The 132,837-nt window shown below is 60.5% G+C and overlaps 2 protein-coding genes across 4 annotated transcripts; one reads left to right on the forward strand and one right to left on the reverse strand.

The window, feature by feature from the left end:
* The first annotated feature begins 635 nt into the window (after window positions 1-635).
* Window positions 636-52,198, forward strand: ELFN2 (extracellular leucine rich repeat and fibronectin type III domain containing 2). 3 transcript variants are annotated; one of them, XM_086712333.1, is made up of 4 exons: window positions 636-919; window positions 9,117-9,283; window positions 46,812-49,776; window positions 51,942-52,198. In XM_086712333.1, exon 3 carries the CDS (start codon window positions 47,291-47,293, stop codon window positions 49,760-49,762), a length of 2,472 nt encoding a protein of 823 aa, XP_086568459.1. In that variant the 5' UTR covers window positions 636-919; window positions 9,117-9,283; window positions 46,812-47,290; the 3' UTR covers window positions 49,763-49,776; window positions 51,942-52,198. The 3 variants fall into 3 exon arrangements, 2 of the variants coding, with proteins under 2 accessions (XP_086568459.1, XP_086568460.1); XM_086712334.1 differs by lacking the exons at window positions 636-919; window positions 9,117-9,283 and adding an exon at window positions 37,111-39,217; XR_015253320.1 differs by lacking the exons at window positions 636-919; window positions 46,812-49,776; window positions 51,942-52,198 and adding an exon at window positions 34,147-34,697 and having other exon boundaries at window positions 8,707-9,283.
* A 44,064-nt stretch (window positions 52,199-96,262) lies between these two features.
* Window positions 96,263-124,953, reverse strand: CYTH4 (cytohesin 4). The gene is made up of 13 exons (XM_086712336.1): window positions 124,786-124,953; window positions 117,457-117,539; window positions 115,089-115,153; window positions 113,909-113,975; window positions 112,262-112,380; window positions 110,927-111,007; window positions 109,364-109,476; window positions 107,598-107,746; window positions 101,755-101,866; window positions 100,339-100,415; window positions 99,867-99,938; window positions 99,154-99,308; window positions 96,263-97,945 (listed from the first exon to the last, which is right to left on the reverse strand). Exons 1-13 carry the CDS (start codon window positions 124,802-124,804, stop codon window positions 97,873-97,875), a joined length of 1,185 nt encoding a protein of 394 aa, XP_086568462.1. The 5' UTR covers window positions 124,805-124,953; the 3' UTR covers window positions 96,263-97,872.
* Between the last annotated feature and the right edge of the window lie 7,884 nt (window positions 124,954-132,837).

Raw genomic sequence — 132,837 nt, forward strand, 5'->3', positions numbered from 1 at the left:
TGGAGTCTAACCTAACACCGTCTCTGGGGTCAAGCTCGCCGTGTGACCTTGGGCGAGTCGCTCCTCTCCCCGAGCCTCAGTTGGCCCGCCCGTAAAATGGGAACGCGGCAGCGTCTCGGGTTGCCAGCCGTGGAGCACGGGGACGCGGCGGCCAGGACGAGGTGAGGAGGGGGGTCCGCCGGCGGAGGGGGAGTCGGGGCCGCGGGCGCCCTCGGGCTGGCGCTGGGGGGCGCTGCGCACCTCGGGCGGCCCGCCCCGCGGCAAGTTTGCCTCCAGCTGTTGCATGCGCTGGCGAAGGCGGCGGCGGGACCCGGCGCCGGCGGGGTGAGCGGGGCCCGGGGGCCCGGGGCGGGGCCGGGGGCCGGGGGCGCGCCGGTCAGGGGCCGGGAGCGGGGGGGGTGGGGGGGCTCCGTGGTCCGCGCGGCCGCCGCCGCCTCCCGGGGCGCTGCAGCTGCGGCGTTGGAGCCGGGCGCGGCCCCCGCCCCGCGGCCGTGTGTCTGTGCGTGTGCGTGTGTCCGTGGAAGGATCCAGCCGGGAGAGGGGGCGGGCGGGGTCTCGCTGCGGAAAGGCCTGCGGAGGGCGCCGGGCGCCGGGGCGGGCCAGGGCGGACGGACAGACAGCCGGCCGCGGCCCCTGACGCACGCTGCGCCCCGGCCCCCTCCCGGGCGGCGGGCCCCGCCGAGGCAGAGGCGCGGCGACGGGGAGGCGGGGGTGGCGGTGTCTGCGCGCACACGCCGGCTCGCAGACACACACACAGACACACACACACGCACACGCACACGCGGGCCACGCCACAGACACACGACACGCACCGAGCCCCGGCCGGGCGCCGCGCACACTCGCACCCGCGCGCAGGCCCCGCAGCCGCCGCCGCCGCCGCCGGAAGCGGCGCTCGGCCCGGATCCCGGCTGGGCTGGAGGTGAGTGAATCCCTCCGGATCCGAGCGCCCGCGGCCGCCGGAGGCGGTGGGAGTGAGGGCTGGGACCGGAGGGCACCCTTCCTCCGCCGGTGGGGGTGGGGCTTGCTGGGGGGGGGGAACCACAGCAGGGGGAGGATGAGACCGGGAAAGCCACCCCCAGGGGCTCCCGGGTCTGGGGATCGCCGCGAGACATCCCCCCCCGCCCCCCGGGGGACCACCCTGTGCGGGCGAACTGGTGGCGGTGGACGGAGACGGGGTGGGAGGACGCGGAGGACGGTCGGTGAGGTGAGCATCTTTGGGGGGTGGTGCAGAGGCTTGATGGTGGACGGCTGTACCAGTCCGTGCCACACGGCACCTCTCTGCCTCCATCCTCGCGAATCGGGGACCCTAGCCCCCTCTCTCACGGAGTGCCGCCGGGGTCGAGGGATTCGTGTTCGCAGCTGGTAAGGGGGGGTTGGATTGGCGCTGCTCCAGGGGGAGGGGGACAGGGTGGGGCTTTACCCCCTTTACCCGCAGGAGGGCGGTGGATTTGGTAAGAGGACCAGGTTCGGGGAGTGGGGGTCCCCTGGGTGGGCGGGGACCCTTGCAAAAGCTTTGCCCCCTGTCTCCGCGGTGCTGGCGTGGGTCAAGCAGGGAGAGCAGGGAGCTGCCCCGGGGAAGCAGCAGAAATCGGCGTAGACTGCGCTCTGGCAGGGCTGGGGCCACTGCCGGGCTGCGTGTGTTTGTGAGTGTGTGTGTGTGTGTGTGTGTGTGTGTGTGCATGTGTGGACTCCAGCAACTGGCAGAAGATGGGGGCAGGGGGGTGGGCGTGTTGGCTGGTGGGGCGGTGTGTGCACGTGGGGAGGGTGCTGCGTGCCCACAGGGCTGTGTGCGGGGATGGACCCTGCTCTGTCTGCACACACACACACACACACACACACACTGTCCATAGCCCCAGCAGGATTTTCTTGGAATGTCTGGAGGGCGCAGGCTGGTGTGTGTGTGTGTGTGTGTGTGCGCGTGTGTGTGCGCGCACTCGGGAAGCGTGTGTCCAGGACAGGAGCGGCCACGGTGTGTCAGGCGTGCCCAAGGAGACAGACGAAAAACGGATGGGGGATCTGGCCCTCGGCTTAGCTCAGGAGGATCGTGGTACTTGAGGGCACTTTCTGTAGCTTTGTGCTCCGTCCGTCCTGTGCCCCTTCCATCCCCCCCCTCCCCCCCCCAACTCCTCCTGCCTCAGTGGCTACCTCTGGAGGGCACTGCCTCTTCCCCCTGCCCGGACACAGGTGTTGGACTGAGAGTGTGTGTGTGTGTGTGTGTGTGTGTGTGTGTGTGTGTGTGTGTCCGGGCTGCGGCTGTCGCTGTCAGCAGGCCAGGTTGTTGGAGGAGGAAAGCTGGGGGGGGGGGGGTGAGGAGGGGGCTGCTAGCAACACCTGGAGGAATGTGGTGGAAGCTGCCAGCCCCTGGGCTGCCTGGTTTAGTTACTGGGGGACATTTTCATGTGGGGAGCCGCATCTTGGGGGGGGGGGGGATGCTGGGAGGATTTGCTTGTGTACGTGTGTGTGCATGGCTCACGCACCTGTTCCCGTGGCCTGTGGGCACCTGTGGGACATGCTGCGTCTAGGCCATCCGTAGGGCATGTGGGCCTGCACATGTGTGCAAATACGTGGGATTCCTACGAGGAATGTACACGCACATGCACACACACACACACACACACACACACACACACACGCACTGTCTGTAGGCGTCTGTCCGGAGCGAGCCGTGACCCTGGAGCTGGGTACGTGGGCGAGGTCCCCTGGGCCATCTGCCCCTGGGCAGGAACAAAGAGGAGTGATCGAAGGGGGGGGGGTGTCAGATAGAAATGTGTGTGACGTCAGCACGGGCCTGTGGGTGTGACGTCAGTTCCAGACTGCCAGTGACGTCACTGGGACAGCAGCATGAGGGGTCACCCCCGGCAGCCGGACTGTGTGATGTCAGCGGGAGGGTGTGTGGCTGAATGTGGTTATGTCCCTTGTGTTGTAGGGGGGGTGACAAGGGGAGGGGGATAGAGTCTCTGAGTGAGCTGTCCCTTCCCAGGTGCCCCAAGTGGGTGTGGGGCCCCTTTCCTTAAGGTGCCCTCCCCTCACAGAGGCATCGCCTCTGCCCCCACCCCCCCCCCCACCATTTCATATGGGACGCCTCTTCCCCTGCCCCCGCAGGCCCTGTTCTCTGTCAGCCCCAGCCAGGTCACAGAGCCAGGGTGTGTGTGCAAATGCATGTGACAACACAGCCAGGGGGACAGCGCCTGCTATTTCCAGGCCCATGGGGCTGCTCTGTGTTTTCTGATTTAGGCATTCCTGTCGCCCCTCTGGGCCTCAGTTTCTCATCTGTCACCTGGGGCGGGGGTGGCTAGAAAGGTAAGGGGTGCCACAGGACACCGGTGGGCCTCTGGGGGGCGGGGGGCCTGGCACAGGGTGGGGGCTTGGCACACCAAGTCCCCTGGCCTCCCGCTCCGCCAGCTCGGGGCCGGTGCTCCTGTCTCCGTTCAAGTCTAACTTCGTAGAGAACTTCTTTTTCTCTCCTTGGATCCTCATGGCAGTCCTGTGGGGCTGGCAGGCCGGCTGCTCTCGTGTGGACACTTGACAGATGACCGATGAGCACCCGGAGGCCTGAAGGGGAGAGTAAGCTGGCTGGTGATTGAGTCCTTGGCGAGAGTTTGCCCCCATCTCGCTACTCCAGCTCCGCCGGTGCACGTGCAGGGAGACAGGCTGGGGTGGCAGGTCCCTTCCCGCGGGGCGCTCTCATCTTTTATGGAGGGACAGGGGGCTCTGCGCAGTGGGGGTGGAGAATGCCCGGGCCGAGGGGTCCCCTGTAGAGGCTGCTTCTGGATTCCTAGTCCGGTCTTGATTGTTCCGAGATAGGCGGGGTGACAGAAATGGGTGCTTCTGGCCGAGCCGTTCTGAGCCTGCTCCGGTACGCGCCATGCCCGCTCCCCAGCGTGACTTCCCTGTCCCCTGAAGTCTGCAGCGTGTCTGCTCTGGAAGCAGAACTGGTTCCAGTGACACCTCCGCTGAGCGCTGAGTGGCTGTGTGTGACACGGGGGGTCAGCCGCTCTCTCCCTGCGCCTGCCAGGCGGTGGCTGCCGTCTCGCAGGCTCAGTGAGCGAGCGTGAGAGTGTGGCGTCCGCGCGCAGGGCCAGGAGGTGCCCATCGCCGTTACCCTCGCCCGTGCCAGCTACGGTGCCCCCCCACCTCCCGGGCCCAGGCCCATCCTCTGCCTGCACCCCGCCGTCTGCCGGGCAGAGCAGAAAGCCAGGGAGCAGGATGGCCTGGAAGCTGGAGCCTCCCTCCTTAGCGAGTCAGGCCTCGTCAGGGACAGCATTAATAGTCCAGAAGGTTAACTCAATCCTCTGCCTCCCGCTGTCCTGGTCCAATCCCCTGTTAAATTAACCTTCTCGGGGCTCAATTAGCACCTGGGGCAGAGTCACTGCCATTATTTCCGGGCGGCCCTTATTAGTCCGAGGTGTCCGGGGGCTGGAATAATAGAGCCCCTCCCCCTCTGCTCTGCAGACAGCCCCCCAGGAAGGCCCCAGAGAGGCCCTGAGGGGGCAGAAAGGGTCTGGGGTCTCAGGCCCGGGGCACAAGCCTCCCATGCTCCTCCCCTCAGGGTGGGTGACCTGTGACACCCCGAAGCCAGCAGCGTGCACTCTTGTTCTCCCCGCCATGGCCTCGGCCGAGGTCCCCCAGGGGCCAAATTCTGCCTCTTTTTAACAGCGTGTGTCTTGGGCGAGCAGGTTCCCTTCCAGAAGGCCCTGCTTCCTCGCTATAAAGTGGGGATAATGATACCGGTTTCCTAACTTTTCCAGCGTGGTTACATAAGCGAATGTCAAGTGTGGAGCATTGTGTCTGGCACATAGTAGGTGTCGATTAGATGAGTTCCCTCCCCCTTCCCATCTGTCTTCCTTATTCATTCCTGGTTCTCTGGAGTGGGTCCTGGGCTGTGTATGTGTGTGTGTGTGTATGTGTATCTTTCTCTCTCCTTTCAACTTCCGCGTTCACCCCCTGAAATACGTAGAAACTGTTTCTGGAGCTGGGCCGGGGATGGGGGGGGGCGGTGCCCGCAGAAGTATGAGAAGGGCCTGAGAGCTGCCTGCGCCACCCCCCCCCCCCCCAGCTGGGATGTGCAGAGGGGCTGGGCGGGGGCAGGGCGTATCTTGGCGTGCGCATATCCCTGTGCACAGGTGTGCCTCTAAGTGTGACGCGGCATGTGCATGTGCACACGGGTCCCCACCTCTCCCAGGGGAAAGTGGGGAACAGTTCTGAGGGCCTCCCGACCAGGTTGCTCTGGGCGCAGCCCCAAGACTCAGGCCTGACTTATTTTCCTTCCTTGGCCTTGTCTTTGTCCTCTCCGCAGTTCTCTTCGGATGGGGGAGAGACACAGGCAGTGGGGTCAGCATGGCCCATCTTCCCTGCTTCCTGCGCTGCTCACTACCTGGTGTGTGTGTGTGTGTGTGTGTGTGTGCATGCGGGGCGTTCGTGGTTCTGCGTGTTTAGCTAGTTCTTGTCTGTCTCCTACTATGTTGTCAGCTCCACGCAGGGGGAGACTTGTAGGCCCTCAAAAATTACTTGTGGAACAGTTCCTCTTATCGATATGCTGTTGAGGCTGGACTGTGCATTTTGCATTCAGCGCACGCGCGTGCACGCGCACACACACACACACACACGCACACGCACAAGCATATCTGACTCAGGGATAGCTGCTGGGTCTGGGGCTCAGGCAGGAACCTACAGAGATGAGTTTCCGTCCTGGAAGAGAGAGGGGACGCGTGGGGCATCAGCCAAGGGCCCAGTGTGGGGCCTGCACACAGTAGGGCTTGTGTGCCAGGCGTTTCTTGGGTGTCTGTGACCCTCCCCCGAGGGGGCTGGGACTACAGGCTTGAAGGTCAGGTGCTCCCGCAGCCTGGGAGGCGGGAGGGGAAGAGGCTGGAGCCTCTTCTGCTCAGGGCAGTGCAGGATCCCCGGGATAGCGCACCTGCTATGTGCCAGGCACAGGGCAAAACACGGTCTATTATCTTGTTTAATTTTGGCTGGAGGATTGTGAAAGAGGTCCAGCCGGCCTCTGGGTGGGGGCAGGCCAGGTGGAGAGACCACGTGAGCCGAGGTCTGGAGGTCGGAAAGCCTGGAGTGGAGTTTGGGAAGATGAGTCTGGAATGTAGTTGGAGGATCAAATTACACAGGACCGTAAACTTTGGGCTAAGAAAGGGAGCCTTACCCGGTTGGTCCCGGAGTGCCTTTGTGAAAATGCAGAATCTTGGGCCGCGTCGGGGGAGATTTTGATTCAGTAGGGTCCACGGGGGGGCCCCGGGGAACCTGCCTCGTGAGTGTGCTTCCAGGATATTAATTCACCCACGTTTGCGGGTTGGAAGGCGGCTGAGGGGGCTGCGTCTTCCAGACTCTTCCCACTCACCCTGGGGAGGCAACAAAGCCATCTGCATTTTTCAAGGAGCCTGAGCTCAGAGAAGGGTGGCCCCTTCTCTGCAGCAAGGCCAGGCCAGTACTAACGATTGCCATGCGCCCTGACTGCTGCTCTGAGCTTGTCCAGTGGCCCTCGTTCAGTCCTCAGAACGACCCTCGGCAGCGCTCCTGTTGCACACAGGAGGAAACGGAGGCAGAGTCCGCGGTCCCGGGTTCGAGGCCGCCTCGCTGGTAAAGGCGTGACAGTGCGGCTGGGGATGTAGTGAGACTGGAGAGGGCCTGCCCGGCGTCCTGGACGGGCGATGCCCTCCCTCTCCCTTCCTTTGGTTTCGGAGGCGGGGTGGCCGTGGGGGCGCGGGTGGAGCTCAGCCTTTGGTCGTGCAGAGGTCAGAGGCAGGCGGGCGGGCGGGCGGGCGGGCGTGCGGGTGGGAGCAGAGAAGCCAGAGGAGGGCGAAAGCCTGACTGCGTAGCTGCGGGCCCCAGGCCGGTCATCCGGTGGGCGCCCTGGCCGAGGCAGGTCCGGATCTGGCTGGCGGCGGGGTGTGCCCATCCCCGGGGGGCGCGTCTGGGGCGCAGCCCCCCGCGGGGCACCTGCTCCGTGGCGGGGCGGGCGGGGTGGCCGGGAGCGCGCGCACGGAGCCCCCGCCCCCCCCTCCCCCCGGGGCCGCCCGCTCTCCCGCCGGCGCCGCCTCCCGCTGCCCGCAGCCCGCCCGGTTTCTGCCTTACTTCCCTGTGCTTAGAATTTGCAGCCGCATCCCTTGACGCTCGCAGCCAATTTCACGGCCTCTGGGCTCGGCACGGCGTGCGGATCGTAAACCCGCGGGCTCCGGGCAGGGGCTGGCGGCAGGTCTCGTGCGGGCGTTGGGGGGGGGGGGGTCGGGCGCGCAGGGAAGGGGGCGGAGGCCCGCGGGAGCCAGGACCCAGCGATGTGTGGGCCAGGGGGTGTCAGGTGGGCGTGGATGGAATGGGGGCGTCGCCGAGAAGTGCCCTGGGCGTGCAGCGCGGGTGTGCAGGCGGGGCCGGTGCGCGCTGGCATCGGGGGAGGTGTTTCTGGGCGCGCCTGGGTCCTGGTGCGTTGCGTTGGCCGGTGAGTCCGGGTAGGGGCCCCTGTGCCCGTGGGCATGTTTGTCCGGGTGTGTATGGTGAAGCCTGCGTGTGTGTGCGGGGCTGTCCCCGGTGAAGGGGGAGGGCCGCGCATTCCCAGAGGTGTGTCGGGGGTGGGTGTCGCGGCAGCGGCCCCAGGCGTGGGGGCACCCGTGTGGGTCTGCGTGTCGGGGTGGGCACCCCTGTATCCGGGTCTGTGCGCACCCGCGGGTCTGAGGGAATGTGCGACTCTGGTGCGTTAGTTGCTGTCTGGCTGTCCTGTGGGTGCTGGTGCGTGTGCGAGGGGACGGGGTGCCATCCCCTTTCTGCTGGCCACTGGGCTCAGGGTCGAGTGAGAGGGAAGTATCTCCCCCCCCCCACCCCTACCCCCACCCCCGGGGACCTGGGCCTGGGAGCCCTTTCCAGAAGCCAGCTGGTGCGTCCTTGTTCTCTGCCTTTGAGTGGGGGCGACCGAGTTGAGGCAGCGCGGGGCCCGCGTGTGTTTCTGGGCTGCAGCCGCCAGCTGCCCGCGCTGGGTGGGTCTGCATATGTTTATGAATGGCAGTCTGGGGGGGGGGGCAAGGTGTGAGCCCCTGCCTGTGCCGGAGGACTGGAAGTGCCATCTGGGCTGCTGGGGGTGGGGGGTGGGGGGCCAGACAGGGAGGGGGGCCCCGGAGGAAGAGAATGAGCGCAGGCGTGTGCACGTGCGCCCACAGAGGGAGGAAGGTTGGGTCGAGGCTCGTCTGTCGGGAAGCCTGTGCGTCTGCGCAGGTGGAGGTCAGGCAGGTACGTTACTCCTGGGGCCTGTGAGTGCCTGTTGGCAGGGCACAGGCTGGGGGCGCCCTGGGGGGGAAGGGCGTGTTCCAGTCTGGGCTGGGAGTTGTGAATGAAAACTGTGAGGCCGGGGCAGGGGGTGGGTGGGGGCGCTCGCTCCCTGCAGAGGAGGGGATGGGGCTCCGGCTGCAGAGGAGTAGGCTGTGTTGATGTTGGGGTGACCGGCGGGAGGGTGGTGTGGTTGCACACGTGAGGAGGGAGGGTGTGTGTGTGTGTGTGTGTGTGTGTGTGTGTGTGTGGGCACCGGGCAGCAGGCAGTGGGAGGGGGTGGGGGCCAGCCCCACCTGGCTGTGCTGTGTGTGTGTCCACGACGAGTGGGGCGTCTGGCTGGGACTGTGGCTTGGGAAGAGCCTCCAGGCTCTGGGGCCCTGCAGGGAGGCGGGGACACGGGCTGGGGTTGGGTGGGGTGGTGGGAGGGGGGGGTCCCTTCGGCTCCCAGAAGCATCTTCCCATCTGTTGCTTGCCCCTCCTGTGCAGGAGGCACGGAGGGATGGAAAGATGTCCTGTGGCCCCTGGCCCCTTCCCTCCCCTTCCCTCCCAACCCGAGGGGATAGGATGGGGACCCAGCCTTCCATTTCTCTCGCTCCGTCATCTTTCTGTCCCCATCTCCCAGCCTCCCTCTCCCTCCATCCCTCCCTTCTCTCTGCCTCCTCCCTCTCTCTCACACTGATATTCATTTGTGGTATATTCGGTTGCCATGGGAAACCTAAGAAAGAAGTGAGTGTACCCTTCAAGACTTCAGCATTTTCCCTCCTCCCTCCCTCCTGCTGCCCCCCTCCCCCTCCTTCTCTCCTCCTCTCCTCTCCCTCCCTCCCCTTTCTCCCCCTCGCTTCCTCTCGCAGAAGGAGAGGACCCGGGTGAGAAGCTGCTGTCGCCTGGACCGGGACCCGGGACCCGAGACTCCGTTGCTACTGCTGCTGTGGCCACTGCTGCCGCGGGGACTTCCCTGAGACCAGGCCAGGGATAGAGCCTCGCTGGCCGGAGGGGCCCCCTTTGCCCGCAGACATCGGTAAGGACAGGGTCCTTCTGACTGTGTGCCAGCGCGTGGCTGTGTGCGAGCAGGGCGCGGGTGACCCGGCATCGCGAACAGTGATGTGGTCCGGCCTGTCTCCTGTTTGTCCCCTCCTGCCCTGCCGGGCTCCCGCCCCCGGCCGTGGGCACCCCCACCCTCCCCTCCCCAGCTTCCCTTCCAAGGGGCCTGGGAGGCAGCTGGCGGAGCCGCAGGCCTTTGGGGGGGTTGGGACAGGTCCACCGTGGAGGGTGGGAGGAAGCCCCACCCCTGCCCCTTCGCCCAACTGAGAGGCCAGGCCGGGCCCGCCTGCACCCTGGCAGGGCAGGGGAATCTGTGCAAGGGCTGGGCTGGGGGCCAGCTTCCAGGGGTAAGAGAACGTGGTCTCTTCTTCTCCCTCCGGTGGGGGGGCCTTCCCACTGTCCAGAGGGGCAGACCGAGGGGCCTGGAGTGAGCCAGGAGCAGAGAAACGCGGGGCAGAATCAATCCCGGGCCTGATCCAGCGTCTGGGATTTTGGAGGCGGCAGGGAGAGCAGTCAGACAGTAGGAGGCCGCAGGCAGGAGCTGCTCCGTCTTGGCTGGGGCTGGTGGCCGCCCTGGAGAGGAGAGGCTTCACTGTCACCGCGGCTGTGTTGGTGGTGGCCACGTGGAGAGAGCTGTGGTCCGGGCGGTGCTGAGTGATGGTGGTTGCCTTGGCGAGGGAGCCGCCTCTGTGGCATTGTGGTCTCCATGGAGAGAGGAGGAGACAGAGGGAGGAGGCTGGCTGTCTGGGCACGGTGTTGGTGGTTGCTAAGGAGAGGGAGATGCCGTCTCTAGGACGGGGTGGTCCCCACGTGGAGGGGCCGTGGCCGCCGAGGTGTTGCGGGGCCCCGGGGACGGGCCCCGCGATGGGTGCTCTGGAGGGGCCCGGCGGGGAGGGAGCGGGGTGGTGGGGGCTCCCTGGGGGACGGTGGGGGTGCGGCGAGGGAGGGGCTGCTGCCGTGGACTTGGGCCGAAGCGGGGTTCTTCGCGGGGGAGCCAAACGCAGTGGGGGGGGGGTCTGAGGGGTGCCCTTCCCTTCTGTGGTTCACCCTGCCTGTCCATGTGGCCTGCCTGGAGACCCCCTCTCTCGCCTGTCCTTCCCCCCCACTTCTGTGGCCACGTTCTCCCGCCTCTGTCTTCCTCGAGCCTTCTTCCTCCCCTGGGCCTTTGAGCATACACGTCCCTCATCCGGATGCGTGTTCCCTCCTTGTCCCCCAGTGACTTTGTCCCCACCGGTCACGTTTGCCGTGCTCTGGGATACCTGGCATTGCTACCTGCCTTTCAGGTATCAGATAGGGCAAGTAACTTGCCCGAGGTCACACAGCAGGTGTGCGCTGGGGCTGGGATTTGACCCCCGCCCCCCTCCCGGGCACCTGTGTCCCCAGACGTGCAGCTCACTAGACCTGACTCCTCCCCTGGGAACCTGTCCCTCCGTGAATACCTCATCCACGGTTGTCTCTCTTCCCTCAGACCCCGGGGATTCCTCCGAAGCCAACCTTTCACTTAAATAGTTGGAGTCGGAAGCGGCATGGAACAGCAGAGTCCTGGGTCTGCCTCCCAACTCTGGCACCCGCAGCCGAATGGTCCCGTGCCTCAGTTTCCCTCTCTGTAAACCGGAGGCGGTGCGCACGCATCTTGGGATTGGTGCTGCTTGGGGTAACGTAGGTGACGCCCCGGTGTGGTTCGCGGCACACAGTAGACCCTCAGGAAGTTATGACCGTCGTCATAACGTCTTTTAAAAATGATCTAAAAACGATTTTCTGACGTGCCCGGCAAGGACAGAGGTGACTTCTCACCGGAGACCTGCCTCCCTGTGCCCTTCGCCATGACCCTCGAGCGGCGGAGGCGATGAACTGACGTGGTGGGGGCTGGAGAGGCGAAGGGCCCCCTGACACTCACGCAGCACCTTGGTTGCTGAGCCAGCCCGGGACCAGGTGCGGCTCCCAGTCCTGTGCTACCTGCCCGTTTGCCCCAGGGGCCTGTGTGCGCGCTCCTCTGAGTCCCCCGCCTCCTGGCTTCCTTCACAGGGCGCGGGTGTCCTGAGCCTGCTCAGCCAGCCTTGGCCTGGGGCACAGCGTCTCAGGCGAGCGGTGGCCGGTGTGGTCGCGTCCTGGGAAGAGCAGATTCAGGGACAGTCTTTCCCGCCACCAGGGGACAGGCCAGGCAGCGGATGGGATGGAGAAGGATGTCCAGAGAGGGACATTTGGGGGATCTGGAGGGCGACGGACGGGATGACTGTCTGAGTGGCAAAGACCCGAGTTCAGGTCCTCTGCCACTTTCGAGGTGGGTGGCCCTGGGCACGTTTCTTGCCCTGTGGGGCCTCAGCTCTCTCCTTCGGAACCCGTCAGCCCTTCTTTTGCAGTTCAGGTGACCCGCGGGGAGCCGGGAGAGGGCGTGGAGGCACCGACGACCCCAGTTCCTCCCAAGAGACTTTCTAACGGTCAGAGCGGTCTCGTCTCCAGGGGGAGAGGCACCAGTGGGGCCGCGGGAGGCTGGCAGGACAGACGGTCTGGGATCAGCGGACCTCGGTTCACATCCCCACGTTGCCATTCATGGGCTGTGGGGTCTCGGGAGCCTCGATTTCCCCACCTGCACGATGGGAGGAATAAAAAGGAATTCAGATGTGTGGGAGAGACGGGCTCCCCTTGAATCTGCACAGCAGGCCGTCTTCCAGAAGAGGGGAACGAGGCCCAAGGGGCTCGCGGGGTTTATTGCGCCCACACCAACGGCTGCTCTTTCCTGAGCATCTGCTCTGTGCTCCTCGCTTTCCCTGGGGCTCCCGGTCTTACTGGCTTCCTCGGCCTTTGCGCTTGGCTGTTCTTTTTGCAGGAGTTGCCGTTCCTTCTGGGCTCACTGCTGCCCTCCAGGCTGGGTACAGGGCTGTCTCTTCCGGTTCAGTGTCTCGGCGCCCCCCTCCCCCCCCCCCCCCTGACCACTCCGTTTGTGGCTCTGGGCTTCTTCCCTCTTTTGGTTTCCTTTAGCCCCTAATACAACCAGATGCTAATTTGCTTATTTGTCTATTTATTCTCTACCCTTCCTCTCCCCCGTGGTGTCCGCTCACGAGGGCAGGGGCTTTTTCTGTCTTGTTCCCTGCGTTATCCCAAGGGCCTCGAATGGGGCCTGGCACAAAGTACATGTTCAATAAATACGTGGCGAATGCCCGGACGGGTAACCCTGCAGCCGCCCTCGGATGCCTGTCTCGTCATTCCCATTCTCCCCGCAAGGAAAGGGAGGCTGGGGACGCCTGGTAAACCGGCTGTGGATACACAGTAGGTGTAGATCTGACCCCGGATCGGGCTGACTCCAGGTCAAGTGCTTTTTCTGCTACCTTGCTGGGGGCCTGACCTTTCCAGCTAGAGAGTGTGGGCTTCGCTCTGAATGCAGAGGCAAAAAAAAAAAAAAAAAAAGAAAGAAAAAAACCACAGAAAGGCTCTTATGTAGGGAAGGCTCCTGCCATAAGGAAGAGTTTTGGTAGCAGCCCGAATTGTCCAAAGCAATCAGGTCGGGTCAGCTGCTCACCAGCTGCGTGACCTTAGGCGAATTACTTAACTGCTCTGGGTCTCAGTTTACTTGCCTGTAAAGTGGGGGTGATACGTTGGCTGAGCTAGGCAGGCTTCTGGGAGGCCGGGGGCTTTGAGCTGCGATTTGCAGGCTTGACTCCAAGGGCCTCTCCCCAGGGTAGAAAAACAGCCTCTGTTCAATCACCCCAGTCCTGGGAGGCCTCACTGCTCATGCGTGGGGGATCGGAGCCTTTGACTTCTGAATAGGAGACATTTAAGGTGCTTGGAAAAGGCCACTTTTCTGCCCTGATGGCCTGGGATCCCCCCCCGCCCCTCCCCCCCCTCCAAAAAAAGAGAAAACCAAAGAAAGAAGGACACTGGTTTTCTTCAAGCACTTACTATTAGCCAGGGATGTTCTGTCTGTATCCCTACTCCCAGCCACAGCCCAGGCGGAGATGATTATGCCCATTTTACAGATGACCTAACTCAGGTTTGGGGAAATTCTCCATAGGGTGTGGAGCAGGGGTTTGGACCTCGGTGCAGAGGCTCCTGCCTGCGCTATATCAGCTCAGGAGAGGGATGATGGAGGTGCTTGGAGTTGATCTGCTCTAGGGTCACCCGGGGGTGTGGGCTGTTGACCCCAGCCCCACCAGGATGGAGCTTTGAGAGCCCTGGCCCCCGATTTGGAGGCAGGACCTCAAGGGGCTGTGGCATGAACAGCGTGCTCTCCCCAGCCAGGCTGCCCCCGCCCCCCCCAGCCCCCTGCTGGCAAAGACAGAAGCCCAGGGAATAGATCTGGCCTTGTGTGCTGTCCCAGTGACTCGCTCAAGACCCCATTTGTTTGGGGAGGAGAAAGGGGGGTCTGTGGTACCCAACAGAGGTGGGATTCATAGACAGGGCCCGGGGGAGGGGAGTGGGCTGCCTGGTACGGGCCAGGCCTGGAGGGGGGCCAGGAGGGAGAGAGAGGAGGAGGGGTCCCGCCTGTACCATTGGGGCAGAGTCTTCTACTCTGGGTGGGGGTCTGCGTGGGTGGAGGTGCGGGAAGAGGGAGGTGGGAGTCTTACCCTCATTACTTCCTCATCTGTAGGAAGGAGAGTGTCGTGGCCCTGTCCTCAGGGAGTCCCTAGTCTTAGAGGAGAAGAGAGACTATGCCATCAGTCCCCTGGCTGGAGGGGATAGAGCCTTAACTCCCGGGAGCCCTAGTCTGAGGGTAGAGGTTCAATCTGCTTTATGAGTGTTGGAGTAAAGAACAGTCCCTCTGAGTGGAGGCCCCCTGAGATCTGGGAAGACTTCTTGGAAGAAGCAGTCCCTAGGGATGGGTAAGGGGTGAGATTTGGGGCAGGGGCGACTGGAGGGCCCTGTTCTGTGGTTGGAAGCGAGGCAAAGTGCGTTGGATCCCGATTCGGAGTGGTCATGTGTACCTGAGTCTCTCTCTCTCTCCGTGTACTCGTCTGCGAAATGGGGACATTGCCTGTGGACGCTGCTGGGCTCCTACAGGGGATAGAACGAGACAGGGTTGCAGAGAGGAGTGTCTGCACCCACTAGGCCCGTAGGGCTGCGGGGGGCTGCATGGTTGGTAAAGCCTGACCGGAAGCTGCTGAAAATCCCGCCCCCACCCCACGACCCCCTGCCTCTACACTGGGTCACACACGGCTCGGCCAGCCTCGCTTCTGAGCTGTGGAGCAGAGCCAGGGGCCATAGCTCTCCTTCCTGCCTCTGACTTGCTGTGTGACCCTGGCCAATCCCACACCCTCTCTGGGCCTCAGGCTGAGACCCAGCCCCTCTTCTTGAGAATACCATCTGAAGTCTGTGAGGAGACGCAGACCTTCCCCTCCCCACTCAGGGCTGGGCTTTAAAGGGTGGAGGTGGGAGCTCTCCAAGGATCCTGAGCATCCTGGGAAGAGATGGGCCGCGGCGGGGGGGGGGGGGGGGGGAGGTGGGGGGGGGGTTGGCAGTGGAGAGCGGGTACCCCGGATGACGGCGACCTGGGGGCTCTCGAGCTAAGCAGAGACTTGAGCAAGGAGGCCTTTCTTGCTTCTGCCAGTCACTCTGGGGTGTTGGCTTGGGGTCAGTGGGTCAGAGCAGAGAAACTCCTGGGGCTGTAGGATGGGGTGACACAGGCGCCTGGGTGGCTCAGTTGGCTGAGCGGCCGACTTGGGCTCAGGTCGCAATCTCGCGGTCCATGGGTTCGAGCCCCGCGTCGGGCTCCGTGCTGACGGCTCGGAGCCTGGAACCTGTTTCAGATTCTGTGTCTCCCTCTCTCTCTGCCCCTCCCCTGCTCCCTCCCTCCCTCTCTCTCTCTCAAATATACATAAGCATTAAAGACAATTTAATAAAAAAGATGGGGTGACACAGCGATCAAGCGTGTGGGCCGAGGCCTGGGTTCAACTCCCGATTGTACCGTAACAAGTTGCTACATTTCTGTAAAATGGGAATAAAAATAGTCCCCGCCTCCGAGGATTGGTTCTCGAAAGTGCTTGGCGCTGCTCCTGAAATACAGAGGGCCCAAGAAATGCTAGCTAACTCTACTTTCTGGGGAGGCTCCTGGCGGCAGGTGCTGGTTGACAGGGCGTCAGAGGCCATCCCAGCCACCGCCTCTCAGGCTGTTGGGGACGCGCTGTGGCCTGAGGCCTCCTGGGGTGCTGGGTTGGGAAATGGAGGGGGTGCCTGCCGGTCCGGCCCCTCCCACGCTCCCCAGTACCTGACGGACACGATGTGGAAACTGCTGAGTTCTGGAGTAGGCGGTATGGGGGTTCAGGGGGAGCTCCGGGGAAGAGGAACGGGGCTGTCCTCAGGCCTGGGGAGAGGTGGGAGCGGGGCCTCCGCAGGGGATCAGGCCCCCGGAGCGCTGGAGGGTCAGAGCCGGCAGGGTCTCCTCGGCCCGCACTCCTGGGCGGGCTGATGCCCAGAGAGGCACAGGCCCAAGGTCGCTGGGCGGTGAGAGGCCGGGCTGGGGCTAGAACCCGCGTCCTGCGGCTGTCAACCTGGGTACTTTCACCTTCCGTGGCCCCTGGGGCAGCCTGAAGCGGCTGCTTCTGAGCCGATCACCCCAGGGCCTGAATGGAGCTTTCTTGGCTCTGCGTCTGGCTCACTCCTTCCGCGTCTCCCCGGCTCCTGCCCGTCTCCCGTCTCTCCTCTCTGCCCCATCTCCGTGGCGGCCTTCGTGTCCCTTCCTCCGGCCGCACAAGGGAGGTGGATGGCCGGGCCGCAAGCTGGGCGTGCGTGTGTGTGCACTGGGTTGATTTTTGTGCGTTTGTGGCCCGTTGGAGAGCGTACGCGTAAGGGAAGGTGTGCGTGTATACTCTCTCTTTCTCACTACGGAACTGACACGTGCCGTCTGTGTATAAAACAGAACGACGACGAGCTGGGGCCCCCCTCCCCGTCCCGGGTCGGGCCCTGGCCCGTGTGTCTGGGCACCCGCAAACACATGTGCCCCTTCTGTCTCACCCGTGTGGGGTTTGCCTCGCCGCCTCTGCCCCTTCACCCTGGGCATCTCCCCTCGGGGGCACGGTGGGGGGGCCTGGTCCCGATCTGCCTTGGCACGCGGTCCCCTTGCACGGCCCTTTCCCAGCTGTGGGTGGCTGGGTTGGTTGCACGTTTTCCACTCTCAACAACAGTCTGCGTGACTTCAGATATTGGCAGCCGTGACCCGGGCGGGCTGCCCCTGTGATGCGGGTGGGCTCGTTAGCGGGGCTCTGCTCCCTGAGGTTGAGTGTGGGTGTCTGGGTTCCCCCTTGCAGCTGTTGGCTGAGGGTTTGGGGGGAGGACCCCCATCCTGGATGGGGACTCCTGCCTGTGGGGCTCCCTGGGACCTGGGGAGGGGGCGGAGCTGGGGGCCCAGGAGGCGCCGGGCTGTCCCTGGGGCAGAATGCCGGGGATTGCAATGCTGTAGCGGGTACGCTGTCCTTTAGTGTTCCCTGCCTGCTGTGTCCCAGGACCAGCAGCCTCGGGCCCTCAGCACCTGGCTGCTCAGGGCCCCTTGGTGGCCATAGGCACGCCCCGGCCTTCTGGAGCTGGGGGGGGGTGGGGGGGGGGTGGGGCATTTAACAACATCCAAGTGAAGCTTACCAAGTGCGAGATGCTGTTCTAAGAACTTTACGGAAGTGAAATCCTCACCACAATCCAACCAAGTGTCATTATCCCCATCTTACAGATGGAGAAACTGAGGTGCAGAGAGGTTTAGGATCCCCACCCACGGTCGCGTAGCAAGTCAGTGGTGAGACTGGAATTTGAACCTGGGCCGTCTGGGCTCCCGGGGCCCCACCGCCTAGCCACCTTGCTGTGTTGAGCTCTCTCTCTCTCTTTTGTGTGTGTGTGTATTTTTAATTTTTTAAATTGACATCCACATTAGTTAGCATCTAGCACAACAGTGATTTCAGGAGTAGGTTCCTTAATGCCCCTTACCCAGTTAGCCCATCCCCTCGAGCCCTTGATAGCCTGCAGAGAGAGCATTGCTCCGGCCAGCCTGGTCCCCTGGTCGGAGCCTTGCGGGTGGTCCAGGGAGGTGGTCTGGCAGCTTGGGGTCAGGCCGGATCGGAGTGCCCTAGCTCATCGCTTACCGAGCAGGTCCCTTGGCGTAGCTGATCCCGTTTCCCTGCGTGTCAGACAGGCTAACGGTACTTACCCGGCAGGGCTGTTGTGAGAATTCCGGGCAGTGAGGTACAGGGGGCGCTGGGTACACCGTGGGCACCCGGGGACGTGGTGGCCAGCTGCGGGGGGCTCCGTGGCAAGGCGAGAGGGAGGCAGTTGAAGGGTGGCCTGTGCCGGGGAGAGGGGAATGTGCACCGTTGGGAGCCTTGACTGGGGAGAGAGGATGGGCGCCTCGGCGCGCACAGCGGCGGGCCCCCTCTCATCACTGGGTGCCCACCTGTCCATCCGGTGTGTCCCATCATCCTTCTGGATGCAGAGCTGGGACAGTCCGCTCTGTGTGTGTGCGTGTGTGTCGGGGTGCTGGGGGGCATACCGCCACCCCTGGTGTCACGTGCGTACGTGCATATGCACACCCATGACGGGGACACAACCGAGAACCCTCACTTGCGAGGGCCGGGATGAACCCTTGGAGACCCCCTCACCCTGCTGCCTCATAGTTGCAGATGGGGAAACTGAAGCCCAGAGAGGGCAAGGGATTTGCACTGGGGGCCCACAGGGAGTTGCACACCGATCTAAAGTTGCTCTTACCGGGCAGGGACCTTTCCCTAAGATACGCAGTGACAAGCCCTGCCTTCAGTAGCCCGGCCTGGCCCCACTGGCCCATCCCCCTCTGGGGTCAGCGCGTTCGGGATGCTTTTCTCCATCCCGCGCTGTGTTGATTGGACCAGTGGGAAGCCGTGCGGACAGAAAACCTTGTCTGTCTGCTCATAGATGGGCCTGTGTGCCCAGCACGGAGCCTGGTGCGTGCATAGTAGGTGCTGGTGTAGAAGGTGGTCAGTAAACCTTTGTTGACTAAGTGACCTTAGCAATCAGCCCCTCCTGGTCTCTCACGGCAAAGTCTGAATTTCAGAGGGATGGGGACTTGCCCAGGGTAGAGCAGGGAATTGAACCCAGACGTCCTGGCTCCCGGTCCCGGGGCCCTCTCGTTTTGTGCACTCATGTACGCATGTAACGCACACACACATACGCACACACACACACACACTCCACGCGCTCACTCTGTGCCATGATCCAAAAGCCTCACTCTGATCATTGCTCAATTTTCTAGCTTCAAAGTATATCCATCTGTCCATCCCTCTGCCAAAGCCGTGGGCTGGACACCTAATGGGATGCCTGTTCCGGGACCTCCCCCCAAGTCTGTGGCTGTCCCCAGGATGGGGCAGGAGTCCCGGAATGAGGCTGTGGGAGGGTAGGGGCCTGCCCAAGGGACACTGCCCCAGGCGCATTCCCTGCAGCGTCCCCTCCCTCCTTCTGGCCACGTCCACCGAGTCCCACACTGAAATCACTGCTCGAGTGTTCCGGTCCCCTCCATTTCTGGGCCATTTCAGGCTTTTGGGGGGAAGGGGGGTATCATTCCTAGCGACCAGCCTCCCCCGCCTCCCCCAGGAAGCCTGCCCTAATGCCCGGGAGGGATGGTGATTAGCGCGAGGCAGCGGCTGATTAGCTCAGAAATTAAGTCTTTGTTTCCCCTCGCTCCCCAGTTTCCCTAATTGAGCAGATGCGGAGTGGGGGGGGGGGGAGGGGAGGGGCTGCCAAGTTGGTCACGGGGCTGGGTGGGGGGCCCCTGTGGTGTGTGCTGGATGCAGGAGGTGGTGGGAGTGATGGGTGTGGGGGTGGGCACGGGGAGGGGCACGATCGGGGCACAGTTGGGGGGGGCGGGTTCGAGGAACACCGGGGTGGGGGTTGCACGGGGGGCCAATCCGCAGGCTGCAGCCCTCTGGGGATCTGCTTGCTTGGCTCGGGGAGGGCATCCCTTCCGGGACCCCAGTGGAGGGCTTGTGGACAATCATTCTTTTCCTTCCGGTCCTCACATCCAATCAGTAATCATCACTGCTGTCATTTATTGAGCACACTGCTGCGGGCGGGTTCCCCTGGGCTGAACACCTTTTGGGTATCTCCTTGTTCAGTCCTCAGACAATGGTGCCGGCGTAGGGACCCCTCATGTTTTAGGGCAGGGACCTAAAGCTCAGAGAGGTGACGTGACTCGTCCAAGGTCATACAGCTCCCGAGAGCCATTTGGGGCTGGGGAGGGGGGGTTCCTGTGATCAGATGGTGGCCAGCCCAGGTCCTGGATGCTGGGGTAGAGTGAGACCTTCGTCTTTTTCCTTTCTTGCCTGGAGGTCATTGAGCATGCACTTTCTCAGGTTGTTGGGAGGGATGTTGACAACAACCGTGACAGTGACCGCGGGTGATGATTTTATTTAGCGCTTGCTGTGCGCCAGGCAGGTGACAGACGCCCCCAACCATCCCATGAGCCAGGGGCAGATATCCTCTTTTTTTTTTTTTTTTAAGTGGTTAAAATGTTTTATTTATTTTTGAGAGAAAGAGGGCAGAGGAGGGGGCGGAGAGAGAGAGGGGAGACAGCAGAACGCGAAGCAGGCTCCAGGCTCCGAGCTGTCAGCTCAGAGCCCCGTGCGGGGGCTCGAACCCACGGACCGTGAGATCGTGACCTGAGTGGAAGTCGGACGCTCAACCGACTGAGCCACCCAGGCGACCCAGGGCCCTTCCTCCTTGATCGGCGCTCCGTGTGGTCTCTAACACACATAAGGGGGCGCGGCTCATGCTAGGTGCTCAACCAAGCTTAGTGTCCGGCCCTCCTTCCTGAAGGAGCAGGCTCCTTGAGATCCTGCACCTCTGGGGGCCCCCGGCGGGGGAGGCCTTCCTCATAACAACCTGTGGGAGAGGGTTACTTTTATTTCCATTCTACAGATGGGGAAGTTGAGGCTTGCTCAGGAAATGACTCGCCCAACATCTCACAGCTGGTGAGGTATGGCCACCTGCTGAGTGGACATGGCCTTTGGTGGGTCCCTCTCGCCCCTGAAACTTCTTCCATCTTGGATTCCTCTTGCGTCCTGACCCATGTGTTCCTTCTCCGAGGCTCTCTGTTCTGTGGGTGGGCACTACCAGCCTTCAGCTGCGCCCCCCCCCCCTCCCGCCCCCCGCCCCTGGGAGTCATCCGGGAACACCAGGTTCAGCTTCTTGTCCTTGTCCTAAAGGCGACGTGTCGGTCATTGGAGCACTGCCCTCACATCCTCCCATCTCCTGGTCACCCGGCCACCATTGAAGCAGCCCCCTCAAAGGCTGCTGCTGCCTCCACTCCTGCCCTTTCCGTTCATCCTGCACCCTTCCATTGGCCGGGACTCCCCTAGCATGTCACTGGCTCCCCACTCTCCTGGGCCAAGATTCAGAATCCTTACCTTTGTTTCTGAGACCTGCAGGGACTTGGCCCAGCCTCGGCACCCCTGCCTCGGGGCACCCTCTCCTCTCACGTGCCGCGATCGGGTCCTCCTAGCCTCTTTCCAATTCCTCACGCTGCCTCCCCGCCCCCCCCCCCCCCCCAGTACTGCATAGATGGTTCCATCACCAGGATCTCCCTCCGAAAAGCCTCCCAGGATGATCCCAGGATGGTGAGGTCTCCAGGTACACGGGGAGTGGTTTTGCCCCATTTTGCAGATGGGGAAGCTGAGGCTCATTGTGGAACCGGTGTTGTCGGTGTGTGCGCATGTGTGTGCGCTCGTGCGCACGCCGCAGGGGGCTGGGATGAGCCGCCGCCTTGGGAGAAGGGGTCTGGGATGGTCTCCAGGGGCCGAGCCTGCCTCTTTGCAGGATGGAGAATGCTACGTGGGAACGTGGGGCGGCGCTTCAGGCCCTCACCAGCCCCCGCCCCCCAGAGCCTCCCAGCTCCTCCCACTAATCTCCCCTTCTCTTCAAAACAAACACCCGCGAGCCCAAACCTCCCATCCAGCCAAGGCACAGATGGAGTCGGAATTAATTAGTCCGGTTGCCAGGGCAACTGGACCCAGGTCCCAGCCTTCTTCTCTCGGCCCGCCCCCCACCCCCGCCGGGGCCCCGCCCCCCGCCTTTCCTGGCCCCGCCCCTCACGCCCAAGGCCCCCACCTTCGCCCTGCTACTGCTGGGGGTGCCTTGGGGACTTTTCCAAAATCGGGAGGCGGTGGCTGGGGATGTCCAAGAGCTGGGTTCGAGTCTGCACTCGGCCGCGCTCGGCTTGGTGGCATCTTAGGCAAGACCTGCCAAGCCGGGAGCCACGCTTTGTTCGGTAGGAATGGACGATGGCTGCACCTGTCTGGGGAGGGGCATCGAGGGGGCCGTTTGAGACTGGTGAGAGAGGACCTGAACTTGAGATCCCGTCGAGACTAGGAGTGCGTCGGCAGGTATGCATGCCGCGATGGGGACTCTTAGGGGCAGCCAACCTGTGTGGTCCCCAACAGTTATGGGGCTGCCTCCCAGGTCACAGGCTCCGGACTCCTTTGTCCTCGTCCGTCCTGACCTTGTTCCTCTCATCCTCTGAGCCTCACCCGGGCACCTATACCCAGGTTTGGGTTCTCCATCCTTGCTCATTGGTCTGCCCGTCAGTGCACCTGCTGTTTCTTCCTGGGTAGCCTTGGGCAAATTATTTAGCTTCTCTGTGCTTCCGCTTCCTTGTCTGAAAAAAAAAAAAAAGGGCATAATAGCACCCATCTAGCAGATTCTGGACCCACCTGGCCCCCGGCATGGTGTCTAGTCTTTGGTAGCTACTCGATTGTTCCTTGTGCCACTCTTGGATGCAGGCCAGGGGGTGCCCGGTGAGAGGGGCTCAGGGGAAGACGGGAGGGCAACCCCCACCGCCCTCTTGGGGAAGTTGAGGCGCAGGCCGAGATGGCCGCATCGATGGGTGTTGAGGGCTCCCACCCCACCGTCTTCTCTCACAACGGCTCACTGTGTCAGAGTCAGCCATGCTGCCGGTGGGGAAATCGAGGCCCAGAGAGGGTAGCTGGTGCAAGAGAGGTCTGGCCTCTCTGGTCTGGGCACTGTGTTTTGGGTCTCCCTGGCTGGTGCCGGCTGGAGGGCGGCACAAGACAGGTCTTGGAAGGCCAGTCTCCCTTTGGGTTCGCCGTAGGAAATCCATTCCTCCTCGTGCTGGGGCCTCAGTTTCCATTTCTGTGAGATGGGGGATCATGGGGATGTAGCTGGTGGCAACTCTGGCTGAAGCGGGTTGGGGCCACGGCTTGTTATGCCTTGTGCCCGCAGAAGAGGGGCTAGTGTGGACAGACGAGCTGCAGTTTCTGGCCCAGACCGTTCCTGGAGGTGCATTCAAGGTGGAGGATATAGAGGGACCCTGAGGGGAACAGGCCAGCTCTAGCCCCATCCCCTGTCCTTGGAGCCTCTGATGCTGGGCTCTGCCGGGGTGTGGCACGTAGGAGTGCCACCCTGGCTTGGCATACCCACGGCCGGGTTGGGATGAGGCTCGGGGGCCGGCCTTGGCTCCTGCTCCGTCACCTACCTGCTCCGAGCTCACCGAGGCCAGGCCTGTCTCTCCTGCCCCCTGGCTTATGGGCCCATTTGCTCCTCCGTGTGCCAGGGAGGCGCCTCTCAAGCTGGCACAGTGGGGCAGGGGGGTCAGGAGAGAAAACAGGCTCGGACTGACGACTGGGCTTCTCCTTGGCGCCACAGCGCCTCCCTCGGGGACTGTGGGCACCTGGCGGGCCCTCCGTGAGCCGTTTCTTCTGTCATCTGGGCCTGATGATGAGCTCAGTCAGAGCACCAGTTGGAAAAAGCTTTTGCGAGGCATGGGCGGGGGGGGGTTTGGTGGCAAACTCAGGTGCCCACAGGGGCCAGATCACTTAAAGTTTTCGAATCCGGGCTGAGTGAGGCAATAGGGTGGGGTGGGGCCTGCGGGGAAACGCGCCAGCCCTCAGGCTCTGCCTGATGGTATCCGACTCCGATTTTTAATCAACCAACGGGGCGAGGGGGGGGGGGGCAACAAAACCGATCTGTCGGCTGCCTTTGGAGCTGCCAGCTTGCCCCAGAAGGCAGACTCTACAAATGGATTAACTGGGGGGTATTTAACTCTTCTTTACATAATAACAAGGGCTAACATTTAGCGAGGGCTTGTTCTGTGCCGGGAGCGAACTAAGCACTTTACCGGGATTATCTGGTTTGATCCTTACACCAACCCCAAGGCGGTCAGGGTGCTATTGCATTGCGTACTTGGTAGATGAGGCAATTACACCAGAGAGGTGAAACCAGAGCCCAAGGGTCACACAGCGGTGGGGGGTTGGGGGGGGGTGGCTGGGAGAGAGGGGTGCGGGATCCCCAGGGCCTTCGGATTCCTTCCGTGGAGGTTTTCTCCTTCTAGCCCGGAGGGTGGAGGGAAGAAAGGGCAAGACCCGCTTGGCTGGGAAACACCCGGATCTGCAGCTTTGGTTTCTCTCGCAGGGAGAGGCTGGGGGAGGGAGGAGACGCAAAATTAAACAAACGGAGGGTGTCGTGGAGCTGAGGAAGAATAACTTGTTTTTTTATGAGCTTGTTAACATTTGTGAAGTTAAGTAAGCAGAAACGTATGCCCTTCATTTGCATGCATCAGAGGGAGGGCTGCTGGGGGCCCAGCGTAGTTACCGGGAAACCTCACGCTTCCCAGGGCAGCTGCCCGCCCCCCCCCCCCCCCCCCCCCGCCCCTGGCTCATACTGAGCAGCACTCACATATGACGGAGGGTTTGTTTTGGCTGTTGGTGGGGATTTCTCCGGATCCAGCGGTGGCCATGGGCTGATGGCCCACTGTGTGCTTTGTACCAGGCCCCTGAGACCCGCTGACCTGGCTGCCGTCACAGCAGCTTGGCCCTTAGTTCAGAGGCTGGATGTTCTAGACGCTATTCCCAGCCTCCCCCGGGGCCTCGGGAGGTTCCGAAGGCCCAGAGACCACCAGTTTGCTGCCCGATGTCTGTGATGACGTCGGCTTGCGGGGTGGCTTGCCCTATCTGCTGGCTCTTTGGGGACCCTTGATTGCCCACAGACCTGAGGGCTCGATCCTTCCTCTGGGAGCCCTGACTGGACACCCCGACCTGGCCTTGGCCACCTTGTCCCTGCAGCCCCCTGGCTCCCCACGCCCCCCCCCCCCCACCTTGCAATGACTGGTCCCCTGTAACTACTACTCTCTTCCAGCTGTGAGATTCCTTAGGGCAGCGATTCGGGTGTTCTGATCACCGTGGGTGCCTCGTGCCTGCCCCAGGGCTTGAGATATGGTATAAAAGGACTTCAGCCTCGGTCTTCACTCTTTCTGAATTAGAAGTCCCTTCTAGGTGTGTGGTGATTTTACGGTCTTAAAAGCACTTTGGGGGATGCCTGGGTGACTCCGTCGGTCAAGCGACCGACTCTTGGTTTCAGTTCAGGTCAGGATCTCAGGGTCATGGGATCGAGCCCCGCGTTGGGCTTCGTGCTGGGTGCGGAGCCTGCTTAAGATTCTCTGCCTCTCTCTCCGTCCTCTCCCCTGCTTGTGCTCAAGCGCTCTCTCTCACTCTCTCTCTAAAATAAATAAACACTTTCAGCCCAGTGCCCTCATTTGATCTCTACCTTTTGATCTCCCTGCAAAGAAGACAAGTTACAGACCCGGGGAACCAAGGCCCAGGTGGAGGTGTGCGGACTGGAATCCAGCCCTCACTCATTCATTTGTTCATTCAAGGAAACTTCTGAACTCCCTCTCTGGGCTAGGCCCTGGGGGTCTTGGGAAGAACAAGGTGGGATTCTGCCCTGCAGGGACTCAGGGGCAGGTAGAGCAGGGGTGGGAGGGAGCTGAGGAATGGAGGGGGGCAGGAGGGGGCGTGTCACTGCACCTCTGTAGGCCCCAGACGGTCGTCTCGTCTAACGGGTGACAGCTAAGAGGCTTGCAGCCTCTTCCGGTTCTGATGGGCTGAGATTCGCGGCAGTTCACTGGGGTTGTCGCCAGGCACCTGCTAAGAGCCCTTAAGGACCTCAGGACTACCTGTCTCCCAGCCCCGTCCATGCAGCCCGTGCCTGTCCAGGAGGCTGAGGGGCCCTGTGGGCACGTGTGTCTGGGCCTCCGGGGCCGGAGGAAGTATATCCCCACTGTTGTCCCTGGGCCTGTGACAATGGGGTGGTTGCCTGCACACTGTGGGGTCTGCCTTTGGACAGAAGGTGATGTCCGACTGGACCTAAAGGCAGGGGTGCGGGAAGAGAGCTAAGGGGCCGGAGGGCTGGTGGGGTGAGCGTAGATTTGTGAGGGGGGGGGTGGTCAGCTGCGGTGAATGAGGTTATTCCATTTCGGGGGGGGTCTCCCCGGGATGGGGGGGCTGCCGCTGCAGAGGGTGGGGATCGACTGCCCTGCCTTCATTTCTCACCTTCTCCCTGCGGCCCCCGCCCCCCCTCCCTTTCCCAGAGACCTGCTGGGTGGGCTGGGAACACAGAGGACTTGGCCTTCGGAGGCAGCGGGGAGCCTGGCTTCGGACATGCGTCTCCTCCCCTCTGTGTGCCTCGGTTTCTCTGCGTCTTGGCAATGGCGCTGGGTCACGCCTGTCTCCCGGGGATTTAGTGAGGGTTCAATCAGATGAGTGCCACAGGCGAGGGATTCGTCAAGTGCCTCCAGGTGCCCTCACCCTCCCGTGCACCCGAGGAGGAGCCAGGCACCTTGGAAGGTGGGACCGGAGCCTGGGCAGCGAGGACAGAGGTGAAGAAATGAGGTCGGGAAGGCTGTGGATTTTATTCTGACCTGCCGGGAGTCAGCAGGACAGGTGAGGGTGGCAGTTGGGAGGGAGGCGACAGACGGCGGGGGGGGGGGGGGGGGGGGGCAGGTCGGCCCCGGTCGTTGTTGGCCCGTGAACTTGTTCCCTCTGCTTCCTGGAGCTCAGGGAAGGTACAGGAGGGGAGTGCGTTGATTCAGCAGACGGTTCGCAAGCATCTCAGGCATGGTGCAAGGCGCTGAGGGTCTGGGGGTGGGTGACCTCAAAGTCAAGGGGGCGAAGGCCGACTAGGGTGAGTGATGCCCCGGTGGGCTGGAGGGCTTCCTGTAGGAGGTGGCCTTGAGTGTAGCATTCATAAGGTAGGGGTGAGGCAGAAGGGGTCGTGGGAGTTTCAAGGGGAAAGGCCGAGAGGTGTGAGGAAGGCTCCGTGAGTTCAGAGGAGGGTGAGAAGCTCATGTACTAGGACCTGGGGTTTGGGAAGGGGGGAGCCGGGAGTCTGGGGAGGGGGCAGGGCTCGTGAGCTCCTTCCGGGCCAGGAGAGGAGCCTGGGCCGCGTCTTCTAGCAGCAAGGAGCATGCTGGGCACTTGGAAACAGGGCTGTGTGGGTGATGTGTTGCAGGGCAGAACACAGGGCGGGAAGAGCTAAGGAACGGGGGAGGGGGACTTCTCGGCAGTGCCGTTCTGGGTGGTGGGATCAAGGCTGGAGGAGGGACCCGGGGAGGAGCCAAGGGGGCCGGGTGCACGGGCACGTGTGTGCGTGCGCGGGGCCTGTGCGTGTACGCGCGCACATGCAGCGGGCCGTGGTTTGTTCCGACAGCGTCCCCGCGGCAGGATGGCGTCCCGGGGCAGATTTGCCGAGACAGGGCCAAAGCCAGATCGCGAGGGGTCTTTGAATGCTGGAATGACTCGGGAGGCCTCAGAGGCTCCTGGGCAGGGCGGTGTCCCTCCCGGCCTGCTTGTGCTTCAGGATGTTTTCCTCTGGCAGCCGGGCAGAGGATGGGCCGGGGCAGGGGAGTCTGGGCGGACCCATCCGGAGATTGCATCCGTCTGGGGAACTTTCCCGGGCGGTGTAGCAAGCCATGGGGTGGGGGGGGGGGGGGGCGCCTGGCATAGGGAGGGCTCAGTGGAACTGGCGGGGGCATTTGATCAGGGCTGTAGAGGGCGAAAGAGTCCCACTCTGTGGAGGGGGGACGTGAGGAGCACCAACCCTCCCCCCTTGAGGCTTTCTCTCCCCCCAGCGCCCGTGCCCCCCCCCCCCCCCCCACCAGCTCCACACTTAAATAGCTGCTTGGCTTGGGGCGGCTTTGGGGCGGCTGCTCTGAACCCAGCACCTCTACCTCCTTGTCTGTAAAATGGGGAAAACGGTTAGCACCTGCCTCTGTGGAGTCCTTGGGAGGATTAGGTGAGCTAATCCGCCGACAGATAGCCGGGGCCCTTGGCGACGTTCCGTGGTTAAGTAGTTAATTGGCTGTGGTCATTCCAGCCTCATTGAACACAGCACGCCTGCCGGGCAGCCTGGCGGCCCTGGGACGGCTGAGGAATCAGCTCTGAGGAACGGTGCAGCCTGTCCGAGGCCACACAGCTGGCAGGGGTGTGGAGCAAGGGCCTGCGTCCGAGGTGTGTGGGACCCCAGACGCGGTTGCCCTGTCCTCGGTGCCGGCGGCCTCCCAGACGTGGGCGGGCCAGTCCCCTGCCTGCTTCTGATCCCCTGCGTGGTTGGCCCCCACCAGGCGTGAGACCTCACTCAGGTCAGCCGCTTGTTCTCCGAGCCTCAGTTTTTCTCATCCGTTGATGGGGCCCCATGAGGTCAGTTCGCTCAGGCCCCTGTAGGGCTCTTTTCCCGGCTTCTGTGCACCTGCCTGACCACACTGCCTCGAGTGGGAGCCGTAGTGTTGGCGGAGGCCCTAATGGTCGTAGCAATAATGGTAAGGAGCTGGGAGGCCCTCTCGTCCCCAGTGGTAATAACGGGCACACCTCAGCCTGTGGGGAGGTGGGTGGGTGGAGACAGAGACCAGCGGGTAATGCCACCCGGCGGGGACTGGCGGTAGTGCTGTGCGGTCCTTTTGATTTCTCAAGCCCCACACCCCAGGCGCTCCTCTGTGCCAGGCCTCCTGCTGGCAGTGGGGACACAGAGGGGACACGGTGCTGTCTTGGTCCTCTGGAAGGGAGGTGGCGACTAGGGGGGACGCCCCTCGGAGCTGGTGAGCATGGGGTTGCCGTGGAATGGTGAAGCCAGACCGAGGGTTTCAGGGCGGGCTTCCTGGAGGAGGCGATGCCCGAGCAGGAAGACGATAGGGGTTCACAGTGTTGGTGGCCGGTGCGGGGAGAGCGGGTGTCTGGGCCAGTGTGGGTTGGGGAGGGCGGGCAGGTGTGGGCTCGTTCCCGAAGGTGAGCTGGCCCGGCAAGTCTGGGGCATCCGAGGGCACCTGGGAAGAGAAAGCAGCTAGGTGTAGGTAGGTCGAGGACAGAGCCTGGACGAGCAGGAGCGTTTCAGAGGGCTGGGGTAGGAAGGGGCGCCCCAGAAGGAGGTGGGGTGTCACTTGGGACCTCGGTCTCCTCACGTGGGGACACAACTGGGCCTGGCCGTGCTAAGTGGAAACTGTCAGCTCTGGACCGTGTGTGACGCACCCCGGAGGGTCAGAAAGTGGGAGGAGCGAAGTTCACGGGCGGGGGCGGGGGGGGGGGTGCCACTCACAGTAGCTTTGATCCTGGGACAGGAGCGCACTGATGGAGTTCGCTTGGCCGGAATTTACTGAGTGCCTTCTGTGTGTCGGGCTCCCGGGTTGGGGGCTGGGACAGAGCGGGGACTCGGCCAGGGCCCCACCCTCCGCCACTCGTGCTGGCTGTGTGACGGGGAGCCCCCCAGAAGGGCCAGGGTGGTACCCCACTTGAAGCAGCCCCCCCCCATCTGTGTGTGAAAATTCAGATTGTTTTATATGCGAAATTAGAGGTCGGTTTATTTATTTTACAAAACAACGTGTGAGAGGGCTTCTTTAAACAGCAAAAAATCTCCAGTGTGTGCATGTGTGTGTGTGTGTGCGTGTGTGTTGGGTTTTCTGTTTGCCTGAGTCCCCCGCTCTGGTCCTCGAGTTCATCACTTTTTTCTTACTCCATGTGCCGGGCAAACAGTAGGTGCTTATTAGGTGCTCTGCCCGGCTGGCAGAGTGCAGCCCCCTGCGGGGATCCCAGCCCCCTTGGGTGGCAACACAATCCTCAAAGGCGCCAAGCCCTCCCAGTTAATATCAGCCTTGGCGCCTGGGGATCAGCCAGCCACGCTGTCACCCCTCTCCGGCTGCCCGTCGGATTTGTGACGCGCTTGGTAAGAGCAGGCAGGGCCTTGCACCCTGCTTGTCCACGACTCAGTTTGCCTCAGGCTCTTCCGCTTCTTGGCTGTGCGCCCTTGGGCACGTGTGGCTTCACCACGCTGGGCCTCGGTTTTCCCATCTCTCAAATGGGTATAATTAACAGCGCCCCCTCCCCCCCCACGGGGCTGGGGAGCGGGTTGGATGAGTTGATTCGCGTGAAGGGCTTATCAGGATCTGACGCGTAGGTGGGTGCTCAGGCCCGGGCAGGAAGGCGGGAGCCCCGCTTGCGAGCGGTGACTTGGGAGGCCGCGTTGTCTTTCTGAGCCTCAGTTTCCTCATTTGGGAAACGGGGCTCCTCCTGTTGGGTGGGGGGCTGTGAGCGCAGCCCCAGCAAGGGTGGTGAGGTCTTTCTGGTCTACCAGCCTCCCTGTTGGCGTTGACCACAGCCCTGTGGGTTTGCTGTCTTGACTTGACAGAGGGGTTCGTTCAGGCCACAGGATCGCCGCGCTGACCGCCGGGGCTGGAGCTGCAGCGGAGAACATGCTGTGCTTGCCAGGTGGCCCCAGCGGTGCGGGAGGGACAGACACCTGTCACGGACAAGAATGGGGAGTCGCTGTGGGAGTGGGGAGAGCTGCCTCGGAGGAAAGCCAGAGCGAGGGTCTGGAGCGGACGGCCAGGCCAGGCCTCACGGCCGCCTTCATCTTCAGGAGGACTTATGGCTTCAGCCTGGGAGTCGTGGAAGCTTCTGGAAGTGTCGGAAGAGAGGGTCTCTCAGTGGGGCCACGACAGACGGCATTTCGAGAGGCTCTCTGGCCGCTGAGCAGAGGGGAGGGGAGGATGCTGGCGGGCGGTTGTCGCCACCTAAATGAGAGCCATCGGGGGGCTCGGGGGTACGGGTGTGTGGCCTGGACGGGTGTCCGGATGGATTGGAGGTGAGGGATGGACCAGACGGCGGGTGGAGTCAGGCGCGATTCAGATGATGGGACTGAGCACAGAGAAGTTTGGTTAACGGGCCCCCAGCCACCCCCAGCCAGCGGGCCGGGGCGCGAAGCCTCAGGACAGGGCTCGTAGGAGGCGACCCTATGCGGAGGGTGGGAGCGGGAGGCAGGTCAGAGCCCGCAGGGGAGGTGCGAGTGGCAGCGGCATCCTCAACGCTTTATTCTCGGGCTCCGCTCAGCTCCAGGCGTGATGGAGACAGATCAGGGCGTCCGCCAGGGAACGGCGGGGAGGGGGTCCGGTCTGCGTGGCCCGCAGCTCCATTAGCCAGGGCTCAGCACGTAGAGGAGCCAGTCAGGGAAGGTTGGAGGCAAGTGGTGGCCGAGCGTCCCCGCTCCAGGTGGTGAGTGTCATGGTGAGGCGCTCAGGACTCGGAGCGCGAGAGAGACATGTCTGCAGCTGGCTGGCATCAGCGTTTCCCGGAGAGATGGCCTTGGCCGCGCTGGCCTCAGTTTTCCCATCTGGAAAGTGGACGTGGTTCTCAGATGGCTGGCACCACGCGGGGCTTGGCCCGAGGCCTGGGGGGCGTGGCCCCTCCGACCGGGGACACATCATGGTCTGCCGAGCCAGCTTGGCTCAGGGACAGACCTTATCCCTGAGAAGATGAGTGGTGCCTGGACCCGAGGCCCCCTGGCTGCAGAGTGCGAGCCCGGGCCCGGGTGGGAGGGAAGGACCCGGAAAACCGCGGAGAGGACAGGCTTCTGTTTGGTGGAGAACAGAGGGTTATGTGAGCCCAAGAGAGCCACGAAAGTGCGGGGAGGCGACAGAGGAGTCCGCGGAGGGGTGGGGTGGGCCCAACTTTGATGAGCCTGGGCGCTGCCCAGAGACTGACCTCTGCCTGGTTTTACCAGGTGAGCGTGCGAGAGAGCCAGAGAGGGTGAGGGCCTGGCTCAAGGTCGCACAGCAGCTGGCGCTGGGAGCAGACCGGCTGGCTTGGGGGCCTGGACACCGCCCCCCGCGCTGTGAAGGAGGGACGTGATCATTTATCAGGGGAGTTTAATAATGAATAAAGCCGAAGTGTCTTTAATGTAGGCAGCAGGCCCGAAGTAATAAGGGGCCCTGTATTAATTCGGAAGTTAATGAATATGCAGGTGTGTCTGAATGATTAATGGGGCTCCCAAGGCTTTGGAGAGGGGTGCGTGAATATTGCACACGTCTGGGAAGCTGGATAAACTGGGGAGCGGGTGGGCATTCATGCACCAGGGAGGACTCTCGTAGCCACGAAGGCTGAATTTACAGCCACTCGGGGGCAGGCATACAGTGTCATGGCTAAGTGTGCGCATTGTTTTTTACCGCGTGATCTTGAACAAGTCACTTAACCTCTCTGAGCCTCGGTTTCCTCATCTGCAGAAGGGGCATGAAAAGTGTACCTGGTTCCTAGGTCCTTAGCCCAGGGGCAGACACTGTGCTACAGACATCTGATAAAAAGCGTCATAGCCTTTTTAGAAAGGAGGGCAGAGGCGGCCGAGAAAGGCCAAGGAAAGTGTAACAGTAACAGTTAAATTCCCTGGAACGCCGACAGCATCTTACAGTTTGTAAGGGGGGGGGGGGCGTCTCTCGTTGGTCTACCCCGCTTTGCTCCTGGCAGCAGCCACCTGGGGCACAGGAGGTGGGTCTTGGGGAAGCTGAGGGTTCAGAGGGGGCTGGTCACTGCCCAAGTCACCAGCCGGCAGGGGCAGTCGAGCCTCGGCCCGGGTCTACAGCCCTTGACCGTGAATCTCAGAGCAGGTGGAGGTGGAGCCATGAGTGAGCAGGAGGGGTCCCACGGTTTGCCCTGACCGGGAAGGCCTGCGGAGTACTCGTCGGGCCTGGGGTTGGGGTCCCGCATCACCCCTCGGAGGCCTCGTTTCTCTACCTGGCATGGGAGGGTGTGTCTGTCCCCTGGCGCTGTTTCGAGGCTTTGACGAGAAAATGGGACATTGGCCCCTCGCCTGTCTGTGCCTGGCCTTCGTATCGGGGGTGGGGCGGGGTTGCTGTGGCTTCTGGGCCCACTTTGTAGCTTTGGGTCATTGGGCACGCTCCTCAGTCTCAGCCTCCGTTTCCTCATCTTCCGAGTGGGCACGACGACATGGCTGTGGGGTATTAAGTGTGCAAGGCTGGCACACAGTTGGTGCCGGGCGCAGTGAGCTCCCCTCTGCCTTCCCACCTGCCCCAGGCCCATGTCACGGCCCTGTGCACGGGTACCCTTTTTATGCTCCCCTGGCACCTTATTCAGCCTTCGAGCCTGCGAACGTTTTTTTTTTTTTTTTTTCCTAATGTTTATTTTTGAGAGCAAGAAAGAACCCGTGAGAGTGGGGGCGGGCAGAGAGAGAGGGGGGCACCGAGGATCCAGAGCAGGCTCTGTGCCGACAGCGGCGAGCCCGATGCGGGGCTCGAACTCACACACTGGGAGGTCATGGCCTGAAAAGTCGGATGCTTCCCCGGCTGAACCACCCAGGCGCCCCCAGAGCCTGTGAACTTTTATGGAGGGTCTCCTGGGCGCCCTGCCGGACCCTGGGTTTACAGGGTGAGGGAGGACCCCCCCCCCACCCCGTCCTTGACAAGGTCACAGTCTAGGCAGGAGGCAGGTGTGAAGCCAGTCTCCCCCGTGATGCAAGCTGGGATGGGGCATAGGAAGGAGAGGATGGCGCTGACCTAGGCGGGGGCAGGGTCCGGGGAGAGGTGCCCTCTCTCGGGCTTCTCCCGAGGCCCCCCACCCGAGGCTGTCTCTTGGCTGTGGGTCCTGGGCTCCCAGCAGGAGGAACCAGCAGGAAGGCTGGCGGAGTGAATGGCTGAGTGAGTGAATGGCTGGTTGCTGTCTAGGCCCCTGCCCCGCCGCTCCCGGGCTCCAGGCCAGGGAACAGAGGCACAGCCAAACGGTCCCACGTGCGCTCAGGGGGGAGGCTGTCTTGTGTCCTCCTCTTTCCTTCCCGGGTCTCCGGTCTGGGCCCTGAAAGGCACACCCCCTGCCAGCCTGGCTGGGCCGGACGACTGTATGTAGGTTGTTGGGTAAAAAACCTGAGGCATCACGGTTATGGTATAGCCTGGGTTGACAGACGAGGAAACTGAGGCTCAACGGGGAAGGGGGGGGGGGGCTGTGGGGCAGGGCTGGGGTTAGAGCCCCCGCTGGGCCGCTCCCCGTGTGGCCCTGCGGTGCCTGGCCTGGCTGTGTATTTATAGTTCCTGGCGATCTATATTAACACCAAAAGAGGCCTTTGCCAGCCTCCGGATCTGAGGATGGCTTTGAACCCCCCCGGGGGCTGTGGAATCAGAGCTCACCCCCATGGGAAGGGGGAGAACGTGGCTTCTCATCTTGCCCTTCCCAGCCCTGGGGCTCGTGCTGGGCCTTTTGCCTGGGGAATCTTTGCCAGCCCGGGCCTGCGCTCCGGCCACCCCTTTGGCGGGTTCGAGATCTTTGTCTGGGGGTTGTTATGCCTCGCCTCCCTCCAGCTCTGCAGGGACACCGGGTACGCGGGCCTGGGCTCGAGTGCATGGGCCCTGTGGCCTCGGGCAGGCCGCCCCCCTCCTCTTGAGCCTCAGTCTCCTCATCTGTGGAATTGGGCGTAATTCTCACCCGGCTTTGCGGGTCAGGCACTGAGCATTCCGTGCTTGTGAGCTGGGGGTCCGTGTTTACGCTCCTCGCGTCTCTTCCGGCCCTCGCCACAAGCGGTCCTCAGAGCCCGTAGGGACTGGAGCGTCATCTCCCCCCGGACACACGAGGTCGTCGAGGCCCTAGGGGTGGGATGACTTTGCCAGGGCCGCGCTGCCTGTTGGGGCAGAATTCAGACTCCTCTAAGTCCGGATGCTCAGCTTCCCAGACCCCATCTCCTTGTCAGGGCCCGCGGGGTCCTTGGGGCAGGCCGGACCCCTTACCCTACCGGCTTGGTTCCCACCCCCGTTGCCACGGGGACCGTTCCACTAACTCTATGCTTCTCTTACAGAGCAGAGACGACTGGCCGCCCTGAGCGCAATTCAATTCAACAGACATTTACTGAGTGCCTACTATGTGCCAGGCCTTAGGCTAGGCACTGGGGTGGGGGAGCAGAGAGGAAGATGGGGTCCCGTCCTCAGGTAGCTCTGGGCTGGGGGGGGGCTTGGAGAAGACTGGCCAGGGCTGAAGAATGGCATGCGGGGCTGGAAGCAGCAAAGATACCTGGGTTCCAGTGCCTCCCTGGAGAGCTGCTGTCCCTCGCCTGTGCCTCAGTTTCCCTATCTATAAACTGGGGGGGGGGGGGAGGCGAGGTGGGGTGAGATGATCTCTAGGATCCTTCCAGGATTCCATGGGGACGGAATCAGGGGGTGGGGGCCAGAGCAGGGAGACCACTACTCTCCCCGCACAGAGGCAGCCCGAAGGCTTTCCGGAGGAAGAGGCGTGAGGTCTGGGCCACAGGAGGTGGGGAAGGGTGGGAATGGCACCCCAGGCTCAGGAACAGCACGAGCCAAGGTCCAGAGGACACGTAGTTGGGCAGCCATGCAACCGCATAGGTTACAAAGGGAGGACGTGGGGGGGGGGGGGGGGTCTCAGCTGGGGGGGGGGAGGGGAGGGGCCCAAGGGCTACACATCGGGGTGTGAGCTCTATTCTGTGGGCTGTGGAGGGTGGAGTCAGGGACAGACGGTCCTGCTTTGTCCTGCCCCCTTCTCCTCTCCTTCCCCCTGGGGTACGCTTCAGGGTCACGTTTCCGTAGAACCTTATGGCCACGGCTGCGTCTGCACCGTGCGGGGCACTTTGCAGCGTCAGGCCCCGTTGCACCCCTATAACGTGGGCGCTAGTGGACCCCGTTCACGGACGAGGACACGGAGGCTGAGAGAGGGAAGCTCCGCCCCCCAGGGTCATACCCTGAACCCCTGTGCTTCTCTCACCGGCTCTCACTGAAGAGGGTCTCTTTTCCGTATGATACCCGTCATCCTAGGGGCCCCCCAAGCTCTGAGGAGTGCCTGCCACGGGCAGCACGGTCGGGGCTTGGAGGTGAGGGTGGGAAGACGCCCAGATGTCGTTAGGAGGGGCTTCTGTCTGCCCCCCTCTTGAGAAGGGGGTGAGCCGGGCTTCCCTTCCCACTTTACAGATGAGCAGGCTGAGGCCCCGGGCGTCACGTGGCTAGTCCAAGGTCAAACTCGCGGAGGTGACAGTCTGAGCCGGGAGCTCTTGTCTTGTTGCCCCCGGCTGAGGCTGGAGGGAGAGTCCGTTTCCCTGAGATGCATGCGGAAGGCGGCCCCCTACAGCCCTCTCCAGGACGCGCACTGGAGTCGCAGGCCCGGGTGCAGATCCTGGTTTTGTCCTGCACGAATGGTCAGGATCTTGAGCAAGTCGTTAATTACTCTGAGCCTGGGTTTCCTTGTCCGTAAAGGGAGAGAGCAGGCCTCCTTCATTCGGTCATTAATAGGTTTTTTTTTTTTTTAATTTTTTTTTCAACGTTTTTTATTTATTTTTGGGACAGAGAGAGACAGAGCATGAACGGGGGAGGGGCAGAGAGAGAGGGAGACACAGAATTGGAAACAGGCTCCAGGCTCCGAGCCATCAGCCCAGAGCCTGACGCGGGGCTCGAACTCACGGACCGCGAGATCGTGACCTGGCTGAAGTCGGACGCCCCACCGACTGCGCCACCCAGGCGCCCCCATTAATAGGTATTTAGTGAGCACCCAGTGGGTGCCTGGCGCTGGGCTTTAATGGAGAATCTGGCCCTTCTGCAGAGAACTCAGTCCGGGGAGTGAAAGCAGCAGTTGTGCTTCTGGTGGTGATGGAAGAAACCTAGGGGCTGTGGGAACCCCGCAGGAGGGACCCCAACCAGACTGGTTTGCTGGGCTGAAGAGGCAGGAGGGCAGGAGAGGGGAGCTGGACCCAGCTCTGCAGGTCCCCGGGGCGGGGGGGGGGGGGGGGCTGGCTTCAGATGCCTGCTATGGCAGTCTTCCCAGATCAGTAGGGAGCCAGCGAAGGCTTTTGAGGAGGGGAGTGCCACGCTCCGATTTATGCTTCAGGAGGCCCACCCTCTGCTGGGTGGAGGAAGGGTTGAAGGAGGCCGTAAGATTGGAGACAGAGAGACCAGTGAGGATGCTGATCGAGATTTTGGGCGAGGAAGGAGGCCGAGACAGCGCAGAGCAGTGGGAGGATGTACACAACAGCTTTCCAGGTGTGGAGGGGCCGGGCAGCTGCGGGCTTCTGGCTGGCTCGGGGCAGAAGCAGAGGCCCGGGAGCTGGTGGGCAGTGGAGGGGTCTAGGAGGCAGTGGGGGTGGGGGTGGGGGGTTGGGCAAGGTCAGCACCCAGCAGATAGCAGGAGCCTTGGGAGGGACCGGGATGCCAGGTGGGGGCGGGGAGCAGGTTTGGGGGGTGCAGGGGGCCAGGACCCAGACCTCAGGGGAGGCCCCTGCAGAAGAGCCTGTGGGGAGGGGGGCGGGAGGGGAAGTGAGGTGTAGGGACTTGGGGCTGCCCTGCCCGGCAGGGGGGGGATCGCAGAAGTCACATGCCGCAGGCTCTTTGCCCAGTGCCAGGCCCACGGGAGGGACCCCGGGAGGGTGGGTTCCCTCCACTCTTTCACCAGAAAGCAGAATCTAGGTTGTCCCCTTGCCCTCCGGAGGAGGAAGGTGTTTGGGAAGGAGGAAGAGGGAAAAGCATTTGCATGCATAACAAGGCTGAAGTGAGGGAGAGGGAAAGAGAGAGCAGGGGGATGAAAAGAAATTACCATACGCCAGGATCTTGTTATTCAACCCAATTTTCAAAGGACCACAGCTGTCGCACTGAGATAATCCGTTAATTATAACAGCCATTGTGCTTTGGCAATGGGAGAGAAACCGAGGCTGGGGAAGAGGCTGAGGGCGGGGGGGTGGGTGGGTGCAGGCCTTTGGGGGGCCCGGACCTGTGAGGGGGACAGGGGCAGGCACAGAGGGGGTGTGTTGCCCTCTGGGCTGAAAGGAAGACACTGTTGGGGGGGGGCGGGGGCTGGCCTCACCCGTTCCTGGTGACGAGGACCCGCTGTGTGCCGGGCACCGTGCCTCGCCCCGTGAACCCGGCCGCCGGAACCAGACTAGCGGCAGCTGACTTTATTGAGCACTTACTACGTGCCGGCCTCTGCTCTGTAGCTGTCCGCTCACCACCCTTCGGAGGCCTTGCCCTTCTAGTCCCGTTTTTGCAGAAAAGGACACTGAGACTCAGAGGAAAGAAGTCGCTTGCCAGGGGCATGCTGTGGGTTCAGTGGCAGAGTCAGGATTGGAGCTGAATGTGGCTCATTCTTCCAGAACGTTAGAGGGCACGGGTCTCTGTGGCTCTCGCCCTTGAGTTTTAGGACCAAGGAGTTATAGAGAGGTATTGGAGTCTTGAGCCCCAGCCACACAATCGGGGACCCCCCAAGATGACAGGCCCATGTTCCTGGGCCACGGTTTCTGTGCAGCCGGCGGTCGTGGGGTGCCCTCCCCCCCCGCATTTCCGGGGCTTTTCCAGCATGGACAGAGCCTCCTTGTTCTCCGATGCCACAGCTGCAGGCCCCTGGGGGCTCCCCCACCTGCTCCAGAGAAGCTAGTCTCAGGGCCAGGAGAGGGACCCCTTGCCACCGCCTGTGTCGGGGTTACGATGGGCTGCGCCCCTGGGTGTGCTGGGGGGGGCCTGTGACAGGCAGTGGGAGGCCAGGCAGGAGTTGCAGGTGGGCAGAGTGAGGGGAACCCGAAGTCCGGGGAGAGGCGTGGGTGCAAGGGGCCATTCCAGAAACTCCAGAGCCCTCGGCTGCAGGCCCTACGACGGGGTGACGTGACAGCTGTCCCTGGGGTGTGGCTTCGGGCAGCTGAGGCCTCAAGTCCTCCTGGTGTCCGCGGCAGCCTTGGCCGGCGGTGTTTTATGGGGTAGGAATTGTGTTTGGGGCTAGTAAACTTCAGGCCTTCAGTAGGAGCCCCAGACCTGACCCAGCAACCCAGGCACCACCGTTGGAGAGCCGGGGCTCCCATGGGGTGACAAGCGGATCTGGGAGACGGTCTGGGTACCCCTCCGGTTTGGGTCCCCACCCCAGTGGGCCTGCTGGTGGGTCAGGGCCGCTTAGTAGAATTGGTGACCCACAGAGACCAGGACTCAGACCTTTAGGACCAAGGAGTTGTAGGTATGTAGGGAATTCTGGAGCCCCAGACTCATTATCAGAGACACCCCAAGATGACAAGACTCATGCTGTGAGAGTGTCCCCGAGCTTGAGAACGCAGAGCCACAGAACAGGGAGGACAGGGGTCAGAGGGAGGCAGGGACTGTGGCACTCTGGGATCCCCTCACCCCAAGGCTGGGATTCTAACTGCTCCCATGCTGCTGGTCTCACAACCTCCAGGGCTCAGGGGTCAGCGGACAGTAGCCCTGTCCTTGCAGGGGAGGTGGCCAGGCTCTCCAGGTTTTTCTGGATCCACCGATTCCAGAGATGGGGGTTTTAAAAATAAAGCCGCCCGAGTTTTCCCTAGGGGAAACTAATTAAAAAAAAAAATGTCTTTAAAGCGCTGTCCAGATGAAGCAAGATCCCATAGCCTCTCCTGACCCGGAGCCTGGTGCCGTGGAGGGTCCAAGCCACTGTGTAACAGTTGTGAGACCTCGGTTTCCTCCTCTGTAAAGTGGGAATGCTAATGACACTGGCTGCTAAGGTTGTGCCAAGGATTCAGTGAGTTACCGTGAGAAGTGCACAGGCCCAGCCCACATAGGAGCCAGGACTCTGTTTTCACCTTGCCCCAGGCCACCCGTCCCTCCCCCGCCAGGCTGCCTCCCAGGGGGCCCGCACTCTACGCCACCAGAGCCTCCAGGTGTCCCCCCACGGGCTCCCGATGTGCCGCCCCGCCTTGGGACAGCCCTGAGGATGTTGGAAGGCAGGGAAATGTTCACCCCTTGGGGCCCTGGAGGAGGAGCAGGCGGAGGAGGCAGAGCTGGGAGGGCAGGCCTAGCCAGTGCCTGGTACATAGTAGGTGCTCCATAAATGTTTTTGAATGAATGAATGGAGGCCATGCAGGCAGAGGCAGCCGCGCGTGCGCAGGCACTGGTGAAAAGCGGGTCCAGTGGAGACTGGTGAGTAGTGCCCGGGGTTGCAGCTGAGCGGGGCCTGGGGTGTGCTGGAGCCAAGGCCAAGAGGCCAGCAGGGACCAGGTGGGGGGTCAGGGGCCAGGTGGGGGGTCAGGGGGTCAGGTGCGGGAGGCGGGGACCAGGTGGAGAGGTCAGGCGGGGACGCAGGGACCGAGTGAGGGAGTCAGGTTGGGGGATGGGTCAGGTGGGGGGGCGGGGGTCAGGTGGGGGATGGCAGGGGTCAGCTGGGGAAGGCGGTCCTCTGAATAGCCTGGAGGATTCTGGAAAAGCCAGAGGTAACCCCTGGGGTGGGACGAGGAGGTGAACTTTTAATACAGGTCGCCCTTGGCTTTGGGCAGGAGGGTCACACGCTCCCCCAAGTGCCCGGCGGTGGGTGGGGTGGGTGCTGGGCAGCTTGGGGCTGGGGAGCGGGTGGCGGGGAGTGTGGGCCGCGTGAGCTGAGCCATCTGTGAAGAGCCGTCCACAGAACCGGTGTGGGGCCTGTCAGGTCAGCTGCTGGGTAGTTTTTCAAGACCAAAGCGTTTTGATAAAAACTTCCGTCTCCCCGCTCACCTCCTTCCACCGAAGCCCGGACACTAGCAGGTGCTAATGACGGATGCAACACCCCCGGGGGGAGCAGTTGGGTTCGTGGGGGAGGGCGCGGTGGGCAGTTGACAGAGGGCCTTGGGGGTGGCCCCAGGCACACAGCTGTCCTCCCCCTGCACAGACGAGGAAACTGAGGCCCAGAGGGGTAAGGCGCTGACCCGCCCAAGGTCACACAGCGAGTTGTGACAGCCTAGAACCCCGCAGATGAGCCCGAGACCCTTCCGTGGCCAAGGTCACCGGGCTGGGGGATGAGTGCTTATACACTGGGGCCGTGCGGTCCCAATTAACAACCCCCCGCCCGCGCCCGCCGCCCCGATAACCGTCAGCCTTTGCTGCTGCCGGTGTCGTGGTGTTGTTAGTCGGCCCTTCCGGGCAAGCTGGCGGTTCCGTGAAGGCGTGTGTCTGCGACCGTGCCGGGCACCTAGTAGGTGCCCAGTAAATTCGTGCCAGCGTGTCAGGAGCGTGGGCGAGCGTGCAGCTGGTTAGACAGCGTGCCCTGCCTGCCCCGGGGAGGGGGGAGCGCCTCCCCCGCCGTTTCGCCGTGACACAGATATGAACGCAGCCATGGTCTGCTGGCCCGGCACGGGATGGCACAGAGCCGGGAGCGGGTGCCGAGGTACCGAGGGGCAGGAGCCAGTTCCCCCGGGAGGTGGGGCAGCTGCGCGGAGGGCTGAGCCTAACAAGACATGATTGAATGGGGGTGGACCGAGCGCAGCACTCAGGGCGAAGCCCAAACTGATCCTGCCCAGAGCTCCCTGGGGACGTTCGGGGCACTGGGGTTCCCTGGCAGGATGTGTGAAGGGGCCCGGCGCGGGGGGGGGGGGGGTTGGTTGACATCTAGGACAAGGTGAGGACACGCGGCTGGTGCACACTTGTACTGCCCTAACGGAAGGGTGGTTCCAGATCAAGGGAGGCAGAGGGTCCTGGTGCCCGTCACCGTGCAGACCACGTCTGGCATGATGCTGGGCTCCAGGGGACACATTCTAGGAGGGACCTTGACAGCAGGCATGACCTGGGGCAGCTGCACCCAAGAGTGGGGGGCTTGAAACCACGGCGCAGGAAGGGCAGTGGAGGATGTGGGGCTGTTTAGCCTGGATGAGCAGGTTGCAGGGGCAGGGAGACAGCAGATTAGCAGATATCGGAAGGGCCTTTAAGGGGGGGGGGGGCTGTCGGCCTTGTCCTCAGTGGCTCCAGGCGGCACTCGGCCCCATGAACAGAGGCACAAGGAGTCAGGTTTGGTTTCGTAATATAGGAAGAAGGTTATAACAACCGGAGCTGTGCAAGAAGGGTAGAAGCAGCTTCATACGGGTGCTGAGATCCCCGTCACCAAGGGTGTGCAAGTTGGGGGCAAGTTACCTCTGCGGGAATTCTGGAACGTCTTGTAGTGCCGAGAGCCCAGGCAGGCCCGGGTTCCCAGCTATGGGGTCTTGGGCAGATCGCTGCACCTCTCTGAGCCTCAGTTTCCTCGTCGTTAAGTGAGAAGGATGAGGGGAGTCCACGAGGCTAAAAGGAAGGCTCAGAACGTGTCTTGCGCCCCATGGGCACCCCAGCAGGGGTGATATTTAATATCCGAATTCAGTGGAGTCAGGGAGTCTAGGGTCTCCCCCTGTCCTCTGCTGCCATTCCTAGCCCTGGGCTTTTATTCTGCACATCATGTTCTGAGCACCTGCTACAGGTCTGACCTTGTTCCAGGCATGGAGGTTAATTACAGTCGTGAATAAATAAGGCCTGTTTTGATTTCACGATGGGGGGGGGGTGGGGGGAGCGCAGGTGGTCATAAAGAACTAAATGACGTTTGGTATTGTTAGGTGCTCTGAAGGGACCAGAGGCAGGATCGAGTGAACAGTGAGTTAACCTCCGATTTGGTGTCAGGGAAGGTGGGGTTGCGGGGAGCGGTTGAGTAGAGAGTGGGGTAATGGCCTGGGCAGACGTTGGGGTGGAGCATTCTAAGCAGGGAGGATGGCATGTGCAAAGGACCTGAGGTAGGAGCCTGACCGGGAGGGTTTGAGGAGCATGGCTGGCGTGGACCAAGTGCTTCCTGACGACGGAGAAATGGAAGTCTCTCTGGGCTTGCGGGCACTTTCCTGACAGGGAGGGAGGTGCCTCCGCAAGGGGTAGGAAGCCCACCAGGCAGCCGTGCATGTCCAGTCCCGGCCGTGAGCCCAGCTCCGGAGCGGAAGCTGGGGAAGGAGTTTTCTCATCTGTAAAATGAGGTTAATAGCACCAGCTGTGCAGGATTGATAGAAGATTCGAGGACTGTGAAACGTCAGCCAAAGGGATAGTTACGACTCTCTTACGGGCGAGGAGACTGAAGCCCAGAGAGGTTAAGTAATGTGCCCTAGGTCACACAGCTCAGCACTCAATCCAGGGACCCCTTTGCCTTCAGCATCGTGCTTCTTACTGTCTGCACTGCAGCTGGGGCTCATGGCACCTGAAACCCACCGACCGAATGGCAGTTCAGTCGTGAAGGTATAATCATCCCATTTTACAGATGAGATACTGAGGCCCAGGGTGGCCTGCCTGAGGAACCCCGGTGAGGCGGAGGCAGTGACAGGATTCAGTGTCCCGCCCCCGGAGGTGGCAGGCTTGGTCTCAGAGGGCAGAGTGGTAGCAGCCCGTCTCTGGGATGCCCGGCCTGGTGCTGTCTTCCAGCAGAGACAGGTGAGGCGACCGCTTGCCCCGTGAGTTCCGGCTGGGTCCCAGGAGTCCTCGGTCCTCCTCATCCTGGGTAACGGCATTGACACGGACAGTGACAATGGCACTTCGGGGAGCCTTGGGAAGAGCCCATGCCAGGCCTTAGCAGCAGCAACAGATGACATTTCCCCGGCTAAGCCTTACGTCCCTGCTCCCGGGAGCTGGAACGTGGACGGCACCTCCCCTACCTGTTCCCCAGATTGCACCACCGTCCCCGCCACCGGCCTCCCCATGGGAGCCTCCTGCCCTGTACGGTGGATTTGTCCCCACGTCCTGGCGTTCCGTGGGAGCCCTGGGAGATAGATATAGGGGGCACTCACCTTGCATGCAGGTGGAGGAAGGAGGTTCAGGGTTGGCCAGCCCTGCCGACCCGGCTCCCCCATCCCTCAGCCGGGGGAACACTCCCGGCGGACCTCGTCCCGGCCACCCGCTCACCCGGGCCAGGCGAGTGCCGGACAATGTGCTGTGCGTCCCCAGCAGGCTCTGCCCGGTGTCCCGGGTGAGCTGAGCGGGGAGCCCATGCGGGGCGGTGAGCTCCCGGATCAAGATCTGCCCTGGGTCCTCCGCCGCTGGCACGTGAGACCCATCCCCGGGCCTGGCGTCCCTTTCCCCTCTGGGAAGGGCTGGGGTTGGGCGGAGCAAGGGCTCTTCATTCTTCCAGCTCCGAGGCTCTAGGATCCTGAGTCCGTGGAGGCGCCCCGAGCCTCGTGGCACCCGGAGGGACGGGGCCCGGCAGCCAGTTGGGTCAACCGGTGGCTTCTGGGTGGGGGCGGGGGGGGGGGCGCGGAATTTGCTGAGAGCGACTCCCCTTCTGTGGCCGTGCGGCTCTGAACTGGCCCCTCAGACGCATCGGGTCTTGCCGCCTCTTCTCTCCCCTTCTAAGCGTGTCACCGTGACAGGGGACGTCTGCGGCCACGGCTAGACTGGGGGCCCGCCCCCAGAACCCGCTACAGTGCCCTGCTCCCCAACTTTGCCGCGTTTCTTCTCCGCGCTGGTGGGACAGAGGGGCCCTTGAGGCGGTGCCTTGGGACACTCTGGGCCTGCCCCTGCTCGGGCCAGAAGTGGCTAGTTCCTGCCACCCCTGCGTGCCCTGGGGCAGACCTAGTGCTGGGTGGGGGTGGGGGGCTGGGTGTATGGGGAGGGCCCCTTCAGGCTGGGTCAGCCCGGAGCGCCGCTCTTGGCCGGATGTTGCGCGCCTTCAGCCCACACAGCCTGCTTCCCCGCGGGCCAGGCCCTCCCAGGTTTAACACCCCTGGTGCAGGCCGTGCAGGCCTCTGCTTCCAACAGCTACTTCCGGCCGCTTGCCCCTCCCTCTGCACTGGTCACTGGCTGCATTTCAGCGCCTGGGGGGTGGGCAGCAGGTTCGGTGCCCCTCATCGTCTCCCTGAGCTTCTCTGCCGATTGGTTCCTGTCTCAGATGCTCTCTTTCCATCCATCTCCATCCTTGGCCTCTCAGTGTTGTGCTTCCCCGTTCTTCTTAGCCCTGGCCTTCTGTCCGCAGCTCCCTCACTCCTTCCTCTCCCTCCACCGTCCCCCAGGAGTGCGGGGCAGGGCCCTGGTCCTCCTGCTAATGCGCGTACGGGGGGACCGCCGTGACCACTGGGACCCCCCCCACTCCAGCTGCGAGCGGGCAGCCTCCCCCACACCTTGAGTGGGTGTGCAGCCAGGCCGGGGGCCAAGTGCCGTCAGCACCTCCTTCCCCTTGCTGTCCCCCTTCCCTGGCTGCGACAGGCCTCGAGCGGTGGTGGGCAGGTGGCCCAGGGACGGGGACCGAGTGGCTGACGCACACGGGGCAGTGTGACGGGGCGTCTCCTCCCCTTTGGTCTGAGTCATGGGAAGGGTGGGAGGGTGAGGGGAGCTGGGCCCTGGCCCAGGCCATTCTGGGGATGGGAAAGAGCAGGAGAGAGGGCCATGGGCAAGGTCACCTTGAGGGCTCGGCTGCACAGAGCTCAGAGGGGCTGGGGTGGAGGCTTCTGTCTACCCTGGACTGTTTGGGATGGGAAGAGGGGAGATGATAAGACTAGCCCCTGTCCCCAAGCCTGGGTGCCTTCTCCTGGTCCCCTTCCCCTCCCTCTCGACCTCTTCACATCCCCTCAGCATGGCCTTGGATCTCCAGAGGCTCTGGCCAGCTCAGCTCTGCCCTGATGCCCTGGGCTTGGCTGGAGGGTGCTGGCGTGTGCAACTCAGATATGGGGACAGGTTATGGGGAAGGGGTGGGGGGTGCTCTGTGTGGCTAAAGTTGCACCTGTGCTCACATACATATACATGTGGAACGCACACGTGTGCTTGAACAGGTTGACACGTAAGCAGGTGCATCCCCAAGGCGCGCCTCCACGCACCCCTTCTCGCCCCCTGCGCACACGAGCGTGCTCACCTTCACCTACGGGGACTCCCGTGGCTGGCACGGGCACGCGTGCAGCACACACGGCTGCCTGCACACCCGTCTCCTCGTACACGCCTACCCGCACACCCCTGCACTGGCGTTCTGAGCCCGCGCGCACCTGCCTGCATGCAAATGCGGTCCCCAGACATCCCCAGGCGGAGGTGGTGCAGACAGAGGGTTCTCTGACAGGGCGGATGGACGCCTCAGCCTCCTCCAGCACAACCTTGTTGCCCGTGCGACGGAACCGGGAGGGAGGGGGGAAACTGAGGCCCTAAGGAGCCAGGAGCCATGTTAGACGGGAGCTTAGGCCTCCTGACTCCAGCCCCGAGACTGCGCGGCACAGCCGAGGACAGACGTGCTGTGTGCCTCCTGGGCACCCCTTTCTGCCTGACCTCCTTGTCCCCCTTCCCCGCTCTCCCGGCTGTCCAGCCCAAACTGGCCCTGCAGGGGACCAGGAGGTCCTGACCGTCACAGGCTCGGTCGCCATGTCCGCCTTTAATCCAAGAGGTCATCGAACACCCCGTTCACCTGCCAGCTCCTCTACAAATACTGTCTGTCTGGACTTGTTTGGGGACTGTTTCCCTCCTTGCTTCTCCTGCCTCTGTTCCAGCCCTCTGGGGCTCAGAGCTGTAAATTGCTTTTGCTTCAACAGCCAAGGTTTGTGTGTATACACACACACACACACACACACACACCCGGAGCCACATCTGGCTGAGCGACCGGCCGTGCCTGGCTTTGCTGGGCGACTGAGGCCAGTCTCCCCTGGTCTGGGGCTCAGTTTCCCCACCTGTGAAGTGAGGATCTGCGGCCCGGGAACTCTGTGCCACTTGCGGCATGGGCAGCTTGGCTCACCTTACTTGTTCTGCATCGGATGGCCGGGCCTGGTCCTCGCTGGTGGCACCAGCTTCAGATATGGTCGTCTCCATCTGGCTAATAGGGCTGGGTAGAGGGGGCTCCAGGCCTCCTGTGTCTTCCTGCCTAGGGAAACTCCATCCTGTGCTGCCCCTGTCTGGGCCCCTGACTCCAGCCGCAGAGGGGACCCAGGGCTTCAGCCACACCCTTCCAGATGCCTTCGGGTTCATCATCCGCCCGAGGCCTTCTCACCCCAGGATCAGGGAACCTCTAATGGAAGGCACTTTGGGGGAAGTGATATTGGGGGTGTGTCTGGCTTCCCGGGCTCTTGCCCTCTCTCCCTCTGCTCTGCTCCTGCCTGTAGGATGAATTTTCCCCACGCCCTCCCCCTGCAGGAAACCCCGGCCTCTGCGTGCCCCTGCTTGAGGGGGGTGGCGCCCAAAGCCATGCCACTCTGCTCCCCCTCCCCCATGGAAGCTGAGACAAGGGAATTATTTTTGGAACAGGAGCGGTTACACAACAAATGAATTATTTATCTTTGGGCCTGGAGGGGAGGAGGCATTTTGCCGGGCTTCTTAATTCCTTATCTGGATTGGAAGGTGCCCGCTTGGGTATATGGTCATGTGTATACGCACCCATTTGTCAAACATGAGACTGTGGGCATGCTGTGGTGTTCTGGCTCAGGTGTGGGCATATGGGTCTTTGTGCGGGCAGGTGGACGAGTGTGGACAGGAGTGCTGGTGTGTGTGTGTGTGTGTGTGTGTGTGCACCCAACCTATTACCGTCCAGTCTCCCTTCTCCGTCCACCGTCTGCAGATTCTGTCCCCCTCTCCCTACTCCTGGTTTCTTCTGTCTCCTTCCTTCCAGACCTCTCGGTCCCCCCCTCCATCTCGTTGCCCACCCTCACCCCCGTTCTTCTATGTAACAGGGACCCTAGAGTGCTGCAGGCGCCCGGGACGCCCAGCGGGATGGGGTGGAGAAGGGACAGGGGCCTGTGCTGGAGCTTAGTGGGGCTGTTCTGAGCTTTCACTGATCTGTCCCCCCCCTCTCGGTGCTGCCTTTCAGGAGCCAGGTGACAGATGGGTCCTTTCCTTCCTGCCCCGTCTCTCGAGCTCCCTCGTCAGAGGCTCACTCTCCAGCCTCCCATGGGAATCGTGGGAATCGTCTGAAGTTCTGAGCCCGGAACCCGAGGAGGAGGAGGAGGAGGAGGAGGAGGAGGAAGAGGAAGAAGAGGAAGAGGAGGAGGAGGGAGAGGAAGTCGAGTCCTGAGAACCTGTGCACCTTCCCGGAAACAGGCGGAGGGGCGCGTCCCGGCCCGGTCACGGCGCCCGGCGCCTGCTGGTAGTGCCCCCGGCGGACCCTCCCGCGGTTGGCACGGGCCGCGTCTGCTTCGCCCGGGGCCCCCCGCGCTGGGGGTCGCCCCCAAGATGGTGGCGGCCCCGGGGAGGACTGTGCCGCCAGCCCCAGCCTCCCGCTGCTAGGTCCCCCGCGCCCCGGCCCCTCCCCCCCGAGCCCGGCCTTCCAGGGGGGCCGCGGCCGGCGCCATGCTGCGCCTGGGGCTGTGCGCCGCCGCGCTGCTGTGCGTGTGCCGGCCGGGCGCCGTGCGCGCCGACTGCTGGCTCATCGAGGGCGACAAGGGGTACGTGTGGCTGGCCATCTGCAGCCAGAACCAGCCGCCCTACGAGACCATCCCGCAGCACATCAACAGCACCGTGCACGACCTGCGGCTCAACGAGAACAAGCTCAAGGCCGTGCTCTACTCGTCGCTGAACCGCTTCGGGAACCTCACCGACCTCAACCTCACCAAGAACGAGATCTCCTACATCGAGGACGGCGCCTTCCTGGGCCAGTCGAGCCTGCAGGTGCTGCAGCTCGGCTACAACAAGCTCAGCAACCTGACCGAGGGCATGCTGCGCGGCATGGGCCGCCTGCAGTTCCTGTTCGTGCAGCACAACCTCATCGAGGTGGTGACGCCCGCCGCCTTCTCCGAGTGCCCGAGCCTCATCAGCATCGACCTGTCCTCCAACCGCCTCAGTCGCCTGGACGGCGCCACCTTCGCCAGCCTGGCCAGCCTCATGGTGTGCGAGCTGGCCGGCAACCCCTTCAACTGCGAGTGCGACCTCTTCGGCTTCCTCGCCTGGCTGGTGGTCTTCAACAACGTCACCAAGAACTACGACCGCCTGCAGTGCGAGTCGCCGCGCGAGTTCGCCGGCTACCCGCTGCTGGTGCCCCGGCCCTACCACAGCCTCAACGCCATCACCGTGCTCCAGGCCAAGTGCCGCAACGGCTCGCTGCCCGCCCGGCCCGCGAGCCACCCCACGCCCTACTCCACCGACGCCCAGCGGGAGCCGGACGAGAACTCGGGCTTCAACCCCGACGAGATCCTGTCGGTGGAGCCGCCGGCCTCGTCCACCACGGATGCGTCTGCGGGGCCGGCCATCAAGCTGCACCACGTGGCCTTCACCTCGGCCACGCTGGTGGTCACCATCCCGCACCCCTACAGCAAGATGTACGTCCTGGTCCAGTACAACAACAGCTACTTCTCCGACGTCATGACGCTCAAGAACAAGAAGGAGATCGTGACGCTCGACAAGCTGCGCGCGCACACCGAGTACACGTTCTGCGTGACCTCGCTGCGCAACAGCCGCCGCTTCAACCACACCTGCCTGACCTTCGCCACGCGGGACCCCGTCCCCGGCGACCTGGCGCCCAGCACCTCCACCACCACCCACTACATCATGACCATCCTGGGCTGCCTCTTCGGCATGGTCATCGTGCTGGGCGCCGTCTACTACTGCCTGCGCAAACGGCGCATGCAGGAGGAGAAGCAGAAGTCCGTCAAGGTCAAGAAGACCATCCTGGAGATGCGCTACGGGGCCGACGTGGATGCCGGCCCCGTGGTCCACGCCGCCCAGAAGCTGGGCGAGCCCCCCGTGCTGCCCGTGCCCTGCATGCCTTCCATCCCCTCCGTGATCGGGGAGAAGCTTCCCGCCCCCAAGGGGCTGGAGGCCGGGCTGGACACGCCCAAGGTGGCCACCAAGGGCAACTACATCGAGGTGCGCACCGGCGCGGGCGGGGACGGCCTGGCCCGGCCCGAGGATGACCTCCCGGACCTGGAGAACGGCCAGGGCTCGGCCGCCGAGATCTCCACCATCGCCAAGGAGGTGGACAAGGTCAACCAGATCATTAACAACTGCATCGACGCCCTCAAGCTGGACGCGGCCTCGTTCCTCGGGGGAGGCGGCGGCGGCGGCGGCGGCGGCGGCGGCGACCCCGAGCTGGCCTTCGAGTGCCAGTCCCTCCCTGCGGCCGCCGCCGCCGCCGCCTCCGCCGCCGCCGCCCCCGGGGCGCTGGAGCGGCCCAGCTTCCTCTCGCCCCCCTACAAGGAGAGCGTGCACCACCCGCTACAGCGCCAGCTGAGCGCCGACGCCGCCGTGGCGCGCAAGACCTGCAGCGTCTCGTCCAGCGGCTCCATCAAGAGCGCCAAGGTCTTCAGCCTGGACGTGCCCGACCACCCGGCCGCCGCGGGGCTGGCCAAGGGCGACTCCAAGTATATCGAGAAGGGCAGCCCCCTCAACAGCCCGCTGGACCGGCTCCCGCTGGTGCCCGCGGGCGGCGGCGGGGGCGGCGGGGTCCATCACCTGGAGGTGAAGCCCGCCTACCACTGCAGCGAGCACCGGCACAGCTTCCCGGCCCTGTACTACGAGGAGGGCGCCGACAGCCTGAGCCAGCGCGTGTCCTTCCTCAAGCCGCTGACCCGCTCCAAGCGGGACTCCGCCTACTCCCAGCTCTCCCCCAGACACTACTACTCAGGTTACTCCTCCAGCCCTGAGTACTCCTCCGAGAGCACGCACAAGATCTGGGAGCGCTTCCGGCCCTACAAGAAGCACCACCGGGAGGAGGTGTACGTGGCCGCCGGCCACGCCCTGCGCAAGAAGGTCCAGTTCGCCAAGGACGAGGACCTGCACGACATCCTCGATTACTGGAAAGGGGTCTCGGCCCAGCAGAAGCTGTGACCCTCTCCTTCCCGGTGAGGCCGGAGGGGGAGGGCCCCGGGGGGGCACGAGGGGAAGGGCCCCGGGCGGCCGGGCAGGGGGGAGGCCGGGGCCGGGGGCGGGGGGGGGGGGGGCGGGGGAGGGGGGGGCCGGGGCCGAGGAGCGGACGCACACGCACACCCGCACGCACGCACCCACGCACACACCTGACCACCACCTGACTGTGAACAACCCCCACCCGACAATAACGGACAGGAAAACAAAGACACGTTCTCCTTAAAAGTTTACACACTGATACCGAAACCAGTCATCTTTACTGTGCTGCCCAGGGACTCTGCTGGGGTGTGCGGGGCTGGGAGGGGGCGCAGGCCAGGAAGCCAGAAGGGGGTGTGTGGGGGTCTGGGGGCTCTGGGACTCGGGCCGGGTTTGGGGGCAGGGGAGTCTGGGGGGCAGGAAGAGGGTCTCCCCATCTGGGGACAGGTCGCTTGGAGATCTGGCGCCAGGCAGATTCGGGGCATCGTTGCCTTTCCTTGTGGTGGGGGAAACCGAGGCCCGGAGAAAAGGAAGGGATAGCCCCAGGGCCACGTGTCAGGTTAGGCAGTTTCCCAACTTTCAAGCCCAGTGCTGTTCCCCCCCCCCCCCCCCCCACCCTTCGCCAGCCTGCCACCCCCTTCCAGAGCTGCGGTTTCCTGGGGCGGAGGGACTCGAGAATCAGGCTGGTGCTCTTCCTTTCTAGAAAGCCCCATGGCCGTGCCCCCTGGGCGTGGAGCCGTGATTCATCGTGCTGGGGGTCCTTTGCCCCCCCCCCCCCCCCCACGCCAGCACCCAGGAGAGGCGGGAGGTCTCGCTTACGAGAAAGGAGCAGAGGCACGGGGCCATTTCACCAGCCCCCTTCAAGTGTCTTCCAAGTGGCCTGGGAGCTGCTTATGGGGGTCTGAGGAGAAAGCAGGGGGGCCAGCCGCCGCCTCTCAGGTGCAGGGCCCCTTGCCCCAGCCCCCCAGCCTCTCTGGGCCTCCACTCATCCCAGAAGGGTGGCCCTGAACTGTGATGCCTGGGAGCAGGGGGGAGGCAGGGTGTAATGGGGGCCTTCCTGCCTGTGCCCCCACATCCTGGCCTCCCACCTGCCCAACTCCTCTTATGGGATCTCAGGGCAGCAGCTGGGCCTGCCCAGAGGAAGGAGGGCTTTCCTGGGCTTACCCACCCGCTCTTGGCTGTGCCCGTGCATCCCTGCCCCACCCCTCCCAACCCCCTGGCTGGAGGGGGCTCCCATGTTTCCATGGAAATGGCGGCTCCCCACCCCCCCCCTTGCTGACCCCCACCCAACATCGAACAAAGCACAAACAGTAAGCACTCCCCCCCTCACCCCCTGGGGGCGGGGGGAGCAGGCAGGTTGGTGGGGCCCCTCCCTCTCCCGGCCAGCTTCTGTCACCATGGCAACTGAGGACCTGGCAGTTGGGACTGTTGGGCTCCTGGGGGGTTCTCTCTCAGTGGGGGCGGCAGAGGGTGGTAAGGGAAGGCGGGGCCAGGGGGGCTGCGGCCTTTTCTCAACAGCTAGGGGCTTCCAGGGTTGAGTCTGGGCGGGGGCAGATCTGGGGTCCTGACACTAGGGGGGCTTAAACACACTGTCCGGGTGCTTGAGGGGCCCTTCACCTTTGATTAGGATGTGGGCCACTGGGGGTGGGGACAACTATAGCTCTGCCCACCTGCCAATGTGCTCCTTGGCTCCTCGCCCGCCTCAAGATGAAGAGGGGCCCACTCAGTTCTCCCCACACCCCTGCTGGGCCCCCCCACCCCGGCCTCTGGCCTATCACCCAGTTGGGTTTCTTGAGATTTGCAGAGTGTGGCTGTGGGGTGAGGGTGGGCCCTGGGATGGGACCAAGATCTGTACTGTTGGGGGTGGGGGTTCGGATCAGGAAAGCTAGTGCTATCTCCTGTGGTGGGGGGGGGGGGAGCTCTAGCGATCTTCCTGCCGGGGGTAGAGTCTGGGGGAGGACTGTGGGGAGGACTAGGGCTCACCTGAGCACCTCTCTTACACCCACGTGGGGGACAGACCAAGCCCAGGGCTCACTTCGGGGGTGACGTTTGCAAAGAGAGGACCGTTCTTCTGGGGAGTGGAGGGGAGGGGCTGGCATGGATGTGCGGAGCAGACCTCCCTCAACCCCCCAAACCTGCCCCCTGCCCCCACCCCTCCTCGCACCAGATTGGCAAAACTGAGAAGAGCAAGCCGGCGGAGCCAGTGGTGTGAGAAAGCAGATTCCCGTTACATTTGCATGACGATTTTACTGTATTTTTCTGAGCAAACATCTGTCGTGTATGTGCCAGTTCGTCCGGACTCCCGGGCCCCCTCCCTGCCGCCCCCCTCTTGCCCCCATTCCCTCTGTTGTGATCTGACAAGCAGCTCTTGAAGCCTGGGGTGGGGCCACTTCTGCAAAAGACCCAAAGCAGGTGCCACCAAAACGCAGCCCCTGTCCCACACCCGTCTCCTGTCTTTCTGCGCATGGGGCCCCACAAGTGCCGCCTCGCCCCTTGGGTCCCCAGTTTCGTGCCCTCGCCCCTGCCCCGCCTCCCTGCCGGGGAAGGGTAGCCCCAGGGAAGGGAGCGTGGGAGGACCTCAGTGTCCCACTTGCTGACATTTTTGGGGGGGTGAAAGAGTTGGGGGCCCCCGGAGAGGGAGGGGCTGGGTGATTTGGCCACCAGGTTGGGGGAGGGGGTCAGTCACGCGGCTGAATGCAGGGGCCTAAGAGCTCGGGGGGGCTTCATGGGTGGCTTCAGAGGAGGCTTGGGGCCCTGAGGGAGGGACCCAGGGGAGCAGCTGGGGCCCAGGGTTGGCCTGGCCTCCCTGGAGAGGGAGCATCCCACGGTGTGGGGCGGGGCGGGGCGGGGCGGTGGTTCCCAGCAGGACCCCCACCCTCGCCATTCCCCCCATCGTTCCTGGTTGAAGAGACCTGTAAAAACCTCAGACCATCTCACTTCAGGGACCTTAAGGATAGGTCCGCATCTTAACAGCAAGGGTCTTGCCCCTCCCTCCAGGAGGTACACCAGCCTTCACGGTCTAGATGATACCAATCTGGGAGGCAGAATAGGACTGGAGTCGGGCCTCTGGCCTCCCAGCCAGGCTTGGGGCTTCAGCTGCTTTCCCTTGATCTGGGAAAGGGGCCAGTGCACTGTAGCCCCCCCTGGAGGCTCTCCTGCATCTGTGTCCTGTGTCCGGTTCAGGATAATTCTTCCCCAGCGGAGAGCAAAATAGCCACGGAAGACAAATGATCATTTATGTCAAAGAGTCCGGCCTGCTGACACCCTGTGTTTGTAATGGCCATGAGCACAGTGCACCTGGGCCACAGCCCGGGGCCACCGGCTAGCAGGGCGGTCAGCCAGGAGAGAAGGGAACGGGGCGGGCTACTGGGGAGACTGACGGAGATGTGGGTGCTTAGCCCTGGACCGCCTGGGGGAGGCCCCCTTGCCTCGGGTCGTGCCTGGGCTTGCTGTCCCTGTCAGAGAATCTCCAGAGGAAATTCTTGGGTGCCTGTCCCCGGGGAGTGGTGTCAGTGGGTCTGTTTTCACCTGGAGGGCTGGCACCTTCTAGAGGCGAAAAGTGGAGATCTGGAGGGGCAAAGAAACCCTTAGTCTGGCGTGACCCCTCCTCAGGGGGCCCGGGGCCTGCCCCTGCCTGCTGGAGGCCCCTCACCTCCGCACCCCTCCTAGGGGCCAGTGCCGGAGGACTGTGGAGGCTGCCCGTGTGCAGGCCTGGGGGAGGTGATGGGGCTATCTGCAGGGTGGTGGGAGTGGAAAGACCCACTTCCGAAGAAGAGGAGGCCTGTGTTAGCCCCAGAGAGGCAGGGGAGAGCCTGGGCCTGGCCGCAGGTCTCTAAGGTTTCCAACTGGGAGTAAGTCACCCGTCCCCACTCCTGGAAATTTTCACAGAGTGGAAACAGAAGCTCAGGAAAGGGAAAGGAGGAAATCTTCTAGGGTCTCGAAACCAGTTAGGGACAGGCTGAGTCCAAGAAGGGGCCCAGGCATGGGGGACGAGTCACAGGTCCCGGCTTGTAAGGGGCTTACACGCAGAGAAGGGACAGCCACAAAACGTTCCCCGGGCAAGGGATACTGTGAAGAGAATGAAAACAGGGTGATGGAATGGAGAGGGGGGGGTCGGGGCACCCCCGAGAAGCAAGCTCAGAGGACTAGTCCACCGGCCGTGAAGACGAGGCCAGAGGGAGAGGGGGAGGAGGGGCTGGATGTCCCCAAGCACCTCCTCGGGCGCCTCCACTATGGGTCCCACCCCCTCCGAGGGAGCCTACCCTTCAGCATCCCACCCCATTCCTGGCCAAGCGGGAGGGGGGGGCTGGGGGGGGTCTTTCTGGGTGGAAGCAGTGGGGGGGTGTGACCCCTGAGGGGCAGGGCTGACTGATGCTGGCCCAGTGTGAAGGGTGGGGCTTGTCTGACCCCCCAGTGCTCCTCCCCTCCCGCCCCCAGATTTCCTCTCCCCAGCGCTCCCCCCCCACCCCAGGAGCTGCCGTGCTCCTTGTCTATTCTGACCCTGTGTCCTTCCCCCTTGAAGACAGAACTAGTATTTACACTTTTTGCCTCTCATGCCTGCCCCAAAGGCCTCACTAAAGGTCCCTCACTGCTGCTGAGCAGTAGGGAGGGGAAGGGGGGTCAAAGAGGGTGGGTGGGAAGCCTTGGGCCTCCCTTTCCTTTCCTTGCCCCCCACCAAACAAGCACAGGGCTGGATGGGGGCAGGGGGATCCCTCCTCGCCGCCTGCCTCCCTCCTTCCCTCCCTCCCTCCGCAAGGAGCCGCCAGCCCCGTGGGCCCTGCGGCTTGGCACCTGGTTTGGGTACGGCAGGGGCTACCCTGGGCTACGAACCTGTGAACCCTAGCTGTGTGTGGACCTTTCCTTCCTTGGGGGGGGGGGCCCGAAACCTCTCCTTATCTTCTTTTAGGGGGGTACCTTCATTTACTTTCTCTTCCCTCTACCTGCCTCTCCCCCCTCCCCGATCTCCTGTTTTAAACTGAATGGCACGAAATTGTTTTCCTCAACTCGGAGATTCCTGTATGGAGAGAATCAATTTCTATATTTGCAATAAATTTCTTATTTAAAACGATGGGGCCAAGGTCTGTGTTGAATGTTGCCCGCCCCCGCGCCCCCGCTGCCCGCTCCCCACCCCCACCCCCACCCCCCCGCCAGGTTGGGAGTCCCAGAACGTCCACTTTCTGGTGCCCCCGTGCCCCACTCTGGCTCTCACCAGAGCCTCACACACGGGGTGAGGAAATGGGGCCCACTGGATGGGCAGTCACCACCCATGGCCAAGGACAAAAGTGTGTCTGCCGGAGGGCAGGGGCCAGCAGGAGACTAGAGGGTCACTGTCCCCCCCCCCCCCACATCCTGCAAGCCTGGTGGGCTAGGGGCCTTGATGGCTTCTCTTCCTGAAAACCGGAGGGGGGGGCCCTCTGCCGGCTGCTGCCGTTCCCCTGGCTGGTGGCCCGGCCTCCATCGTCGGCTGCATTCAGTCAGACCTGAGAGATGGACAGGGCGTGGGCACTACTAAGTCTTGGCTGATGCCGGGGGATTATGGCCCCTAGACAGTGGCCCAGGACCTCGATTTCCCGTAGGCCTGCTTCTAATTGCTCTGTGCCCTCAGGGTGGGGAGCTCTGCCAGCTCAGGCCTGCAGCTGGGGTGGCCCCGGGGTCCCCTGCCCAGCTCAGGCTCAGGGCCACCCTTCTAGTGTCTCCATCATCACGGGCCTTTCCTCTTGGAGGGTTCCTATTATTCCCAAGGATATGAAGCCATGACCGAAGGTGGGCTTGAGCCTGGGGGTTCCAGGACAGTCCAGGTCCTTCCATTTCTGCTATCCCGGGCTCCCCAGACCCCCGAGGGCCTTCCCTGGAGAATAAAGAGGGTAATCTGCCGTTGCTGGGAATTCGGAAGGTGTTCTCAAGGACAGCCCCTTACCTTTTCACTTCAGCCCAGAAGTTGTGCTATTTATAAATCTAGTAGATTTTGACATTCACATTTAAGGGGATTTGGGTTAATTTAGGTCCTGTTGACAAAGGCAATTAACCAAATGTCCTGAACGACCCCCAGATTTTATCCCGAAGTTCAGTATATCTGATTTCCTTTTTAAATACTTCATTTATTTGAAGAACAAACAAAACCTTACATCCTGACAAATTTCTGGTTGCTCCTGGGGTGACTTTGGCTTCTTGTCATGTACCGATCTTCTTATCACATGAGTGGTGTTTCAAGGAAAATCACAATTCTGAGTTACTTCCTTGTACACAATCCGTTTGAATTTCAAGGACACCGGTGCCTTGAAGAGCAAATATCACAAATAGCCGCAACACTAAATATGCCCAGATATCTTTTTTTAAAAAAATATTTTATTTATTCTTGAGAGACAGAGACAGAGCATGAGTGGGGAGGGGCACAGAGAGAGGGAGACACAGCATCGGAAGCAGGCTCCAGACTCCGAGCTGTCAGCCCAGGGCCCGACGTGGGGCTCGAACTCATGAGCCATGAGATCATGACCCGAGCCGAAGTCGGACGCCCAGCCGACTGAGCCACCCAGGCGCCCCTAATATGCCCAGATATCTTAACACAAACGTTAGTTGTACAGATGTGACACGTTTTGTTTTATAGTGACATTGAATTCTCCCCGGGGTGAGGAAGTTGTCCTCCAGGAAGGACACAAACGTCACCCAGTGGGTCCGCCTCGTGGGCACCTCACTGGCTGAGCTGCGATGTAGTGGGGATTTCGGCTGGGGCCGGGGTCTGGGCGCTACAGACAGAGGAGACCCCACTTTGACGCTTTCTGGGTTGTCCCCTCTATAGGCGGGGGCTCTCTCAAGCCAGTGCCTGCAGGTGACCTGGCTCTTCTGTCTTCTCCAGGAAATCTGCAGCCCCATCCGGTGCTCCCAGCCCTGAGCTGTCAGCTCAGGACTGCTGCCGCCTCAAGACTCACGAGCGCTCCTCCCACATACGCGGGCTCCCACTTTGCCAGATGCTCCTCGGACGTCCCCCTGGGCTCCGTCCGGGCCTCGTTTGAAGGTGTTCACAGTCCCAAGGTTATTCTGTGACCCTGTCATCGCTGCTGGCCAGCGTTCAGTTGGCTTGGCTCAATTCCTCTCCCCCAGGCTCCCGCCTTCCCTTCGCAACAGCAGAACCTCTCCCTCTGGGGGTGCCTGCACAATGAGCCCTTGTGCCCCAAGGGCACCGGGGACATCGCTGGGTCTCACCTGGTTCTCAGAGGCAAGTCTCTGAAGTCATGGCCCTGGCCACCCCAGCCCCTGGTGTGTGACCCCCCCCCCCCACGGGCTCACTTCTCCCAGGCCTGCCTGCCTGTCTCGACCTCTTGGGTGGTCAAGGCATCGGTGGGACCCAGAGGTCTCCTCCTGTAGGCCACAGCCAGGGCAGGAGCCGGCCTGGCAGACCCCTGACCTGGGCTTTGGACCTGGGTCGGCAGTCCCTGGGGTCCTCGTGGCTCTTGGCCCATGGGTCTTTTGTGATCCCTTTCACCTCCCTGAGAGTGACCTGGTGTGGTCCCTGGTGTGGACCGCAGGATCCTTCTGGAAAAGCCCCTATCTGCGCCCCAACCGGCCTCCTGTCTCCTCCCAGTTGCCCTCAAGCACCCTCAGTGCTGCTGTTTCAAGATCTCTGGAGACCTCTGTTTACTGGCTCTTCAAGCGGCCAATGTCTTGCTCCCTGGGGGAAGGTTCACTATGAACTTGCACCGTGGGATGGACGGAGAGAGGGGCATGTCTGTGGGAGGGGCTCTGGGAGGGGGGGCAGAACTGGAGTCTGAGGAGCTCTGCCAGCTCAGGCCTGCAGCTGGGGTGGCCCCAGGGTCCCCTGCCCAGCTCAGGCTCAGGGCCAACTACCCCCCTCACCCCCACAGCTGCCTTCCCGCTCGCCCTGCCTGAGCCCTCCTTCTGCGTCATTTATAAGAATGGAACATAGCTATCTTTTCCTCCAGAAAAGCCCGGGAAGTCTGCTTCTTGGCAGTAGGGTACTGAAGGCAATTTCACAGCAGCTGAGGCGTTCTCAAAGTTTTAGATAATAGGGTTGGAGAATCCAGTTCTGGGTCTGGACTTTCTCTTGGCCCCAACTCACTTATGGCCTGGATTGCAGGTCCCAATCTGTAGCTTGGCAACTCCTGCATTTTCTGGCTTCCACATGGGTGAATGCTCAGCCCCCAGGAGCCACCTCCACAGGGCCTGTTACCTGCAAGAAAGGAGACCCGGTGCCAGACGGGAGGCGGAGGGGAAGGTTCTGGGCTTCCGCATTGTGTCCTCCTCCTCCTCCTCCTCCTCCTCCTCCTGTGGGTCTACCCCTGGACCCTGTTCCTGGCCCTTCTCCAGCCTTGCCTGCTGGAACTCAGCCGTGGGGTCTTTCCTCAGGCCCTGAGCTCTAGAAGCGTCTCTCCTTCATGTTTGTCTTGGGTCCCAGGACATCCTGACGCGGGTCCCAGACAGTAGGGTCTCTGGCACTCGAGCCCCGGGCGGTGGTCCACTCAGGACCACCTGCCCCCCCTTCACTCCTGCCTGGAGAGTTTTGTGGCTTGATCGGCAGGGTACAATCTCTAGGTGACGCCCAGGGCTGGAGGCTGCCCCCTCCTCCTTCCCTCGGCTCGGGGCCCCAGCCTGCTCTCTCTTCTCCCCTCTCCGCGGTGCCAAGTTCGCCGCGCCCAGTCCTGCCCAGCTCCCCTCTCAATGGGAAGCCCTGTCGCCAATCCATCCTGGGCTAAAACAGCCCTTCCCCGCATCTCTTGACAGCCCGTCTCCGGTCCTCGTGGTTCTTGCCAAGCTGATAACTAAGAAGATCACGTGTGAAGGGGCTTACGCAATGACAGCGGTGGGGACGTGGGAAGTTGTAGCCTCGAAAAGTCCTTGACCTCAACACTCTTGCCTCCCGGGCCTTCCGGCAACCTCCAGACACCCACCAGAATCTGTAACGGCCCAGGGCATAAAACTCACCCTCTGCCCCTTCCCCCCTCTTGTTCTGGCAAACAATACCCCCATCTCCTAGGCACGAGCGCCGTGGATGCGTCAACTTTGGTGTGGGCTCTGTCGCACGGAACAGAATTGTCTAGAGCTAATTTCAACAGAAGGATTTACGAGCAGAGACCCAGCAGGTGTACAGAGGGCCCAGGCTCGAGCCTGTGCTTTCCAGATGGACTTCCCCCAAGGGCACCTGTGAGGCTACCTGGCAGATGCCCACAGGAGCTGCTAAGGGGCTGAGGGTTCCTCTGCTGAAGCGGCAAGGCGGGGCGGGGGGGGGGGGGGGGGGGGGGCGGGGGAGGGGGGCGGGGCGGGGGCGGGGCGCAGAAGCAGAACCACGCCCTTTGCCTCATTACCCGTTCCCGCAGAGCGAAACCACCTGTGACCGTCCGCTTCAAGATGGTCTTGACGCAGGTGCTTTGTCGCTTCTGGCTCCACAGTGCCAGCAGGTGTCCTGCAGGGGGGCGGGCCAGTCCCTCCCGTCTGGCGTCTAGCGCGCACCCGGACCCAGTTGCCTTTAATTCCCATGGCAACTGTGCGAAGTATGTGCTTTAGCTCCGTTTTACGTTTGGGGGAACAGGATCTGAAATAGGAATTTCCCTGAGCTGGCACAGCTCACCCAGAGCGGGCTGGGATGGAACCCCCTGCCCCCCGCCGCCCCCCCCCCCCCCCCGGCCCAGTTTGCTCCCAAGCTTTGCTTGTTCCTCTAGACAGCATCTTCCAGACGGCCCCTCAGGTCAAGGTTCACCAGCCCAAGGCCAAGGTAGGGCACTGCGGAACCTCTCAACCTGTAGGCCAACGGAGGGTGGAGGGAGGACAGTTTTGAAAGAGGTCTAGGGCCTTGCCGGTCCTGAGTCTTGACCTTAATGTGAAGACGTCCCAAGCCCCATCAGACCCTGTATTCTGATTCTTGCTGGTAAAATCCTGGTTACTGCCGAGCTCTCTGTTACGGATCCTTCATTTAAAGATGGGAAGGGTGAAGTCCAGAAAGCAGGGGATGGGGAGAGCCTTCTCAGGCCACAGGGAGCATGGTGTGTGTGACCTGGGAGGATGGAGGTCGGGTCTTAACGATATTTTGACTGGGCCCCAGGGATGGGAAGGGAGGAGGCAGATGGGTCCAAGGTCAGGAGGGGCCCCGCCTTGGGCTGCGAACATCAGAGGGCCTGCTCTGGCCCTTTAGCCCCCAGCTCCTCCCCGTGGGTGACAAGTCTGCAGGGCCGATATGTACACGCCCAGGCCCTCCCCACTTCCAGACCCTGCTCGAAATACCTGCGATTCCAGATTATCTTCCCAGTTGGCCCTAGACCCGCTTCCAGGCTGTGTCCTCCCAAGGGTGGACTGTGCCACCCGTGTGGGCACCCCAAGCAGGGAAGCTGTCGCATTGGGGCATGTGGATTGAGCTTGGGCATGTGGGTTGGGGGGGCATCATACGAGATCCCTTAAGTTGTGGGGTAGTTCTGAGGGTGAGAAGGGAAGGGGGTGGGTGTGCTATGGACCAGGGAAAGGGGGTTCCCTCTCCCGGAGCTACCACGCACAAAAGCCCCAGGAATTTGAAATTCAACTCTATCGTAGGCCATCAGGAGGGTATATTTGCGTCAAGGCGAGAGGATGTCCTCACAGTTTGTTAGCTTGATTTATAACGGTTACATATTTAGATTACGGTCTCTGAGTTTCCCTCTGAGCTCTTGCCCAGGCCTCGCGAGCACCAGAGGCAGGCCTGGACTCAGGGCTCCGGGAGCCCACCCAGGGCAGCATATGGTGTGGGATGGGCCCGCCGTTTGGAGGAAAAGCCTCTATAAATGGTGTCGGATGCAGAAATGGTTTTGCTTTTTTGTGTCTGGGCAGGAGCCGGGTGGGCTTGTGGAAGTTCAGTCACAGAGGAGGGAAGAGCAGGTGCCAAGAAGGGCAGGCGCGGAAGCAAAGGTGACCCAGCCTGGGTCCGGGGTTGGGGGGGCTGGATTTTGTCCCCTGGGGGGAAGGGGGGGTGATGGAGCTGGCTTCTGAGCAAGGGAGGGGTGGGTGTATGGGGAGATCAGAAAGGCAGTTTGAATTTGGGGTGTGGTCCCTCTCCTGCTGCTCGGCAGAATCCCACAGCCCTCGGTTTACCTAGTTTCTTACTCCAGGGGTCAACCCATGAGACTTGCTCTGTGCACCTCGTGGAGCACGGGTCCTGGCTGGCATCTGCAAACGGAGAAGCATAAAGGAGACACAGCTTTGTCCCTTGGGAGCCAAGAGCTGCCTGGCCAAGGACAGTGGCCCTGAGGGCGGCACCCTGGTGAGGGCCAGGTGTGGGGAACCGAAGCGCCTGGATGGGGCCATCCCTTAACTGTCTCGAAAGCTCCCTTCACGTTTTTTTTTTGGTGAGGAGCAAAGGCGAAACATAACCCTAGTATCTAGTAGGGCCTCATGGGGCTCAGTCTCTGCTGCTGAGTGAATGCCGTTCCAGAAAGCACAGGCCAACCATCAAATAGCGACGAAAGGGGAACGCTACTCTTCTCCCGCTCTCTCGGAGAACATCTAGATTGCATTTAGGATTCATGGCGATCTTTTCCCTAAGCCCCTTCTGCTCATCGGGCTTATGCCCAGAAACTGCTCCAGGTGCCCCCTCCCTCCACTTCTCTGGTGTTGCTGGGGCCGCTCTGTTCCCGGCAGCCCCCAGTTTTGGTCCATGCGTACCCCCCCCCTTGTCCAACCCCTTCTGGCCTAAGAACCGTTCCAGCTTTGGACCGGAAGTCTCCCCATCAGTGCCCCGTTCAGTTGCCAACCAACTCCCACAGTTAGTCCCTGAGCTGTCACTGCGCCAGGCTGCTCTGGTGGGGGAGCAGGTGAGCGGTCCACGGCTCCGGTCCTGGAGGACCTCACTTAGGGACAAAGCACCTACTATGTGTTGGCACTGTGTTTGCACACAACGCTAACTATTTAAGCCTCACAACAGCATCATGAGGGGGGCATCAGGTCATTAGATCTTTGCGGCATACCTGCGAGATAACACATAGTTCTTTTGTTTTTTTTAATTACAAAATGAAAAAAAAAATTTTTTTTTAGTGTTACTATTTATTTTTGAGACAGAGAGAGACAGAGCAGCAGCGGGGGAGGGGCAGAGAGAGGGAGACACAGAATCTGAAGTCCTACAGACTGTATCTTCGACGTTCCTGGAGACGGTCCTCTCCAGGGGGGGCCTTCATCCGGGCCTCGGGCTCCTCCCTTGGATCCCTGCAAATAGCTGGAGAAACGCAGGCAGGCACCAAAAGGGTCCGCTCATCGATTCTCCACTGAACGCACCCTCCGGGGCCCCCAGGGCTTCAAATACCATCCATATGTTGATGACTCTCAGCTACCGGTCCGGCCCAGGCACCCCCGGCGGCCCCCACCCCCAAACCCCCCGTTTCCGTGTAAGTGGCACCACTCAGCTGCCCTTGTCGACGCCCTGGGCCGTCTTTCCTGAGCTATCCCCTCGCTCCTCCATTCGGTGCTTCAGCGCGTCCCACAGACGCCACCTGGAAAGACGATCCCCTCCAGTACCCCGTTCCCCACGCTGGGCCAAGCCCCGTCGCAGGACTGCAGCGGCCCCCAAACCAGCCTCCCTGCCTCTGCGAGTCCCAGTCACTGCCCCTCGCAGCCGCCGGAGGGACCTTGGTGGGCATGCACCTGATTGTGCCCCTCAGGTGTCGAAAGGATCCCAGAGCCAGGCTGAGACGGCTCGTCACCCCGGCACTGCCGTTCCCTCCGCCCGGGTTGTCCTGCGAGACCTCGCTCTGTCCCGCGAAGAACCCTCCCCACCGCCTCCACCCCCAGGGCTGCATGCGGCCCCGCCCCCGGCCCGGATTGGGCTGCGGCAGTCACGTGGTCCACCTCCCTTGCCAGTGATTGGTTTAGGGATGGCCATGTGCGCCGCCCCCCACCGGGGAGGGGAAACCTGTTGGTGGGCCTTCCGGAAGGGTCTCGGTCCTCCTCTGGGCCCCCTGTTGGAGCCACCTGGACCCCGATACCTGGAACCACTGCAGCCTCGTGGCCGCGAGGACCCTGTCTGTGAGCTAAGCTGACACCCTGGGAAGGGCCAACGGGAAGAGAAGAAAGCTTGCGTTTGGAGAGACGGCAGAGCCGAGGATCACCCTGGGCCGGCCTTGCCCCCGCCTTCCCGTGAGATGGTTGTTTCTTTTGCCGGAACCCGCTCGAGGAGGGGCTTCGTGTTGTTTGGAGCCGCCTGCGGCTGGACCGCGTCAAGGGGTAACTCCTAGCCCTGGAGCGGTCCATGCGGGCTCCGTGTCAGGTCACAGAGTGGCAGGGCTGCTTCTGGGGCCGACCCGGGGCCACATGAGTAGAAGGAAGCACAGGGCCCAGGCTGGGAGAGGTGAAGGCTCTAGGCTCTTCTGTCCTGCCCGGACCCCGCCTGGGGAGACTGCTGCTAACCTACGGTCACCCCTCCAGGAGAGAGGTGGACCCACTGTGGTCAGCGAGGCCGGGCCTCCGAGCTCGGAGCACTCCAGGAGATTGTCATGTGCTCCAGCAGCGGGTGACCCCTGACTTAAGAGCAAGGGAAGCCCACATTTGTGGGGCGTCTGAGACGCGTCTGGTGCTGAGCTGCACCCGCCTGACTCTGACACACATCCTCAGGGCCAACCACTGCTGTTAACAGGTTGCGTCCGTGAGTAGTGAGCCCCCCGTAAGAAGCATAGCCACAACTAAGACAGGGAGAGCAAATGCACTGGCCGAATTGCAAAAAGGGGAGGACTGAGAAGAATTCTTAGGTATGAACTGAAAGTGGCCGAGAAACCTGCGAAAGATGCTCCCCCAGTGTGGCAGAGATCACTAGCTGTTCTGCAACACCCACCTTGCCTTCTTCCATAGGAGCAGGACACGTGAATTTGGGCTGGCCACGCAGTCATCTAGAATGAAGACGCGCCCTAGCCTCCCATCTGGGTGAGGCCATGTGCCCAACCTCTGGCCAGTGAGAAGGAACCTTCCTAAAAAGACAGCTGCTAGGTGGCCTTCGTCCCCTTTTACTTTATCTCTTGTTTCTTCTGGTGGCTGGAAGACGGGATGTGATGGCTGGGGCTCCAGCAGCGATGCTGGACTTGTGAGGCCTTGGGAACAGAGGTCACACACAGCAGAGTAACAAAAGGAGGAGGCTGCGTGACTGACACCGTGGAGTAGAGACGTCATGCCGGCTCTGGACCGCCAGCCTCGAGGTCTGACTTGAGCAATATGTTTCCAGCTTACGTCTCTGTTATTTGTACCCACGCCTAATTCTAAGTGATAAAATGACCATAGAGAAATGCACACTATGACGATGAACTGTCATTTTTCATTCGTGAGATTGGCGAGAATTAAAAGGTGGCTGCACCATTAGAGACAGTGCAGCACTGTGGTTAATATCCCGCCTGGGCTGGACTCCTGCCCTGAATCGACCAGCTATGGAAACTTGAATCAAATATGTAACTTCTGTGCCTTGTGCCTTTTCCCCGCGTTTCCTCCTCTGAAGAAAAAAAAAAAAAGGAGATGGTTTGGAAAAAAGCAAACTAATCTGTAGAGTCTTTGTGAGAAATAAATTTTGAGAACTTACTTCAATAATTCAAGTTATTCAAGTTCAATAATTCAAGCTCAAGCGCCCGGTACAGGGCATGCATGAGAACGTCTGCCATGACCATTAACAGTGAGCTACCGTACTGTGTTGTGTGCAGGTGTAGATGCACCGTGTTCACACTTGGTCAGAGGGAGTGCAAAGTGTAAAGCCGTTTCAGAGGGCTCTGCGCCACGTCAAAACTTCAGAGGTGCTGGGGCACCTGGGCGGCTCAGCCGGTTAAGCATCGGACTTTGGCTCAGGTCATGATCTGACACTTTGTGAGTTCGAGCCCCGAGTCGGGCTCTGGGCTGACAGCTCAGAGCCCGTAGCCTGCTTCGGATTCTGAGTCTCCCTCTCTCTCTGCCCCTCCCCAACTTGTGCTCTGTCTCTCTCTCCCTCTCTCCCTCTTAAGAATAAATAAACTAAAAATAAATTAAAATTTATTTTAAAATTAAATTTTTTAAATTAAAAAAAAAAAAAAACTTCAGAAGTACATACGAGACTCTTTTTCACGTGTCCTTTTGAACCCAGCAACCTGAAGCCTTTGGGGCCAGGTGTTTTGCGGATTTCTAGAAGGTCATTTGGTGCCTGTGCCACATTCGGTGTCATTCTCTCACGGGGTCTGGGGGTGCTTCATGCTGAAGGCTCCTTGCGGTCTTCGGCCTCCTCTGATTTCAGAGGAGACAACGGTCCCCTTCCAGTGCGGCCGGGAGGTTCCGGGGAGTGAATGCCCCTCGGGCACCCGCGGCTGATAGGGCCCAGGAGCAGGTAGGTAAGTGCTCAGCTGCCTTCAGTTCTTAGGAGGTCCCAGAGGGGTCGATCTCCCCCCTCATCGCCCCATTGCCCGCTGCAGTCACCCCAACAATGACCCTTAGTTTGGCTTTTCCCCATCCCCCTCACTCTCCCCACTCCCGGCCTCTTGCTTCCTGGCCTCGCCTTCCAAGTAAACCACCTGCGCCCAAGTCCTATCTCTGCTTTTGGGGAAGGCCCAAGACAGCCCCCCAGAAACACAGCATTTCGTCAGCGAGCTGCATTCATATTCACAGTAAGATAAACCCAAGACTTGAAATAGTCTCCTATCAATTCGGGTCACGTTTGCAGCCAAACAGGTAAAGAAAAGGGGCTTGGTTTTCTGAGTGTTTGCATTTCATAGCTGCGGGTAAGGGACTAGCCTGTCCTCACCTGGTACACAGAGGTGCGTCCCCTCCTGCTTCAGTCAGGTGAGTGGAGAACTCCCTGTTGCCACGGACTGCTCCCAGAAGGCCCCAAGGACACAACAGTTACCAAGACCTTGAGGCTCCTGCCCTCAAGGAGCTGACATCCAAGCAGAAAGAGACAGTGGATAAACTTAGGTACAGAAGTTATTTGCTTGGCCTCTGGCTACACTGGGGAAGGAGATCCCAGGGTGGGGAGATGGGGTGTTCAGGGGAGGCCTGTCACCAGGGTGATGTCCGAGCAGAGACCTGACTCGGGAGAGGGAGCCCAGGACACTGATCCAGGGACAGGGAACGGCAGGTGCAAAGGCCCTGAGGCAGAGTACGGGTCTGACTTATGTTGGGGGGGCAAGGAAGCCACAGAGGCAGGAGAGCTGGTAGGTATAGGGGAGCAGCCCCGGGTTAAAGCGTCTCTAGTTTCTAAGGGCCGCGGGGTGTGCTGAAGGATTTAGGGGGAGGGGGACCCCACGATCTGACTTGGAAGAGCCGTCTGCTTGATGCTCGAAGAGCGGATGGGAGCGTGAGCTGCAACAGGGCGAATTCGGAACAAGCCCGGTGGTGTTCGTCGTCCACCCGGTCCTTTTCCAACCGTAGCCACGACTCCTCCACGCCCGCCACCACCATGGGTCTTCCTGATTGGTCTAAGGGGGGGGGGGGGGGAACCACAGCCCCTGCCAGTGCTAGGTCAGGGGTCAGCACGTGACCAGTCCCCCCAATGAATCGTCAGGAAAGATCAGCGGAGGTTCTGGGGAGGCCTCGGACACGACTGGCCTGGGGGTGACGCGCGCAGGGAGATGGGGAGGTGGCGGACCGAGAGAAGAAGCTGCTCCTGCACCCGGGAACCCCAGTCGCTCCCTGCTCTTTGCCACGCAGAACTGGGGGTGTGTTGGTGGCCCGCGAGGGACCGAACAGGTTTCAGCGGCAGAAACCCCCAGATGGACAGCAAGCAACGTGTGTCCGTCGGCGGGGAGTGCTGCGCGACACGTGTGTGCGGCAGGATACAGCAGAGCCATGGTAAAGAATGAGGGGTGACCTCGTGTCCTGAGAGACACCCAGCCACGGGAGATGCTGTCGGTTCTCAATGATTCTGCCCCCGAGGTAAGTTGCCAGGTTAAGCAAAGAAAAATGCAGGGCGCCCAGTTAACTTTGAATTTCAGGTAAACAGTGAATCCATTTTTTTTTTTTTTTAAGTAAAAAAGTCTCTTGGGGCGCCTGGGTGGCTCAGTCGGTTAAGCTTCTGACTTCGTCTGACTTTGGCCCAGGTCATGGTCTCGCGGTCCGTGGGTTCGAGCCCCGCGCCGACAGCTCGGAGCCTGGAGCCTGCTTCACATTCCGTGTCTCCCTCTCTCTCTGCCTCTCCCCGCTCGTGCTCTGTCTCTCAAAAATAAATAAACATTGAAACCATTTTTTTAAAAGTCTCAGCCGATGCATATTAACTGGATGCCTTGTATTTTATCTGGCAGCTGTCCCCCTCCCCGGGGACTCTTAGCAACGCCTGGAGACACTTCTGGAGGAACGCCACCAGCAGATAGAGGCCAAGGGCACTACCCAACATCCTGCAGTGCAGAAGGCAGCCCCACAACAAAGAATTCTCCTGCCCAAAATGTCAGTGGTGCCGAGGTTGAGAACCTCTGTGTTCTATGAGAAACAACCACCCGACAAGATATGGTAGAATTCCATTTGTGTGTGTGTGTGTGTAAATCCAACTAAGCTCTATAATTGCATAGGAAAAGATATGGAAGGTCACACAACCAGTCATGTGGGGTAGGGAGTGGATACTACGTCTCCCTCTAAATACTTCTGCAGTGTTTTATCATCTTTTAGGTTAACATTTCTGAAGTTAATATATGTGTATACACACACTTGCAGAAAGTACACAGAACAAAATGTGAGATTTTTCATTCCTTTTTTTTTTTTTTTGAAGTTTATTTTTGACAGAGAGCCCCGAGTGTGAGTGGAGGAGGGGCAGAAAGAGAGGGGGACACAGAATCGGAAGCCGGCTCCAGGCTCCGAGCTGTCAGCTAGAGCCCGACGCGGGGCTCGAACTCACGGAGGCGTGAGATCATGACCTGGGCTGAAGTCGGACGCTTAACCGACTGAGCCACCCAGGCGCCCCTCATTTCTGTTTTTTAAAATGTTATTTATTTTTGAGAAAGAGAGAGAGAGAGAGAGACAGAGCGTGGGCAGGGGAGGGGCAGAGAGAGGGAGACACAGAATCGGAAGCAGGCTCCAGGCTCCGAGCTGTCAGCGCAGAGCCCGACGCGGGGCTCGAACCCACGCACTGCGAGATCATGACCTGAGCCGATCAAGACGCTCAGCCGACGCCCCATACGCGTCCCCCGACTTTGTATGAAAGTTCTGGTTGTGCCGCCTCCTTGCCAACCCATGATACGTCCCGCTATTTCATTTTAGTCCCTGCGGTGGGTGTGTAAATCACCAACCATTATGATTTTAATTTGCGTTTCCCTGACAGTGAAGTTAAGCACCTGCTCTTATCTGTTGACCCCATGGCTCTCCTCTCTCTCGAAACGCTTGTTCAAGCTGCTTGTTCAAGTGGCTTGTCCGGTTTTCTATTAGGTCATCTCCTTTTCTCTCACCGATTTGTAACTGGGTCCCATCTGCAAACATCTCTTCCCATTGTGTGGCTTGCCTTTTTCCTTGCTTCCAGCCTTTTCTGGACCCTGACATCACTCCAGGGGGCTCAGGTAGTAGAAGGAAGCTCCTGTGAAGTGACTGAAAGCAGGGGAGGTGACAGACGCTCTCTGCATAAGAAGGTACCAGAGAAGGAACAGCCGGAGGGGAGGTTAACCTTCCGGCGTGAAAGTTCTGGTTGTCTTGTAGGTGTGCGGCTATTGGACTAGATGCCTGGTTGGGGGGCGAGGGGGGGAAGGCTTGGGGCTCTGCTCCTCCTCCCCCCAGCTCCTGCGTTCCCCCCTGCCTCCCCCCGATTCCCCATCAGGGCAGTTGCAGAACTGGGCGAAGCTAAGGCTGAAGGCTGGCTATAAGAGGCAGGCCTTTGGTGGGAAGAAGGCGTGGGGGCAGAGGAAGGGTGAACGGGGCAGAGGGTCCTGGGAAAGTGCTTGCCGCGCCCTCGTGGATGGGACAAGTTCAGGAGACCAGGTGGCCCGCATACAGTGGGCACTAGATTCTTCCCCGAAGGCTGCTGGAGTCTGGATTGATCCACGGAGGTCCTCTGGGATCCCGTGTAGGCCCTACGGGCCGAAGGCTTGTGCATTCTGGGGAGGATGCTCAGAGGCTACTTGGTTGGGGTTACTTATTACCTGGGTAATTCAACAGTCCTTACGAAAAGTAATATTAATTCCCAAAGAAAACCCCTGAGCTGTGTGAACCATCAATGTCCTGCGCTCTTGCCAAAGTCCGACATGCCTGAGGTCTGAGGAACACACGTGGGGCTGGGCCCGTGACACGGGGGTTGGCTTTAGTGGGAGCAGGTGGATGGAAGAAAGTCTCTTTCAGTGCCCGTCAGAGGAACCCTTCTGGGCTGCCTGAGGGGGAGGCTGGGGGTGGGGCTGGGGTTACCTGAGTGCCCCCCCCCCCCCGCCCTGGATGACTGCCAGCTCACGGTCAGGGAGCCCAGGGGCCCCAGGAGGGCCAGAAACACTGTCTGCTCAGGGGCCAGGCAGGACCAAAGATGAACGATGGGGTCCCGTGGATGGAGGGGCGGAGGGGAGGTCCGTGAGGAGCCCAAACCCTGTGCCTGGCCCCAAACCATTCGTAGTAGAAACAAAAACAAAACAAAACAAAAAAATAAAAAAGGAGGCCAGCCACCAGGCATGGAGCGAACCGATGGCAGCCTGTGGCTTCGGATGAAAAACTGAAAACTACCCAGCCGGGCTCCACGGGGGAATCTCATTTTACAGATGGGCAAACTGAGGCCCAGAGGGGGACAGGCAGGAAGGCCACTCTCTGGACTGCCAGCCCAGTGCTCTTTCCTCCAAGCTCTGAATTCTGCTGATAGCCAGAACAATAGCGGACGGGGGGACCAGGGTGGGGGGTGGGGCATGTGACAGAGCATGGCGGGAAGTTGGGGGTGGGGTGGGGGTCCCTTGTGGGGAAGTGAAAGGTACCTGCGGGCCTCAGAAGTGGCGGGGATGTGGGGAGCAGCCAGGGAGTGGGATCATCCCCAGCAACCAGCCCTGAGAGGTGAGGGAGGAGGAGGAGGAGGAGGAGGGCAGGGCCGGGGGCATTAGGATTCCAGGCAGCTGCCGCCACCCAATTTTCCAGCTGGGTGCCCTAGCCTGTTCTCTGAGCATCCTGCCAGAGCCGGTCTAATTGACAGGGAGACGGGAGGCTGCAGGGGTGGGAAAGGAAAGGGGGTGGGAGGCAGGGTGGGCTAGTAGAGGAGAGAGGGGAGGAGGGAAGGGGAGGAGGGGAGGAAGCCGTGGGACAATGGCACCCGTGGGGCCGCGGGTGGACGCAGACCCTGTGGGAAGAGGGTTTGCAGGCCGGTGCAGCTGGAAGGCAGTCAACGCCACCCCCTGGTTTAAGGGGGGGGAAGAGACACCCAGAGAGAGGAAGCAGCTTACCTGGGGTCACACAGCCAACAGGAGGCAGAGGCAGGTTTCTTCAGGCAGGGGGGTGGCGGGGGGAGTCCTGGGAGGAGAGGGAGGGGCTTTCGGGGCCGTTGGAAGGGGTGAAAGGGAGACTCGGGGGTTGCCCTGGCCTCCGCCCCGGGGTCCCCGGGAAGTGATTGGGCACCGGCTGCCTGCCTCCCGCCTCCCACCTCCCACAGGCCTCCTGCCACGTGGATAGATGGCAGGGGTGGGTGCCAGAACTGGCCCCTCCGCCCCCTCCCCCCCCCCCCCCCCCCCCCCCCGTGCTGACTAGAGTAATTAGTGCTAATGACAGGATTAGGGACTTGGTATCACACACACTCAGCCCCCGGGGCCTGCAATCACGGGAAGGCTGGCAGGTGGATGGAGGGGCCTGAGGTTGGGGGGGGGGGGGGGGAGAGGAAAGCAGGGAGGGGAGGGGAGGCCCAGGGGCCCTGGGTCCGCCTCAGGATTCTCTCCAGCAGCCTGGGGTCAGTGGGCATTCCCTCGGCTGCTGGGCCCCGAGTGTCTACTCCCTGGAGTGTCCCCAGCTGAGGTCACCGTGTCCCCTCCCCCCCCCCACCCGCACCGTCTGCTCACTGAGCTGCACACAGTGTGGTGGGGGCAGACTTCTCCAGGGGGCAACTCCACCGTGGAGTTTGTAGGAACTAAATGTAACGTTTTTGCCTCGCCCCGCCCCTGCTTTTTCTTCGCTTCTGCCGCCTGGCCCTTTCTAGACAAGCGGGGCCCACGCAGGGACTTTCCTGGTGCATCGAGGTCTCCTTTGATCTGCCCTCCTGGCGGTGTGTCTGGGCCCGTGAGCTCCCGGAAGGAGAGGGGGACAGTGGCCCTGCGGCAGGGGTGTTGCCGGTGGGCGCTGTGTCCTTCCCGAGGCTGCCCTCCCTGTCCCGTGGCCCAGGTGGCGCCCCACCAAGAGTGCCCTTGGCCGCTGGCCGCTGTCCCCAGGGGCAGAGCTGGGGGCTCTTCCCCTCCCCCTCGGATCCCAGAGCCCCCACTTAACTCTCAGCGGCCCCGTCCTCACCAGCCCCATCTGGTGTCTCAGGACGCGCTGGCCTCCTCTGCGCCCACCGACTGGGCGGGAATCTCCTTCCTCTCTGTGCGGCGCACAGACACAAGCTTCAGACTTTTATTTAGAAACTCAAAAGCTGAGCCTTAACTCCTGTGGGCATAATCACACCCTGAAGGTGGTGAGTCTGGAATGTTCCGGGCTGGAGAGAGCCAGTAGCATAAGTCGGCGGTGTGGAGAGGGGGATGTAGGCACGGCACGGGTTGACATGTTTTTCCACGCAGAGCCTCCCATACCTCGGTGCCCCCCCTCCACCCCCCCCCCCCCCCCCCCCGCCAATGAGGGAGAGGGGGAGGGGGAGGGGAGTGAGGGATCCCAAGTTCCTGGGAGGGAGGAGGGCCCGTGGAGGGGGTCTCCCCTGCCCGGGCTTACCCTGAGCCAAGCTGGGAGTCCGGTGTGTGGGTCCAGGATGGGGTTGAGGCTGGAGGTGGAGGTGGGCAGGGCCCCTGGGGAGCTTCTCTGGAACCTCCAGGCATCCTTGAGCAGAAGTAGGCCGGTCTGTGAAACTGGGGCAGGAGAGGGAATCTGGGCCGAGGGCCGGGTTTGTCCCCAGGGCTCTGCCTCGTGCGCTGGCACCTTTCTGCTGCCCGCCGCTGCCGGGGCAGCCCAGGGCAGGGCCGTCTGTCCGCTCACTGGTCCGTCCCTGGCCCTCACAAGTGCGGAGGCTTCTGCTGACCCCGGTTCCATCATAAGTAACCAAGGCCCCAAGAAGCGAAGTAGCCCGTCTCCAACCCCAGGACAGCTACGTGGCAGGGCTGGGGTCTGTACCCCGGCTTCCCGGCTGGTAGGGCTTAGCCTTTTCTAGGCCATCACACTGCTGTGATGTTCACAGGGGAGGGGAGAGAGCAGGTGGGAGTGAGCTCTCTCGTCCGGGAGGTGTGCAAGTTAGGCAAGGATGTCATAAAGGAGGTTTGAAAATGCGAGAGCTTGGATTGAGAGATTGTTCTGGCCCCGGACTAAAGGAGTTTAGGGGTTCTCTGCCTTACAGTATCGAACCTGCATCGTCAGAGGGAAATCTTAAAGATAATGGTAGGTCGGAGGCCCAGCGACTAGCCTCTGTGTGTGTGTGTGTGTGTGTGTGTGTGCTGATGTCTACCAGCTGGGCAACACTGGGTGAGTTCCTCAACCTCTCTGAGAGCTCAGTGTGCTCGCTGATGTCATGGAGGCCGCCGCCGTCCCAGGCCCCGTTCCCGGGGACGGCCCGCCCAGTCGTCCATGAGGGGCTGCGGGGGCAGATGTGATCGTGAGTACGGACGTGCCTCAGTGGCAGGAAGTAAGGGTTACTGTTATGTCCGTGGTTTTGCTTGCGATCTCTGTCCGGCCAGGCCACAGGACGCCCGTGAAAGCTAATGAATGAAGCAGAGATGTCTGATTGTGAACATCTGCACCTTTGCGTCAAAGGGATAGACCTTTGGAAAAAGCGTGGAAGTCAACCCCTTCCAGAAATCATGAAGGTGAGCCTGGTCCCAGAGTAGGATGCATGGGGGTTTGGGAGTAGAGACAGAGAGAGCTGGGGGCAAGGCTGTTCGCAGCACCCCCTCCTGCACAGCTGAGGGGGCTGCAGAGAGGTGGCTGAGGACCCCGGAGGGGTGGGTAGGGGCTGTTCTCCAAGTGGGGGCCGGGTGTCTGTATGCAGCGTGCACGCACGTATGCGGGTCAGTTGCGTGTGTCTATTGTGTGTGCATGCGGGGCGCACACGCGTGTTGGGGATGCGTGCCTCCCCCGCACACACCCGTTTTCTGGCTCGGGGAGAGCTGCACGCAGACCCCGCGGTCTCTGGCCAAGGGCAGAGGAATTCTTGATTTCCGTGGCCTTCCACGGTGATTAAGTCTCCAAACTTTTCCTTAACCATCATTTCTTCGAAATGAAAAATCAAATTACATCTCCAAGCAGCTTGGAAATCGATTGCTTTCAAAATGAACTTTTGGAGAAGCGATTCCAAAGAGAAATAGGAGGAAGAAGGTGGGAGGGGAGAGGGGCGGGGACGCAGCCCCTGCCAGGGCCTCCCAGGACCCGAGGGGGGTGCCCTGGCTGGGCCGGTGGCGGCCCTCTCCCCCCCACCCCGCACCCCCCCGCCCCCGCCTGGACAATCTCACCGCCCCTGCCTCCGGCCCCCGCCGGCCCTCAGTCCGCCGGCCCTCAGCTCTGACCCTTCACCGGGGACCTGGTGGCCTGGAAGGGGACACTCCGAGAAGTGCCCACCTCCCGCACAGGCCTGAGCCCTTCCGGGACAGAGACGGGTCTCAACAATAAACCCGGGAAGGCTGGGCTACCGTGTCTGTGCAGGACTCCGGTGAGGGTAGATGTGAAACGCTCAGCACTGCACCTGGGGGTCAGTGTGGTGTCGATGGGAGGGACACCCACGTGCCACAGAAGAGTCACAGGCAGGTCCAGGATTGAAGAAAGGACCGGGTGGCCCTTCGTGGGGGAAGAAGTCAGTGTGCCTCAGGGTTTGTTGAGTGCCAGGGACTCTGGTATTTATTAATATGTTCTATACATAAGGAACTAAGGCTCAGAGAGGTGGGGCACCTTGCCTGAGGTCACACAGACGGGGAGAGCACCCAGATCATCCTGGGTCTAAAGCCTGTACACCAGCTAGGGTCACCACAAAGAGCCTCTGGGGAGGGCTTCCTGGAGGACGAGGCTAGTGAAGAAGATGGAGTGGGAACAGAGCAGAGAGGGTATTTCTGGCAGAGGAGACCTCAGAGAGACAGGCAAAGAGGGTGGAAACAGTGGGGATGGCTGGGAAGCGGCTCACTGAGAGAGGGGCAGAGAGGCGGGTGGGGACGGATAACGGGGTCAACTCAACCCCTGTGAGGGGGCAGGGGGAGGGGCTGCCAGTGCTCCACAGGCTGAGAAGGTGAATGGGGAGGGCTGCCTGGCCGAGGGTACAGAGGTGGGGGTGGGGACGGTGATGATGGCTCACACTGAGCGCTTACCAGGCGCTAGGCACTGTTCTAAGGGCCTCATATGAACGGATCCAACAGTCCAGTGAGGCAGGTACCATGACCGTCCCACCTGACAGATGTGACAACTGAGCTTCACAGAGGTTAAGCCGGAGCTTAGAAGCGGTCACACTGGAGGGCGCCTGGGTGGCTCGGTGGGTTAAGCGTCCAGCCTCGGCTCAGGTCCTGATCTCACGGTTCATGAGTTCGAGCCCCGCGTCGGGCTCTGTGCTGATGGCTCGGAGCCCTGGAGCCTGCTTTGGATTCTGTGTCTCCCTCTCTCTCTGCTCCTCCCCTGCTTACGCTCTGTTTCAAAAAGAAACAAACACTAAAAAATTTTTTAAAATTAAAAAAGGAGAAGTGGTGAAGCTGGGACTCCCAGGCTGACCCTGGTCCCAGAGCAGGTGCCCCTGACCCCTGTTGCTCTGCTGGAGAGAGCAGGGGGAGGAGCGGGGAGGCGGGTGGGCACCGCTGAGCCGCTGGGTGGTGGCCCCAAGGAGAAGGAGGGCAGCGGAGGCCTGCTCTTGAGCAGCCTTGAAGGCCGTGCTAAGGAGCTGGGGCTTCCCCTGAAAGCTGAGGGGCCTGTGGAATCTTCCAGGAGCCGGGTAGAGGGCGATGAGGAGAGGGTGATGGGACCTGGTGGCCGAGCTGCCAGGCCACCGCAGTGTGGGAGCTCTCAGAGACCCTGGCCCGTCCCCACGTCCCCCTTCCCCACGTTGCTCCGCCCACCCTGTCGCTGACAGGCCTGAGAGGGAGGCCGAGGCTGGAAAGAGCTGGGGGACACTGGGGGTGTCTGGAGGAGGAGGGTTGGGGAGAGCTGGAGGGGCCTGGAGGTCAGTTGCCCCGCCCCTCCCCCAAGAGAAGCACCAGTGAGCCCCCCCCCCCCCCCGCGTCTCCCGCGCCCCCTCCCTCCTGGGCTGGCGGCCTGGGTTTGGTCACCGTTTTCCAGGCCTGAGTGGCGGGAGCACTGAGGAGCGAGCAAGATGGCATAGCAGCCGCGAGGGAAGCTGGCCAGCGCGGAGGTGGAGGAGGCAGGAAACACAGGCAGCAAGCTGCGGGGGCTGAGAGACAGACCGAAACCTCAGACTGGAGGCAGCCTGGTGGGGCGGGGGGGGGGGAGGGGCTCGTCTTCAAGGCAGACCCAAACATGGGCTGGTGTGATGCCCAGTCTCCCTGGGGAAACTGAGGCTCAGCTTGTCATGTATGCCATGGATTACAGAGCCCACGGCTCTGTGGGGGGCGGGAGTCGGAGCGGGAGGGGGGAGGGGGGATGTGTGGTCCAGACCTTGGGGCGCTGGGGCTTCCTCCCGCCTGGGGATTTCTGGATGGAGGAGGAGGCTGGCCCCCCGGCAGGAGCGCTTAGATCTAGTCTCCACCTTGTGAGACCTCATTGTGCGGGTTCTTGGCCAGTCACTGCCTCACTGGGGGCCTCAGTCTCTGTGTCTGTGAAATGCAGGAGGCCTTGGACCAGATCATCTGCAGTGTTTCAGCTTTTGAGACTCGAACCCCGCGAGACCCACCTTGCTGGCACTGACGGGGAGCCGGTGGGCACAGCTAAGCTCCCGACCCAGGACTGTTCCTTAGCTGCTGGGGACCTTGGGCCACTGTCTCAAGCTCTCTGTGCCTCAGTCTCCCCCTGCTCTGATAGGGTATTGGGGCTCGAAACGGATCTGTCTGCCCGGGCCTGGCACAGACTAGCTGGAGGGATGCCTCCTGGTCCCCCTCCCCCTCCCCACACCTAGCTCCGGCTCAGCTCGCTCTGGAAGCCTCCGCAGGCTGGCTCTGATGAAAGGTTCATTTTCCTTTCATTGTGCAGGTGACAAATTCTGCCGCCAATAATCACTTGTGAAAAATCAACAGTGAAGCCCAGCGGCTCCCAGGCCCCCCGGAGAAATTTGAGTGGATTTCCGGAGGAGCAGGGTGGAAAAAACCCAGGGGCAGCTGTGGGATCTGGGAGGGGAGAGGGTGCAGAACGGGGAGGGACAGCCACACTCAACAGTGTGCGGCCAGGGCCACACTGACACCGTGAAGGGAGGGGCTGCCCTTCTCATCACATCGGGGAGACTCTGCCCAGGCAGACCTTCCCTGTCCCCAGCTCCCGGAAGGACACAGGACAGACTTTGGGGGCAGCAGAGGAAGATGGGAAGGGAATACAGAGGAAGGTAGAGAGTCCTGCTCTGATAGGGCCTGACAGCCCAGGAGAAGTTGGGCTCATTTGGAGAACACTAGGAGCCATGGAAGGTTTGGGAGCAGGAGAACCCCAGTTGGCACCAGAGGTCCTTCTCTGAGCTGGTGCCACCGTCAGAGAGCATGAAAGCCCCAGAAACAGAACCATCTGGGAACCGTTCAACCATCTCGGAAACACAGCCCAGAGAGGGAAAGTGATTTGTCCGAGGCCACACGGTGGCAGAGCAAGGATCGGAACCCAGGCGCTCAGACTCGGCCCCCAACGCTGAGGCCAGGCTGGTGGGCACTGTGGACGTAGCCCCGAGCTGGGCCGGAAGTGTGGGCACTTCCAAAGCTGAGCCCAGGATGGATGGGAAGAGAGGGCAAGGGTCATGGCCACCAGGCACGGTGATGGGGTAGCAGGCTGCAGAGCGGACGGCAGGGCAGCGAGAGGGATCGAGCCTCCTTCGGCTCCCGGGTGGCCCCCTTGAGCGGCAGCCAGAGCTCTCAGTGGCAATCCGGTCTCCTCGAGCCCTCAGCCCTCTGTCTCGGCCTCTTTGCAGCCCCTTTGACCTACTCAGCCCCTAATTTGCATTTATATCATTGCCACGCTGGTGAGAACAATGGATCTCTTTCGTCTTGACCCTTCCTCTCTCTCTCTCTCTCTCTCTCTCTCTCTCCATCTGTCCTGATGTCTCTCAGACTTCAGCTTCAGACAGACGTAGTTTCAGAGGCAGGTATTTCTTGGCTGTTGTGACCTTTGTGGAGCCATATCCATTTATCCATTGCCTCCCCGGGGCCTCACTTTTCTCATCTGTACAATGGGCTTAGTATCACGGCGCCAGCTTCTCGAGGTTTAGGCGTCGGCCGAGGCCCCCGAGCCTCCAGCAGGTGCTCCCTCTGCGGTAGCCGCCAGACAGTGATGGGGATTTGTGGTAGAAATCATTGGACTCCGAGCGCCTCACCACCCACTCGCCACCTGACAGCCGCCTTCCGGCTCTCCGTCGTCGCTGCGGGGGAGGCCGGGAAAGCTCCCCATTCCCTGCTTTCTCCTCTGAAGCCTCCCGGGAGGTTAATAGCAGCTTCTCACCGGGATAGTTGGCTTCTTCCCCAGTCTCCTCTGCCTCTTTCTTCTCTATGAGGACATTCTCAGGGTGAGAAGGGAAGGAGAGGAGGCATGTGGCAGTTAAGGGGGCACCTAGGGATGGGAGGGGGGCCTGGTCCGGGCAGGACGTTGGGGCTGTTGGGGCTCGAAATGGACCTGGTGATCCACGGAAGAGAAAGAGGTCTGCGGAGCTACAGACGGACGGGAAGACCAGACGACATGCTGCGGGATGGGGGTGGCGGGCAGAACGCCCGGGGTCTCCCTGGCTCATCACTGGAGCCTTGGGTTCCTCCTGCTCCCACACCCTTCCCAGTATGAGCCCCAGCCAGCCCTGTGGGGTAGGGGCTGACCGCTGTGTGTGCGTGTGTGTGTGTGTGTGTGTGCACTTTAAAAACTGAGGCACAGAGAGACCACGGGGCTTGCCCGAGCTGTGTGCCCCACCCCACATCCTTTCTGTCTTGTCTCTTCTGTTTTCCATGCACCCGTGAGCGTCCCAGTTCACCTGTCACACCTGCAGGCCCCCATTTCAGGGAGGAAGAGAGAGGGGGCTAAGGGCCCCTGGGTTGAAAGAATAGAGGAGCCCCTGTATTGCCCTTCAGGGGAGTCTCCCGGCTCTGCCCGGAAGAGGTCCTGGCAGTTCCAAGGCTTGATGGGGAACACGCCGGAGACTGCTGTGCCCTTGGGGTCCCGGTGGCTCTCTTCTGATGCTGACCTGGTGACCGGACAGATCTTGCAGATTGCCTCTGGCTGTGCTGACATCACCCCTCCCCAGGGCTCTCTGGGTAAGGGAGGGGACAGGCTTGCAGCTAGCAACATGGCCTGAGGGGCCGCCAGAGGCAAAGAGCCTGATCCAGGGCTCTGGCCTCTGGGTGACTCACGCGGCCTAACAGCCTCCATGGCTTCCTCCTAGGCCTTCTAGGCTCAGTGTGTGTGTGTCTGAAGAGGGCCAGAGTGGCTGGGAAGCTCAGAGTTATCGGGGAACACTTTATTATGCTCTCAGTGTGGGTGTATGTGGGGGCGGGGGGCGGGACATAAAGCAAGTCAGGTGTCTGATGAGGGAAAAGAAGCTAGAAAGATTTCCCACATGCCCCACTCACCTTCTTAGTCTAACACGTAAGGCCTTTTGTGATCTGGCCCAGCCCATGTGGCCGTCTGCAAATTCCATAGATTCATTCAGTCATTCAGCGAGTATCGAGTACCGACTGAGGACGGCTAGGCCCCCGGGCACACGGCGGCAGACGCTGTGGCCGTGGCCGTGGCTAGGCAGAAGACAAACACACCCTGCTGGCCTCGAGTTCCTGAGCCTGTGGTCCAATAGCGACGCCCAACATTAAGCAAACCATCAGACGAGGTATAAGCACAGACAGCGCCCAGGGCTTTGAGCGGGACCAGGGATTTGTGAGCAAACTGGATTCAGACTGGGAGCTCGAGGAAGGGAGGGGCCAGCCAGGCAAAGAGCTTCGGGAGGAGCATCCCGGGCAGAGGGAATGGCCCAGGGGTGCAAAAGAGCTTGGCGAGATTGATGCAAAAGAGCTTGGCGAGATTGAGTAACTTCAAGGGAGCACTAGAACAGCGGCCTCGGAGAGTGAGAGTAGAGTGGGGGTAATGGGGCTTGAATCGGGACATCAAGGACTCACCGCAGGGTGATTAGCGAGGGACAACGAGGAGAGGTCCCCTAGGCCAGGGGGACAGAGTGGGGGGTGGTGCTTGCCAGAGCCCAAGGACCGTGGAACCAGGCTGGGAGCTGGAGCCTTGGAGGAGCGGGAGCTGTGGGTACCACCCTCAGAGAGGGAGAATCGCCTGGCTTCTCCCTCCTGTCGCCCTGCAGGCTCCCAGTAGGGCCTCCCCTCGGCTGACTCGAGCCAAAAGACAGGTGATACGGGAGCTCAGGAAAGGTGGTCGGTGTGGCCTTGAGCCTCAGTTTCTTCATCTGTTAAAGGGACCAATCCCACGGACCTCGCGGGTCTTCGGTCAAGGCTGGAGGTGAAGGCGAGGGGACTGTTTCTCCGCCGGGCTCGAGTGGCACGAGGATGGCCACGACCCTGCTTGGCCCCGCTGTCTGTCGTTCCTCTGATCCTTCAGGGGTCACTCTGTCCCAGGGGTCCCGGAGACTCAGAGATGGGTCGCACCGCAGCCTCTACGCCCTCAGCTCAGGGCTGGGTGATGGTGGCAGAGAGCAGACTGGTCTCATGGGCACAAGTGAGCACTTGCCCCTTCGGAAAGACCTCCTCGGGGTAGAGGCTGTGCCTTGAAGGCCAGGGAGCATATCTCAAGCAGATGAAGCATAGGGCACATTCCAGGAACCGGGAAGAAGCTTGTTTGTGTGGTAACAGGGACCTTCCAGATAGGACTAGAGATGGTGAAAGAGAGCCCAGTGGGGCCGGGTCTGAAGGGCCTTGAACCCCCAGTGGAGTTGTTTGACTTGCTCCTCGAGGCTGTGGGAGTCACCGACAGAGAGACAGAGAGACAGAGAGACACAGAGACAGACAGACTAGGCAGATATGCACCGGGAAAGACCTGTTAAGCTCCAGCCCAGAATCAGGTCCTTTAAGACCTGCATTGGTGGGTGGTGGCCTGGAGGGAGTGAGGCCGGAGACAGGGAGACTAGCGAGGAGGGTCTTTCTAGAGGGCCCCAAGACAGTCCCCTGGGTTCCCAGCCAGCCCCACCCCTTGGACTGGCTTTCTGGGGCTGCCAGGGTGATGCCTCACCCCTGCCCTGGACATCAGATGTCACTGCCTGGATTCTGAAAAGGTCCCCAGTTCCTGGGCCCGCCCCACCATGTGCCCTGCATTGAGGGCCACGCTGCCACACGGGGACTGGATCACCTGTTGCCTAGATCTGGAAGAGGAGAGCTGGAGGAGGCTGGGGAGGGAAGGGGAGGGGAGGGAGGAGGAGCCTGCGGAAGAGAAGAGGGAGGGCAGTGTGCCTTGCGGTGGGGTCTTCCTGACGCTGGGACAGGCTGTGTGTGCGCACTGGGGACTTCTGTCTTGGAAAGGAGTCCACAGGGAATTCTATCCGTCCAGCTGTGCCTGCTGTTTCCCCCCCCCCCACCCTTTCTTGACCCATCAAAGGTTAAATAGGGACCTCTCCACCCCCCTCCACCCCCCCCACCCCCTCCCCCTCCCCCCGCACCAGCCTCCAAGCTCCAAGAGACGGTTAGCCCTGAAGTCAGGCTGGGAATCCCAAGCCAAGGGAAACCCTGTGGGCTGGTGGGAGGCACAGCCACCCCTCTTCCTTCCCCTTGGCGACACTGTAGCCCTGCTCCTTTGTCACACACCCTCACCAGCCTGCCTGGAGATAGGCTAGGGATGGGTGGCAAGGTGCTTCAGCACGGGGAGGGGCTGCAGGGAGAGGAAGAGGAGGAGGAGGGCGACTGAAGAGGCAGGGAGCTCAGAAGAGGTTGGGAGAAGGGGGGGGGCGGGGAAGGGGACCGAAATTGACAGCCGGCAAGAGACAGCTAGCAAGCCAGGGGTGACAAAACAGGGGCGGTTTACTGAACCTTGCGTGTGGGTCTGACTGCTTCACACACATTATCTCATTTAATCTTCTCAACACCCCCAGGTACTGGTTGTTATTTCTAAAGTTTCCTTCTGTAAATGTGTGCGTTTTATTTAATCTATTCATCGGAAGTGCTAATGCACTTACATATTTCAATATTTACAAAGACAAGGGTGCAACACCAGGTCTCAGCGTCTCCCCGGTCCCTTCCTCCAGGGACCAGGCACCCCTCCCGGGAGACGCGCAGCTTCGCCAGCGACTTCCTTTCTCGGCCAGGGTTATCTGCGCAGAAACATGGAAACACATGCGTAGGAAAACAAATATGTACACAGACGTTCCCGCTCCCCACCTTTTTTTAACCCATTGAGGGGTGGCATTCCATCCCTAGGCTCTTCTGCTTTTTCCCCCCACTTCAATCTATTTTATGCCGAAGGCCGGTACTGAAGCTGGGCAGGTGGAGGAGGGGGAAGGGGAGTGCTTCAGACGTTGGTCTAGGGTCGCGCAGCAGGAGGTTGAGACAGTCGTCTAGGGTCGCGCAGCAGGGTTGGAGAGGCGGACAGCGACCAGTGGGAGAGGGGAGAGGATCAGTTTGGGGTGGGGAGAGGAGGGGAGGAGCTCTCCAGGAGGGGGCAGCCGGAGGAGGCGCCACGGGAGAAGCGGGGGGGTGGGGGGGACAGCGGAGCGCGGAGGCGCCAGCCGGGGCGGGCGCGGGGGAGAGGGCGGAGGCGCTGGGGCGGGCGAGGCTCCGTCTCCTGCCGCCTCCGCTCGGGCGGGAGCGGGTGGTGGCGGCGGCTGGTGCGGGTGGGGGCGCCGTCCTGGATGTCCTCCTCTGCCCCCTTCCCAATTCCGCGGTCGGGTCCCCGCCCTCTCCGGCGAGAGCAACTTGGTTCTAGTCCCGCTCCGGCCGGCCGCCGTCCGACCTAGGACAAGCCACCTGCGAAGTGTGTGTGTGTGTGTGTGTGTGTGTGTGTGTGTGTGTGTGCAGGGTCGCGCTGAAAGGAAGACGGGAAGGGGACGAGGTTTTCCGCCCTGGGAGGTTCTGGGGCTCTACTCTCCTCGTTGGCACCGTCCCTCCCCTATTTAGTGTCCCCCCCCCACCCCCCACTCCCCAGACTCGGAGGAGAGGCGGTCCCCGGGCGTAGGGGGCCCTGCAGCCCGCCCCTCTGCCCAGCGTTTCTCCGCCGGACGCAGGGGGTCGGTGCCGGGAGCGCCCAGGCGGGGTCGCCACCGCCGGCAGCCTCCGCGTCGCTGAGCTTTGGGGAAGGCCCCCCGCGGCGCCGGCTGATGAGCGCTGAGCACCCCCCCTTCCCCGGCGCGTGCCACCCCATCGGGTCCCCGGTGCACCGCCCGGTCCTGGAGCGTGGCCTCCGCTGACCCACCACGGGGTTCGAATCCCGCGTCTCTCTGCTTGATCTCGGAGAGCGACCTCCCTGAGCCTCGCTTGGCTCCTCTGGAAGGGCTGGGGGTGCGGTGGGAGGGAGAGTAAGATCTCAGGGTGTTTGAGAGGGTGGAAAAGAGCCATCCGTGGCGATTAGTTCAGTGCCTGACTCAGTGAATGCCCGGTAAGCGTCTGCCAGGTTGGCGATGGTGATGGTGATGGTGATGAGAGTGATTCCAGAGGGCCTGGCTGGAGGATTCTGGAGCCCGAATGGACCTTAGAGAGGCCCCCATGCAAATCCCCAGCCACCTCTACATTCGAGAATAAAGGAGTAACTTTTTCCTCTCTACAACCGACACTCGGGGAGGGAGTGTGGTTCCCAAGTGGCAATTTGAGGACTCTTGGCCCTCCCCTGCCCTGCGACACTTACTCTCCCCCACAGCGTCCTGCCGCACCCGGGCCCCCCTTCACTCTCTGTCGTTACTCCCTTCTTTGAAATAGCTAAACTGCAAAGGGCTGTTAGATCATCCGGCCTAACCCTCTGGCTCCCTGTGTGTCCCTGAACTAGACACTCACCTTCTCTGGGCCCATATTCACACCTGTCAACTGACGGGTTTAGGCTAGCCTGGCAGTTCCCAAACCCCAGCCACGTGTGAGAGTCATTTACAGAGCTTTAAAAAAAAAAAAAAAACAACCGGCTAGACACCTTTGCAGACCTGGTGAGCCAGCTCCTCTGGGATCTGAACTGGGGAATCCGCACCCAGCTGAGTCCTGGTCCCAGACCTGTCCCTGGGAGGCCCAGGCCAAACGGCCTTTTAGCTCTTGACCCCGAACCCCTCTGCAGCCCCCTTTGGGACAGGTAAGGACCCTGAGACCCAGAGAGGGGAGGTCATCTGCCCCTTTCCCTGTCTTCTCTCACTGGGCTCCTGCCCAACCTCCACTGATTCTCTTGGGCTGAGACGAAGCGTCAGGGACCAGACTGACTTGGGAGAGTCCGGGAGGGGGGCGGGGGAGGGTAGCTGCCACCCTGCCTATGGCTGACCATCTTTGTGCCCTTGTCATCTGATTCTGACCCCGGCGCCAGGGGCCCTGCCTCCCTTTTCTGAGTCCACAGTTGTAAGAATCTCTTGGGTGCTCCCTGAACACCTCAGGTGCCAACAGGCCCCCTCCTGCAGGGGCATCTGGGAAGGACAGAAGAGGAGGTGGGGGGAGGGAGGAGGGGGGAGGGGGAGCAGCCACGCAGGAAGTAGGCTCATCCGTCTTCCATCTTGAAGAGCCTGTGTTCTGGTCCCTCTTAGGAGGGATGGTTTGGGAAAGGAACTGATTGAAATGTACTTTACGTTTCGGGAAATTAAAGTCCTCAGTTTGAGAGCATGGCGGCAATTAGTGTTTAATCATGGGAGGGGAGAGCGTGGGGAGACGTTCCCAGTGCATGGATGGGTGGGCTGATTGTCAGCCTTGCTTCCTCCTGGTGGGGGAGGGGGCTGAGGTTCATCCCTCCCCTTCCCCAGGACAGATTAAAGGTATAATTTGATGAATCAATTTGTTTTCTGGAGGAGGGAAGAGGGAAAAAGGAAGCAGAAATATGATAATAGCTGGAATCAAGTTGTTCTGTCCTGTGCTACGGAGTCACGGAGGGGAGCCGGGGGGGGGGGGGGCAAGGAAAAGAGGCAGGTCCAGTAAAGGAGGCTCCAATGTCTTCCTTCAGGTATAGTGGCCTTGCAAGACTCGAAAACCTGAGTTCAAATCCTGGTTCTGGCGTCGATCAGGTGTGTGACCTCGAGAAACCTGCTTAGCCTCTCTGTCCTCGCCTCTAAGAGAGGCACAGCCCAGCAGGGTGGCTGGGCCATTGGTAAATGTGTCTCATGTGGCGTCTGGCATATAGTAGGTGCTCAGTAAAGGTGACAGGAGAGAGAAGACTGGGTCTGGAGTCCGGTCGGCAGGGAGGAGAATGTAGTGGAGACCGTTGCCCTGCTGAGCTGGGCTTGGGGTGCTGGGCCAGATGGTTCTCTGCGGAGCATCCTGTGGGTCCCAGTAGACAGGGCGCGGTAATGGAGTGACTGCGTGGCACCCGGGGCCAAGCCTGAGGAGTGAAAATAACCTCTTCCTTCCTTCCAGAAGTCTCCCCATCACCCTGCCAGGTGGGGTGCCCTAGCGCCCTGCCAGCACCCCTGAGGCTTCATGTGGGGGTGGGTGCCTCGTACGCCAGGTAGGTCAGTCAGTGTTGAGCACTGCGGGGAGCTGGCCCGCGGTGGCACAGGGTGACAGGCTCTGGCTGCAGCTGCACTGGCCAGGAGAGGCTGTGCTGCAGCAGAGAGGGCTCGGGTCTGAACCAGACAGACCTGGGTTCAAATCCTGCCTCTCCTCGCTGTGTCTGGGGACAAGCTGCTGCCTCCTCGAAATCTCACCTATAAGTTAACATTTTCCTGGGCTGGTTATTAATGATAGGAACAATTGCCTCCTCTCTCCCTCCCTCCCTCCCAGCAAGGGTGCCCTAGAGAAGCCTTAGCTCAGCTCGAAGGGACGGTTTGGGGGCACTGAGAGGGGACAACAGGGATGGAGAGAGGGGCCTCTGTCTGTTTACTGGCCAGGCTCTGTGCTAAGGTTTTTATGTCCTTTGACTCTGTCACTCCCCTCCAAGAGAGGGATAATTGTCCCCACTTCCCAAACAGAAACTGAGGCTCAGAGAGGTTCCCTGGCTTGCCCAGGCACACCCGTGAGGAGCCAGTTGTTGAACTTGGGGCTCTCTGACTCAGAGTCTGGGCTCTGTCCAATCTGGCCGGCCCTGCAGGAAGACGGGGACTGGGGCTCGAGGCTGCAGCCGGCGTGGGTGGGGAGGCCCGTAGATCTTGCCTAAGGGTTCCAAGTGGGCCCGAAGCTAATGGGCACTGTGAGTGTCGAACGCAGACCTAGTGGGAAAGTGGGTGCTGGGGGGGAATGGGGCCAAGAGCTCCGCCCACCCCTTTCCTGCTCCCACTCCTCTAGCCAGGGAGGAAGGGGTGGGGGCTCGGGGAAGGGGGGGTCTGTGCCCAGCCTCTCTTCTCAGCTTCCCTCAGTTTTCCCTTCTGCCCAGTGGGCTAACGATCCCCACCTCTCAGGTCTGTTCTGAGCACTGAGGGCAGTAACGTACGGGGATGAAACTTGTAAAAATCAGGAGGCCAGCTGGTCGCTCTCCCCAGCCCCAAGAAAACGTTCTTTCCTTGGGACCCCAGAAATCTTGGGCATGCAGGCAGGTGCCCCTAGATTCTGCCAGGTCTCCGGCTTTCCCACCCCCCTCACCGCCCCCCGCCCCCCTGGCAGCAGTCCTAGGTGAGAGACCCACACAGCCTGGCCTGCATGGGTGGGTGGGTGGGTGGGTGACGCTGGCATTGCCGAGAAGTGCCGGCCTCTGATTGGAGAGCTGGTTTCCATGGCGACCGATTGATTGCCCGAGTTGCGGAGACTCAAGGGGAATGAGCAATGGGCCTTTCTCCCAAGCTGGACAGCTCAGGTTCAGGCTGCGAGGCCCAGGCATGGGAGACACCTCTGACTCCTCTCAGGGCTTGAGGGGGTCGGCGGGGAACCGGAGGGCACCTCGGCTCAGCCCGGGAGCCATGGTTTGGAATCTCTGTGTCCTGAGCTACGATGCGATGGGGGAGGGGGCGCCGGGGGGGGGGGGGCGGCTGGCAGTTACGAAGCACCTGCTGTATGAACATGAAGCTACTGGCCCAACAGAGTGCCAAGCTCATGGGCTTCCCGACTAGGCTGGATGTTTGCGAGGCCCAAGCTCACTGGTGGGGGGGGGGGGGGATGCGTGCACCCCAGCACGCACCCTTGGACCACCGGGATGGAACCGGAAGCCTCAAGCCCTGAGGGTGAGGGAGAGAGCGGCCACTGCTGAGGAGGAGGTCGGGGCTGGAGGCCGCTGCAAGAGTCAGTGAATGGATGGGCGATGAGTTGGGACGAAGGACGGTGTTCGGAGCAGGGGGGGAATAAAGGCGTCCCTGGTGAGGGGGGGGGGTTGCTGAATAACCTCAGAGGGATGGCAGGGGGCTCTCTGCTTCGTTAGCCCCACCCCTCTCTTCCTCCTTCCCGCTCCCCTCCCTCCTGCCTCCTCTCTAGGTCTGGAGATAGTCTGCTTGAACTCTGAACCCCCTTTGCTGGGGTCTGGGTGAGCCCTTGTTCCTCTGGGGCCGCACTGGTGCCACCTGCCGGAGGAGGGGGCTGGCGCAGGTGGGGTTGCCCCCAGGACTCAGGGGTAGGTGGCTCCTGCCTCTGTGCTCCCTGCTCCCGCTTCCTCTCCCCCTCCTCCTCAAGCTGCTTCCTTCTGTTCCCTGGCCCGGGAGGCCCCCTTACTCTGTCACAGTCTTCTCCTGCCCCTTGGGATGATTTTGTCCTGATCCCCGCCACAGTCCTACCTGCATCCTAAACCCAGTCCTCCAATTCCTGCCCCACCCTGGCTCCCCCCTCCCCCACCCCCGCCAAGTGCTGGCCCCCATCCTGTGCTTCTGCCTGCCCCTGCCCCTGCCCCTGTCCAGCCCCGTCTTCATTCCCAGCCCTGTCCCAGCCTCAGCTTCCCAGATGGGCTTGCTGAGGTACTCGCCTCATTGTCATTCTATCCACAGCAGCATCAGTCGCTGGCTGCAGGCGCTGTCGGGGTGAGGGAGAGAACGAGAAAGAGAGAGGTCGGGGCTGCTGGTTGCGGGGAGGTCTAGGTCCACTCCCTGGGCGTCCTCTCTGGGCGGGAGGGTGGGGTGGGGGCTCCAAGCAGGATTGGAAATAGCCGCTCTTTATTGAACACCTACTATGTGCCAGAAACTTCAGACAACAGCGTCCCTGACTCCCGGCAGCCCTATGTGGCAGGTACTATTCTCCATTCCATTTCAAGAGGTGACCCGTTGGCCCCCGGGGTGGACATTGACAGGATTCACCCTGGACCCAAGTCCTCCCGGTCAGAGCCCCTGCTGTGTGTGGGCTTTGGGGAATGCGAGAGTAGTTGGTCCCCTACTTTAGGCGCCCCTGGATCCCTGAAGCCCTGTGAGATCTCCAGGGATGGGCAGGGTTCCCATAGGCACAAAAAGGGTGAGTGGGGAAGACACATGGCTGGGGCAGGGGAGGCGAGCTGCATGAGCAGATACTTGGGAGAAGATGGTCCTGGGGCATGCGTCTTGGGACAAGGCTGGGCGGTGGATCGGAGCCACCTTATATAGGGCTTGAGGACTTGGAGACCAGGCTGGGGGGGGCTGGCCCTCACAGAGGAGAACTGGAGAGCCACCGGAAGTTGTTGAGCAAGGGACACCTTGCTCAACACCCGTCTGTATCGATTCCTTCCTTCCTTCCTTGGTTCATTTATAAAACATGCACTAAGTGCCTCCTCCGGCCAAGCCTTTGCTGGGACTGGTGAGACAGAAATACCAGTCACACTCTTGGCCCTCAAGGGGCTCACGGGCTCACCAGCAGAATGCATATTCTTGCATTTATCTTCATGCATATTCATAACGCACTCAAGTCCCACTGGTGCCCCGGATAGCTTTGGTATACTGGGGGCAGTGGACGTGGGAGAGAGATCTGGAAGGGTTTCATGGAGTCAGGGCCTGAACTGAGTCTTGGGTGGGGTGGGTGGGTCCAGTAGAGAATACCAGGCCCATTGGACTGGAGATAAAAAAGAAGATTCGGGGCCAGAGGCAACAGCATGAGCAGCTCTCTGGAGGCTTGATCTTGGATTCAGGCAGTTGCGAGTGGTCTGGGTGTTTGGTAAGACTGAGGGAGGGTATAGGAGCTCAGCCCCTTGTGTGCTGCACTGGGGAGCACGGCCTGGATGGAGAGGGCAGTGAGGGGCTCGGGTGGGGGCACAGCACCCCGTCTGCGGGTAGGAGCTAAAATGGAGACAGCTCCGGGAGGGGGTTAGAGGGGGGAGAGACCCGGCAGGCGATGATGAAGGTCAGAGCAGAGGGAATGGATAAAAGGAAAAGACTGCAAAGCAGCCACCCCTCCATCCATCTAGGAGATGTTTGCTGAGCACCTACTCTGTTCCACGTTACTGTGCTGGGCGCTGGAGGAGGAACCAGCCAGGCTTGGTCACTGACTGGGTAGGCGGCTGGGGGCTCAGCTGGTGAGCAGTGGAGTGAGGACAGTTAGGCGGGGTAGGTGATGGACACTTTGGGGTCAAGGAGCTGATTCCAGGATAGGGGAGACAGCAAGGGGCAGGGAGGGGAGAAAATAAAAGGTATTTCCCATGGGGGAGTAGAAAGGAGCTAATTGCGTGGTGCTTTGCTGGTCTTTTAATTCAGCCCCCATTTAATATTGTTCCCATTTGTCCGGGTCAGAAAACTGAGCCCGGGACACTTCATCCCCTTGTCCCATTAGTGTGGTGGTTGAGGGGGTGGTGGGACTTTTCCTGGAAAGTGATAGGTAGTAAATACTTCCGGCTTTGGGGGCCATACCTCTTTGTCAAACAGCCTCCCGTCTGCCACTGTCGTCTGCCACTGTCGTGAGAAAGGCAGCCGTACCCAGCACCGAAAATGAATGAGTGTGGCTGTGTGCTAATAAAACCGCATGAGCAGTGGGATTTGAATTTCCTATAATTTGCTCGTGTCAGGAAACATTCTTCTTTTGATTTCTTTTTTTTAATGTTCAAAAATGTGAAAACCATGCCGAGTTCCGGGTTATGTTTGTCCGGGTAGAGCTGGGTTTCCACCCCGCCTCCTCCGCGAGCCCATGGACTTCCGGCCAGCTCAGCTCCCAAGTGCTGCGCAAACCCCGTCCTCCCTCCTGCAGTCTCTGTGCAGTTTGTCCCGTGGCCCGGTCGTCTGGGATGCTCACGGGGCACCCTGCTCCCAGGAGGCCAGTCTTGGGGAAGAGGCGGGGTGGGTAGGCCATCCTGGACGGGCGGGGATCCCTGGCCGCCCACTCAGCAGCTGGGAAGACGTGAAACCTCTCCGGGTCTCAGTTTCCCCATCTGTAAAGTGGGGCTTAGCAGAGAACCCACACACTGTCGGGGCCGCCGTGAGGCCACAGTGGGTGCAGGCGTCGAAACGTGCCTCCTCCCTCGGCGGCCTCAGTTTCCCTCCTCCGTGCCTGGTCTCCGAGCCTCGTTTCCACGGATGGCTCCGCGCCTCTCCGGGCCCCCGCCTCCCCGCAGCCCCGCCGCAGTCCCCCCTCCTTCACGCCGGGTGTCTCCCAGCTGCCGCCAGCGCCGACGGTTTCTTGATAGCTTTTAAAAATGAGGCTCCCTCCGGGGCGGCGGGGGTGGTCGGGAGGGGGGCGCTGCCCGCGGGAGCTTCCCGGGCGGTGGTGGCTCCCGGCCTTTGGGAAGATCGGTGGCTTATTATTATGGAAATCGGGCCCGAGCGGCTTTCCCCCAGGCGCGGGAGTCGGGGGTGGGGGTGGGGGTGGGAGGTAAGCGTCCGCTAGTGGCCAAGTCCTGAGGCCTGGGGGGGGGGGGGGGGGGGAGGGGGGGGATGTCCAGCCCCCCTCCGGGCTCCTGCCACAAGCCTACCCTATCCTAGCCCCGGAGCTGTTCCCGCAGGGCTGATGGGCTGAGGGGCAGCTGGAGGGTCTGGGCTTTGAGGCGCTGCGACTAGAGGTCCTGGTGCCGGTTATTTTCAGTCCAAAAGGAGGAAAAAGGCTGTGGGGCCTACCCTGGCCATGGGAACAGAATGGGGTATGACCCCAAGTCCCTTTTACTGAGTGTGCACTTTGCACCCAGCACTCTGCTAAGCCCACTGTGGCTGTTGGTCTGTTTCCAAGTTTCCATGGATGTGGGCGTTACCGCTCCCATTTTAGAGATGGGCAAAGCGAGACTCAGAGAGGCAGAGCCTGCAGGGCAGAGAGATCTGAACCCGAGGCTGCTAACAGCTGCCGCCGGTTCTTACACCCCTGGTCTTCCTGTCTCCCGTTGGAGGAGGGGCCACTTGAACTTCCAGGGGCCCCTCGCCAATTCCGAACATCCCATGCCTCTCTGGAGGGGGCCCCTGCAGATGGGGAGACACACAATCTGCCCACGTCTGAGGCACAGCTGAGGGGGAGGGGCCTCCGGTAGTGCTGAGGCCCCGGGTTCCTGGCTACGCCCATGACCAGAGGGTTTGGGGTGAGCCAGAAGGCCTCCCTCCTCCCACTCTGCCAACCTTAGGCGCACAAAATCCTATCCTTCAAAATCCAATTCCTTTATATGTTTCACACGCTGCAGAAGGGAGACAATCTCGGCTTAAAAGTGATGGAGGAAATGAAATTGGGAACGTCAGATGGATGTGGCCACTCTGGAAGCCAGAAAAATGACCCCAGTAGAAAGGCACGCAGCAGCCCTGGAAAAATTGTTGTAGCAAACAAGACCGGCTATGGCGTCTGCTGTCTTTGCTCTATAACGAGCCAGAGAAACCGGCAGGTACGCGGGCAAAGGGCAAGCGCAGACAATTCACACTAGAAGAGGAACACAGATGCTTAACCATCTCGTGGCAAACGAATCCATTCCCACTCAGCCGTAAAAGGCGCGAAGACTTGAATACACGCAGTTCCAATCAAATTAACAAATATTTTAAAACATGAAGTTATTTAATCTACCGCTGAATGAAAAAAACTGTCTCTGACTGAACCTCCCGGGACACGCCTTTCGGAGCTCTGCAGCTGTTAGTGGCGCGGATCCCCACAATGGCTCCAACGCACAGATGAGGAAACTGAGGCTACGGGAGGTTAAGGATGTAATTTGCCCGAGGTTCCACTCTGCGGAGTATGTGAGCAGAATCACCTTTGCAATGTTGCAACGCAGGGGCCCGTTTTAACTACGAGGCCAGTGGTTCTGACAGTGTGGTCCCACAGCAGGGGCATCGGTACCGCCTGAGGACTTGTTACAGATGCTGATGGCGGGCCTCACCTCGGACCTCCTGGCTGAATTAAACTCTGGCAGTGGGACCCAGCTCTCTGTGTTTTAACAAGCCCTCTGGGTGCCTCCGATGCTAAGCTTCCAGAATTACAACTCCGGGCTCTGGGCTCCAGACTCCAGCTGAGTGGGCGAAAGTGGGCATTTGCTCACGTTCTGGAAGTTACCCTGGCCCAACCCTTTTGAAATCCGAACGGACAGCAGGTATTGCGAGCCTGAAAAATGGCCCAGAATGATCGTCTGAAATTTTTATCATGGACAGGTAGAGGCCTTCTTGATCTCAGGTTTTCCCTCCTGATCGTTGCATCGTCCAGTTTTCTAAATTTTTTTTTTTAACGTTTATTTATTTTTGAGACAGAGAGAGACAGAGCATGAACGGGGGAGGGTCACAGAGAGAGGGAGACACAGAATCCGAAACAGGCTCCAGGCTCTGAGCTGTCAGCACAGAGCCCGACGCGGGGCTCGAACCCACGGACCGTGAGATCATGACCTGAGCCGAAGTCGGATGCTTAACCGACCGAGCCACCCAGGCGCCCCTCGTCCAGTTTTCTATAATGAGCATGTTTTATTATTTTTTTTCCACAGGGCACGTTTCATTCAAAAAATACTTCCTTTGGGTCAAAGCTGGGTCCTCCCTGGGCGCTTATCGATTACACGAAAATCCCTGGGAGGAGGAAGAGAAGGGAATTAAGGTTTCGCTTCGAAGGATCAGAGGGGCTGTAAGGGTCATGGGGTGAATCCTCCCGTGCAGCCTCAAACTTCCTGCTGGTTCCCGGGTCCTCCCGGCCTCAACAGCCCAGTGGAGACGAGGTGAGCAGATGCTACTTTCTGGCCTTGTGACCCTGGGCAAGTCACAACCTCGCTGGGCCTCCCACACCCTCGTCCGTTGCATGGGAATAACCCTGTCTACCTTGCGGGCTACGAGGAGGCGTGCTCATGAATGTCGGTGGCTTCTGCCTCGGTCTTCCTCATCTGGCGCCTCCGTGGCGGGGTACCCCTCGGACGTGTGTCTTAACCTCAGCGAGCCTCCGTGTCCTCGCGAGGGAGGAGAAGGACAGTTTTACAGGCCCAGGCCTCCCTGGATGAGGCTGGAGGTCGCTGTGCGGATGTCAAGAGATGCGGAGCAGGAGGGGGCTTGGGGACTTCGGAGTCCAGGAGCAGAACCAAAGCCCATACCCCACCCCTGACCGCGAGGCCAGCTCTCCAAAAGTCAACACTGAAGATCAGGCCGAGAGCGGGTGTGGGTGTCCTCTGGAGGTTTGGAGACAGCATGCCTGTTTTCTGATGTCTCTGGGGTCTTCGAGGGGCTGGGGTGGTCAGGAAGGGCTTCCTGGAGGAGGAGGGCTTCAGTTGGTCTTGGAAGGATGGCATGGGCAGCTCCTGGGACCTGTAGGAGTATCCTTGCTCTCGGCCCTGCAAGGAATCCCCCCCGTCAAGAATGGAATAGTGACAGCTGACATCTGCGGAGGGCATATGGTAGACTTGGCTCACGGTCCTTGTGATCAGCCCACACACTAGCCTGGAGGCAGGACTGGAGGAAACTTACAAAGGGGAAGAGTTCACTGGAACTGGGTTGCGGTAGGGGCCTGGGGCGCCATCCCTTCTGGATAAAACCACTGCTGCCCTTTGCTTCTCTGGGATTTGGCAGCCATAGGTCACATCCCTTCTGGCCCCCAGGGGGCGATCTGGACGTCCCCAGGTGGACCCTCGTGGATACGACCAGTCTGCCAGGTGCGGCTCCCCTCCACGCCCACTGAGCACTTTGCTGCTCCCCAAAGGGGCCATGCTGGAGCTGGGGCTCTATGCATTTCCCTGAGCAGTCCCGCACCTCAGGACTGTCCCCTCCCCACTGCCTGGCAGACGTCCCTCCCTTCCCCTACAGGCCTCTTTGCCACGCCCCTCCTGCAAGCCCCCAGCGCTTTGCCCCTCCAGGAGCTCATTTGTCCCTCTTCCCGCTTCCCTGCCTCTGGCCTCAGACTCCGACTCCTCTATGTGTCTCCCTCAGCCCAGCGCTGGCCTGGAACCAGGTACCGGAAGAGCATATTCTCCCCCAAGGAGGCCCTCTGGAATCTGGCTTTTCTCCTGCAGGGAAGTTGGATTTTAGGAAGGGAAGGCTGTGCTCACAGCTGCCTAGAAGAAGCTGAATGGGGTGGGAAAGGCACTGCCAGGCAGGGTGGGGGAGGAGGGGGGAGGCTGTTGCTGGGGATGGGTCCTCTCTGGCGGATGCGGGTCCAGAGAGGGTCGGCCACTTGTCCCAGATCACGCAGAAATTTGGGGCAAGGCCAGGACTTTGGCCTAGATGTGTCTTACTTCTTCAGTCATTCTGGGGAGGTCTGGCAGGGTGGAGGGGGGTGCCGGCCCTGCTGGGTAGAAGGGCTGGGTCTCTGCTGCCCCTGGGGGAGACCAAGCCCTCAGGGCACTGGGCGGGGGTGGGGGGGGGAGGAGAAGGAGGGGCTCCGGGCTGGCAGCCAGGGTGGGAGGACACCTATCTTTGATTCTTTGATGCTCACACTTTGTGGACCCCTGGGGAACGCCTGAGTCATCGCTGAGCCGGCAAACAGATTTAGCTTGTTTCATTGTCCCTAATAAATCAATTTCTCCAGGTCTCTCACACCTACCGCTGGACTCCTGGCTGCTCGCCCCCCATCTCCTGCCTCCTGGCATCGGCGGGCAGGGCCCCAGTGCCAGCTCCAGGCCACCAGGCGAGAAGTGCCCCCACTCCTCAGGCGCAGGGCAGGCCCCCCCACCTTGCTTCCCAGAGCTCCCCAGCTCTTTCCTACGCCATCCCAGGGCATCCTGTGCTAAGCCTGCCCTCCCTCCATCTGTGATGGCCTCTGTTCAGCAGCCATGACGCTGGATCCCCAGTCCGAGCTTCATGACAAGGGGCACTGTGGGCTCAGAGACTCGAGGGATTACAGCACTGTCCCCCCCAGCTCAGCCCATCGGGGCCCAGCCTCCCTCAACCTCGTATCCACCTTGGCCCGCTGGGGCTTGTGTTTGGCGCCCAAGGGCGTCCCGGAAGTACCAGGCCGGGTCACGCATCCTTGTCCTGGCTCCTCCTGGCTTCATTGGCTGGAAGAGCCAGGCCTCCACTTGGCTTATCTTTCATGGGCACCTCTTCCAAGAAGCCTTCCAGATCTTCAACCCTCTTGCCCCCATGAATCAATCTTTCCTCCTCCAATGGCCCCAGCCCATGTTGTACCGTGAAAGCACATACACGGTTTGCTTTGCAACAATAATAATAATAATAAATAACAATGATAGCACTTAACATAACCGAGTCGGTACCCAACACAGTTCTAAGTGTTTTGCATATATTAAATCATTCCCATTTTATAGATGGGAAAGCTGAGGCTCAGAGAGCTTAGGAAACTCGCTTAAGACCCAGGGTAGCATGAAGCCTTGAACTGAGCCCCTCGGGGTGGCTCTCACTATTGCCACCCTGTGACCCTTCCCAGTGAGTGGCTTTTCTGGCACCCTCTCTTCTCCCCCCTCCCCTCCCCAACTGTTTCAACCCATTCTAGGGTGAGGGCCTCTTTTATACCCAATGTCTGGGACCTCCTTACACAAGGAAGGCCTCGTTAAAGGTTTGTGTCTTGGAACGCACTTGGCTCAGCCTGTCGGGGCGGCAGATCACATCTGGAGGGGCTAGGCCACTAGTTCGGGGGTCCCACAGCCAGAGAGTGAGAGAGCCAGGGTATCTGACTCCTGGGCTGAGCCGGGGCCGCTGTGCCCAGCATGTGGAGAGCACAGACCTGAGCTCATCTGTGCTTGTGGGTGTCTCTTGGGCTGCTGGAGCCCGCAGATCCTAGTTGACCAGCTGCTTCCCCTTCCGGGATGCCCAGGTCAAGGCTCGTCTCCAGGCAGAGTTCCCCTGCCTGCAAGGGACAGCCGTCGGGGGCGCCTCCAGTCTGGCTAGGTCCCGGAACCTCTCATTCGTGTGTGGTGGGAGCCCCCTGCTGCCCATAGCGAGTAGTAGCAGAACGGTGGGGAGGTGGGCAGAGGCCAACCGGGGAGGAGCCTGGGCCAGCAAGTCACCGAGTCCTTCCTGGATTGTGATGTGGCCCTGCCTGCCCCCACCCAGAGCAGCACCAGCCCTCTCCCAGTCCCCAAGCCCCCACGCGTCTGCGCCCGCTGAGGCTGAGGCCCAGAGGGCCTTTGCAATCGATTTGAGTCCAACCAAGGATTATTGTGCGCTTCCTGTGGGCCAGGCACTGAGCAGTGACCGTCAGGCCTGGGAGGAGTTCACAGCCAGTGTGTGTGTGTGGGAGGGGGGTGGACGAGGGGGCAGCAGGCATGAGGTGACCTCACCGCAATATTAGGTGTGTGTCCTTTTCCCCGACCAGGCTGCCTACAGAGACTCATGCCCAGCTCCTCTGAGAAGCCTCTCTGCCCAGCCCAGCCCTCCACTGGCCCCTATGCCGTGCCCCCTGCCATCTACACAGCCTAGCCTGTGCCTAGGCTGTCGCTGCCCTTTCCCCCACCAGAACCGAGCTCTTTTTGAAGGCCACAGACTTATCACCATCATCTTTGGATGCCCGGTCCTGAGTGAGGAGCCTGGTACCTGGGAGGGGCGCAGGCTGCAGGAAGGAACGTATGGAGACACTGATCAGTTCCGCACCTTAAGGTTTTCAAGGGGCAACTCAATGGTGGACTTTCAGGCCGGGGGCTGGGTTCGGGTGTCGGGGGGCGCTTCGGGGCCCTACACCTCCGAAAGGGGCCGCCCCGCATCCTAGAATTCAGGATCGCCAGATCGTAAGCCCCCCCCCCCCGTGGGCTCATCCCCCCCAAGTGCGGCTACTGAGCAAATATTGTGGGAATAAATGAAGGTTCCCACGTTCAAGCTCAGGAACACCCCAAGTGACTACTGGTTATCAGCCTGTACTTGCCTGCCTTTGGGGGAGTTCTTTTGCCCTTTCCTGGCCCTGGCAGTGGCACCTCAGTTCTGCCCCTGCTCTGAGGGACCTGTGTCACAAATCCCGCCTCTGGGGACATCTGTCCAGGGTGGCAGTCCTCGCGCCCTGAGGATGAGGGTCTGAGGCCCTCTGAGGGCCCACTCTTCTCTGTCTGGCCCTCCTGCCTTCGGCCAGGGAAGGGATGAGAGGGAAGGGCCTGGCTGGGGTCAGAGGCTGCAGATGTGACCACTGAGAGGACAGGCCCCACTCACGGAGTGCGTCGTGAGCTTTATTCTGTCTTCTGCGTGATTCCCAGAACAGCCACTCACGCCCGGAAAATCAACGATGAGAGAGGGGGGCTGAGGACCAGAGAGGGAACTAGGGGGCCAGGGTCACACAGCCAGCGAATGCTGGTGGCGGGAGAGGACCTTAGAGCCCAGGACCCTGGGCCCAGTGCTCCTTCCAGGACCCCTGGCCCCCCGCATGGGGCGGCCGAGGTGGCATTCAGCTCCCGGCCTGACCCGGGGTCTGCGGAAGTCCTCGAATGTCCTCCAAGATCTCCCCCCCCCCCGCCCCCGCAGGGGCCCGATCCACACCCACTTCAGGAGCATGTCATTAGCAGGCACTTACACACCTCCAGAGACGAGCATCTCACCACTCACAAGGCAGCTCGTCTATCCCGACTCCATGAAAGGTGGGCGCGCGTCAGTGGGGGCGGGGGCAGGAGAGGTTGCCTCCCCTCCCCGGCGGACTCCACCTTGCTCGGGCTCGCCCGCTCAGGCGGGCGGTAGGGCAGAGTCCCTCTTATCTCCTGCTTTCCTGCCAGGGACCTTCCCTCCGGGGGCTCCCCCGGGGCCCGTGCGAGGGGGTGAGAAGAGCTTCTGAGAAGGAGCCGGTTTGAGGACTCCCCCTCCAGGCAGCCCTCCTGGTCACCACGGTTCACAAAGCTCTCTCTTCTTGGCTTCTTGTGGCTGTGCCACCGGCCCTGCTTGGATACACCCGCTTGGGATGCTCTCTGCCACTTGCTTGGGGAGTCCCACCTGCCCCGCCTCCAAAAGGGACATCCTCGAGATCGGAGCGCACGCGGCTGTCGGCTTCCCAGTAGCCTTCGGTCCAAGCCCCTCCCGCTCAGTCCGCACGCAGGCGCAGACATCTCGGGCCAGAAGCTCCTTAGGCGGATCCAGTACAATCTGGCCCTTCTGCCGAGGAGTCCGTGAGGAGGAAGGTGGGAGCTTGTGCACGGCTACAGTCGGCCCCCCGGGGCTGTTGTCATTGCTGGGGGGGGCGGGCGGTCAGCACAGAGACAGAAGGGGGCAACGTGTTTCTATGCTCCTGGCATCTCCTGTCTGTGGATCTGAGCGGTGTGTGTGTGTGTGTCCCTCCGGCAGGGACGGCCAAGCCACAGCCGGAGACAGGGGAGGGGGCTGGCTGAGAAGCCCCTGAGGAGGAAGAGGCGCTGCCATGGCCAAGGGCAGGGGGCACTCAGGAATCATACCGCTCCTCCTCCTTCGAGGGCCGACGGCATTTCAAGGACAGGAGATGTTTAACAGAAGCGGAAACCGAGGCCCACGGGGAGGACAGGGTGGCGGGTGCTGGGGCTGGTTTTTCTCTTTGGCTGCTTTCCTCGTTCCCTGCTGCAGTGACCTGGGGCGGAGGGCGGGGGCCTTTCGTGGCCGGGGCTGCGGTGCCTCAGTGCCACCTCTGAGCCCTCGGACTTTTCCGGCCACCCCCCCGAGCCCGGCCGCCCCCACTCCTGTTCGCCCAAAGTAATGGGGGCCGGGGGGATGTCCGTGGGCCAGGAAAGCGTGTCCTGGGGGGGGAGGTACGTCTCTAGGTACCACAGGTCGTGGGGTCCCCCGGCACCGCCTCCCAGGAAGCTCAGTGCCTGTTGGCAATCTTCTTCTTCCGAGCAGACACCAGGTCGTAGAAGGGGACGCGGGTGATGCTGGCTCTGAAACGAGAGCAGGTGACAAGATGTCAGGGCTGGGCCGGCTCCCCCGCGGGCCTCGGCTCCCGGGGCTTGGAACAGGGCTGTGGGTCTCCCAGGGAGGGGACGGCCAGCCCTGCTGCGGGACAAAGGCCAGATGACCCCAACAAGGGCCGAGCTACGGTGGGTCAGCCGTGCTGGCCTGTCCCGGAGTCCCCCCCGGGGGCAGGGCGGGAGAGGGTGAGGCCGAGAGCTGATCAGCCTTGGGAATTCTGCCCCCAAAGGGCTCTGCACCCCTCTTCGGACCTGCTTGCTGGTCTGGCTCTGCCCCGCGCTGGCTGTGTGGCCGGGTGAGCCCCTCCCCCGTCAGGGCCTCAGGGCCTCATCTGTGAAATGGGGCTAAGAGCCGGTCTGGCCTGGCAGCTTCACAGGACCGCTACCAAGGCTTGAGGGGAAAGACCCCGCCAGTGCCTGGGACACAGCCCCTGGCCGAGTGACCACTCCTGTGTCTTCCTCTGGCTAACGCCACCCAGCCTCACCCGTGTCGCCCCATCGGCTGCCGCCCCTCCCCTGCCTGCCTTCCACCTGTCCCTCCACCGCCCACCTCAAAGTCAGCTCCTACACCATGGGTTTTCTTACCTGGCCACCCCCCTACTCTGTTTACCGGTCTGCGGCTCCCCAGTGCCCCCAGGAGAAGCTAGTCGCCAGGGGGACCAAGGCCTTGCTATCCTGTGCAGCCTGGTCACCTCCTGGTGGGTCCCTGCAGGGCCAGACCCCTGCACTGCCCGGCACCGGCCACCCCGGGACTCCAGAGTGCTTGTCCAAGCAGGCCACACCCTGACTGGCCCCCCGGTCCTTGCCGGGACTGGTCCTTCTGCCTGGAAAGGCCTGCCCTCCGTCTCTACCGGCTCTTTCCGGGGCCCCTTTTGGATCCTGATGCTAACGACAGCGCCGTTCAAGGGCACTTGCCACGTGCCGGGTGCCGGGCCAAGATCTTTTCGTGCAAAAACGCACGGGATCCCCCCACCAGCCCGTGAAGTTGGGGCCTCCCTTCCCTGAGTCCCGGGGCCTGGCACTGTGCCCGCGACGGAGGGGGTGTTCACAGAATAGGGGCGGAAGGGATTTGCAAGCCGGAAACCAGAGGGAGATTCTGGATTTAGCCCCTCGTACAGACAAGGCTCGGAGAGGATCAGGGGCTTCCGGAAGCCACAGGAACGGCACCCCCCCCTTACCGTATGGCCTTGATCCATTGGTCGCGCTCCTCGGCGCTGGAGGCGGAGATTCGATAAGATTCGTGCTTGCCCTCCACCACCTTGCCCTCGCCATCGGTCTTGCAGGCCTTGATCTTCTGGCCTCGGCAGCTGGGGTTGTAAAGCTCCAGGCAGAACTGTGGGGAGGTGGCCGGGTGAGGGCCGGGCGGGGGACCGGGCAGGGGTGGGAGGAGAGGGCGGTTGGGCTGGGCTTTCCTGGGGGTCCTTCCAGGACTCGGCATGTGGGGTTCGGACTAGCAGCAGGCCACACCCGCCCCGGGCCCGCCTCCTGTGCCGGGAGGACGGGCAGGAGCGGTTCTTCCTCACATCGAGAACTGACCATGGGCCAGGACTGACCCAATAAACCCACCATTTCCCCGAAAACCCCCAGTTGGCAGCTGGGGAAACTGAGGCTCAGAAAAGGCACAGACTTACTCAAGGTCATCAGCCAGCGTCAGAGGCAGGCTCTGAGAGACGATGAGACCGTGCCCTTTTGGATGTTACGGACCTGCCCCCAGGATCCACAGTCTCAGGAGGGAGACCGAGGCAACCCTGAGCCCCGCAGAGGGCGCCCTGGAGGGACCAGCCCAGCCACCTTCTCCCTGCACCCCATTTCAGAAATTCCCCCAGCTGCTCAGGTCTCGGGGCTCCCCCCCTCCCCCCCCCCCCCCGCCCCGCCACCCCAGGACACCTACTGGCTTCTTGGGATCGTCCACCTCCTGCACTGAGAGGTTCTCAAGGGGGATGATTCCCCGTGGCTCCTTGTCCTGCAAGTTGAACAGGAGGGAAAGGCCACGGGTTCGGCAAATGGAGCCTTGAGCCCCAGGCCAGGGAGTGAACTCGTGGGGCTCCCTAAACCCAAAGAGGCGTGCACCCATCTTCCCAGAGTCTGTCCAGTCTGGGAGAGGCAGGGAGCGGCAGGTGGGGGGGGGGGGGCGGCGGGGCTGGGAGTTCGGCAGCCAGACTATAACCTGCGCCCTGCCTTAGACCTTGGCCCGGCCCCTCCTCCCCTTTGCAACTCAGTGCCTGCCCCCTCCCCCCCCCCATGAAACAGGTTCCGGGGGGGGGCTGGATGATCTCAAAGGGGCCCCCAGCTCTGATAGCTGGACTCTGGGAGGGGGTGAGGAGGGGCTGGGGCAGAGGCAGGCTCGGGAGCCCCCTGCTCACAGTGGTGAACTCGAAATAGTAGAGACAGTTGTCCGTCAGGATGAACCAGCGCCGTTTCCACGTCTTCACGCGGCCCCCTGCAAAAGGCCAAGCGCCAGGTCAGACTTCTCCCTGGGCCACAGACACTTCCTTCCCTGGAAGAGCTGTCCCCTCCCCTCCAGCCTCCCAGCCCCTCGCCCACCACACTTTCCCCCAGACCCGTCGCCTTCTCACCCCCAAACCATAGTGGCTCTAGTCACCCCCCACCCCCTCCCCGGCTTGCCCTGAGCCGCTCGCCCGTGACACGATCCCGGGAACAGTGGCTGGACATTCCCCGTGCTTTTTTGGCCACCCTTCCCCCCCTCAGTTCATCCCTTGGCCTGCTCCCCGCCTGGCACCGTGCTAAGCATTTCATCTTTCATTTGCCAGGCAACGTTCTAGATGTGTTGAGAACATATTTGCTAATCCACCCCTAGAACGACCTATGAGGGGAGGCCCATCATTAACCCCATTTTACAGATGAAGAGACCAAGGCGAAGCTGTCAGCTCAAGGTCCTGCAGCCGAGCTGAGATTCGAACCTGGTGTCCTCGCTCCCGACCCCAAGGGCTTGGCCATTTTGCTGCGTGGTGAACCCGCCCAGTGACTGTGATCCCCATTTCACGGCTGTGGAAGCTGAGGCTGAGGGAACCTGACCGCCGGCACACGCGTGGAGGAGCTGGGATTCGTGACTTAGAGCCTCCTTGGGGCTGAGGACAGCCAGCGGGACGAGAAAGGACCAAGTGGTCTGCAGAAGGGCAGCTTGGCATGTGGGCACACAGAGGTGGAGGGCTCGGACGGGCACCCCCGGCCGAGGTCTCTGCTCCAGCGCGAGGTGTCTGTCCCTACCTGGCTCAGAACGCCACTGTCCCTGGCTGGGCTGCCCCCCATGGTTCCCTTGCCAGATTCTGCACCTGCTGCTGTGGTCCCCGCACCCCTGCACCCACCCACGGCTCCTCTCTGCAGGCGGAAGGGCCTCCCTGCCCCTAGTCATGTCGAAGGGAAGCTCCCCTGAGCCACATCCTGCCCACTCCCTCCCACATCCTTCAGGGACACCCAACCCTCTGCCCACCCAAAGCTGCCACTTTGTTGGCTGTGTGGCCTCAGACGGGTACCCTCACCTCTCTGGGCTGGGCTTCCTCAGAAGCCCTCCAGGAAGACAGACAGACTTGCCACTGAAGGGTCTATGGACCTGTCGGCCTCTCATCCCCCCTTTCTGCTCGTCCTTCCCCTCCCCCACTGTCCCCTTCACTCCCAGGACACACGGAGGGAGGGCTGGGGCAGGCAGCCCACCGCCCTGGGGGTCACGGGACCTGGGGTTGCCCGACTCCACCCCCGAGGCCGTATGTCAACGTGCGGGTGTCACGCGTGTGCCCTGGGTGCCCGAGTGCACGCCTCACCCAGTTTGAGCAGCCAGCCCTCGCGGTCGGGGTTGAAGAAGGTATGAGTGAGGTCATTGCCATCATCCTCGGGGATGGAGAAGGGCTCGCTCTTGATGCTGTCGAAGAGGTTCTGTCCCCGGAGAAGGGAGGGAGAGACCCGGCTGTGAGGTTCATCCTGCTCCAGGGCTTGGGCCCCTGCCTGGCCCGAGTGGCCTCGAGACCCTCCCCGCTTCCCCCAGGCCGCTGGTGCGAACCCCACCCGCACGTCAGGCCTCCCCTCTGTAGGTGGAACAGAGCCGGCGAGGACCGTGTGGCGGCCCTGCCCACGGCCCTTGCCTAAGGCAGGTTGGCAACCCCTTACCGACCAGGCGGGTGATGGTCCTCACCCCCCATCCGGCCTCCCCACCACCCCCCGCCACCTTTGCTGGAATTCTAGCCAGCAGCATTTCAGTAAGAGCACTGGCTTTGGTGGAAGGCTGTCTGGGTTAAAATCTCAGCTTGAATTGATGGCTGTGTGACCCTGGGCATGTTCCTTAACCTCTCTGAGCTGCTGGGCCTCATCAGCAAAAATGGCGAGAGAGATGCTAACTCCCAGTAAATGGACTGCGCAGGGCTCAGAGCTCCCCCCCACCCAAGTCCAGGGGAAGGTGAAGGGGAAGGGGGAGTATAGCCCCTGCCTTCACCCAACCACCCAGAGCTGCTCTTATGGGTCAGATGAGGGAGTCAGGGACTCCCTCCTGAAGGTGGGGGATACAAGGACCCTCAGCTGGGACCTGTACGCCCGCACACGTGTTCACCTGTGTGAACACACACACACACACCCAGGTATATACAGATACCCGCTAGGGCACAGCGGCGGCCAGGGTCAGGGCCGTCTTGGGCAACATCCACGAGGAGAGGGGGCTCCCCTTTTGCTTAGTTGCAGTGACGGAGACTTCCAGGTGTACCCTGGGTAGGGGGACACAGAGGAGCCACCGGGGAGTTAGGGATTGACCGCCAATGTCGAGAGGCCTGGCCCAAGGAGAGACTCAAGGCGGGATGCCGAACTCGGCTCTCACGGGCAGAGACCTGTTCTGGGTGGGCGGTGACCACGGGGGTGAGGGTTCTCAGAACACGGATTACAATCATCTCCATGCAGGACCTTCTAGCAGTTAGAGCTGCTGAAATACGGATGGAGCGGCCTTGTGTGGTAATGAGTCCCCCGTCACTGGAGGTATGCAAGCCAGGGCTGCGACCTCGCTGTGGCTGAGCCGTGGAGGCCCACAGTGGGTCGTCCCTGCGTGTGCTGAAACCCCTGCCGTGGGCCACTGTGTTCCAGGATCAGCCATCCCATATTCCCAAGTGTTGGGGAAAACATTCTAAACCGTTTCTGCTGATTAAAACCAGACCCAATGCTGGATCTCCATCTCAAAGATGATGAAGTCATTTCCTTCTGTCACATTTCTAGACACTGCCGTCCAGGAGGCTTCCTTGAGATTTTCAAATGAACCATTTCCCCAGTCCTCTTTGCTTCCCCCGAAGTTTTAGAATCTAGAATCGTGTCTCCTGGGTTTTAAAGGTCTTTTCTGACCTGACAGCTCAAGGGGCGGGGCGTGGGGCGTTACAACCCCACGGGCAGCAGGTTTTCCTGGGTTTGGGGGAGATGTCTTCTGACTGACTCCAGGGTCCCTGGCTCGGCCTGGCTGTGGCCGGGTGGGTGTGGGTCTCTTTTTTGGAGCCCCTGTACCCCTAGCACAGCTGGGAAGCCCTGTTGTCCCTCCTGCCCGGGCTCAGCCGGGCCCCCTGAGAATTCCCAAGGGGTGTTGACTGATTGAACAAAGGCCAGTGGCAGAAAGACCCTGTCAGCAAAGCTGTCAGCACAAGCAAGCATTTGGGAGGTCCAGGAGGCAGGCAGGGAGGCGGGTGGCCCCCGCCCCCCTCCGTGATGCCCACAAGGGGGCCCCTGGAAGCTTCTGCGGGTGGCATATCAGCTTGCACATGCTGCCCCCATAAAGGAAACCGCTCGGCTCACCCACATTTCCTGTACCTTGTAAACAACCAGCCCTCCCCCTTAAGTAGACACCCCTGCGCCCGAGCTGGTGACCACCGAACCTGGCTGGGTGGACGTGATTAGAAGGACAACGGCCACCTTCCAGTGGTTTTGCTGGTCTTGCGTCCGTCCCTCTCCACCCGTTTTCCTCTGGGGACCCACGTGCCCATACACTTTCTGTCCAGGCTGTCGGGAGGGGTTGACGCCCACTGCCCCCACCGCCCCAGGCTCCAGGAGGGAGGAAGCGACTCCCCTCTGGCCAATCAGAACCCTTCCTCCTGCTGGCCACAGTGACTGGGTCAGGGAGGACACGTGACCCATGCCAGCCAATAAGACTTCGCTCTGGGACTTTAGTTTTAACTGCTGAGTGAGAATGAGCCCCGCTGAAGCCGCCTGGGCCATCTCTGCTGCAATTTGAAGAGAGTCTTTTTTAAGAGGGTAGCTGACGGGGGGGAGAAGGTTGCTGAGAGATGGACAGACCAGTCCTGACCTCACTAAGCACCTGGATCTAGCTGAACCTGAAGCCGACATATCTGAAGCCAAATCAATCCCGGATCTTTTCTATCACATGAGTTGAGAGATTCCTTTAGCCAGGAAGCAACTGGTCCCCAAATCTGGCTTTCTGGTCTCTGCAGAAGGAAGGACCCTGGAGCCAGACAGACATGGGTTCAAATCCGGTCTCCTCACAAACTAGGAGACCCTTGGCCAGCTACCTCTCTTGGGTGTCAGATTCCTTTGCTACGAAGTGGGAATGGCACCCACTGCTTAAGGCCGTCAGGAGACCTTACTGAGAACATAGAGTGGCGAGGATTGGGCCCGGGAGATGGTCAGTTCTGATGGAGATGTTTGGACAAGGACCCACGAGGTCCAGGCCTGCCCACAGCAGAAGATACCCTGAACTGGGAGACTATTCCCCTGCCTGAGCCTCAGTTTCTCCACCTGTAGCCCTGGAGGGCTGGAGGCTAGCGAGCACCCCTTCTTGGCCTCTCTCCTTCCCCTCCTCCACCTGAACTCCGGCTCGGGGCAGCTTTCTCTGGAGGTGAGTGGTTCCCTTCTCGGCATTTCTTGGATGCCTGCCAAGTGCCAGGAGCTTGGAGTGCGTTAACTCTGCTTCTCGGGAGAACAACCTGGGTTGGCGGCAGCATCTGCCCACTTCGCAGATGAAGAAACTGAGGCTCACCGGCCAGGTCACACAGCCATAGGGCAGAGCTGGGATTTGATCTCCTATCCTGAGTCCACACCCTGTACCTTTGCTCTGAGTCTCTCGGGCATTGTCCCCCATTCCTATCAGGATGGCCAGGACAAGATGGGCTCAACCCGCCCGTCCCCGGCCTCCCACAGTGCACCTCTCCAAAGCCTTGTCCAGCTGCGCACCCTCGTGATCTGTGTGCCCTCGCTTCAGGTAATGTGTCTGTGTTAATTTAATTTCACAGATCGGGTCACTTAAAAGCGTGACGTGACGGTGTCCTCAGCAGGGCCAAGCTCCAGTACCGTCGTGGGGGATCCTTCCTCAAAGTGGTAAACTTTGACTATCTGAAAGGTGCTTAAAGCTGCGCTCTTGCCTTACATACAGGGAAGAGGAGGCCCAGAGAGAAGGCAAATGCACCCCCACCCCAATCCACACAGCACCCTCAACTTCTTCTGCCCTAAAAGCCCCGAACAGCAAGGACCAAGGCCCTCGTGGCTCTCTTTGCACCCCGGGAAGCTTCTGGATTAGTCGGCCACGCTAACCACACAGGCACTTTGCTAAATACCTTACATGTCTACACTAATCCTATGAGCTGGTTGCTCAGAGAGGTCAAGCGGCTTCTCAAACGTCACACAACCAGAGAGTGGGGGAGTCAGGACTTGGATGTGGCTGTGACTCTAACGCTCTGTTCCCCGCCCCCCGCCCCCCCACCTCCACCCCTCCTCTGTGGCTGCCTCTCTTGGCTGCCAAGGAGGATAATAAACCCTTCCCCAACCTCCCAGGCAGAATGTAAGTTAAATTGGCATAATAGACCCCTAAAGCCCTAAGAGAAGAAAGTTACAAGCTTTATGCAAATGTAGCGCATTGTTATTAACAAAAGGCTTGAGTTGGGGGGGGAAATACTTAAGGAGGGAGGTGCTGCGCTGGGCTCACTGGGGGCTCCGCAGTAGGGGGGGGGGGCTGCCTGGGAGATCGGGGAGCGGGTGCCTGCGTGTCATTAACTCATCACCTGCCAGACAAGGCGTGCTCAGCTTCCTGCCACAGGAGTGCCGCAATGAGATGAGTTACCGATTTCCAAATGCATTTCACATTCCGGGCATTCTACTAAGTGGTGGGGTTTTTTTTTTTTTTAAATTATGGTTAATTATTCTTAATAGTGACATAAACCGCCATTTAGAGCCTGTGCTGCGTACCTGGCATGGGCTATGCCCTTTACGTTTTTATAAATTGCTACTCACAGCAGCTCTGTGACGCAGGCGTCATTATCCCTGTTCTCCTGGTTGAGAGAACGGTGGCTTGGAGAGGGTGAGTCATTCCCCAAGGTCACCGGCAGGCAAACGGGAGATGGGAATTGACTCGAGCTCCAACCAGCTCGCGGAGCCCTCATTCTGTGTCGCGGCTGTCCCTTTCCTCGTGATAAACTTTCTCCTCTGGGGACCAAGGAGGGTGGTGGGCTAAGGGAGTGGCAGTTCTCGAACACGGAGGGGCACCAGGGTCCTTCCAGACCCAGGCTTCCCTCCAGACTTCTGCGGCTGGAGGTTTGCAGGGTGCTGAGCTGGGAGGGTGGGGTTCACACCCTTTCCTCCCCTCCTGCCAGCCTCTCACAGGGAGGTGACTGAGGCTTTATTGAGCTCTGGGGCATCTTGAGTCCTGGAAATGAACTGGCAATTCATTTTTGCTGCACCAGGCTCTGAATCCCACTCCCGTGTTTACAAAACTGTTCCTAGCTCCGTGTTACCCACAGCAAACAGGTTGTCATGCAAAGCCTGGGATGCTCTGACCCCACCCAGCCACTCTGGACATTTCTGCCTTTCCCAGCTAGGCCGGGCTTGGGTTGTGGCTGCTTCCCCTTTGTGCAATGTCCTTTCTCTGCTCCCCTCCGCGAAAACTCCTATTCAACCGTCAAGGCCCAGTTCAAAAGTCATCTCCCCTGTGAAGTCTTCCAAGATGGCACCCTTCCTTCCCCTGCCCCCAGGAGACTGACAGGAGCGTCCTCTGTGTTTCTGTGGCTATGTTCCCACAGTTAGGACGGCACGAATCACACAGGGCTACAATTCACTTATGTATCGTCTTCCCACCAGACCCTGAACTTGGCCTGGCAGGGCCTGTGGTTGACGCATCCGTGGGTGCCCCATGCCGAGCACAGGGCCCGGTGCCATACGGCAGGAATGGGGGGCTGCTTGATGGAGAGACGGGAGGCCTGGGTTCTGCTTGGCTCTCAAGTTGCCTTGCGGAAGACCTCGGTTTCCTCCTCTCTGAAGGAGGGAAGGGTCTTAGCGGAGTCTGAGGATTTTCAGCTCTGACACGCTGAGAGTCTAAGAATCTGGGATTCCAGGCAATACGCCTGAGTTGCGCGAGGCACCCTTGCTGGAAGGTGCGAATGATGGGTGCCCAGAATCCTCCAAACGATGAAGTCTGGGGGGGATCTCCTGGGTGGTCTCTCTCAGACATCGCCCTTAAGATGGGGATCACTCAGGAATGCCCATCTCACGACAGCCACCAACCTGGGGGGGGGTCCCTCCCAGCAGAGAATCCCCCCTGCAGAGGTCTGTCTCAGAGGGGCCCCCCCTGGGGCTGTCCACCTAAGGACGAACCCCTCCCAGATGCCTGGGGACCAGGTGGGTCGGGCCGTGCCCCTCTTACCCGCAGCTGCTCCTCAGGCAGGTCACCGCCGCCATTGATGCCACGGTTCATGGACACAAAGCGCTCGAAGGGTGGCCTGTCCCGGACATTGGGGTTGTGGAGGCTGGTGTTGAGCATGATGATGGAGAAGGACAGGACGTAGCAGGTATCTGCCAGATGGGACAGGGGTCACAGGCCTGGCGCTGGTCACTCTCGCCTCCTCTACCCCGACCCCTTCGAGGGGCCCATCATCACCCGTCTCAGTCCCCGAAGGTCCAGCTGTCCTGGCTTGGCATTCGAGGCCCCGCCCCCTCCCCACTCTTCTGGCCTCCCCGCTCCCTTTAGCTGCCTTCCCACCTCTGCACTTCTGCTCCCGCTGGGCCCCTGCCTTTCCCCTTCCCTTTGCTGCGTATTTCAATCCTCATCTCTCAGCTCCAGCTCCAGCCTCTCCCGGACCCCTTCCAGCCTCTCTGCCCACTCTGTTCCCTGCCTCCGCGGAACACCTATTGTTGGCCGCACTGTTCAGGGCTTAGTCACGTTCTGCTCGGCGATCTTGTTGGCATTGCGGGGCTCCTGGGGGCCCGAGTTCCTGTTCTGTTATTCAGACTTTCATGGGCTTGGGGGAGAGGCTGGGCTGGGCACTGGGGAGGGAGGTGATGCTCCTCTGGGGCGTTTTTGGGCCCCGGGTTCCAGAGTCAGGGAAGTCCGGCTGTGCGTCCCCGGCTGGTCTGGTGGACCTTGGGAAGGCACCTGACCTCCTGGAGCCTCAGCTCCCCCCACTGGTGATGTGAGGAGGTCTAACCTGAAGTATCCTCATGTCCCAGAACACCGGCGACTCTACCTCCGAAAACAGCGGCACCTAATAGAACAACCTGGTAGTTGCCGGTGCTTGCCCTGTGCTAAGCTCTACATCCCTATAACAACCCTGCGAGGCGAGTAACCCCATTTTACAGAGCAAGACACTGAGGCCCAAGGGAGTTAAGTTACAGGCCCAAGGTCACAAAATTGCATACTTAGACTGGGACTCAGATCTGGTGCTGTAAAATCCCTTCCTTTCCAGAAATCTTTACTGCGTACCCACAGAGTGCTGCGGACTGGGGCATTTATCAGCGAATACATTCAATACGGTTCCCGCCCTGCGGGATGTTTAGACTAGTGGGGGTGGGGGACAGATAAACCAGCACCCCCTCCCTCCCAGTTCTGTATAACTACAAGGTAGGACCAGTGACTGGTAGGACCTGACTGTGGTCACACGGCCAAGAAGCGTTGTGTCCGTGGACAAGTCACATCACTTCTCGGAGTCTCTGTTATATGCAGAGAGGGGGGATGTTCCTGGCCTCAGACAGTGGATGCACGGACCAGATGACTTTGCACGGGTGGTCCTCAACTAACGGAATTGGTTCTTGTTGTTATGGTAACTTCAGGAACAGAGAAGGAGGGCAGGACAAGCTTGCCCTGATGATTTCTTGCCCAGCCCGCGGTGGGGGGAAGGGTGGCGGTGGGGGTACGGAGTTCTGATCTCCGTGGAGATCTTTCCATACACCTGTGCTCCCTACGTCCCGCACAGGGTGTTTCATGCTTCTGGCCTTTACTCAGATGAAAACTCCTGCCCCAAAAGGTCCTCTCTCCCCTTGACCTTGGGCAGAACTCCTGTTCATCCTTTAAAGCCCTGTTCAGACACCGTGGGAAACCGGAAGGGGTGGGGCGACCCTGGCGCCTCGGGAGGAGGATCTGGGCCTGCAGCTCCGAAGGGGTCCTGGAGCCCCGGTCCCATCCCACACCGGCACCTGTGGACTGGAAGACGCCTGGGTTGCAGAGGCAGTAGCGGGTGGCAAAAGTCTCCATCATCCGGTCGATCTTCTGGGCCTCGCCGGGCAGCCGGAAGCTCCACAGGAACTGTCTGGGGGAGGAATGGGGCTGTGGGCGATGGAGTGGGCGGGGATCTCGGGGGCAGGTGTCGGGGGTACCCCGGGCAAGCTGCTCTGTCTGTCTAAGCCTTAGAGTCTTCATCCTGTCGGTGGGAGCGTCTGTCCCCATCACGTAGGGTCACGGGAAGGTGCCTTTTCTTTCAAAGTATCAGAGCTCGGTGGGCGCTACCCTCGGCCCGTCTGGGGTCCAGAACCATCTGTGGCCCCTCCGCCTCAGCCCAGGGCGGGGGGGGGGGGCTCTGTCTGCCCTGGGGTCTGGCTGGGGACCCTTCCGCAAGTGGCTTCCCCTGGCTGGGCTTCCTGCTCTTGGGACTTAGTTCCTCAAGGGGCGCCTGGGTGGCTCAGTGGGTTAAGCGTCCGACTTTGGCTCAGGTCATGGTCCACGAGTTGGAGCCCCGCGTCGGGCTCCGTGCTGACAGCTCAGAGCCTGGAGCCTGCTTCCGATTCTGGGTCTCCCTCCCTCTGCTCCTCCCCTGCTTGTACTCTCTCTCTCGCTCTCAAAAATAAATAAACATGAAAAGAAAATTAAAAAAAAAAAGCTGCGTTCCTCCAGGGCGAGGACCGTCTGCGGCTGGTCCCCTCCCCTCTCCTGCTGGGCCTCACGCAGGCTCGGGGAACCCCAGGACTGCCCCGTAAGGAGTGAAAGAGTGAATGAATGAACAAATGAATGAATATGGGAGCCTCCCGACCACCGACCCTTCTCCCTTAAAGAACAGGGGAACTGGAGGGAAGGCCACACTGCTTGGAGGGTGCTGGCTGCTTCCTTCTCTGCCCTACATACAAACTCCCGATCATCCTCCAAGGCCCGGATCAAATACCCTCATGGGGAGCCGACTGTTCAGGCAGCGAGACTTACTAAGCCGATTCTAAGTACCTCCTCCTTTACTCGTCACAACCTTATGACCTTGGCACTGTTATTGTTCCCTTTTACAGATGAAGAAACTGAGGCACGGGGAGTTTTGAGTGTGTGTGTGTGTGTGTGTGTGTGTGTGTGTGTGAGTAGCAGAGCTGGGCTATGACCTGGGCAGCTTGGCTCCACAGTTCAATATGTCATAACAAAGGGACTGCCCACTACGCTGCACTAATCAAATGAATAAAACCCTAATCTCAAAAGTAGTGGCAATGGCAGGGGTAACAGCAGCCATGGGTGCCGTGATTAACTATCGCTCTAATCGTGGAGTTAACACCGGGAGCGCTCGCTGTGATAAGCCAGACGCTTGTCCCCGGAGGGGGGCGAGCTGATGACCCCACCAGACCTCTGCTCCAAGAGGTGGTAACTGTCAGTAATTCATTTCGGCTCCTTAGGTCCTTCCGTCCTCCTCGTCGCTCCCCTTTGCTGTGTCTGTGCCGTTAGCTATGTGGCTCCCGGTCCCCGCCCAGGCTCTGCCACCCCCGAGGGCTGTCCCCCCCCACCCCCCTCACCTGAGGGCCTGCACGAGGTTGAGGTTGGCAAACTCATGGCAGTCCACGAAGGCCTGGAGGACCTGCAGGTTGAAGGAATCCCTGCAGGGGACAGGGAGGAGGGCACACAGCTTGGGAACTTGCCGGCACCCGCCTCCTGGGTGGGGGGGGGAAGGGGTTGAGGTGGAGGGGGGAGAGGAGGGGAGCCGCGTGTCCTCCTTCCGGATCCAGCCACCTTCCGGTCCGCTGAGCCACGTCTGAGCCCCTCCCCCCGAACGTGCACACGTAGGTCCTCACACTGGAGCAGACCCCCCCCCCACCCCTGCAACTCCCCCACGGCTCACCGGCGCTGTTCTCACCCGGGAAAGGAGGGGGCGCTCTCTGTCACTTCCTGCCTGGGTGACCTTACTCAAGCCACTGGACCTCCCGGAGCCCCAGTGTCCTCCTCTGTGAAATGAAGAGAGCCGGGCCTACCCCTCTTTCTCCCTTCTTCCCAGCTCAAATCGGGAAGCTCTGTTTTTCTGGCACCAGCATCCCCTGCCCTCTCGGGGGAAGGAACGTGTCCCCTGGGGGGCCCGGGAGAAGGGCTGCTGGTCTGGCTGCTGCCTCCTCCCTCACAGCCCGCCTGCCTCTCCCAACAGCCCAGAGGGGTCCTTTCTCACCCCTCCTGTGCCCAGACCCTCCCATGGAGCCCCACCTCAACCCCTGCCACTTCTTCCCTCCCTTGGTCTCTTCTGATCTCACCAGCCTGCCATTCCTTGAGCATGCTTCTGCCCCAGGGCCTTTGCACAGGCTGTTCCCGTTGGCACGCTCTTCCCCCAGATGTCCTCACTGCTCACCTCCTTTACGTGTCAAACATCACTCTCTGGAGACCCTTCCTACTCACAGTATTTAAAGTCACGGCCCTTGACCCATGATTCCCAACGCTTCTCATCTCCCTTCCCTGCTTTCTTTGCAGTCCAAAGAACTTAACATTTTCTAATGTATTTTGCATATTTGGGGATCTGTCTTTCCCACTAGAACGTACCTCTCCGAGGGCAGGGGTTTTGTTTTGTTTATCTTGGTCACTAGTATAAGTCCGGGGATTTGACACTGCTTGGCACACAGTGGAGACTAAAAAATATCTATCTGTTGACCAAATAAGTGAATGAAGGCAGGCAGGAAGGCAGGCATTGGTGCAGAAGGTGGAGGGGAGTGATCAGTTAGCTGTCTCAAGCCCCAAGAGTTAGGACTTCCCTAACATAATTCGCTCACTCACTTACCTGCACACGCACACGCACACACACACACACACACACACACACACACCTGCGCAACCCTCGTTCCCTATCTCCCTGAGGCCACGCACCGCCTTACCTCTCCCCCAAGTACGTGCCGATGGCCGTCTTGTTGAGGCCCTCGCCCTTGTACAGGAACTGCGCGATGTCCTGGACGTCGGGGGTCAGCAGTTTGTGCTCAATGAGATACTGGACGCCCTGGAGGGGGTACACGGACCCCATGATCAGCACCCCCCCCAGCAGCTGGCCTCAGTGGAGGAAGGGAGGGGCCCCCCGTGGCCAGACTGTGGGGCAAGCTGTGGGGGGACCTGGCATTCTGACATTGGCACAGACTTTTCTGGGAAGTTGTGTCCCTCCTTAACAGAAGCTGCCATTGGAAGGTGGTGAGGTCCCCATCAATGGAGGCATGCGAAGAAGAGAGAGCATCCTGCAGCGGGCCAGGCTCATGCCAGGGGCTCCCCGGGTCCCCTTCAGGCTCACACTGATTACATGCTTCAGTGAGTCTATGAATTTATAATTTTAAGATTCAACGATTCAGCCCTTTCTTTTGTACCCTTCATATTCATACATTTAAAAATAGCGTTTCATGTTTTTTTTCCTCACAAGCAATCTATGTCCATTGTGTAAAAAATTAGAAAAAAATCCGGCTAAATCAAAAGGAGAGGAGATGGCCACGTCCCAGCATTCAGAGGGAGAGAGTTTCCATCGTGGCGACTTTCCTTCCCTTTCTACATGAAACCTGCTTCCGATGTGACAATATCACGCACACCTCACGACCCAGGCGCTCAGAATCTGTCTTTCTAACTTTGGGAGTTCGGGGAAGAGGTTGCTGGAAGGTGGTGGGGGGGGCTGTTGTGAGGGGCTCTCAGTGACAGGCAGAGGGTCCTGGGGGCCCCTCAGTGGCCCCCCCAGGTGCTCTGTGTGTATGTGCACCTGTGTGTGAGCACGCGTCTGTATGCCCGAGTGTGTGCGTGCCTGTGTGTGTGTTCTGTGCGGTTGGGGCAGGGGTCCGATTCCCGTGGCTGTGGAAGGCAAATGGTGTGTGACAAATGGGTGAGCCTGTGTCACTGTGATGGGGAAGAGGCAACTCTCTCAGCCAGAGCAGTAAATTTCCAGGGACCCTTTGACTGTCCTGACCCTACCCCCCGTACGTGAGCTTGTGGCTTCCTTCTGTCTGTTCAAGCAGGAAGGGACCCGGCTGCCACCTAGCTAGGTGAGAGGTTGCTCTGAGGCCAGGGGAGGGGAGGGGAGGGTGGAGGTGGGGGGTGGGGAGGTGGTGTGTGTGGGTGGGGGGAGGGACAAGAGTCGTAGCAGCCTGAGCCCCCAGTGCTCCATGCCAGCACCCCCAGACTGGCCCTCCCCCAGCAGAGAGGCTGGGAGAAACTTCTGGAGACTGAGCCCCAGAATCTAAGGGTCCCAGTGTCCAAAGACCTACTAAAAAGGAGGAAGCAGAGACTCGGCCAGCAGACTCCAAGTCTGTGGACTTCATAAAATGTCACCACCTCCTCCCGGCTCCTACCTCATGCTCTGCTATGGGGTGACAGGGCACTGAAGCCATGGCAGGCCGTGGGCCGCCGGACAAGGTCCTGAGCTCCGCTGGGCCTCAGTTTTCTCACCTCTAAGGTGGGCCATCGTCAGTCGAGGGGAACGAGAGGACATCGTGAAGGTGTCCAGCATGCGGAACCCCCGACCCCACGACCACCCGAGACCCCCACGACTGCCCTACCTTCATGGGGTCCATGTTGAACTTCTTACGCCCAATGCATAGCTCCTTCTCTTTCTGGGCCATCCGGCTGCAGACAAGGAGATGTCAGCCTGGACCGCCCCAGAACCCCAGGACCCCCCCCCCCCGCCAGTCCCCAAGGATGCTTTTTCCGCAGCTACAGCCAATATTCCCCAAGGGCCCCCAAGGGCCTCCAAGTGGGGTCCTCACATCCTGCATTGGAATCGCCTCGGAGAGACCCTAGAAATGCAGGGTCTGGGCCCCTCCCAGACTCCCAGATGGGACTGTTCCAGTGGGCCCAGCTCCAGCATTCTAACCAGTTCTGCAGCCGTGGCCCTGGAAGCCCAGAGTCGCTCTAAGGAGAGCATTTAGGGGGGCCCTGTGCTCGAAGTGGGGGCAGGATGACAGGGAGGCCGGGGGTGAGGGCAAGGCCCCCGGGGCCCGACTCCTGGTGCAAATCCCGCTCTGTTGCTTTGCTGGCTGAGCCACACGAGGGGAATCACTTCACCTCTCTGGGACTCAGTTTCCCCAGCATGGTTGAGAGGCTAAAGAGTTTAAAGCAGCTTGGTGGTAGGCGCTCTGTAAATGTTATGCTGGTGTCGGGGCTGGAACAGGACACCTGGAGACACGGGGCAACCACGTGTGGGCCCATGTGGATTTGTGGTGGGGCTAGAAAGGTGATCGGAGATCAAGGGACAGCAGGGGCCGGGTGGCGACTTCCTGAGACGAATGTGTAGCCGTCGGTACCTGGGACCTCAGGGGATTATGTAGGGAGCAACCTTCTTATTCCCCACAAGGGGGGAAACTGAGGCCCAGGGAGGGGCGGGGACAAGCCCCAGGTCACAGAGCTGAGCGCTACTTTTCCTAGCCCATCCCGTGATGCTCCTGGCCGGCGACTGATCAGGGCCTGGGTCAGTGCGGGTTAGGAGAGACTTGGGTGGAGGGGGTGGGGATGGGGAGTGTCTCTCAAAAGAGGGGGCTGTTGGCAGTAAGGACCAGACCAGACCACGAGATGGGCTCTCAGGCCCTCCCTGCTGCCTCTTCTTCTAGGCCGATCCCTGATTTCACCAGGGCCCCAGGCCCAGGCAGGGCCCCTGCTCCCTCCTGCTCATTCCTGGTGTGGGACATCCTCGGAAGCCACCATGGCAGCTTCCCAGGGGCCCCTGGCCTGGCCCCTCCTCACCTCTCCTCCGCGATCTCGAAGCAATCAATCTGGGCAAACACATCTGCGATCTCATCCTTCAGCTTCTGCGGGGCGGTGGCGGGGGGGGGGGGTGCGACAGGGAGGGAGAGTCAGGGACAGACTTCAACAACCACTTCCACCCCTGGGCGTGACCCCAGACCTCCAGTGAGCTGTCACTGCCCGCCTACCTTTGAGAGATCCCTTTCCCGGATGTTTCTCCCTCCCTCCCTCTCTCTCTTTTTTTATTTTAATTGTTTCATGTTATTTGGCGGGCACAAGTCGGGGAGGGGTCGAGAGAAGGAGAGACAGAAGAATCCCGAGAAGGCTCCGCACCATCAGCGCAGACCCTGACGCGGGGCTTGAACTCACAAACCGCGAGATCATGACATGAGCTGAGAGTCAGAAGCTTAACCCACCCGCCCCCCCCCCGGCGCCCCCCTCCCTTTCCCAGATGTTTCTTATCCTCAAAATCCCAAGCCAGCCTATTGCCTGTTGATATGCGATTCTCCATGGGCTCCTGTCTCGGGGGACGCGGTCCTCAAGTCCCCACCCTTCGCCCCACTCTACTTCCAGCCCTCCCACCTCCCCTCTGCAGCTGTGGAGTCTCCTGCCCTTTAGCCAAGCCTACCCGCCAAGCCCTCCTGCGCCCAGCTGCCAGCTTCCTGAAGCACAGCTTGGTGCCTGCCCTTCCCCAGCTCCTTCCGTGGCTCCCTACTGCCTCCCCAGCCACCAGGAATGAGTTCCCACCCTAGGACCAGGCCCCACCTCCTCTCTGGCTTCCCTCCCCCATCCATTTACTCTGTCGCTCACCCTTCACTCAGGGCCTACTATGTGCCCAGTATTATGGGGACCCCCCGGGTACAAGATCGCGCAGGCTGTCTTTTCAGGGACCTTGCCACCCCAGTGGAATGTACAGAAGAGGTCGCTGAAGTGCAGAGAGGTAAGGGGACGTGTCCGAGGCCCGATTCCAAGTCTGTGCTTTCGCCAGTCCCCTCAAGTCTTTTTTGTTTTTATTTTTGTCCTGACCCTGCAGGAGGCGCCCAGGGGCAGAAGACCCCCTAATTATGCCAGCCACGACCGCTGGGCGGACAGGAGAGTGGCAGCTGGTCCAGCAGACCCCTGCAGGGCAGCAGCATGGGGACCTGGCAAGAGCCCCTAACATGCACCTTAGCGCCTCCTCGCCTTCGCCCGGAATCTGAGGGATGAGAGAGGTCCCAAAGGAACCTGGGTTCCAGGAACCCGGGGGGTCGCAGGGGCCTGGAGACCATACCTGTACCTGATCTTGGCCAAGTCACTGAGTGGCTTCCCCCCACATAAAAGGGGGATCCACTTGCAAATATTAATTGAGCGCCTCCTGTATGCTTTGACTCTGGAGCTGGGGCTATGGTGATGGGCAAGACAGACCCACGCTTTCACGGGGCTCATAGCCCAGTGGGGGTGGGATCATGGTGGTCATGGGCAAATGAAATGGCGAGAGTAGCTACCCTGTCGTGGGCGCAGCGTAAGGGATAGCCTTGTCCAGGCACCACGGGGGGGCACCTGAAGCCAATGGAACGTGGGGTGTCAACCGTACTCCAATAAAAAGAGAACGATCTCTGATCATTAATGTCGTGTCATGGTACAGGAAGAGCCTGGCCACCTAGTAGGTCTCAACAAAGCACTTGCTGAGTGAGTGATTTTGTATCTTCAACTTTCTTAGGTACACGTGTGTTGGCGTGGGGTCGGGCCCCAGCAACCACAGCCAGAGCGGTCAGGGCAACATTCGAGCCGAGAACGAAATAGTGAGAAGGAGGTGCCCCGAGGAGAGCTGCGGAGAGTCCCGGGGACCACAGGAACGGTGAGTGCAAAGGCCCGGGGGCAGGACTGAGCTCCGCATGCTCCAGGAACAGAACGAGGACCCGCCTTTGAAGGCTGCTAGGAGTCAAATGGGTGAACGTCTGAGAAACTGTGTTGGCAAGGGCCAGGCACACGTTGGTGTTATCTTGACGAAATGGGTGACATTTTTGAGGGGCTGAAACTGGGGCCCAGGGTGGAGATGCGACCGGATCGGGGCCACACAGGCGGGACTGGAACCCGCCAAGCCATCAAGTGCAGACAGCACCAGGCAGGGCTTGGCACACAGTAGGTGCTTAACCCATCTCCCCCCACCCTCCTAGCTCTCTCTAGCCCCCCCGGAATTCCATTCTCCCCACTCCGGGGGCAGGGGGGGGCGCTGGATGGAGTCTGGCCCTGCCCTCTGACCAGGCCCCGGGGGGCAGGAGTGAGTGCGGGGCTGCGTGAGCGCGTATGAGGGTTTGCTCGTGGGAGGGCGTGTCGGCTCGAACACGCGTGTGGACAGGAGCCTGTGTGTTTGTGAGTGTGCACGCACCTGGATGTCTTCCAGAAGCTGCTTCCGGTGCCATTTGATCTGCTGTAGTTCCTCTGTCTCCCCACTGCTCAGCTCCGCTGGGTCTGGAGAGAGAAGAACGGGGATGGCGAGGGGGGTCCCCTGGCTTGCTCCCTTCCTCTCCCCTCCCCTCCCCGCCCAGCTTTGTACCCTCTGGGGACATTCCCCTCCCCCCCACCCCCACCATCTTGTTGATTTGCGCCTTTTCTGCTCTACTCATTATAGTCAGCACCGTGACAGCAGAAACTTCAAGAATTTTGCTCACCGCTGCATCCTCCGCCCCCTAGAAAGAGCTGACACGTAGCAGGTACTCAAAATACTTGCGGACGGCATTCATCCTTTCTTGGAACTTTCATCTGCTCTTTCCCCAGATTGCTTGGTTAGCTCACTTGGCCGCGTATTTATTTGCACAACCAGGGAGTGAGGTATCATTTTGCCTCCCAGGCCATTGGTCAGACAGAGTCACATGACCACACCTAGCTGCAAGGGAGGCCGGGAAGTGAGCCTTTAGCATGGCGGTCCTGATACCATTGCGACCGTATAAGATGGGGAGACTGGCTTTGGGGGTGGGGGGACAATTCGCAGCTCCTGCTCCAGACACTGAGGCTCAGAGAGATGAGGTGACCCGGCCAGGGCTCCACAGGGACAAGCTACTCAGCCCGGGTGGGGCTTGGATTGGGCTGGCTATGAAGCCTGGGCTCTTTTCTCGTTACCCGGAATGAAAGGAGATGCGTGTGTGCTGGCATTCTGTGCAAGGTGCTGTGACAATTCCCGCACTGGGGTCGCCTGGCTCACCTCTAACCCCTCGCGTTTCCTGTTGCATCCACAACACTCGCTTGGCCAAAATCTTCACGGGCTCTCTGTTGCTTAGAGGGGAAGAGTTCTCCTCCTGGTCCTCCACAGTCCCGGCCTCTCTAGCCGGCCTTGTCTTCCACTATTCTCAGTAAGAGCCTGGGAGTCTAGCCTGCCGGCTCCCCACTCCCCCCACACTGTCTCTGTCTTACTTTCCCACTTTTGCCCATGCTGTTCCTCGACCCTGGGATGCCTTCTCCCGTCTGTCTGTCCATACTCTCCCCAACTCTTTAAGTCCTAGCTTTAGGGAATACCTGGTCACCTTTCTTTAAGGTTTTGCAAGGACAGCCCTTATGTCTCCCAAATGAAAGCAGAGAGAAAATTAAAGGCTCCCTGTCCCTACCTTTCCCTCCCACTGACCGAGCTGCCATCTTGGATTAGAGATGGAAACTGGGTGTTGAGATGGCGAGGCACCAAGCAAGTATTCTACACGTGGGAAGGGTCCAACGCACGTATAATGGATGCTGCGTTGTGCCATCAGCTCTCCCCTTCAGGATCAAGGCACCCATTTCTTCAGTGGCTGGGGGTAGGGTTGGGGGTAGCCTGCTGATGGCACAGCTGAATTTCCTCCTCCCCAGGAACTTAACTCAGCCAAATGGAACTGCCTCACCTGAGGATATGGCCCTCCCCAAGGACAGCCACTGCATCAAAAGCCAAGACGTTTTGCCCAGTTTCTGGACCTGAGCCAGTACTCATACCCAGGCTCTACTGACTGAAGGAGAAGCTGGGTGCCCAGAAAGAAGGGTCCTGAAATGCGATGACAACTGTATACGATGATTCCCTTGGTCAAGCAGTCAAGATGGCTCTGGGTGACCCACCAGGTCATAAAGTCAAGTGAGCACAACGACAGTCCTTCACAAGTGGCTCCCTGAGGAGGAACAAGTGCGAATAAAACCAGAAGGTTCCAGTAAGCTCCGCGAACACATCACCCAGGCCCCTATGCCATCCACGGCTGTCGCACCCGGTCCCTTGGCTCCCACTATGTCTGCGTGGGTAGGTCCCTTGTGATCTCTCTGGCAAAGGAGCAAAGCGCCCCAACCTGGTTCCAGAATGGGTGGCTTCGTGTTTGGGGACGTGTACACGCTGGGTAGCTGTTGACCCCTGCCGAAAGGTGTCCTGGAGAGACAGGGGTGACAAAAGCTCCCAGTGAGAGCAGGACTCTGGGGAGGGTGCCTGGCCACCCATTTCATGTGCAAAGAGCAGCGGCCCCCAGCAAGAACACGCCTGCATTTATGGGGTGCAAATTGACGAAAGGAAATCTCCTTTAAGCAGGGGGGGCTCTCACACCGGACCACTCCTCGTCAATTGCAGACCCTACAGGAGCAGACACACCTTGCAAGTGGCAAAGATTGTAGCTACTAAGTTGCTCTCCCTGCAGCCGGAAGGAAGCTTTCCTCCTCCCTACGCCTGGAGCCCCCAGTTAACTCCGATGCACTTGTTGTTTATCGCGCAACCTTTGCGGAGGGTTTTGCCACAGCTTGCTTGTCCTGGATGGCGGTTCTAATACTCTTCTGGAATAAACCCCTCCTTGGCCGGGAAAACAGCTGGCAGTTTTGTTTTGTTTTTTTTTAAGGTTAACAGTGAACAGGAGAGGGTGGCTTGACTTCTCGGAGGCTGGGAAGGAGGAAGATCGGAAGATCGGGAGTAGGGGGGGTCTGGGGAGGAGGCAAGTGGGTGGTCCCCTAGGAGTGGCCCCGGGGGATGAAGACTTTTGTGACGCCCACCAGTGCTGCCCAGCAACCATCCGGCACTGACCTCAGCCAGGCTCTGACCGGCAGCCCAGTGCTGGTACACCTGTCCACGAGTGCAGTAGCCACGTGGCCCCGGTGGAGGCTACATGAGAAGCCACCCACCCGAGCTTCCCGAGCTATCGCCACCTCTGAATCTCTGAGCTGCCGGCAACAGAGACCCCCTGTTTCCCCTCGAAGACCCACCAGCCAACTCGGGAGGCAATGGGATTGCTTCTACTCCTAAAGGCCAGCGGTCCATCTTGACCGGAAGCCTCACGTGGTCCGGACGTGCGGGGGGCCCTTCCTCCCCACAGAGCCTCGGCCAGCGCCACTGTCCAGGGGTCGTCAGATGTCGAGAACTGCACAACGTCACGCTGGACCAAGGGGCTCTCTTCACAGGAAGGCAGGCGTGGGAGGAGCATCCGGCCAGGGGATCCGCTGGTCCTCTGGGACCGCTTCGCCCCCCGGAAGCTGCCAGCCTGGTGGAACAAAGCGTCAGCTTGGAGCTGATGTCCTGCTTGGATGGGGCACCGTCCTCCAGGATGCAGGATGCAACCTAACCCAGCAGCCGTCAGGTGGTGTTCTGGCCCCCGCAGGTCACTGACACGGACCCAGGAGGGACGAGGAGTGGCGCCATGTGCCCTCCTCCTGGTGGCCCTCTTGGGAGTCTTGCTTTCTGTCCCTGCAGCACTGGGCTCCGCAGGCCCAGAGAGCCCCGTTTCCAGGGAGGAGGTGGGGGGTGGCGAAGGAAGAGTCTCCCATTGACCTTCGGCTCAAAAACACCTGCTTTGTGCCAGCGGCTCGGCGTAAATGATGTCATTCGATCTCACAGCTCTTTGAGGCACACTGACATGCACCCCTCTCTCACCCTTGTGTCTCCCCCGCGCCACACCCCGTCCATCTCCTTTCCGTTTCCACGGCCCCACCCCCACCCCGACCTCGGCGTGTCCCTGGACCCCGTGTCTCCCGGCCTCCACTCGGCACCTCCCATCCAGTCTCCCGCGGCGTCCCGTTGTCCTGGGGATGACACCCCGAGTCTTCCGGGCCCCCCGGTTGGGCAGGCAGGGCCCCATCTTCCACTGACGTTGCGCCGCCCCCGCCCCCGGCTTGAGGCCTCCTGGACGTCCTCCACTTGCTCCCACGTGCGCCCTCTCCACAGGCTTCCGCACGCACAGGCTGTTCCCCGTGTCTCGAATGCCTTTCCTTCTGCCCTCTGCCTCGTCACCCCCGCTCAGCGTCTCCCCTCTCAGGTGCCCTCCTGTCCTGCGTCCGAGGTGACACGGCTGGAAGGTGCTGGAGCGGGGGTCACACCCAGGCCCATCCAGGACTCCCGAGGCCACAGCCCTGATGTTGGTCTTCCGACGGCAGATATCTTCGCGCAAATCATCCAAACCCCACCAGGTACTAGTCCCTGGTTGTTCTGACCGGAAGTGCTGACCGTGGCTCCTGTTTGAGAATGAAGGCCAGATGCAGAATGATGCCTTGTTTTTTTGGCGGGAGGTGGGGGGAAGAGAGAAAACAAAGCCAACTCTCCAGAGTTGGGGAAACTGAGGCATAGGCGTGCGTGGCAAGTTTTCTCAGGACAGTGGGAGGGCGTGGGGAGGGGGCTGTCTGCAGTTTTTCTTCACAGAGCTTCTTTTGTGGTTTGGCAGGCATGTTCATGGACCCCTGGATCCCCTGTCCCCTTCTGGAGGGATTCTGACCCCCCCCAGCAGGTGGCCCCTGTCACGTGAAGCCCGGGGCCTTCCACCCCTTCGCCTGTCTGTTTCAAAGCGGGGATTTCTCCCCATTTCAGAGCTGAGGACACTGAGGTTCAGGGAGGGCGACAAGGACGCAGGGTCAGAGTGGCCACTTCTGAGTCTGAGCCTGGTGACGCTGGGGTTTCAAGCACCGGAGCAGCTCGTGGGAGTTGGATTTAATTAAAAAAAATTTTTTTTTTAAATGTTTGTTTACTTTTCAGAAAGAGAGAGAGAGAGAGAGAGAGCGCAAGTGGGGCATAGAGGGGGGACAGAGGATCCGAAGCAGGCTCTGTCCTGATAGCCGCGACCCCGACGTGGGGCCCGAACTCACAAACCACGAGATCATGACCTGAGCTGAAGTCAGGGGCTCCACCGACGGAGCCACCCAGGCGCCCGCCCCGTGGAGTCGGGTTTTAGTAACAGTGCTCACGAAACACGCAAAATAACAACACGATAATGATAACAGCCGCCACCGTGAGCTCTGTTGACTCTGCCCTGGGCTCGGTGATTTTCCCGCCTCACGAAGCCTGCTTTTGGACGCCCCCCCCCCCCCCCCATGCTGTAGGCTGCGGCTGCCCTCTGCACGGTGCCCAGGCCAGCTGTCAGTGCCCTGGTGCCCACCCCGGCCATCTACCTCCCCAGTTCCTCCTTACTTCCCCTTTGTCCTTCCTCTTTCCCATCATATTTTTAGAAATCTTTCTGCTCGCAGGCCCGTTTCCAGGACAGCTGGCCCAGCTTCCCCTTTCCAGGGCAGGAGGAGGGCGCTATCCTGGGGGCCCCAGGGCAGAGGCTCCTCAGAGTCTGGGGGGGGGGGCGCGCCCTGGGGCAGGAGGGGGTGTCTGGCGGAGCCGTTCCTCGCCCCGGCCCCCGAGGCTCTGTGGGCGACGTGTGGCTTCCTCCCCGCCCCCAGAGCCAAGCTGCCTCTATTTTTAACCTCTCCCCGGCCTCCCTGCACCAGCCCAAAGGTGCTGTCTTTGGTCACACAGAGGCTTTGTTGCCTGGACCGCTCACCTTCCCGGCAGGCCCTGGGGGGAGGAGGCCTGAACACACGGGAGGCAGGCGGGGAGGCCGCCCTGGGGGACCCGACTCCTCCAGGAAGTTTTCCGAGATCTCCCCCTCTCCCGCGTGGAAGGAGTCTCTTCCTCGTTTGCTCTGGGTCATCGTCCTGCACGATCTGGGGGGTCTGTCTCCCACTCCCCCATGTCCTGGACCAGCAGCCTCCGCCAGGGCTGGGCCTGCTGTCCCCAGCACTGCCCAGCACAGACCCTGCACGCCGGAGGACTGCTTATAACACGAATGAATGAATGAATGAATGAACCAATCCATGGAGATCTGAAATCTCCCAACAGACCGCCTGCGTTGACTTCACTCAATCCCTTCCCTCCCAGGGCCAGCCCAGAGCAAAGCAGCAGCCCGCCTTCTGGGCTGCACCTTCCGCAGCCCGGGCTAACCCGTGGCTCTCTCGCCTCTCAGGTTCTTGTCCCTGCCCTGCCACTTACTGGCCCCCTGACTTCAAGTAAGTCAGTCCTCTCCCGCAGTAAACCTCCGTGAGCCTCGGTGTCCTCGTGATGGGGACAACCATCCCTCTTCCTAAGGACCCATCACTTCGTATCTGCCGGGTAATCTTAAACCAGGTGCTGTTCCCCGCTGGGTCCCCGCCTTGTCATCTAGTCTCCACCTAAGACCTATTCACAGAGCCTGTATGGTCTGGGAGCCACCTGCCGTCCAAAGCCCAAAAGCTGTTGAAAGGGAAGGGTGGTTCTCTAACCATGTTCCCCCGAGCCCGTGGGGTCAGGGGAGGCGCGGTGGGCGGGGTCAGACTGCTCGGTGTTAGGTTTTGTTTGAAGAAAGGGTTCTGTTGCTAACGGGCTTGACGTCATCTGAACTTGGGGAACTGGACAGCTCCTGGAAGCCCTCGTCTTCTGGATTTCCAGGCAATGCTGGGACATTCTTTTTTTTTTTTTTTTTTTTTTTTTTTTTAATGTTTATTTATTTGTTAGAGAGAGACAGAGTGCGAGTGTAGGAGGGGCAGAGAGGGGGCGGTGGGGGAGACACAGAATCCGAAGCAGTCTCCAGGGCTCCGAGCTGTCCGCACAGAGCCCGATGCGGAGCTCGAACCCACAAACTGTGAGATCATGACCTGAGCAGAAGTTGGACGCTTAACCGACTAAGTCACCCAGGCGCCCTGATGCTGGGACATTCCGATTGCAGGGCACAGAGACTTTGTCCCTCTTCTTCCCTCTGCCTTGCAGAAATGCAGTTCTCTTCCCTACCAACCGTACACATGTCTCTCCTCTTTCCCCCAGACACGCGGTCCTGCTCACTGGGGAGGGGCTCAGCCATGGTTCTCTGCTGCTCCTCTCTGGCCCCCTCCACTGGCACTCTAGGTGGTGTCCTCAGCCTCCCCAAAGGCCACCCTCATCCCCCCACCCTTAAAGTCCAAACAGGAGCTTCAGGGCCCCTGTGCCACCCAGACGGCCATTATCACCAACATCATCATCTTCAAGTCAAGCAACCTTCCTTGCACTGGTCATTCCTTCCCCTGCACCCCCCACCCCGAATATTCCTTCCCCAGAAACCGACAGGGATCACTCCCTCCTTCCTTCAAGTCTCTGCTCAAATGGTGTCTCCTTCTGAGGTCTCCTCGACCACCCCCTCCCATGTCCCTTATCCTACTTGACTGTCCTTCGTCCTGCCTGTCACCCCCTGACACATTACATTAATACCTTTATGTCTGTCTCTCCCTGTAGAGCGTGAGCTCAGGAGGGCAGGGACAGGGCCTGCTTTGTTCCCTGTTCTCCCAGCACCTGGGGCACAGCTTGGCACTTAGCCTGAGCTCGTAAACATTTGTTGCATGCTTCTGCATTTCCACCCTGTCTTACATCTATTTACATATGGATTCCCTCCAGGATCCTGGGAGGCAGGCACTATTGTCCCCATTTTACAGAGGAGGAAACTGAGGCCCGGAGAGGTCGGCCCCGGGTGCTTACCTGGGTGGCACAAGTCCATCCTGAAGCCCCGGGGAAGGGTGGCCTCCGCTCCCGTCGCCTGCTGACCCAGCTGCTGCTCAAGCTGACCAGGCAGAGATGTGTCACCGAGGCTACACCAGGCCCCTTCCGGGTGGCCCCTCCCAGCCCCGCGTGGGGAGGAAGTCCTGTCTGCCGGGACCCGGTGTGCAGGCTCTTGAAGCAGCAACACTTCCTAAAACCAGCAGAGTTTCGTGTGGCAGGGACTCTTTGCATTTTTGGGTGTGGGCTGGGGAGATTTAGAGGCAAAAGAGACAAACAGAGGGAGGGGTTGGGGGGTAAAAAGAGAAAGTGAGAGCGAGAAACATGTACGTGCGCGTGCACACACACACACACCCGCACCCGTGCACACACAGAGGATGATGGCTGCTGGAGGGCACAGCCTTCCCTAGGGGATAATGTGGGATGATGGGCCATTTACTTAGCAACCTCCCCAGATAAAACCTTTGGTCAGCGGGGCCCCAAAGAGTCCACCTTACCCACAAGCTATCTTTTCATCTACTTGGGGAAAAGGAAAATGGATTCAGCGCCAGGAAAGACTTTGCTTCCCCTCCGTGACATGTCTGGCTGTTTCCTGTCTAGTGACCACTCGGCCATATGTTTAGTGTCCCTTTTCCCTCAGGCTGCTAGGAAGCTCCTAGTCAAATGTGAAGCTCCTTTGCAGCTGTTCTATTGTCGCATATCGACTTGGGGGCCAGATGCGGCCGTGGGACGCTCAGCTCTGCCACTCGGGACCCGTGAGAGGTTGGAGAAGCCGCTTCTCTGCAAGGAGCCTCAGTGTGCTTACCTATAAACGGGGGATAATACTACTCACCTCCGGTTATAGAAAAGACGAGGGGGGAGAGTGTCCGTAAGATGCTTGGGACATAGTGGGTACTCAATAAACCCTACCTTCTTTCCCCTTTTGTTTTTCATTTTCTTCCTGGTTAAAATTCCCAATTTCATTGCTTCTGCCTTTTCTGGCCGATCGAGCCAACGTCTTCGTGGGGAAAAAAGTATCGTGTGAAGAAATTTCTAGGGCCGCCCGGGTGGCTCCGTGGGTTAAGCGCCCCACCCTTGATTTAGGCTCAGCTTATGATCTCATGGTTTGTGAGTTCGAGCCCCGCGTCGGGCTCTGTGCTGACAGCTCAGAGCCTGGAGCCTGCTTCGGATTCTCTCTCTGCCTCTCTCTCTGCCCCTCCTCTGCTTGCGCTCTCTCTTTCTCTCAAAATAAATAAAGTTAAAAAAAAATCTATAAAAATAAATAGAAATGCTTCCTCGGTGAAACTTTGCAGCCCACCTCGATTTATTCATCTGTTTCCCCACTAGTCTGGAGGCTCCATGAGGACAGGGTCACCTCTGTGTCTCTGTGTCTGACAAAAGCAATGAATGAATGAATGAATGAATGAGTGAATGAATGAAAGGAACACGGGGGGGATAGCTTGGTTGCTGCCAAAGTTGGCTGCACTTTCCACCCTTCCCTGTGTGCACACCCCTCTGCACGGCTACGCTGCCTCTCCTCCCATCTGGAGGGAGAGTCTGTCACTTCCCCTCGAATCTGGCCACCTGCCATTGAGAACCAGCCTGCGGGCTCGCCTGCTGGAGGATGGGAGGCCATGTGGAGAAAGGCCCAGCTGTCCAGACCGCCACCCGGTTGCAGCCTCCTGAGTGAGCCCGGGCGACACCGGAAGAAGGACCCCTAAGCGGAGCCCAACCCACATGGCTGTCCCACGGCACTGTGAGATGTGACAAATGTCTGTGTGTTTCAGTGTGTGTGTGTGTGGGGGGGGGGCTTGTTATGCAGTGAAAGCTCACTGATATAGGTGCAATCCAACGCCTTCATTTCATGGAAGCGAACACTTGCATGAGGCTCATCTCTGGGACATGCTTGACGGAGTTGGAACTCGAGTCAGTGGCCAGCTCAGGGCCAGGGGCCAGGCCCACCCCCTGCCAGCCTTGTGCTCTCAAGACTCCTGGAAGCGGCCCCCTTCCCGCCTTTGGCTCTTCGGCGACGCAACGTGATTCTCTGGGAAAACTCGTCGAAGTGATCTGCGTAGTAAACTAGCCTTTGTTTCTCTGCAAATCTGGGTCTGAGGCACAAAACACCATTTCCTGGGTCACCTCAAAACCAGAAATGCAGAGGAAGGTGTCATACCCTGCGTAGAGAAATGAACACGGCAGGTCCGGGACTGCCATCCTTTACAAAGCATGCTTGCAAGTCTGGCTTTGGGCTGGCTTCTGGCAACTTGGGCTTCCGGTGGGTTCCTGCCGTTCCCTGAGAAGAGTGGCTCGCCGAGCCTAAACCGTGCAAACAACGTGGGTTATGCTGACCACCTGCTTTCCTTCCGGGGGTCTAGAAGTTTGGTGTATGCTGGGCAGGGGCTGCCTACGTGACCAGCCCCCAGTAAAAGCCCTGAGCAGAATCTTTTCTTGTGCATTCCTGGTTAACAGCACCTCGCGTGATTGATAGTCTCTCATTCTCTGAAGATTCAGCTCAAACACCACTTTCTCTGTGAAGCCTTCTCGTGATTACACCTTCCTTCCCTCCGTCCCGACAGCCCTGGTCACGTCTAATCGCATAGAGGCAGGTAGCCTGGGAGGGAGGGACCCTCTCGTTGTGGGCGGCAACGCGTTTGGTAGAATCCATAGTAGGTAAACCGTAGAGACCTCGAGTCAGTCCGACTCAACACTGGCCAGCTGTGTCACCTTCTCCCAACCAAGCTTTGCTTTTTGTCGTCTGCAAAATGGGGACAGATAAAGTTGGGTCTGTTTATATGAAACAGAAAACCCAAATAACAATGGTTTAAAGAAATTAGAGGCATATTCCTCCCTTATGAGAAAGAAGCCTGAAGGAGGTAACGTAGGACTGTTCTCAGAGAAGCCTGGTAACTTGCTTCTACCCCGAAGGTCTCATGGCCCCAAATGGCTGCCTGATCTCCAGCCATTGTGCCTGAATTTCAGGTAGGGAGAAGAACGCAGATGGGAAGGGCTCCCCTTAAAGGCCTATTCCTGAGGTTCTGTGCGGCCTGAGGTCAGCGCTTTTTCCCAAAACGGGGCTCTGCTTCCTCCATGTGACCCATGTGGCCGTCCATAGCTGGTCCCTAGTTGGTGATGGGACACCTCACAGCAGTCTCCAAACACGGAGTTTGGGAAGTCTTCAGATGGCCACCACTACCATTTATGGAGTGCTCACCTCAAGCCAGGAACTGTGCCAAGTGCTTGTATATCCTCCCATTTAAGCTTTTCCACAACCCAACAAAGCGTATTACTATCCCTGTTTTATAGGGGTGAAAACTGAGTTAAGTTACTTGCTCAAGGTCACACAGCCAGGAAGAGGCAAGCCCGGATTCAAGCCCTGTGCTGACCTCATTCCCACTCTGAACTTACCCAAGCATCCCTTCGAACATTTAGAAAGAAGTTTAGTGGCCTGCCCTCCCCTCGGGGGAGAGATAGGAAAGGTCCAGCCCTTGAATCCAATTGTAGCAAAACCATGTAGGTGACGCTTTCTGTGGCCCCAAAGCTCAGAATTCCTCACCTGTTGGGCACAGCTGGTTTGAAGGCGAGAGAGCTGGAAGGAGCCTAGAGATGGTCTAATTCAATGACCTCATTTACATGTGGGGTCACTGAGACCTGGAGGAGGCGGGGTTAATGAGTGAGTAAGGGGCAGAACTTGCCCTTGAGCCCATTTGGGCTGCACAGTTAGAGTAATCCATCCATCCATCCATCCATCCATCCATCCATCCATCCATCTATCCACCTGTATGTCTGTCAGTCCATCCATCCATCCATCCACCCATCCATATGTCCATCCATCCATCCACCCATCTATCCATCCATCCATCTGTCTGTATGTCTGTCCATCCATCCATCCATCCATCCATCCATCCATCCACCCATCCATTCATCCATCCATCCATCCATCCATCCATCCATCCATCCACCCATCCATTCATCCATCCATCCATCCATCCATCCAACCATCCATCCACCTGTACATCCATCCATCCATCCATCCATCCATCCATCCATATGTCCATCCATCCATCCATCCATCCGTCTGTCTGTCTGTCCATCTGTCTGTCCATTCACCCATCCACCCATCTATCCATCCATCCATCTCTGTACGTCTGTCTGTCCATCCATCCATCCATCTATTCATCCATCCACCCATCCATCCATCCATCCATCCATCCATCTGCCTGTCCATCTATCCACCCATCCATATGTCCATCCATCCACCCATCCATATGTCCATCCATCCATCCCTCCATCCATATGTCCATCCATCCATCCATCCATCTGTCCATCCACCCATCCATCCATCCATTCGCATCCATTCAGTAGATTTTTACTGAAGGCCTACTATGTGCCACGCACTCTTCTTGGCATTGGCACAAGGCAGACAAAAATCCTGGTCCATGCAGGGCACGTGGTTGAGTCCGCTGGGCCAAGTGGGACATGGCAGGTGGTGGGTAGGGTGTGTGTGTCTGGGATTAGTCCTCTCTGAGGCCCCTCCCTTTCATAATTTTCTCTGATTTCTCATGGCTTGGAACTGGAGGCAGGCTCTGTCTGGCAGATGGGCCACCCCTGAATCTTGGGACTGCTGAGGCTCTGGCCTGTGAGACCCCTGCTGCAAGTGAGTCTTCCAAATGTGCCCAGTATCCCTCAGACCTGTCATTCCTTGTCCAGGTTTGGCCACTTGCACAGAGGGACAGGAGGAAGCTGGGCCTGGGGGATGGTCCATGACTTAGTAAGCCAAAGGCAGGGATGGGGGTCAAGGGCAGCAAAGCACCCTTTGACGTTAAAGTTCATGTCTAGAAATTGCCCCTAATGAGATAATTGCACACATGTGGAAAAGGATGGGTACACAAAGGATCTTCTCCACGTCGTTGGTGGCGGGGGAATTTGGGAACTTGGTGGCAGTCGAATGCTCATCGGGGACTGAATGGTTAATAAATTATGCTGAGCCCATATGATGGGCCAGTGTGAGTCATTAAAGAGAATAATGAGGATGTTGAATTCAAGCATCTTTTGGTTTTAAGTAAATATAACTCAGTCTAGCTCAAGCTGGAATTTACTGGCTCAGTTCCTGGATAGTCAGAGATGTGGTTGGCCTTGGGGACATGGATATCAGAGGCTCAAAATCTCCCTCCCTCTCTCTCTTTCTCATTTTCTCAGTCTGTCTGAGCTGTTTCTTTCTCTGGCTTAGATGGGTTTTCTCCATAGGACAGCCAGCCTGGCCACACAGACAGGGACAGGCTCACATCAGATCACCTTTGACCTTGGAAAGACAGCCTACCAAAAAAAAATTCTCAGGGAAAGACTCTGATTGGCCAGGCCTGGGTCATGTGCCCACCTCTGGACCAATCCCCTGCAATGTCACGGGAGGAATGCCATGATTGGTCAGGACCGGGTCACATGTCTAGCCTCCTGGTCAAGGAGGAGGTGGGGAGAGCGGCTGGGGGACAGCCACACCAGAACCACCAGGAGAAGGGCTGTTCCTTAAAGGAAGGAACACTGGGTGGATAAAAGCAACAAATGTCTACTCTTGCTTTGTTTTTTGTTTTGTTTTGCTTTGTTTTAGTTTCTCTTGTTTTTATTTTTATTATTTAGATGATCCTAGACTATATTGATTGGTACGGAACATTACCCTCAATCCGGAGCTGAGTGTGGGGTGCGTCTTTGCATACAGGAAGGAGGCAGACTGTGGAGCCAGAGTGCCCGGGGTTCCAAGGCCGACTCTGCCGCTTTCTGACTGTGGTCTTGGGCAGTTGATATAGCCTCCGTGAGCCCCAGTTTCCCCATCTGTAAAATGGGCCTAACAACAGTGCTTATTCCACATCACTACTTCGAGAATGAAAGAAGTTAACCCACGTCCGGCACGTTTGAGTGGTGGCTGTGTGCTGTAGCTTTTCGACAGATGTTGGCTCTCGTAGATGCCTCGAGCAGAGGTTGTCAGCCTGACGGGGGTCAGGGAGGTAAGTGAGTGAGGCCAGTGGACCTGCTTGGGGGCACGATAGGGAAAGGTGGGGACTGTGGCAAAATAGAGGGGTCGGTCCCGTGCGAAGTGGTCCTCAGCTCCAGCCGACGATTGCCTCGAAATGACAAGAGCCCAGGAAGGCCAGATCTCTGTTTTTCAAGGATTGCTGGGTTTATAAATTTGTGTGTGATATTAACGAGCAATTCGCTTTTTCAAGACCTGCAAAATGGTGGGCTGGAGAGCAACACGAAAGCCAACAGAAATGGGTGGACCCGGCTCATGGTTCATCCATTTGAAGCCTCGGAGGGAAACACACGTTGGAAGGATGTTCAGCAAAATGTTAACAGATATTGTCTCTGGCTTGTGGGATTTAAGGTCATTTGAACGTTCTTTGTATTTTAAAATTTATTTTTGTTAAAAAAAATTTTTTTTAATGTTTGTTTATCTTTGAGAGAGAGGGAGAGACAGAGCGGGAGTAGGGGAGGGGCGGAGAGAGAGGGAGACACAGAATCTGAAGCAGGTTCCGGGCTCTGAGCTGTCCGCACAGAGCCCGACGCGGGGCTCGAACCCACAAACCTGAGCCAAAAGTTGGACACTTAACCGACTGAGCCACCCAGGTGCCCCAAATTTATTTTTATTTTTATTTTTTAAGATATTTATTGGGGTGCCTGGGTGGTGCAGTCAGTTAAGCGTCCGACTTCAGCCAGGTCACGATCTCGCGGTCCGTGGGTTCGCGCCCCGCGTCGGGCTCTGGGCTGATGGCTCGGAGCCTGGAGCCTGTTTCCGATTCTGTGTCTCCCTCTCTCTCTGCCCCTCCCCCGTTCATGCTCTGTCTCTCTCTGTCCCAAAAATAAATAAAAAACGTTGGAAAAAAAAAAGAAAAAAAAATTTATTTATTTATTTGAAGCGGGGGGAGGCACAAGTGAGTGAGGGGCAGAGAGAGAGGGAGAGGGAGAGAGAGAGAGAGAAACGGGGCTCACCCAGAGCTTGTGTTTTACTCGAAGCAGGGCTCATGCTCACCCGATGTGGGACTCGAACTCACGAACTGTGAGATCGTGACCTGAGCCAAAGTCAGAGGCTTAATGACAGAGCCACCCAGGTGCCCCTCTCTGCGTTTTTTAAAATGTTTATTTTGAGAGAGAGAGAGAGAGACAACGAGCGAGCACGAGCAGGGGAGGGGCACAGAGAGAGAGGGAGAGAGAGAATCCCAAGCAGGCTCCACACCATCAGCACGGAGCCCGATGTGGGACTCAGTCTCACGAGATCATGACCTGAGCCGAAACCGAGAGTTGGATGCTTACCCGACTGAGCCAACCAGGCAGCCTCCTTTGCATTTTCTATGTTTGTCTGAGCCTTGGGCTCACATCCCATCTCTACCCACGTGGCCTGGGGCGCATGACTCGACCCTGTGAGTCGGTTTCCTTGTTGCCAAAGGGCAGATAAGAAAGCCTCCTTCGCTCCTGGGGGGAGGAGGAGATCGCCAAAGCAAAACACGCGAAGGTCGCGGTTCAATATTTAAAAACAAAAAAAAAAATTTTTTTTAACGTTTATTATTTTTGAGAGAGCGAGAGCCAGAGAGCAAGCAGGGAAGGGGCAGAGACAGAGGGAGATACAGAGTCGGAAGCAGGCTCCAGGCTCTGAGCTGCCAGCACAGAGCCTGATGCGGGGCTTGAACTCACAGACCGCGAGATCATGACCTGAGCTGAAGTCGGCCACTTGCCTGACTGAGCCACCCAGGTGCCCCGGTCGTCATTCAGTATTGAGGACACAGGTGTATATGGTGCATGCAGCCGGTACCTAAGGGTGCCGCCCGGCTCAGACGTCCGAGAACGTGGCCCTTCGGTGCTGGAGATGTGTGTGTTTCCAGGGTCCCCAAGTGTTTTGATCTGAGCCTAGGACTCGCAAGGTGGAATGTCGAGGGGAGGGGAGACGCTAGGTGAGGGTTGTCATTCCACACCGAGTGGGTGGCCGGGAGCTCCTGAGTGCAAACCTGAATGCCACCACCAATGCTCAGTGATAAGCCTGGGGCTGGGGGGCTCTTAGCCCACTCAGTGGGG

Source organism: Puma concolor, chromosome B4 (assembly GCF_028749965.1).
Source record: "Puma concolor isolate L17-30 chromosome B4, mPumCon1.1.hap2, whole genome shotgun sequence".
Lineage (NCBI taxonomy): Eukaryota > Metazoa > Chordata > Mammalia > Carnivora > Felidae > Puma > Puma concolor.

Bases quoted from the DNA above. Each gene is read 5' to 3' on its own strand.
- ELFN2 (XM_086712333.1), top strand. From the start codon at position 47,291: ATGCTGCGCCTGGGGCTGTGCGCCGCCGCGCTGCTGTGCGTGTGCCGG.
- CYTH4 (XM_086712336.1), bottom strand. The intron at 101,867-107,597 runs GTAAGAGGGGCA...CTCCGGGGACAG, and splicing joins TGCCTGAGGAGCAGCTGCGG to AACCTCTTCGACAGCATCAA. The intron at 97,946-99,153 runs GTAAGGGGGGGG...CTCTCGTTTCAG, and splicing joins CAATGGATCAAGGCCATACG to AGCCAGCATCACCCGCGTCC.